Source organism: Canis aureus, chromosome 13, assembly GCF_053574225.1.
Source record: "Canis aureus isolate CA01 chromosome 13, VMU_Caureus_v.1.0, whole genome shotgun sequence".
NCBI lineage: Eukaryota > Metazoa > Chordata > Mammalia > Carnivora > Canidae > Canis > Canis aureus.
The window spans coordinates 38,445,269-38,589,447 of NC_135623.1; the positions used below are offsets into that span (position 1 = coordinate 38,445,269).

General features: G+C 36.7%; 1 protein-coding gene and 1 long non-coding RNA gene across 5 annotated transcripts; one reads left to right on the plus strand and one right to left on the minus strand.

Moving 5' to 3' along the window:
- Window positions 1–18,646: 18,646 nt before the first annotated feature.
- DCN (decorin) lies at window positions 18,647–72,139 on the minus strand. Of its 4 annotated transcripts, XM_077845782.1 has the most exons (9): window positions 61,722–61,910; window positions 59,536–59,585; window positions 57,212–57,458; window positions 42,199–42,311; window positions 34,728–34,941; window positions 33,814–33,927; window positions 28,608–28,701; window positions 24,928–25,066; window positions 18,647–19,034 (listed from the first exon to the last, which is right to left on the minus strand). In XM_077845782.1, the coding sequence occupies exons 3-9, from the start codon at window positions 57,423–57,425 to the stop codon at window positions 18,840–18,842; spliced, it is 1,083 nt and encodes a 360-aa protein (XP_077701908.1). In that variant the 5' UTR covers window positions 57,426–57,458; window positions 59,536–59,585; window positions 61,722–61,910; the 3' UTR covers window positions 18,647–18,839. The 4 variants fall into 4 exon arrangements, with proteins under 4 accessions (XP_077701908.1, XP_077701909.1, XP_077701907.1 ...); XM_077845783.1 differs by lacking the exons at window positions 59,536–59,585; window positions 61,722–61,910 and adding an exon at window positions 71,934–72,139; XM_077845781.1 differs by lacking the exon at window positions 59,536–59,585.
- Window positions 72,140–76,763: 4,624 nt separating this feature from the next.
- On the plus strand, window positions 76,764–109,641 carry LOC144282299 (uncharacterized). Its single transcript, XR_013350692.1, has 4 exons — window positions 76,764–76,822; window positions 77,643–77,811; window positions 104,113–104,194; window positions 109,517–109,641. It is a non-coding gene; the product is annotated as an uncharacterized LOC144282299 (long non-coding RNA).
- The last annotated feature ends 34,538 nt before the right edge of the window (window positions 109,642–144,179 follow it).

Sequence of the window (144,179 nt, forward strand, 5' to 3'; positions counted from 1 at the left end):
TGAGAGGAGTACAAGCATGGATAAATGACCAAAGGGTAGAATCACATAATGAAATATTATGGAACATTATTGAAATACTCTCATTCTATGTAAAGAAGTAGAAATATTTCTATTTAAGTAAATCAGTAAGAGAGCACCACAGAAGTTCATCATTTTTATTTACAATGATGGAACGGTTTGCACTTTCATCAGCATGCATACTAACAATAAAGCAAATCAAATTGAAATCATCGAAACAATCATCTCCTGGACCTAAGATTCCTTTTAGCTTTAGTATCACAGTGTTGCACAACTTAATATCAAAATAATTGTTTTACCAAGAGGCAATGTAAAATTCCTAATGATGAGTAAAAACTCCTAAATGCAGACACGGGAGTCATTATTTTGTAGTTTCTTTTTGTAATTACAATCTAATTCTCCATTTTATGTTTTTATTCTTTCCCCAGCAATAAATAAAGCAGACAATTTGCCTTTTAAGCTTATGTGAACATTTTGGATAAAGTCTTGAAAACTTTTAATTTAATTTTTACATTTTGACAATCATGGTAATTTTATAAAATGAACTTGTACTTTCGGATTTACATTTGAGAAAAGATAAACTAAAAAAATTAGAGTTGCATATTCTACAAATTTCATCATGCTTTCAAACCATGTGACAAGTACTGCGATATATTTCATCAAGCATATCTCTCCTCATTTTTATGCTTATATTTATTTTGAAAAAAATACTCTGCGTATTCAGAAATTATGACCTCACCTCAAAAACAATTGTTGATTTTAAATAGATGTATATTCTGAGACCAAAGAAGGCTTTTCAGACATTATGCCAAATGTAAACAGAGGCAAACCTTAAATAAATTCTGGCTCGGTTTGCAAAAAGGTGGCTGTTTTAAACTTCATTGACTCTGATTTTCCATTTCACCAGTAACAACACTTTACAGGTCCTGATGACTGTCCCCTAAGTTATCTAATGCACCAACATTGACAGAACCCAGTACTACAGATGTGGTTTTCTTACATTTTGCTTGCCGAAAATAACGTGGTGCTTCCACAACTGCAGTTTTCTGGGCTCAGAACCCAACCCAGAGAATTTCCTTTGGTTTTGTTAATTTGGTCCAGCTGTTGAAATAAAATTGGTTTGCCCGCCTGTCTTCCTTCCTTCCTTCCTTCCTTCCTTCCTTCCTTCCTTCCTTCCTTCCTTCCTTTCTTCCTTCCTTCCTTCCTTCTTTTCTTCCTTGCTTCCTCTCTTCCTTCCTCCTCTCTCTCTCTCTTTCTCCAATCATTCTTTGGACACTTAGGCAAAATAAAAGTAACCTTGTTGAAAGGAGTGGATTTTTCAGGATCAGAAATGCTCCTAGCACACACCAATTTTATAATGGATAGATCTGCGGGTATTGTGTCATCTTGAATTTATTTTTTCCCTTCTAGTATCCAGGTTACTCCCTCAGATTCCTTTGGCAGAAGCCCTCTTACAACACATCTCTATTCACTGGACTTTCCTCTGGAACGCTCCAAATTAAGGAAAAAGAGATAAAGAAAAGCAGCTAGTTTGCCCAGTTTTGAGCAGTAATCTCAAAATTTTTGAGCAGTAAGTTGCAGGGTAAGTAGAGAGACCAGCTAAATAGCCTCCTTTGTTCAGGAGCGCATGCATTTATTTAAGCATTCATTCATTATTCTATGTTCTTGGCATATAGAAATGAATAAGACAGACAAGGTCCCTGCTCTCAAGGAGTTTATCTATTGGGGGATAAAAAGACAGTACCGTAAACAAGATAATCTGAGAAATTAGTTTGAGTACTATGAAAAGTAAAACATGATAAAAGGATAGAAAATGATGAGAATATACATTGTTTTATTTTTTTTATTTATTTATTTTTTTAATTTTATTTATGATAGTCACACAGAGAGACAGAGGCAGAGACACAAGCAGAGGGAGAAGCAGGCTCCATGCACCGGGAGCCCGACGTGGGATTCGATCCCGGGTCTCCAGGATCACGCCCTGGGCCAAAGGCAGGCGCCAAACCACTGCGCCACCCAGGGATCCCTATACATTGTTTTATTAAAGATGGTCATGGAAATGGTGTTTGAGTAGAGATCAAAGTATCACAAACAGAGGGATGAGCAAGTATAAATGGCCTGAAGTAGGACAAGCTTGGCATGTTGGCGGTGAGATTCAACACAGAGGATGGGACAGGGAAAAGTTCATACGCAGCCACCTAGGTTGCGTTGCTATAGAAGTGGAGCTGTATAGAGGTCGGGGAGAGGATAGGGAGGGGAAACAGGAAAATCATGGTATGTCACACCCTATGCCAGACATGATGGTGTTGAATTGGCTGGTAGCAACGGAGTTGATGAAAACAGGACGGACTGGGGAAAGGCTTGTGATGTTATCCTTGCAGTACTTACTGACAGATTAGGAAAAAAGCTTCCCAGATTTCGGATGAGCAAGTCTATCGACAAGAAACAATCTTTGATCATTTCAATAAGATGCAGGCACTGGAAGTTGTATTATGTTCTCTGGGATAACAAGAATATTGATATTGGATGAACAGAATATTGATAAGGATGAACAGCAGAGTTGACAAACAGGTACACTAACTACCATTTAATGGGTAGAACTCATATCCTTTGTTTAAAATTCAATGGGCTTATTACTAGTACATTATTTGGTTCCCTAGTGATTTTTAAAGGCTTGCTCTACTCACATTTGCATCTATAGCTTCTTGATTCAATTAACAAATATTTATTGACCGCCTACTATAACTGAGGTCTTAGGAAATATATAAACGAGTGCAGAGACACACAGTCACAAAACTTTCTATCAAAATTCTGACAATTTTCTTCTCAAATTTAGTGCTGTAAAGAAATCAAGGCAGTTTCAGTTATTTTCTCTCCACAGAAAGACTCTTTGTTTGCGGTGGCTTGTCTCATCTTATGCCTGTGTGACCTTTTTTTGTGGTTGGTACAGTGCTTTTTTTTTTTTTTTTAAGAATTTATTTTATTTATTTATTTATTTATTTATTTATTTATTTATTTGCAGTTCTATCTGCCATCATATAGTATAACACCCAGTGTTCATCCCATCAAGTGCCCTCCTCAGTGCTTTTGAAATCCAAATACTTTGCCTGGTTTCATTATGATTGGTTTCTTTTCATTAACTTTTTTATTTTTCATGGGCCCCCTTTTATTTTATTTTTTATTTTTTTTCATGGGCCCCCTTTTAAGGTACAGATCCAAATCTTCGACTCAGAGCATGTTTCTCCTATTTTTTGCCTTTGACTCTTCTGCGTGTTTTGAATTAGTTTCTCTTTAAAGACTGACAATTAGGGATCCCTGAGTGGCCCAGCGGCTTAGCACCTGCCTTTGGCCCAGGGTGCGATTCTGGAGACCTGGGATCGACTCCCACGTCGGGCTCCTGGTGCATGGAGCCTGCTCCTCCCTCTGCCTATGTCTCTGTCTCTCTCTCTCTGTGGTACTATCATAAATAAAAAATCCTTCTTCTTATAGTATTAATTTACCTCTTATTTCTGAAACTGTTATTTTTCTCATAATTTATTTTCATTTCTTCAAACTCAGCGTACCACCCAGATTTCTATTTCCCTCTGTCTCAGCCTCTTGGTTCAACCCTACTACTCTTTCAATATTTATTTGGACTAGAAGGTAGAGGTTTTCAAACTGTCAGTTTTCTATATAGAATGGTTTTCAAAGCAGGGCTTTGCTCCCACCCCCCAATTTCAGTCCTTCTTTTTTATTTTATATGATAGGATCTTTTCATAATGCTCTAGCTATTTTTACAATGTTTTCTCATCCTTGAACGATTTCTATCCAGGCTGGCATTTTGCCAATTGACAAACTTTTCAGATTTTTTTTTGTCATGTTTTTATTTTTCTTTCCTTTTGGTTTTTAAAGAACAATCCTTTCATATATGAAGCAGGAAAAGTAAGTGATGCATACCATCCTGTCTTTTGACTGTTTTGTTGAATGTGAATTTGCTGAGCTAAAGAGGAAATTCCTGGTTCCATCACCTGGTCATCTTTCTTTTTAGATACAATGAAAATAGGAAAATTTTAAAAAATAACTTAGAAATTCAAGAGTGCACTGTTTCTGTGGCTCGGCCAGGAAGCCTAAAAACAAAATGCCTATATAAGTTGTCACAAAAATGAATTGCCTCTCCATTTGCAAATTTACTGTGTTGGACACGAAATACTATTTTCTACCCAATTTTTACGTGTAGCTCCTTTGAACTTCAATCCAAAGAGTAGTGCCAAAAAAATGTAGTAGTTGGGGCATAAGTTTAGAAATTTAAAATCTTTTACTCTCCCAGAAATTGAATCTAGATAAATAGTGCTGGCTTCCTCACTCTGGCCAACAAAGAACCTGTATTTTTGTGGTAAAACAATTACACCTTGTCACCAACAATATATGAGAGTTCCAGTTGTTCTACAATCGTTGTCATGGGTGTATTAGGAGTCTTTTTAATTTTAGCCATTGCTATAGGTACATAGTAGTATCCGGAGTTTTGTTTATTTAGTTTTCTGTTTTTAAAATAAAATTGTATATAGTGTGATGATTGAATATACAAGTACAGAGTGAAATGATTACTATAGTCAAGTTAATTAGTATATCTTCCCACACAGGTACCATTTTCTTTTCTTTGTGATAAAGACACCTGAAATCAACTCTTTATAAGTTTCCAGGATTCAATACAATACTATTAACAATAGTCATCAAGTGGTTTCCATTAGCATCTCCTGGATGACTGTAGGTATTGATCTTATCATGGATTTTTGTTATTTATATATTTTCTCTTGTGAAGTACCTGCTAATTTTTTTTTTTTTCAGTTCTTTAAGATTATTTGGTCTTTTTGTGTTTCTAAAGTTTATCTCTTGCTAGCTAGCGCCTGGCTATCGTGCAAAAGCACTTTGTTAAATATATATATTGTAAACATTTTCTCTCAGTCCACTTTTTTCTTTGTTTTAATATAAATTCAATTAGCCAACATATACCACATACTTAGTGTAGCTTCTTTTTTTCCTTAAAATGTCTTCTGAAGGGTAAATATTTTAATTCTGATGAAACCCAATTTATCAACTTTTTCTATTATGGTTCACATATTTGTATCTAAGATATCTTTGCTTACCTCAAGTTCATGAAGAATTTCTCCTGTTTTCTTCTAGAAATTTTATAGTTTTGGCTTTTATGTTATATATACGATTGTTTTTGAGTTAATTTTTATGTAAAGCATAAGGCAATGGCCAGTGTGCTTTGTTTACCATACCAATACCCAGTCGTTTCAGCACCATTTGTTAAAGTGAATTTTCTTTCCCACTTGAATTGCTTTTATACCATTGCTGAAAATCATTTGACTGTATGTGCGCAGGCTCATTTCTGAACTCTGTCTTCCGTTCAGCTGATTTTTACCTCTGTCTTTCTGACTTTTTACCGTACTGCAGCTTTGTGGAAAATTTCAAAAGTGGAAGTCCTCATTTTTTTTCTTAAAAAAAAAGTGTTTTATTTATTAGGTTGTTTCCATTTCCATGTAAGCTTTAGAATCAGTTTATTGATATCTAGATACAGCCTTTTGAAAATTACAGTTGAGATTGTGATGAATCTATAGGTCAATTATCTTAACAATATTGAATCTTCAAGTGATGAATGTAGTTTGCATCTCCATTGACAAGGTCTTTAATTTCTATTGGGAATATTTTATATATTTTTATGCATGTGCTAAAATGTAGGTAATATGCTATATGTCTCCTCTTAAGTTTATTCACAAGTTTTCAAAATATATTGTATGATTCTTAGGTAAACAAAAATTTTTTTAATTATTCATATTATTTGAAAAAAAGTATTATTTTTTTAAAAAAAATAATTATTTTGAATTATGGGGGTTTTTGCTGCTAGTAAAAAAAACAAACCTAATTCCTGTATATTAACCTTCTGTTCTGTGATCTTGCTAAATTCACCCAGTAATTCTAATTAGTACCTTTTTATTGGTGTCTTAGGATTTTCTAGGGACACAATCATGCCTTGAAATGAAGATAGTTTTACATCTTTTTAAACGTCATGCTTTTCACTTATTTTTATTATCTACTGCACCAACTAGGATTTTTCTGTATGATATTTCAGAGAAGTGGAAAGATTAGTCATTCTTGCTTTTTCTTGATATTTTTTTTTGGGGGGGGAGTATCTTTCGTTGTTTACATACAGAATCTCAGTTAATTGACCTAAGTAACTTATGTGGTAGGCACCTTTTTTATCATTCCCCTTTTAAGCTTAAAGGGATAAACTGACATGCTTAATGTTACACTGCTCATAAACACACACACACACACAAAGACCATCTCAGTCAATTTCACAACAGAGTTTCACTCTTTTTTTTTTTTTTTAAGATTTTGTTAATTTATTTGAAACAGAAAGCACAAGCAGGGGGAGCAGCAGAGGGAGAGGGAGAAGCAGACCCCTCTTCCCCCAGCTGAGCAGGGAGCCCAACGTGGAGCTAGATCCCAGGACTCTGGGATCATGACCTGAGCCAAAGGCCAAAGCTTAACCAATTGAGCCACCCAAGCTCCCTTTTTATAAAGCTTTTATTTAAATTCCAGTTAATTAACATACAGTGTAACATTAGTTTCAGCCGTACAACATAGGGATTCAACACTTCCATACAACACCTGGTACCCATCAGAGCAAGTGCACTCCTCAATCCCCATCACCTGTTTCACTCAGTGCCTGTCCCCGCCCTCTTCCTTCCCTCTGGTAACTATCAGTTTATTCTCTATAATTAAGAGTCTGTTTTTTGGTTTGCCTCCCTCTCTATTTTTCCCTTCTCTTGTTTGTTTTCTTTCTTAAATTCTGTATGTGAGTAAAATAATATGGTTTTTGTCCTTCTCTGTCTTATTTCACTTAGCATAATTGCTCGCTAGCTCCACCCACACCATTCCAAATAGCAAGATTTCATTTTTTTGTCATGGCTTGGTAATATTCCATTATATATATGAAATATATTTGAAATACAGCTCTTCTGTATCCATTCATTAGTGGATGAATACTTAGGCTGTTTGAGGCTATTGCTCTTTATGGTTGCTCTTTGTTGCCTCAGAAGTGGAATCAGATTCTGAGGCTGCAGTTCAGGCTTCCACATAGGCTTCTTGTACCTCCAGCCACATCTTCTCTCAACTGTGAAACCTGAATCTCACTAGCCTCACAGCCCCTCGGGCATCTCCACCTCTGAAGTGCCTAGTTCTGACCCATTGGTGTAACAAGGATGTGAACCTCCACGTCTGGCGGAAATAATCTCAGTCAGTTTACACTGCTATGACAAAAGAGCATAGACTGGGCGGCTTATAAAGAACAGAAACTTATTTCTCAGAGTTCTGGAGGCAGAAAGTACAAGATCAGGGTACCAGTACAGTCAGGTTCTACTGCGCGCCCTCCTCTGGATAGCTGATGGCTGACTTCCTGTTGTATCTTCACCTGGCAAAGGGCAGAATGAAACAAAATCTTCTGAGACTCTTATCAGGGCACTAATCCCATTCACAAGGGCTCCACCCTCATGAACTCCCCTAATGCTAAGTACCTTCCAAGAAGCCCCACCTCCTAAAACCATCACACACAGGAATTTTGGGTTGTCACAAACATTCAGTCCATGACAAACAGGGATGGAATGGATAAATGGGGGAATGAGGAAGTAAGGAAGTAAAGAAGTAGAGGTAATACCAGTGGGAAAAGTGGCCTTTTACTTCTCCAACTCTGTTAGCGCTTCAGCTCCTGGTCCCCTAGCTCATAGATCAGGTCTTTATTTCATCTGCCTATTAAAGCCCTTTTAAATTACTTATTCCTTGTCTCTTTTTCTTTTTTCCCCCTCCTTGTCTCTTTTTCTTAGCAGAATATAAACAAATTGAGCTGTTGGTTGTGAAACAATGATTTATACCAGTGAATACACTTGTCAGCCAAAAGCTGCTGGATCAATACAAAGTAGCACTGCTATTCTTCTTATTATTGCCACAAAGGAAAACCCAGACAATTGCTCTCAACTGTTGGAGGTTAACCAAACTCATTGAGGTAATCGGTTTGCTACACAGATAAATGTTGTGACCAGGGAATCATTATGTTGTACACCTTCAATGTATAGAAGGTTAAATGCTGCCAATTAGCATTTTCTGATTAGAACTAGAAAAAAATGAATATTTTCTCCCATGAAAACAAAACCCAAGCACCAAAAGCCAAAAAGACATCGATTCAGTGTGCTTTTTGCAAGAGTCAGAAAAAACCAAGGTCCAGAAGTTGTAGCAACCCAAGAAAAGACCTTTCCCATTACTACCTGATGTCCAACTTTTGCCAACTAGGGCTGGAGGCATCCTGCCTGGGAAAGAAGTTCCAAAGTGGACACTGGTTATCTGGAGAAAATGTAAGCTTTGCATAGTGACAGCAAGTTTTAGACCTGGGCTAAACCATACCACCTGTTCACAAGTCATTGGAGTTCTCTGCCTGGCATTGCCTTTCAGAAATCTTCTGGCTCTACTGTCACTCATTTTAGGTAAAAAGATCTCAAATATATCTACCAATGAGAGTTGCCAAAGCTAGGAAGAAATACCCTAGGGGGGAAAAATCCGTCTATCAATCCAGGTGGTATGAGAAGGATCTTAGTCAAAATACAGCACCCAGAAACATCTGGTCTCATAGGCTTTGTTTATCACTGCCTAGACCTCAGTGACAGCTTTGTGATTTGTAGGTGGCTCTAAATGTCTTACAGTGTTCCAGATGTTTTTTTTTCTTTTTTAAAATCAACAACAGCCACAGGAAATTTGTTTAACATTATACTTTTTAATCATAAAGGAGTGCACAACACTTGGCTTTCATTTCCGCCCAGAATCTTCTCAGATCTTATCTCTGTATTCATTTTTAAGGTTGTTGAAAGCATTTCTCACTTTCACATCCCACAGTTATTTATTACAGGGAAAAAAAAAAGAGGTGTCCGATTTTTGTTTATATTTTCTCCAGATTGGTCATAGTTCCTGTCATATCGTAAGTCCCCAATAAATGTGTGAATTAAAGGAATAAAGAAATGAATGATTGAATTAATTTAAATGTTTCTTTTTCTCTTATGGGCATGACAACATTGCAAGAGGTTACACCCATCCACCCCACCCCCCCCCACCCCTCCACACACATACAGATCACTGGGTTTGTGAAAAGAGGGAATGAGATAAATGAGTTCAAGAGAAATATTTTGTATTTAACCACAAATCAATTCCAGATCAGATGACCGTGTGGATTCTCGATCAACTAGCGATCAGTAGAAGTTATTACAAGGTTGTCTATGCTAGCATGCTATAAAATAATCACCTTAGCTGTGGAATTTATACATGTTTCCATGGTTTTCTAGTAAAATGTGCCTGAGGCCCACTGAGACCTTCTGTAGATTCAGGAATATGCTTGCTTTATGGTACAGCACTGTTTATTCATAACTGTCAAACCACCAGCAAGTTATCAGCCCACATTCAAGACAGGCACCAAGCTACACTTTTGCTAATATGAGCTCTTGAGGGAAACAGAAACAAAACTGTTTTTACACAATTTTCAACCCGTAAGAGAAAATACAGGAATCTTTTCAAAAACAATAAAATCCTTTCTCCTCAAGAGGTTTTTCTTTCTTAGTGTTGTTTAAGCAAGGACTGTTTTGGAAATGCTGACATGATCTTAGCAAAGGCATCCAGAGGGAAACATATAATATGTTTATTTATCTTAGAAACCACGGGAACATTGCAAAAAGGCCAGAACTGGTCCTGTAAAATGTGTTGCTAACATGTACAGTGTGATTGCTTAGTTTGGATGAAGTCAAGTCGTTTCTGTCCTGATAGAGAAGGACAGTCTATAGAATCTGGCATCGGTCAAATTTAGGTCTAGAGCCCAACCCTCTCCCCTGAGCTCCCGACTCCTAAATCCCAGGGCTTCTTGATACTTCCACGTGGAGGCTGAACAAGAATCTCAAAATGAACAGATCCAAGAACAACTTTTGACTCCCACCCCCTGCACCCCCACCGCCTACAGTCTTTCCCCTCTTAGGCAATGGTGACTTCATCCTCCCGGGAGCTCAGGCCAAAATGCTTGGAGTCATTTCTGTCTCCATCTCTCTCCCCATTTGGTTTCTCGGCCCTCCTTGTCTTCTGTATCTGTAGACGCTCCCACCGTGGGGCCCTTCTCAGCAACCACTCTGCTACTCTCCAGGTCACATGCTGCCACTAACCAGCGTCACATAGAGTGTGATTATGGTGCCAGCGTCCTAAATATCCTCCTTGCGTCCCTCCGTGTCCTTCAACGGCTCATGCAGTCAGAGAAACTGCATCAAGCCAGCTTTCCCTGAGAACCCTTCAATAGCTTCCTGTTTTGCTCAGAGAAGACATTGTCTTTGCCATTGCCTTAAAGGCCTATAGGGTGTGTGTTCCTGGGCCTTGACTTTGCTTCTCCTGCTCCCTCTACTCTGTTCACGTTTGACCTCTCTGCTGACACTAGAACCTGACGTGTATTCTTCTAATTTAAGGTTCTCTCTCTCTCTTCTTCTTCTTCTTTTTTTTTTTTTTTTGGCTTGCTTCCTTCTTTTATATCCCTGCTCACAGGTCATAGTATCTGAAGGCCTTTCTCTAACCATCTTATATAAAAGAGTGAGTCCTGGTCCCCCACATTCCTTCTTCCCTGTTTCATTGGTCACACCCCGGGGTGTCTCCTCCCACTGTGATGTCTGCTGCATGCTGGTGAGACATCCTTCCTCCCTCCACCTCAGCCAGTAGGACAGTGTCAGGCAACCAGAGGGGCTTTAATAAACATGTGTTGAATAAACAGAGTATCTCTGTGCCAGATGACATATCAGGCCTGGGCAGGAGGGTAGGATTATTTTGACATTTTACGGATACTTTCAAGTTGATTTAGGTTCCTATGCTTTTTGGACGACCTGCAAAGCAGTCACTCAGCCTTCACAGTCCATATTGAAATAATGGCCTGGGGAGAAAATGTCCAGAGCACCAGTGGCTGACACATGGCTGTGAGTCCCAGAGTCAGGAGGAGTCCCACCTAGTCCCCCAGTTATCTCACACTGAAAGGAGCATACGGGCTGTCTCTGACTTCAAAATTATTTAAATTCATGTGAAGGATGTTTGACACTCCAGGATGGTCATGTGTGTATTTGAATTTATTAAGTTCAGTGTTTTCCCTCTCCTGGTTTTTCTTTGTTTTCCACTGTTCTGCTCTGTAGTGTGAAATTGGCAGTCTGTCACAGACCCAGGCCTCGAAGTAACTGTGACAGATGGTGCCCTGGAAAATATATAAGCAGATCCACTGAAAAAAAAATCTGTTAGCAGTAAATGTGGGAATTAAAAAATGAGCAACGAAATGAAGAATAAATGGCTGTGATATCAACTCAGCCACCTGTAATACCTCTGCTGCAGGAGACCAGAGTCTGAAAGGCCATGGAGTCTGGTCAAGAGCTGTGTCTGTGTCAGGGGCAGTCTTCCAGAAGGCCTCTCTGGAACTCTGGATGAATGGGAAACTGTTGTATATAATGTTTCTAGTTTACTTGAGGGATTAAGCATTTCTGTGTTTGTATGGACAATAAAGCAGTGAGATCCTGCATCTGTAGCTGTGATAAACTACAGAATGAAAGAGTATTCCAGGGAATAGGATTATGGAGTACGAGGAAGGGAAAAAAGAAAAGAGAGATAATGACGAGGATTCAGTAAAATGAGTGAACCAGAAGGCAAGCAGAGACCCGGTTTACACCTGATTTATGTGATGAGAATGACATGGTAGTTTCCATTGCCAGATCAAGGTCTTCGAAGAAGAATGCATTAGAAAGAACATACATACCAAGTTCTGGAAAACTTGGGTCATTTGAATATGGTAAGATGACTTAAAACTAGCACGAAAGCATGAAGGCTTCTTATCCAACCACACAGGGTCAGAAGCAAATTTCCACTTTCCAACCTCTTGTGTAATCCACCTCACAAACACAACTGATAACAAAAACGAGAACAAAAAATAAGTATTTTTATAAAGATAAAAAGAGAATGAGTGTTCATGGTTGAATCATGTCCCTTTCTCCTCCTCCCAGATATATTCAAAGTCTAATCCCTAGGACCTGGGAGTGCGAGTGACCTTATTTGGAAATAGGGTCTTTGAAGATGTAACCAAGTTATGATGAGGTCATACTGAATTGGGGTGGCACCTAATCCAATATAACTGGTGTCCTTATAGGAAGGGAAGAGACACAGATACACAGAAGGCCTTGTGGAGATGGTGGCAGAGATTTGAGTTTTGCTGTCACAAACTAAGGGATATCTGCAGCCACACCGAAACTGTGAAAAGCAAGGAAGCGCTCTCCCCTAGAGGCTTTGGAGGGAGTATGGCCAACATCTTGAATTCAAACTTCCAGACTCCAGAACTATGAAAGCATAAATTTGTGTCATTTCAAGCCACTCAGTTTAAGGTAGTTCATTACAGCAGCCCTAGGAAGCCAACAAGCAGGGTTTCTTACAAGAGCCAGTTGGTGGGAGGCAAGTCAGACATGGTCTGATATGAGGCGTAAGCTCTCTTTTGTTCCTCAACATATGGACTATGAAGCAACAGCCTTCCTGGGAGTTTGTTTGAAATGCACAACTTCAGACCCCATCCTAGACCTGAGAACTAAGTGTTCTTGAGATGATTACAGCCCAAACTATGTGACCTGGCAGCCAACATATGCGAAACTTTTCATGTGCTGGGCTCTGGTCTAAGAGTTACACACTAAATGAACCCACTTTGTTCACACACCAACTATAAGGTAGAGACTAATATTATCCCCATTTTGCAGATAAGGAGATGAGTCACAGGCTAAGCAAGTTTGCTAAGTTATGCCCATAGCAACTGTTGAAGTCAAGGAAATGAGCCATATTTATCTTTCAAAGGAAAAATATATAAGAAAGAAGTTGCATTTCTATATAAGTGAGGGGTGCTGATGGGTCAGGCCTCTCTCCCCTGTGAGTCTTGGCAATATTAGAAGCAGCCATACCGCTGGCCAAGATGTGTTGGAAGATCTGCTCTGTAGATCAAAGTCCAAAGGGTCTTCTCTGTTCCTCTATCTTGACCCATCCCTCACCAGTAAGTTAAGCAGCAGAGTAGCTGCCAGCTTCTCTCCTCTGCCAGGAAGGCTACCACATGCAGGAGGGAGGACCAGAGAAAGGAGTGCTAATGCAAGGTCCAGGTCTGAAGAAAATAATCTCATGGAGCCCTGGACTTTGAACACCTGAATGCCTTCCAAGAAAAACTACCTTTCCACTGTAGTCATGTAGTAGGATCTCTTGGGAGGTGTAAGAGAGGAATAAAATGAAGCCATTTCCACCTCCTATTGACCATTCTGGAAGGTTGATATTTTGTGGGTCAGTAAGACTGTGGAAAAAGGGTAAAGAGTAGCTTCCTCTGATATCATGTCAAGCCCTATGTATATCAAAGGTAAGTGTAAACCAGTGCTTCTGTTTCAGAAGAAGGTAGAGAAGTTGAGTAAGCCCTCCTTTTATGCCAGGCTATCAGAAATGTGCAGAGGCACAGCCTAGTGTCCTTGAACTTACTGTCTTGCCTTAACCCCATTCTTCCAAACGTCCCTGTTGAACTCTTACACATTCATCAAAACCTACCTCAAAAATAACTTCCTCAGTGAAGTCTTACATGTTCCTCTGTGCTCGTTCTACTACCCTTGGCGAGTTGATCACCCCTCCTGTGAGCCACTCCTGTAACTTGCCTGTGGAAGCATACTTGGAAGATACTGTGGGGACAGAGTACCAGACTACCACAGTTAGCAAATATCCCGATAAAGTGGGTCAAATGAATTTTTTAGTGCCCTAGTGCTTATAAAAGTTATATGTACGCTATACTGTAGCCTATTAAGTGTGCAATAGCATTGTGTCTAAATAAAATGTACATACCTTAATTAAAAATACTTCATTGCTAAAAAAATAAATACTTCATTGCTAAAAAATGATAACCATCATCTGAGCTTCCAGTGAGTTGTGATCACTGATAACAGATCACATAACAAATATAATAATAATGAAAAAAGCTTGAAATATTGCAAGAATTACCAAAATGTGACAGAAACACAAAATGAGCAAATGATGTTGGAAAAATGGTGTCTATATACTCTGGGTCAATGCTATGCTGGGTTGCTACAAACCTTCCATTTTCAAAAAAACACAACATCTGCCAAGTGCAAGAAAGCAAAGCATGGTAAAGTGAGGTGTGCCTATATTTCTAACGATAAAATTTATTCCTCTGTATTTCTATTATTGGTTACATGATTGTGTCTTTGTTAAACTGTGATCACCTTAAAGTTAGGATGGCATTTTATTCCTTCTTATACCTCTATTTAGACACAAACCTAGTAAATATTTTTGCATGAATAAATAGAAATACACTCATATTTACACTCATTGGGAGTATTTAGAACATCACATCCAATAGGACTTCACTTGGCAACTTATGGCTATTACCTTTAAACCCATTAAAATTAAATAAAATTTAAAAATTAGTTCTTCAGTTCCATCACATTTCTAATGATCATACCTGGGTATGCTAATATGAACCATATTGGACAGAGCTCATACAGGACATGTGTAAAGTTGAACAGTGTGGTAGTCTCATTTTTTTTTTTAGAAACAAATAAATGTGTTCTTTTTGAAATATAACAAATCACAATGGTGGGAAGATCCATTATTTTATAGCCCTCCCCCATGTAGCAAAGAAGATGAAAGATGCTACGGATGTTCAGTGATTCTTCACTGTTGGACACAAATACATTCTTTTCTGAAGTCACAGAAGGCAACAAACTGAAGGAACAGAAACTTTGCCTTTCTTATTTACAAGTTGTGTATCCATGGGAAAGCAACTGGACTTCTCTGGGGCTTCATTTGCCCATCTGTAAAGAAGATATTAAGGAACCATACTGTACCATAGCCACAGGGCTGTTGTAAGAATTCAATGAGACACTGCATATACAGTTAAGACACAGTATTGAGTAAATGATAGTTACTATGTTGTGGCACACTGACTTATTACCACAATACAGAGGAAATTCTAAGGACCACAAATAGATTCCCTTCTCAGTATTTAAGACCACCACCTTGGGGCAGCCCCGGCTGGCTCAGCAGTTTGGTGCTGTCTTCGGCCCAGGGCCCGATCCTGGAGACCTGGGATCGAGTCCCACGTTGGGCTCTCTGCATGGAGCCTGCTTCTCCCTCTGCCTGTGTCTCTGCCTCTCTCTCCCTCCCCCTCTCTCTCTCTCTCATGAATAAATAAATAAAATCTTAAAAAAAAAATAAATGAAGACACCACCTTTAGCTTTGATGTGCTTGGAGTTGTATGGTTGTAAACTATGGCAAAAGCAAAGGCTGAACCTAACTCAATCAGCACACATCAGGGTTATAATTCTGACTCTATTTTATCATCTGTTAAAAGGAAAAGTACATCCTCAGGCATTTTTGTGATAAGCAGATGTGGAACAAAAAGAGCCTGGCACAGAAACTTTGTATGCGCTGAGTAAGATCCAGAAATAGATATCTGTTATCTTTCTACCAGGACTTGTCTCATATTTACAATATATTCAGTGCTAGTTTATTGAATGAATGAATGAATGAATGAATGAATGAATGGAGTATGCTAAATAAAAAAATAGACTCTCCTACTTATTTATTGCCGGATACCAGACTGTGAATAAATATTACTAATATCACTTCATGGAAGTCCAGCATGTGATTAAGTAGCTCACAGCACTGTGTATTTCAGGCAGTAACTGTTATAAAGGAGAATATGACTTTGACTACAAGAGCTTAGAGCTCTATGCTCTGAGTCTTATGATTATCCAAATATTATTTTTATTTTCTGCCAAATTTATGTAAAATATGTAATTGACTGTCCATTAATATTGACAGTGTAAGTTTTATGTTTACACTTTGATTTTTAATACTAATCATTTCTTTAAATAAGTAAACTGCTTCAGTGAAAGCCATTATAAAACTAGCCCCATGTTTCCTAATGGAAAACCAGATTCAGTTAATCATTTTTAAAAATTTATTTAAATTCAATTTGCCAACATATAGTATAACATCCAGTGCTCATCCCCTCAAGTGCCCTCCTCAGTGCCCGTCACCCAGTCACCCCATCCCCCCTCCCACCTCCCCTTCCACAACCCTTTCTCTGTTTCCCAGAGTTAGGAGTCTCTCATGGTTTGTCTCCCTCTCTAATTTTTCCCACTCAGTTCCCTTCCTTTCCTTATAATCCCTTTCACTATTTGTTATATTCCCTGTATGAGTGAAACCATATGATGATTGCCCTTCTCCAGCTGACTTATTTTTACACAGCATAATACCCTCCAGCTCCATCCACGTCATCATTTGATGAAGTTTCATCAAACATTGTTTCCTTTGTTAGCACCTCTGATCAGTGCAGAAAAGTCTAAAATTATTGGGTTTCAGAAAAGGTGCCTGAGATGTCATGGGATGTGACTGTAATGTTTATCTGTGGCTTGTGAAATTTGTTTGATGATCCTACAGATATAATGATAGTGCCTGGGCTTATTAGTTATTCTCCACATGCCCTGACTGGATCCATCTTTCTCCCTTCTGTGTCCTGTGCCAACAAGACCCTTCCTCTCTCTAGCTTTCTTGATGATTGTCTTCCCTTTAGGCTTCATTGGTGGGAGGATCTGATGTAAAAGGAGAGAAGGGGACATAGCTTAGTTCAGTACCTACCCTCTGTCAGATGTGGCATCCTTCCAGAAACATAGCTCCCCAGGCACAGAAACCCTCCAAAGTTGTCCTCTCACTTGACTCCAGAAACTCAATTCTTCCCCTGCCCAAGAAACCATTTGGGTGACTCTGGTTTGCCATCATTGCTTTCTTTTAGTGCCCAGTCATCCTTTTTTGGTGCAGTAGACTCTGCACACACTCTATCATAGTCCCTTCATTAAATTATCTTCACTTGAACTCTCAGAGGTAAATTCTGTTTTCTGCCAGACCCTGACTTATGCAAAAATTGAAAGGGAAAGTTCTGTTGCCATGTATTTACCAGGTATTTATTTGACTCTAGAAAAGTTTCTTAATTTCTCCTAACTTCAGTCTACTTTTCTACCAAAAAATGGGAATGTCTATAGTATTTACTCTATAGGGCTATGAAGTTGCTACGTAATAGATAAATTTTCATGACTTCTAGAAATTTTGTGTTGATATGCTTTTGTGTTCTGAGTGGTCAATAAGAGGGAGAGTCATATGTCACCTATAAGGGAGACCAGCTTGAAAAAGTAATGAAGGAAGGCAAAGTTGAAAGAACTACAGAGAAACTTGGCTGGAACTCTGATCACACTGTACCTAAAGGCTCATCTAACAGCAGGACTCTTTGGGTTTTCCTTTATGGTTTAAGCCAGTTTGGAATTCGCAGCCCCTGGGTGGCTCAGTCTGATGAGACTCCAACTCTTGATTTTTGGCTCAGGTCATGACCTCAGGGTCCTCAGACTGAGCTCCATGTCAGGCTCCACACTCAGCAAGGAGTCTGCTTGTCCCTCTCCCTCCTTCACTAACCCTCCCGACCCCCATCCACCCACTAATTGCATGTGTGTGCTCTCTGTCAAATAAATAAATAAATTTTTTTTTAAGTTTGGATTTGGTTATCAGTACTTGCATCATAAAACATCCAACACTGTAGAAAAAAAAACTATCCTCACATGTTTTCTTATTAGATGTCGATAACATAAACATATTTTTTAATAAATCTCTACTTTTTGTAAATCAGCCCATTCCCCAGGCCTGTTGAATTGTATGCTTTGACAGGTCTTTATAAATTCTGCAGAAAAAAATTCTAAACTTGAAGATTTAACTAAATGCAACAAATATTTCTAATACATCTAGTAATTATAGAAATGTTCAGGTGAGCAGCCTGATTATACACATGATGTTTTAAAACCAATTTAGTATCTTAGCAACTGAAAATACCATCTTTCTAGACCAATCAGAGAAAATTAGGCTTTATCAACTTAGCACTGATTATAGATACTGTAAGTTATAATACACAAGTGTCAAAAAACAGGAGTAAAAGAAATATCTGAGAACTTGAAAAGATGTGCTATTTTTGTCAAGAACACAGTGTCTGCTTTCATCAGAAAATAGAGTTTAGGGAAGATTTACAATTACACTTTTTTACAATGGTAATTTTGAATGTATTTGTAAATTTATTTTTTTCAGAATGATGACATTAGCAAAAATTTTACATAGCCTAAACTGAATTTACATATTCAAATGAAGCTTTACCAGTAATAACAGGGATTAACACAGAGCTAGATGGAATTTGAAGTTTGACTTTACGTTAAAGGACCTAACACCCTACGAACTACAGAAGATGGATACTTGTTTTATTTGATTCCTTCTGAAAATTAAACAAAAGCTTTACTGAATTGTTGACATATATATGTGTATATATATATATATATATATATATATATATACACACACACACACACATATATGTCAAGAATATATATATATATTTACTCCAAATTTTACGTTTAGGGAAATTAAAATATCTGCAATAGCTCAGTTAACATCAACAGTAACCTTCAAAAAAGAATTCTGAAAATGGCAGGCAAAATATTTTTTTATTGTAGGCAATTATTTAAACTGCATATTCGGCTTTATGTATTATAAATCATGTGGGAAAAAGATCCACATTGCAGTTAAGTTTCCAGTATCTAGCTTTCATTTTTTTTTTTTTTGAGCAATGATATTAATGGGATTTTGCCAGGTTATAAAAACGAGGGCTTTCTTGGGAATTATTTATAATTTCCAAGCTGAATGGCAGAGCGCACGTAGACACACCGGAAGGTGGATGGCTGGATCTCCCAGTACTGCACTGGGTTGCTGAAAAGGCTCACACCTGAATAAGAAGCCTTTTTGGTGTTGTATCCAGGTGGGCAGAAGTCATTAGATCCGACTGCAGATATATTGTTGTTATGAAGGTAGACAACCTGCAAAATGAAATAATGGAGAATGATTATTTTCCTCTAAATATACTGAATACTATTTTCTCTTTAGTCTTTATCCTTGACCCTTCCTTTCTCTTACACACTCTAGCCAACCATCAACAAATGCTGCTAGCTCAATCTTCAAAATGTACACATAACCTAGTTCTTCTCCCCATGTCGACTCCTACAACATTATCTCCTTCTGGATGATTGAAATCATCCTTCCTGTTTCCTCTTTTGTCCTAAAATCAATCTTCCTTCCTGCTTGTCTGCCTCTCTTCCTCCCTCCCTCCCTCCCTCCCTCCCTCCCTCCCTTCCTTCCTTCCTTCCTTCCTTCCTTCCTTCCTTCCTTCCTCCCTCCCTCCCTCTCTTCCTCCCTTCCTTCTTTTTTTCCTTCCTCCCCTCCTCCCTCTCTTCCTTCCTCCCTCCCTCTCTCTCTTTCTGTCTCTTTCTTCTTTCCTTAGCTCATAAAGCAATCATTTTAAAAAGTAAGCCAAATTATATATTCTTTGCCTCAACACTCCAGTGGCTTCCTACCTCATGCAGGATAAATCCCAAAGTTCTCACATTGGCCCACAAATCCAACATGATCTGACATCCTTCTACTCTGACCTCATCTCCCCTCACTATTCAATCTAACCACTCTGGCCTACTTTCCTCTATTACAAAAATCACAGTCCTTCCTTAGGTTGGCATGCATTCTTTCTCCCACTTGGACCCATCTTCTCCAAGATGTCTCCAAGGCTACTCCCTCATGTAATTCATGAAACCTCTTCTTACCAGAGAAATCTTCCCTGACTATTCAGGGGAAGTCCCTGACTATTCAATTACACTTTTTAAAATCTTCATAGTAATTATCACTATATCGTATATTATATACTTGTCTGTTTTCCTCTATAATAAAAGCTCCATAAGGAAAGAAATATGTTGTTTTAGTTATGATGTATCTTCAGTGTCTACTAGAACAGAGTAGGTGTTCAATAAATATATGTTGAATGAATACATGAATAAATTCATACTATTTCATAAATCATGTCTACATGAAATGTTATGTTTTCAGGGAAAGGATAAAATGATGTACCTTTTAAGGAATTATACAAAATGAGGAAGATATATATATATATCTATATATATATCTATATATACTATAATATATATATAGTAATATATAGTGAAGAAAAAGAGTACAGGCAGTATTAGAATCAAAATAATCACAAACCCTAAGGAACACTGAGCACCTCAGCATTTGGAATGAATAAAAGAAAAGTTTCAATGCAAACTAACTGTTACAAATTCTACCTTATGAGTATAATTCTATTGTTTATTAGAATTTTTCTGAATTGAATTTTATGATTATATTTAAGATAATGGTAACTTGTTTATAGAATTTTTTTTCAAGGACTTTAGAAATGGGTTTTTACATCCATTATGTACATGTGAATTCTGAAGAGCAAGAAGTGACTTATCATACAACCAAAGCTGAAATATAATGAAAAGGCAACAATTTCTCAAGTACGTTATAAAACTTATGAGGCACTACCTTATCATAATTCACTTAAAATATTGTTCCACCTACCAGAATAGTCACTTATATGCAAGTGAAAAAGGCCTTGTTTATGAAAGGGTTTAGAAGGAGAACAATAGAATATAAAAACAGAAACAAGGGATATTAAAGCCAAACAATACCCCTGAGTATTTTTTTTATGATTCTCAAACTGAAATTTTTTTTTTCATTTGCCATTTTCTATTTCCTAGCAGTGATTAGCAAGAAAAGGAAGACATGTTTGGTTAGAGTTGATGGCTAATACTGAAGAGAAAAAAATATCAAGAATAAAGTATTAGTCTGTGTAAAAAAGAAAGCTAGATTCCCAATTCATTTTATGAGGTCAGTATTTTCTTTTTCTTTTCTTTTTTTTTTTTTTTTGAGGTCAGTATTTTCTAATATTAAAGCCAGACAAAAATCATCACACATACACACACAATTTGTAATCAAATATTTCATACAAATATAGACAAAGAACTTTAACAAAATATTAGGAAACTGTATTTCATAACAAATGAAAAGATTATATACCATGACCAAGACCAAACATGATTTATCTCAAAAATGTAAAACTGGTTTAACTGAAAATTAATTCATTTAATATACTATATTAAAAGAATAAAAGGCAAAACCACATGATAATCTCAACAGATACACAAAGAAAGCATTTGAATACACATTCGTGTTAAAAATTTTCAATAAACTTAAGAACAGAACTTTCTCAACTTGATAAAGAGCATCTACAAAAAACTTTTAGTTAATGTCATGCTTAATGTTAAAATATTGAATGTCCACCTCTGACTTAAAATAGCAAACAAGGCAAAGATATCTGATTTTATCAATTCTATTCAATACCGCACTGGAGATTCTAGCCAGTGCAACGAAGCAAGAATAAATGGAAAATAATTCCGATAAGAATAATTAAAACTGTCTTTATTTGCAAATGGCATGATACCAAATATGGAATATCCAAAGAAGTGCACAAAAATTTCTGCTACTAAAAACAATTTTAGCATAGTACTGGAACAGAAGATTGATGTACAAAATCAATTATATTTTCATAAAAAACAATTCAAAAATGAAATTAAGCTTAACAATTCATTGACAGCAACACAAAAATAATAAAGAAAATAAGGATACACTTAATAAAAGAATGTAAGATGTGTATACTAAAAATGAAAAAAAAAACATTGCTGTGAAAAATTAAATAACATGAAATGGAGATATATTCCATGCTTATGAATTGGAACATTCAATATTATTAAGATGACAATTCTCTCCTAATTGAGCTATGGATTCATCGCAGTCCTTCTTAGAGTCTAGCAGGCTATTTTTGCAAAAACAAACAAGCTGATTCTAAAATTTATATGAAAATATGAAGGAACAAGAATAGCGAAGAAACAAGAATAGCCAATAGCCAAGACCATTTTAAAAAATAAGAACAAAGTTGGGGCTCGGTTGGTTGAGCGTCTCTCTTCGGCTCAGGTCATGATCTCAGGGTCCTGGGATCAAGCCTTGCATCGGGCTCTCTGCTCAGCAAGGGGTCTGTTTCTCCCTCTCCTTCTGCCTTTCGGTTCATGCCCCCATTCATGCCCACTCACTCGCTCTATCTCAAATAAATAAATAAATAAATAAATAAATAAATAAATAAATCCTCAAAAATGGTTTAAAAAATAAGAACAGGGCAGCCCCGCTGGCGCAGCGGTTTAGCGCCGCCTGCAGCCCAGGGTGTGATCCTGGAGACCCGGGATCGAGTCCCGCATCGGGCTCCTTGCATGGAGCCTGCTTCTCCCTCTGCCTGTGTCTCTGCCCCCCTCTCTCTCTCTCTCTGTGTTTCTCATGAATAAATAAATAATTCTTTAAGAAAAAAAGTTTAAAGAAAATAAGAACAAAGTTAAAAGACCTTCACTCCCAATTTCAAAACACAATCAAAAGCTAAACAGTAATCAAAACGAGTAGTGCTAGCAAACAAATGTAGTATACCCATACGATGGAAAGCTATTCACCAATAAAAATTAATTAACTACTCATGCATGCTATGACTCCTGCTATGACACCTAAAATCATTACAATAACTGATTCTATTTATATGAAATTTCAAGCAAAAGCAAATCCATGGAAGTGGAAAGAAGATGAATGATTTCCTGTGGCAGAAGATGAGGTTGAAAATTGACTAGAAATAAGATAAGAGGAATATTTGGGGGGTAATAGAAACGTTAGAACTGGATTGTGGTTAAGACCACCTGGGTGACTCAGTTAAGTATCTGCCTTCGGCTCAGGTCATGATCTCAGGATCTATGGCAGGCTCCCAGCTCAGCAGAGAGTCTGCTTCTCCCTCCCCCTTTGCCTCTCCCCCTGCTCATGTTCGCTCTGAAATGAATAAATAAAATCTTCAAAAACAAAAAAAAAATAAAGAATTGGATTGTGGTGATGGCAGAAGAACTATATAGTTTTAATAAAAATAACTGAGTTATATACTTGCACAAAAGACAGTAAAATAGGTGAAATCCCTAAGAAGGGAGATGAAATGGGTGCATGGACAGCCAACTAAGATGAAAAACGTAGAGTGAGGCCCTGTGTGAATGCCCATGAGATTTGCTGATATTCAACAAAGATTACAAAATAGCATGCTTTATAATTTTTTCTCTGTGACGCACACAAGAAACACAATACAAATGTTTAGTATATGTAAACATGTGCATTTAAACAAAATTTTAATGGAAATACCATTACAATATTATTTTATTTTCCATTTAGCCTAGCCTAGCCTATCTAGCCCATCCCATAAATGTTCTTAATTAACTCATTTAACTTATTTTATGAACTCAATAATATATCTAGACTAACATTCGAAAAACAACAATCAAAAGGTAAAACTCATTACTCTGGGATATAAAAATGAAGACAAAACAACCCCCAACCCCACCCCCAAAAAAATGCCCACTACAAACAGAGACCTTATGTAAATCATGATATATTAATTTCATTTGGAGTTTTTGTCACAACTTAGTAAAAATTTAGAGATCAGGAACATATTGACATAATTGACAGCAGATTAAGGGGTAAGTTTATTTTGAACCCCAAGCAAAGAAGTTGAAATATTACATTACCAAAAATGGCAACTTTATAAAAAGGATTTACCTATGATAGAGCATCAATGTCAAGGTATAATCTCTCTCTCCTTTTTTTTTTTTTTTAAAGATCTATTTATTTGACAGAGAGAGCACGAACATGGCAGGAGGGGCATAGAAAGAGGAAGAGAGAATCTCAAGCAAACTCTGTGCTGAGCACACAGCCCAGTGCAGGATTGAGTCTCACGACCCTGACATCATAACCTTGGCCCCTTGAGTCTGATGCTCAACTGACTGAGCCACCCAGGGACCTCAAGGTATAACTTTTGAATCATCACGATTAAACTAAGCACCTATACGAATTTCTGAAAGAAACAATTTAAATATGGCCTTTAATGAAACTGAAAATTTAGGTAAAAAAGGCAAATACATAAAATCTATGAATAATCACATTATTAATTTTTTGGATATAAAATTTGAATAACACATTTGTTCTATTTCCTCAGAGTAACAATGGAAGTGTTATGTTGATACACATGAAAATATTGTTACTATTTAAACTAACAAGCAGGACTTACATTTATGGATTTACAGACTAGAAAGCTCTGTTACCACATGGACCAATGGGTCGTACCTTCTTATGCTTAAGAATGTGGTATAACTCGATAATTTATGTAAAGTTAACTCAGTCACACTGCTAGCTAAACATTCCCTTTTGAACTATGTGAAACCTGTTGAAGCTAAAAATTAAAACTGCTATTTTATTTCTTGTCTATGCTTCACGGATTATATCATCTTTTTCAACCCTTATTATGTTTCTGTTCCACTGATCTATGTCTTGAAAATACTTTACCTGCTTCATTAAAAATATGAGATTCTGGGATGCCTGGGTGGCTCAGGCCTGCCTTCGGCCCAGGTCGTGACCCTGGAGTCCCGGGATGGAGTCCCACATTGGACTCCCTGCAGGGAGCCGGCTTCTCCCTCTGCCTGTGTCTCTACCTCTATCTCTCTGTATCTCTCATGAATAAATAAATAAAATCTTTTAAAAAAATGAGATTCTGGAAGACAGCACTACACTGTTTACGGTAAAAGTCCTATTTTAAAAAAATAATAATTTAAACCTATATTTTTCATGAAACATATGAATGAATACTTGCATGGAAACATTAAAAATACCTTTCTGCCAAAAGATTTCTAAGCAGAGCTTCCTGCCTCCTGACATCCCGGTAGAAAGGGCCGGCTCCCTAGATACTCCTGGCACTATTTAGTGCTAATGTGTTACCTGGATGTACTTATGCTCCGCCAGCCCACCGGGTACTCTGATGAGCTTATTGTTGTCCAAGTGAAGCTCCCTCAGATGAGGAGTGTTGGCTAGAGTGCCATTGTCAACAGCGGAGATGCTGTTAAAACTCAGTCCCAACCTGTAAAAGAAAGCAGATATGAGTGCATGCACTGCACACGGACGCCTTTCTTACGGGCATTGTGTGATTTCTCAAGTCAAAGAAAAAGTTTGTTTTTGCACTTACTGTTCCCTTTGCCTAGAATGCTTTTTCCAACCTTTTTCTGAGCTGGGACAAAGCCCATTTGTTCTTAAATTCCCAGCTTAGAGCCACTGTCTTTGAAACCCCTCTGACAGTACCAGACTGGACAGGCATCTCCTAGCAAATTTTCCTGTTGTCACCCTCTTAAAAAACTCAAGGGGTGTACTTATGTATCTCTCCTAGAGAAAAATGACAGTTTGGGGCATATCCAGTACTAGCACAGAGCTGGCTATGATCAATGAATAGCTGTTGAGTTGATTTCTATATGTAATGAATATAACCAATTCACTCCAGAGAAAACGAGAAAGAATGCCATCGTCATTTTGGTCACTTCGGAAACCAAACAACTGTATATTTATTATGTGAATTTATTCATTGGAAATAAAAAGTAGAAGGTTTTAATGAATCAATAAACCTACCTGCCAGGAAGGTTAACAGAATTGGCATTTTGCTTTTGTTTATCAGTGACCATTTGTTACTATCAGAATTTGCCTGTGGCCAACTTTCCTGGCTTTTGGCCCTGATCTCTGACCTAGGTGTCTCTTTCTTGGCCCCTTTGACCTTTCTTATACAATGCCACTCAAAGTTTTGGGTTGCATTTTTAAAATTAAATCCATACAAGGTGAAAGTTCTGCAGCTGTGAGGTTCCTTAATAGTAAATGGGATTCAAAAGGCAGAAGTCAACTTGGAGACAAGGTTGATTTATTTGGCATTCTGGGGATGAATGACTCTCCATTAAAACCAGGGTGCTGCCAATCCAAAAGGATGGAAAGGGGATATCAGGGATGAAGCAACAAGGTAAGGAAAGCCAGAAAGTTCCAAGGGAGAGAAAGAGGAAGAGTCTACTGGGCTCTTTGAAATGTAATAGAATAGGCTAGGGAAATTTTCCTAGGAAAGTTTTGCTTGCCTTTAGCTAGTTCTGATCTCTGAACCCTTTTGGGATTTAGATTCTGGTTTATGTAACCAAATTCCTTCAATTTTAATCATGATTTGGTATTTGAAATAATTGAAATCATGGTATATTGATTTTAGGCTATTAATAAAATGGTTAGTTTATCTTAGCTATGGATTATTAAACTGGCATCTTGACTGAGAAACTTTTGTTTTTCCCCTAGTCTTAGACATTTACCTCAGACACAGAATTATATCTCCTATTCCTTATAACACTTCAAGTCCCATATCCAATTTGGGGCTAATACAGTTTTAGGATATGACATTCCTAATAACGGATTCAAAGAAAGTTCGCTTTTCTGATGATTTATTTATATATGCAATCAACAAATGTTTTTGAGGACCTACTATGTTCAAGATATTATGAAGACAGAGCTTATGAAGGCTTATGAAGGCTTATGAAGACAGGGCACACATGGCTCAAAAACCATGATTCTTCCCGTCAAAGACTAAAATCCACCTAGTAAGAGAGATGATCATATAGGTATACGAGTATAACAGACAACAAGTTTGCCTGAAAACCATCCTATATTTTTGGAGAGAGGCATATACTATTTTCTTCCCACTTGTTCCTCTTAACTAATTGGAATATTTGCCATACACCAATGTTCTAAAAACAGTGGCTGCTTTTCTCTTCTTTTCACAGTTTTGATTTTCAACACCAAAATACCTCTCATGTTCCAACATCAGTGAAGAATAAACAACACGATGATGTGATGGTTCGTAGACAGATTTCTGTGGACTTGATTCCAAAAGGAAATTTGTTTGATAAATTAAAGAGTTGGAAAAGTTTGCTTGGTCAATGAGCCAATCTGCTCCAAATTTTAATTAAGGGAATTTTCTAAAAATATCCTTTCTACTTTCAGTACAAAATAATTTTTTTTCTAAAAAGGCACAAGTATTATTAAGGATTTACCATATTTGAATTACATCATTTTTCATCCCTACAACTACTACTACTACTACTAGCTGTCCTACACAATACGCAATGGAACTTATTTTCCTACATTTTTCTGCAACTAGAAGACAAGATTACAAAGGTCGGTGATGCATAATACTATTCTGAAATATATTTGCTATATTAGAGACTGTAATTAAAATGTCTTTAGTTTGGGGCACCTGGGTGGCTCAGTTGGTTAAGTGTCTGCCTTTGGCTCAGGCCATGATCCCAGGGTTGTGGGATGGAGCCCTGTATCATGCTCCTTGTCCAGTGGGGAGCCTGCTTCTCCCTTCCTCTCTTCCTCTGCCTCTTTGCCCTGCTCATGCTTGGTCTCTCCCTCAAATAAATAAAATGTTTAGAAAAAAAATTTTTAATTAAAAATATAGCTTTAGATAAATTATTTCTTATCTCTTGAGACACCAGGGTAAGATACTACAGCTAGAGTCCTATGCACATGCTCGCCTTCAGCCTTCACCATCCACCAGCGTACTGGGAAATCGCCACAGAAATGGGAAAAGCCATATTATACATCATCTGGTCTTAACTAATTCTCAAGGATATACTTTATATTTGTTTGGCTACTATAAAATTTATAAAGACAAAAGAGGAGTAAGTCAGTTTGGCATAACACTGTGCTCCTTTATAAGAGTATTCAGTAATACAGTTCAAGAACAGAGTATTCCTTGAAGATAAACAGATAGTTTGCAAGCATTACCCTCTTTTTATTACTTAACCAGATTGTTAATGTAGAAAGATTAAAGTTAGGCTAGAAAGCAGCAGAGGAATAAATGATTATCTATCAGGAAAAAAGAAAAAGGTAAGAACGGCTAGGAAAAAAAAAATAACTTCTTTTGTTAGAATACACTAAATGTCCAGAAACATTTTAAGACTCTTCCAAAAATGGAGGTGAGAGAATTGCATTGTATTTATTCCAGTACTATAGTGTGGGATGCCCAATATTTCCATGTCCTGGTAGCTTTCATTTTAAGGCATTTTCAAATTCAGAATATTCTGTTGTAATTTACTTAACCTTCTGTTTATTTTTATTTTTTTATTTTTTTTTAAGATTTTATTTATCTATTCATGAGAGACAGAGAGAGGCAGAGACACAGGCAGAAGGAGAAGCAGGCTCCATGCAGGGAGCCCGACATGGGACTCGATCCTGAGACTCCAGGTTCACGCCCTGGGCCAAAGGCGACGCTAAACTGCTGAGCCACCCAGGGATCCCCAACCTTCTGTTTAATGCAACTAAGTTAGAACATATTGACTGAACATACTGACTTACTCGGATACCTTGTGCATAAAATAGGTCTTAATCTCAAAACAATATAGTAGATAATCTTCATGGTAGTATGCTGGTTCCTTGTTTTTTAAGGAAATAATTGGGCATGCTGAGGTTTGAGGTTGTTAGGACCAACAACAAAAATGTGGTAGAGTCAAAAACCAGCCATTGTATGTCTAATCCTGAGCATGTAGGCACTAATATATCTGGCCATTTTATGGAATAAGATCATGAGAGAATATTATTACTTAGCCAAATTATTCAGTCCTTTCAGGCTAGATGCATCAACCTTGGTGATTTTGTTGCCTTCAAGATGTAATTCAGTAAGGGAAGGAGGAAGACCTGGAAATACAGAAATACGGAATGTTAGACTAGCAGAGAAACATAATTACAGGATGTAGAAAGACAACCAGTGAATAGGCCATCAGTCAATTTGCGAAAAGACATGGAGTTTTAAAGGATTTGTTTTTCATCTTTTTCATCACTTTTGCTTTTTATCTTTTCCTTCATCCCTTTCGTAATAATATATGCTTTTGGAAGTAGTACAGTACTTTTTACTTTTCTTATAGATCAATTTTAACGAAAACGCGGAGTGCGTTTATCGCGTCCTAAATTTTTGTCCCAGTGATTGTTTGGATACAATCAGAGAACTGAAGTCAAACCCTGAATCTCATTAGTTTCTTACACACCTCTGTTACTAAGCTAACACTGTCACTGATGAAAGATGCCAACTCTAAAGTGAGATAAGCATTTGAACTCTAAGAAATTAGAGATTAGGACATGATGAGATGAGCACTGGGTGTTATACTGTATGTTGGCAAATTGAATGTAAATAAATATTTTAAAAGAAAGAAAGAGATTAGGTATAAGTGAAACCTATATACAAATTTAACTAGGTATTTCAGCAATGAGTATCATAAATCATGAACACCAATAGACCGTTCTGGCCTTAGTCTTCTTTGGCTTTTCCACATTAAAAAACAAACAAACAGGCAAACCAAAAAATCAAATGCCTCTGCAACATGGATGTATAGAAAGAGTGAAAGCTTACTTGGATCTTTTCAATCAAGGCTTTTTCTTTACACAAGAGGAATGCTGAAGCCTATATAATCGAGGCATCTGCCATATGTAGAACACCTGGGGAAATAAATTTAGATCCAAAGTATCCATGCAACCTCTGCATGGTACTCCTTGAAAGGCTATGGTTTCTAGAAATTTAGTAATATTAATAAAAACGTTTAAGTATTTTATTTTCATTTCCTCCTGCCATCTGAGGATATATTACGCTATTATACAGCTTTTTAAAGAGCATATTGTTCCACTTACAAGAATAGCAACAACTACAAAGAAAAGAGCAAATTGGTTACACGTAGAACCAACATCTGCTTAGCAGAATGTGCTGGTTATTTGTCCATCAGGAACAAAACTAGAGAACTGCAGGTTATGTTTGGTATGAGAATTTTCACTGAGCACCATTGAATGCTGTCTATTGGATGTAGAAGTTTCGTCCATGTTTGACTTGAACTTCTCATGAGTTTCTCTGTGGCACTATGTTCTGTGTAGGAGATGCTAAGGAAGGGAACTTCTTATACTCACCAGGTAGTCTGTAATGTGGCAAACACTGATACTGGCACTTTTTCTAACTTGGCTTCTTTAATTTTTTTTTTTTTTTTGGTTTACACATTATTTTTTGTTAACCTCCTTTCATAGACGAAGAAACAGAGACTCAAAATTACAAATTTTAGAGGTCATCTAGCTGCTAGGTAGGGAATGTGATATGCTCCCTCTGAGATGGTCAGAGGGAGTTAAAACTGCATGCTCTTCACTAAGGAAAAGAAATTGAGACAGTATAGGAACAGCAAGAGGGACTCAATCCCTATAAACCACTGGTCTGAGGCAAAGGTTAAAAGTTTCCATCCACTCAGAGACAAGTACCTCCTTCTGAGAGAGCGAATAAATGAGATAATTGTTGTTAGGAGTAATGGTTGTCTGGACAAGATTAGAAGTAACAATCAAAAGCCTGCTTGCACAAGTATTTCTATTTTCCAGGAGCCCTGAAAGAATGTCAACCATGGAGAAAGGCATCCTGTGATTGTCTTGTGTCTACTGAAAAGTAATGACCACAAGATAATGACTGTGGGATTGAAGAATGCTTCCCCACTCCCTGTCCCTTGCCCCCCGGAAAAGTGCCTTTCCATTCCTTGCACAATATCCCTTCAGACAGCAACATTCCTCTTTCCTGTCGGCTCCCCCGTATGCAAGCTCTCTCTAATAAACTGTCTCTTGAGTTCAGTGTTCATTTGCATAACCTGGAGACTCTGGGCTTGGGGGTCTGGCAACAAAATCAAAATTGTGTCATTTCTTATGACTCAATATCAGGAAACCACAGTCACTCTTGGAATAAGGGATTTCAACCACTCGAGTCTCCTTAGAATAAACCAATGTAGATTTTTAAAATGCGCCTGTAAGTAATAAGCAAGTGAACATATAACAAAGCAAACTGAACACACATCTTTTCACTCCTATCACCATGAAAAGATGTTTTTAAAAGGCAGTGTCTCTAGAATGACAATTATTGTCACATCCATAATGCTTACCTAGGTTCTACGTGTCTCCCCCATTGCAGTATCAGTTTTCCAAAAGGAAAATTATAACCAGGAGAAAGTATGACTGTGGAAGAAAACTTCGCAATAGGATAGAGAGAGGCACATTTATCAAGGATACCACTAACCTTTGCCGCTGTAACTTTTAGCTAAGATCTTATACTCTAGTTATTTTTTTTAAATGTTTATTTCCCTTTCCCTTTTTAAGGTAAATATATTGAGACCTTACTTTATGCCAGATACTATGCATGCACATTACAAGTCTTACCTGTGTCTTTTAATCCTCACAGATACCCTAGAAGATAGATGTCACCAAACCTGCATTTTATAGACCGTGGAACTGAGGGGTTAGAGATCTGGGGTCATCAGCCTGAAGCCCCAGGACAACTAAGCAGCCGAGTCAGATCAGTCATAACTCCACTTGGCTGCACTGCCTTGTGTTTCCCTCCCTAATGGTAGATGGTGTGTGGACATTAAGACTCCCAGAGGCTGGCGATATTCAGGCGTAAGGGTCAGGTTGAGGAAAGGCAGGCCCATATATGTGATTGGCATAAATGAGCATGAGAGGGAGGACTTAGGTTGGCAGCTGGTGACAATGCTCATGCTCATGAGCTCTGCATCAGCACAGTGCAGCCCCAGCTTGGCCATCTCCTAGTTCCAGGACCTTGGACACCATTTACTTCCTGTCTTTAAGCTTCATTTTCCTCATGTATTAAACAGCTACGATAAAATTACTATAGAGGAATGGTTCAGACTCATAGAGAAGAATCCTTAAAAAATACTTGGCACAATACCTGGTAATTAATACATGCTTAACGAAATTTAGTTACTATAATTTTTATAGTTAGTGTTTAATACATAAAAGTAAGCTAGAGATAGTGAGGAAAGGGTACCTAGGATAGGGAGAAGACATAAGGAATACAGATCACTAGGTGACGAAATGTGTTCCCGAGGCCTATTTTGGAGGATGCATTAAGAAGGAGCAAAGTCAAAGATGGTGTTTAATGCAAGTCATCTGACAGTATGAAGTAGTGGAAAGGACCTGAACTTTAAATTCCAGCTTCTTTATTTCACCTCTTATAACTCTATAGCTTTGGGCAAGGTATATGTGTATATGTAATATGTAAAAATATAATTAAAATTTTAAAATAGTAGTAAAATATAAAATATATTAAAAATATAAAGATATATACATCTGCACTGGGGATAATATAAATATTATATATAACATATATATCATGTATATGTAGATATATACACATCTGCACTAAGGATTAAAAAATACACTTATTACAGTGCAACAAGTTGGATGCCCAATAGGAAGGTGCTTGATAAAATGTAGATCAATATCTATCGATAGATCAATCGATTGACTCATCTTATCTATACCAGTAGTTGCTAGTATGGGCATAAAAATATCTTCTGTAGCAAAAAGACTGTGGAGAAGGCAAGGGGTGGTAAGAAACCATTCTGTGGAGTATGTACTCCTAGGAGCTGAAGTGTCTCTGGAAGCTCAGTGAGGGTAATAGGTTTCTGTGGGCAAGAACCTACATTTGTACCTAGTCCAAGAACAAGATATCTAAGCTCAGGAAGGGCCAGATGGAGAGGAAAATTTGAGAATATAGAGGGGCTTTTGTGAGACTAAAACCCTGGAGCAAGGAAAATGTGAAAATTAGAGGAATTGCTTTTTGGTGATTTGATTTCTTTTCTGATTCACAAAGCCTGGCTTAGGTGCCTCTCCCAGGTAGTACTTAGCACAGGGCTGTGTGATAACTGCTGTGTACCTGTTTGGCCTTGCTCTAGGCAATAAGCTCCTTGAAGGCAGGTAGTAAGTATACCCACTTCACTGTCCTTTCCCGGGTGTTTGGTACTCTCTGCCTTAGCAAAATGAGTGTCAAAATATTTTTAAGAAATAATAAAAGGTAATATTAATCCATTACTTTTCTGCATGCCAGTTATTTCTCTAGTTCATTTTTAAATTTTAAGACAAACTAATGAGTTGTATATTAGTATTATTTTCCCTTCACAAATAAAGAAATTGAGGCATAAATATTGAATAACTTGCCCAAGACCTTAGAGCCAATTAGGGACAGACTAAACTCAAGCATACAAACCAAAATCCACCCTACCACATACAACTGCCACTATTATATAAGAGCATGGCCCTGTGGATGCTGTTATTCAGATAGTAATGCCTGAAATGTCCTAAGATGGAAAGGAATTCACTAAAATGTTGGAGACTCAAAGTAAAACCTGGCTCAGTTTCAGAGGTTTCTTTTTTTTTTTTTTTTTTTTTTTAATGTCATGAAAGTATTCTGGGCTTTTTTTTTTTTTTTCCTTAATTACTGTATTTTTTCCTTTGGGCTATCACAATTTCTTTTTTTTTTTTGATTACAATTATTTAATATGAAATCATTGTGTGCTAAGTTATATCTTAGAAGAGACTTTATAGGTAAAAGGGTCTAGCTAGGGCAGCCTGGGTGGCTCAGCGGTCTGGTGCTGCCTTCGGCCCAGGGCATGATCCTGGAGACCCGGGTCTCACGTCAGCAACCTGCATGGAGTAGTCTGCTTCTCCCTCTGCCTGTGTCTCTGTCTCTCATGAATAAATAAATAAATCTTTAAGAAACACACAAAAACTTTCATTTAAAAAAAAAGTGTCTAGCTACCTCTACAGTAAGCCTTGATGGCCCAGGGGTCATCCAGGAGCAACAGAAATACTTCCAAGGGTAGAGAATTTACCAGAAATAACACTGGCTACTTCAGTCACCATTTAAATTTCCAAAACAATTTTTTTAAATGCTAAAGGTTTTAGATTTAGGTGTTCAAACTGCCTTGGGGAATTTTCTATCACCTTGAGGGATGGTAGTTATATTGGTATCAGCAATGCGGATATAGGAGAGCTTCTTCATTCCCTGGAAGGCTCCATTTTCAATCCCTGAACTCTTCAGGGGATTGGTGCCCAGCTCTACAAAAACAAGAAGTGCAAAGTTTTAGTGGACAATACAAGGGTATTGCACGCCAGAGTACTGTCTGTTTCAACAAGGATTTTAAGAGATGTTTCTTGTCTGAGAAGCAAAAGAGAAATTAAGACACACTCTTCAGAGGGATAGCAAACTGAGGTAAAATTTTCTCTTTTTAAAACAAACAACAAACAAACACAACAAAACACAAAGATTTACAAAAAAAGCAATAGTGGCAAGAACAGTGACCAAACTTATTTCAAGTGCATACACAGGTTTGCACAGAAATCAACAAAAACCAAGTGCTAATAAGTCACACTTATTATGGGGCTATTACTTTCTTCAGATGAATTAAAACATTAAATAATTTGAAATTAGCATCTTGTACAACACTTATAAAATCACCATTTTTTTTTTTTACCACGCATAGAGCAAAACAGTAGAACGTGCTCTTTAAAGCAAATGATTTATAGATGTTCACAATAGAAACAATTCCCATGATGGAAAGGTATCACCACATATCTCTAATTAATCACTACTTAATTCCATCCCACATCTTGGGCATGCAGTAGGGTGACTTTGGCCCTAGAGTTTTCTCCACATTCTCAGATCCTCAAGGACGAAGAATAAAAACATTATAAGGCACAGATTCAAAATCTCAATTCTGCTGATCTTGCTACTGTTACTCCTATAGGCTAAAGACATCTAAGTTCTAGCTAATTTCCTTTCCTGCAGCTATGGCTTACTTGGAATCTTTTAAGGTGGACCTTCCATCCTGGCCTTAGAGTTATAAGAATATCTGTACCTACGACGATCATCTGGTTCAGTCCATTGAACACAGCTTTTCGAACTTTGGTGATCTCATTCTCATGGGCACGCAGCTCCTGAAGAGTTTTGGGCATTTTTTCTGGCAATTCCTTCAGATGATTCTTGGACAGATAAAGTCGTTCCAATTTCAACAAAGGTGTAAATGCTCCAGGGCTGATTTTGCTAATTTTGTTGTTTACAAGAATCAAGGTCTGTGGATAGTGAACAAAAACAACATCTTAATTCCAAAACACTCTGTGTGTGTATGGGTGTGTGTAGTTTATTCATTCCATTCATGAGATTAACAGAGAAATCTACAAAATTGCAACAAATCAAAAAAATTAAGCAAATAGGATTCTTTCACTTAAGACATGTATGAGGATCTGAACATCAGGAATAAAGGTGATGAAATATAGATTATAATATAGATATGTACATAGACACTTCATTTTGAAACAGTAAAATTCCTAAAGATAGAAATTCTGAAAATGACCTAAGTTACCTGAAAAGAATTCAGTGCCACAGGCATCCATCCCTCAGCCTAAAATCCATTTTCATTGACTGCTGTCATGGATTCCATTACAAAACGGTGGCACCAAGTTACACTATCATCAGCAATGCAAGAGAGTAAAGATTCTCTTGTTTTCTTGCAGTCTTATAAGTTTAGATGTAGTTTTTCAAAAGTTTGTCAAATTAGCACATCATGTTGTAGTTCATTGTAATTTCTTTGCATATCTTTGTCACTTGAAAGGTTAAATTAATCTCCTTTTGTTCTGCTACTATTTACTATGTTTTGAGGGAAGAAAGACCTGATCACCATACTTCTCTTTATTAAATTTTAATATATTTGAATAATTGGTTCACAGAACATAAAGATGTAGTTAATATGAAATGCAGAACTTTAACATATTTTTCTTCTGCTTTTGTCCTTTTTACATATAAAGATTTTATGTGGCTAAATATGTTGATATTTTGGGGAATTCTTAAATTTTTGTTTCTGCATTCTCCTAATATAGAATATTACTTCTCATTCATTATTGGTAAGTATAGCTATTGCTAAACTTATTTTTGGACAAAAAATAAAACAGTGGGAACTTCAGTATCAGAAGTGCAGGAATACTTTCTGAAGGTAACAGCTAGGTTAGTTAACCCATGTACATCCTCATGTAGTTCACATTATTTGACTAATTAAAACTTAATATAAGTAACAATCTTTTTGCTAATCCTAAAAGATGATGGATTGATTAAAACAAAAATCTGGGACACCTGGGTGGCTCAGTGGTTGAACATCTGCCTTTGGCCCAGGGCATGATCCCGGGGTCCCGGGATCGAGTCCCACACTGGGCTCCCTGAATGGAGCCTGCTTCTCCCTCTGCCTGTGTCTCTTCCTTTCTTTCTGTGTCTCTCATGAATAAGTAAATAAAATCTTTAAAAAAAATCCTGGGACATTCCAATGAATATTACAAAAATTTCAAAAACTCATGAGGGTGAAAGTCATAGGAAATTAATATTAACAAGCAAAGTGTACAGGAAATTAGTAAAAGCTAGAGCTAGAAGAAAGGTTTGAGAGGATTTGCATCATTGAAAGATACCCAAAATGGCAGATGTTTAATTGTGAAGAAAGAGAAGATCCTCTATTGCCATCTATGGAAGAAAATTCTGAAAGCTTGATATCATTGAATGCATTATAGATGGTCTGAAAATCTACTGATTTTATGTTAAATATTGAAACCTATTATGAAGAATCAGCCTGGTAATGTATTATCTGTCACTTCAGCTAATAAAATATTGCTTTTTTTAAATTACATAATAACTAGACAATGCCTCTACCTGTGAGCGTGCCATAGTAGTATCTGCTGTTAAGTTCTTGGGGTAGTGTGACATTGCCCCAGTTATTTCTTCAGTACAGTGGGAATAATAATAATAGCATTTACAGGGGGATACATGATAATGTATATAGACTTCTTTGCAAAGTGCCTTTCAAATGGCATTGTTGGTTGGAAGTTTTAGTCCAGTGGAAAACATTCCTGCTTTCAAATTAAAATACACTTGAAAAAGAAATAAATTATTTGGTCATAATGAAGTAAAATCTTAAAAGCCATATGAGTTAGAACTTCACATAAAATAGATCCATAGGTGAGGCAGCTCTTTCTACCCACAGGTCTTGTCCTCGTGCTTTAATAAAACCAACCTTAGGAAAAAGAGAGATCCACAGGTGAGAAAAACTTATTTTTGAAAATACAGTATTGCTTAAAGATGGTTGATGTTAGCTCCATACACAGTGATATATATTTAAGAAAGCACATTTACAAATAACAGGCAATGACAAGATGTTGAGATGGGAAAAAAGTAAAACAAAACCTAATTCCATTGGGTAATACCAAAGGCCAGCTAAATCAGAGAAAGAGTCAGGGGGGAACCCCAAGTATTCTTCAGGGGTTCAGCTGATGAAAAAGGGAAAGCTCTTCCTGTGAGCAACCCAAGTGGATCTCTGAAAATGGTTCACTATTTACTTGACCCAAAAAAATCCAACAAAACCATGCAAACCAAGATGTTCAAATCTTTGTGTTCACTTTAAGAACACGTATGAAAATACCCATTTTCTGCATCAAGGGTATGCATATGGGAAAAAGCCACCAAGTATCTGAAGGATGCCACTTTGCAGAAGCCATGTGTGCCATTCCATCGCTACAATGTTAGAGCTGGCAAGTGTGTCCAGGCTAAACAGTGGGGCTGGACACAGATGCCCCAAAAAGAGTGCTGAATTTTTACTGCACATGCTTAAAAATGCAGAGAATAATGCTGAACTCAAGGGTTTAGATGTAGATTCTCTGATCATGGAGCACATCCAGGTGAGCAAAGCCCCTAAGATGTGGTGTTGAATGTACAGGGCTCATGGCTGATGAACCCCTACTGTGCTCTTCCTGACACACTGACGTGATCTGTACTGAAAAAGCAGATGCTCTTAAAACAGAAGAGGTTGCACAGAAGCAAAAGATATCCCAGAAGAAATTGAAGAAATTAATATTTATGGCCTGGGAGTAAATTCTCCATAAAATAAATGCAAATAAAAGTGAAAACAGGAAAAAGAAATAAAAGGAGAAAGACAAGCAGAATCGGCTTATCATGACTTTGCTAAGAGGTGAGAGAGAAGTCAGAGGAGGAGAGAACTTGTTGCTTGTGGGCAGGAAATACCCTGAGCGCCACCTAAACTAAAATTGAAGCACAGCTTCAAAAATCAGAGCAAACTTCTTTGTTAGTAACTAAAGAAAAAGGGATCTAGCCTGGGAGGTAGGGAGGTGACAAAACTGGCATAAAAAAGGAGTAGAGGTAGGAATAAAAGGCTTCTCATCACCTTCACCTAAGAAGATGATGGAAAGGAACTAACTTCCAGTTATAAGACAAATAAGGACTGGGGAGGTGAGGTACAACATGCTGGCTGTAGCCCACATTGCGACATGCTGTATTTCAAAGATGTTAACAGAGTAAGCCCTAAAAGTTCTCCTCATAAAGAAAAATATATATTTATGATATGTGTATATATATATATATATGTATGTATGATGGATGTTTACACTTATCGTGATGATCATTTTGCAATATATGAAATTATTATGCTGTATGTCTTAACCTTACACACAGCTGTATGGCAATTATATTTCAGTAAAATTGGAAGAAAAAAATGGGAAACTTGACTTAATATCATAAGGTTTTCTCCAAAGCCACTTATGTAGGCTTTACACTGCACCAGGTATTGTTCTAAGGGATTGTATAGTTACCACTGCATTTATAGGCAGTTAATGAATAGACTCAATTCACAATTCTCCTGAGTTTAGATCTCAAGATTTGGCTCTTATTTGCTTCATGACTTTGAACAAGTAACTCTGAACACGTAACCTCTCTCTTCCTGAGTGTCCTTTTCTATATAAAGGGCTTATCAAGACTGCCTACCTCAAAAGAATGGTTATAAGAATTAAATAAGTGAGTATATATAGGTATTAAGCCTAGTGTATAGTAATTGTTAAACAAATATTTGCTATTATACTTAAACCTTTGTAATACTTAATTTTTAATTAAAAAAATCCCTTACTCAATTTTTTAATCCAAAGGAAATACATTGAATGTTGCCGTTATACTACTTAATTTTCCTTATTTCACAGAATAATTATGCTTTTCTCTACATACAAGTATAAAACTACTCTTGCACAGCATATACTACTCATTATGAGACAGAGTCTAAATTGATAAAATTATTGAGAAAAGAGGAAACTTTCTGTTAAATCCTTTCTATTTTAACCTTTGCTAAAGTTTCATTAATCTTCCTCCTTTTCATTCAAGTGTGGCTTTCCTTGCTGAAATTATAATGTTTATTTGCATAATAACAAGGACAGAAACAATCATGAATGAAAGAGTAAGAGAAATATAGTTGTTTGACATCCTCTGAACAGTTGGAAGCTCTAATAAACTCTTCCTCTCTTCAGTGTATACTTTGAAGTAGAAAGAAAGATATTGCCAAGATGGTAGTTGCCTAAAACATGCTGAGAAGGAAACATGGAAAAGAAAGAACATATTATTACAAATACCAGATTTAATAACCGTGCCGCAGAAACCAGATATCTCTTATTTCAGGCTCTGAGGAGTTTAAAGAAATTATCCCGATTATACTTGAACATACAGAAAATTAGGATTAGAGTAAAAGAATTTTCCTTCCTTAAAAAAGTAGCTTTAGGGTAAACATAGAAAAATAAAAAGAAGTTGTAAATTTTAGTTCATTGAAAATAGTATTAATTTTTGTCTTAAGCAGTCTTTTAACATATATGATGATGGTTTAAATGGTATCACCAGCAGCTCATTCCCAGTGAAAACATGCCATGAAGGCAGAGAAAAGGTGTTTTGGGGGTCAGGCTGGGTATCCTATCAGTGGAGATGGATACCATTGGTTCAAGATTTGAGATCTCTAGCTCAGGCCTTATCCTCACTCTTTCTAGCTCATATCTTTCACTCTAGCCAACTCTTATATCTGCTTATTTTCTTATGCTTTTCCCTTCCTTTTGTATAGAAGACCTTCTTTTCTTCTCTTTCTTTCAAAATTCTGCTAATCCTCTAAGACCCTTTGTCCCATATTCTCTCAAATACTAACTGGTAACCTGATGTGGGATATGTCTGATTTGTCTCTTCTTGATGCATGTAGCATTCACTACTAACAAACACAGGGCTTCTATTGTTGTATTTCAATAAATTGACCATGCCATATTATTTGCTGTTTTTATTTCTATTAACTGCTCCATAGAGAATCTTAAAATCTTAAGGGAAAAAATCTTTGCATCCTTATAAAAATATAGTATGTTTTCTCCTAATGGGTGTTTAATGCTTTTCTCATCCTAGCTGTATGAAAGTTGATAACTAAATCTTGTCCTGATTATATATAACTCTATAGCATATGATGATCAGTTTGTTTTACTTTACATTATTTCCCTTGAATCTATATTTCCTATTCTAATACATAGCAATCAGAGGATTTATTTTTATATTTATATTTTACTATGTATTTACTATTTACTATTCTTACTATATATATATATATATATACACATATATCCCTCCAATTTTTTTCTATAATGGCTACAAACACTAAATGGATGTGAAATTAGTTTTCTGCTTATGCTCCCAACCTTAAAAATGTATTTCTATGATATTCATCATAAGAAGCTGTAAACTTATCTCTACATATAGGTCACTCATAACTAAGCAATTCTCTCCATTGTTTTCTGAAAATTCTAATGCTTTACATTGTATTTTTAATGTTGAGCAAAACTCTGCTTCCCTGAAATTTCCACTTGATTGTCAACAAGACAGTTCTGTCATCTTGTATTTGAGGTAAGTAAATCCAATTTCTCTTCTCCAACATGGCCCTTCAAAAATGTCACTCATGACCTTTTTTCACTCTGTTTGGGCATCCACATCTCTCTAAACTGTGTCTATAAGACATGATTTCCAAATTCTTTATCCCCATGATCATCATTCTGAGGAAACTCGGTGGTTAATGCTCTTCTTTAAATGTCTTGCCCAAGACCAGACGTAATACTTCAAGAGTGGTCTACCAGAGTGGAAAACAGAGACCATGAGACTTGCAGTATTTATTCTGGACATTGAAGTCTGGCTTATTTATACTAAATGTGCAATGGTATTCTGAGGGGAAACTACATTTTACTTATCCCACAGGTAGAGAGCTGGACTAGGGAATATATAGGGATTCTGATGCCCTATCTGAAAAGACAATGCATTTACTTTTATAGAAGGCTGCCTTAGCAATGCTAAACCCTATTTGATTGTGTTGGTCATCCTCCATTTATAACACATCTCTCCCAACTACACTTATACTCATTCTTTATTCTTTGTAACCTTCCTCTATGTCCTGGGAAGCTGAACTCTGGGGACTGCTTTACCCAGATGACCTTGACCCCTGGCCTCCAGTTAAGCTCATCCATAGGAGACGGTGACAGGAAATAAGGAGGTAGGACTACAGCTCTCCACTATTCTGAGGTGGGTTTGGGTGTTTCACAATGCTTTGTTGGTTCCTATATCCCTTTGTAAATCGTCCCTTCAGGAAAGTCTTCTCTATGAACACTTTTGACAGTGCCATCAATTTCCTACTGGAATCTTGTCTGGTAGACTAAATGTGTGAACACTATAATAGAGTATAGGTGAGTAAAAATCACCATAAAAGCACAGATACAGATAAGAATGCAGCATGCAGGGCTCCTGGGTGGCTCAGTGGTTGAGCTCTCTGCCTTTGGCTCAGGGCCTGATCCTGGGGTCCTCGGATCAAGTCTCGCATTGGGGTCCCCACGGGGAGCCTGCTTCTCCCTCTGCCTATGTCTCTGCTTATCTCTGTGTGTCTTTCATGAATAAATAAATAAAATATTTTTAGAAAAGAATGCAGCATGTATAGTCCTAAATACAAAGAAAGATACAGATATAAAGATATTTGAAGGCAGAATTACATTTACTAAATAAAATATGGATGGTTATCCTTTTTTTTCTTGGTGCCAATCTTTGAGCCTTTACAACATTGGTACCTCTTAGAAAATTAATGAAAGCAGACAAAAGAAAGAAAATAATACTAAGATCAGTAATGCATTCTGTATATTTTTCCAATATTGAAGTAAAATCTAACTAGGCAGATAAAGACTTCTATTCATGAAACATTAGAGAAGATTAAGATATAAAGCATTTTTTAGGAGGCAAATACTAAAGATATATGGGGTATATGTAAGAAAGTCGGCAGATTTTTAGGGGTTAATGAATATGATGCTTTGCTTCCTATTACCCCCTAAATAGAGGATTTAATAAATGCTTCTGTGCTTATATATTCCCATAAAGTACTACTGGCGTTACCTAACTTTTGTTTTGAAAAATCCTGAGAGTTCCATCTTGTTACAACTTAAAAACAAACAAAGAATTCTTACATGCAGGTTCTTGAGGTTCTTGAAGTCTCCATCTTTGATTTCGGTGATTTTGTTGTTTTGCAAGTCGAGCAGCGTAGTGTCAGGGGGAAGATCTTTTGGTACTTTGTCCAGACCTTGCACAACAGTAAAAGCAATGTGTAGTCAGTGAAAGGGGCACGTGACTACAGAATCACAAAGGACGTGTTTACAAAGAAATTGATATTGCAATGAAAGTTTTACCAGTGTCATATTTTTCTTCTTCTAGGAATTATATCAATTATAGTTTAAAATATCTGCTTTGTTCTTTCCAAAGAAGTCAAATGATACATATATATAAATATAAATATATATATTTAAACATATATGTATATTTAAATTATACACAGACCACATTATTTTCCCCACATAATTACCTCTCTGTGTAAAAATAAAATTTATACTTTGTAAGGGAGTGGCTCAAATTTCTCAGGGCACATCAAGGTTTTACTTCATTGTTCTCATTTTAGAAAATAATTCTTTTCATAAATGTTAAGTGCAAGTGATTTCTAAATCTCTACCTTTCTACATAAATATACCATTTAGCAGAGAAGAGCTTTAGCCAAATCATCAAAGATCCTTTGACCTAACCTAACATTGCCACAGATCTATATTTAAAACGCTTCTCTCTCTTCCATTGGCTTTGTTTCATATTGATGTAGGATGTTCCGCAAAAATCTGATATTCTATTGACTCAAATTCATGTGATCTTTTCTATATTTGAGATTGAATAACATAAATCAGAAAAGTTTTTCATCCTCCCCATCATATCTGAAACTTGAATTCTTTCATTCATTCCTTCAACAAAGCCTTATGAAATACCTCCTAGACACCATCAATTTCTTAGGCCCTGGGAATAGAGGAGGACCAAGACAGAAATCGCCCATATCCCCATAGAAAATATAATTCAATCTACAGTTTTCAATTAGAAAGAAAATTGCAACAGGGAATATAATTACTATGTTGAGAAGATGTCTCTCCAATTTTGAATCTTATGTAAGCGTATACCGTTAAATTGCCATGGTAGTCACAGTGCTATCTTCACGCCTTCCGTGGAAATTACAGAAAATGTATCTGAAATCACCTACCTTCTAATTTCTCTGCAAATACATTTTTACTCACATTATCATGGCTCTGTTGATAGTGGAAAAAATATCGAGTACCCAATTCAGAGATCAACTATTATTATAAATTTAAATATCAAAATGCACGTGATTCTAAACATGCATAAATAAGTTCCAAGAATTTACTACAGAAACAGTTCACAGAGAAATTATAAGAGTGAAGTGTTTTCAGTGATAAACAGCTATCTTGTAGGAGGATATTTAACTGCACTATGTAGTCATCATCACTGCCATTTTCAGAAATGTCAGTTTGATAATTTCATGCAATTAGGAGTGGTAGACTTCTGCCAAATGTTTGATAATTAGTGTTCTTCAACCGAGAAAAAAAGACACATTTCCTTTCATTTGGAAAAAAGTTAACAGCCTACATTTCATTATTACTCTGTGGGCTTCTTTTTCAAAGTTTTAATTTTCACTTATGCTTACTTTTAAACATTATTTTTTTTTCTTCTACACATTATTGAATTCAAATCTAGTGACTCTCTTAACATTTGTTCAAAGCCAAAGTGCAGATAAATTTCAGATGTGGAGAGGAAAAGATGATATATCTACTTGGCTAGCAATTTTGATTATGTTGTCCTGCTAGAATTTTAGCAACTTCTTAGAGTGAATTATATATATTATTTTTCTGAAGATTTAGGCTAAAAAAATGCTTTGGCTTGTGATCTTTGCTTTGTGATTTTAGCGCTTAGACAGTCATTTTAATGATTAAAATCACAACCTAGCATCTTCTCTGAATTACTAGTAAATTTATATCCATTTCAGGGATTTTACATATTAGTATTTTTACTAGAACTTTATTCTGACATGAGATGCAATATCTTACTGTACTTTTAAGGTCTAGACAGGGCATTGGGGCGTCAACTAGCTTGCTATTGGCAGAGTATAACAGGGACATTATCCCAGTTACGAGTTCTTAGAATGTCACAAAGAGACAGAATGTTAAGTAGCAGCTAGTCCTTGATTTCCAAAAGCCATCAGATAGACTCTATGATGAGGTTCTTACCAGTCTCTATCAAAATTAGAAAAACATGAGTTCAGTGGAGTTAGTTTTAATATAAATCACACACATGAATACTCACATACATGAACACACATTTCTGAAACTAGTTTCTGCCTCCATCTTAAATTACTGTCTTAAAAAATAATAATTAAAATAGCAGATGGCAAGCTGTTGTTACTTTGTTGACTTTGTTTTTGAACTTATATCAAATTAACTTGTGCAATATTCCAAAAACATCCCCAGAAATTAGGGAACTTCTAATTGAGTTCCAATACTCTTTTATAGGTAAAGAAACAGAAATCAAATGAAATTATATGGCTTATCTAAAGTGTCTTATGTTTAAACCAAATCAAGAAAGATCCAACGTGCCATATATATATATATATATATATATATATTTTTTTTTTTATGGCATATATGTAAATATATATATATATATATATATATATATATATATATACACTGTATTTTTTAAAGATGTTGATCTACGCTGTTCCTTGAACATACTGTGTTTATTCTTAACTATTTGTTTTTGTTCTTACGGTTTATGTTGCATGGAATATTCCATCCACTCATGTTTTTCTAGCTTCGTTCTAACCACCCCTTTAACCCCTCCTCTATAATATTCATCCGAACCACACCAGGTAACAGTGACCTCCTCCCCCACAAACTCCTGTTTGTATATAAGCTCATGAGGTATTTTCCTGCACTGAGTTTCCTTTCTTTTCTACAAGTTCTGGAAAAGCTGGGACAAATGACTATATTTCGTGAGGGCTGTGATCTTACTGCGGACACATAAAGGTAGTTTTGTTATTGATTAGTTTTAAAATCATAGTCTGTCCTGATGTCCCATGGTGAAAAGTTCATGGTCATGGCTGCGAGATCTTTTCTGCTATATTTTGTTACAATCATCTCTTCACATCCTGCTTTCATAACAGTTCTTACTTTTCCTCAGAAGTACTAGAATACAACTGGCTAAAATAATCATAATTTTCTCTCTGATTCTTGGTTGGCCAGAAATATTTTAGAGATGAACATTACCATCAAATATGTCATTCCCAGTATCTGCATCTGAAAATTGCTCTCATTTTCTTCTGTGCCTTTGACATATTTGTGAAGAACTTTTGGCTACATGCGTCTGAAGGATACTACCCTTTCTGTCTCTCATGGTAACTGATCCAATGGTATAGTTTCCTTGTATGACATATATTTTTTATGGGAAGAGATCAATTCTAAACCCTTGGATTGAGAAACAGACTCTCATTTATGAATTAGTATTGTCAAAAATAATCAAATAATGAATACTGAATCTGATTAAGCCTGTAGATGTAACTCCCAATTTATAAGAAATGTAGAAGTCAAAGTTACATGCTTAAGTCTGCTAAGGAAATGGATTCAACAACACTACTTAAAAAATGGGCAGCATTAAAAAAAAAATGGGCAGCATAGATAAACAGATATTTCTCCAAAGAAGAAATCCAGATGGCCAACAGACATATGAAAAGATTCTCGACATCACTCATCATTAGGGAAATGCAAATCAAAACCATGAGATATTACCTCACACCTGTCAGAATGGCTCAAATCAACAACACAAGAAACAACAGGCACTGGTGAGAATGTGGAGAAAAAGGAACCTTTCTGCCCTGTTGGTGGGAATGCAAACTGGTGCAGCCAGTGTGGAAAACAGTATGGAGGCTCCTCAAAGTTAAAAATAGAACTATCTTATGATACGAAAATCATACTACTAGGAATTTACCCAAAGAATAGAAGGACACTGGGGCACCTGGGTGGCTCAGTGGATTAAGCATCTGCCTTTGGCTCAGGTTATGATCTCAGGATCCTAGGTTTAAGTCCCACAGGCACAGGCTCGCTGCTCAGTGGGAAGTCTGCTTCTCCCAGTTCCTCTGTTCTCCCTGCTTGTGCTCTCTCTCTTTCTCTCTTTCTCCCTCTCTCTGTCAAATAATAAATAAAATACTAAAAAAAAAAGAATACAAGAACACTAATGCAAAGGGATACATTCACCCCCATGTTTATAGCAGCATTATTTACAATATCCAAGATATGGAAGCAACTCCGTGTCCAACGATTAATGAATGGATAAAGATGTGATATCTATATCTATATACTTATAGATATAATGGAATATTATTCAGCCATAAAAAGGAATGAAATTTTATCATTTGCTGGAATGGATGGAAATAGAGAGTATAATGCTAAGTGAAATAAGTCAGTCGGAGAAAGACAAATATATAATTTCACTCATATGTGGAATTTAAAAAACAAACAAGTAAAGGGGAAAAAATAAGAGAGAGACAAATAAAGAAACAAACTCTTAATTATAGACAACAAACTGATGGTTACCAAAGGGGGAGAGGATGGGGGAATGGGTGAAACAGGAGATGGGGATGAAGGAATGCACTTGTGGTGAGCACAGAGTGATATATGAAAGCATTGAATCACTATGTTGTATGTTATATTGAAACCAATGTAACATTGTATGTTAACTAAAATTAAAGTAAATACTTAAAAAGAAGAAATAGATTCAACATAATCCCCATTTCTTCAACAGATAAACCACAAAGAAAAGTAATGTTAGTTTTCCAAATGTATAGTTTAAAAGAGACTTAAAAGCTATTTAAATGATTGCAATATATGTACTTCATTTGGATCTTAATTTACAGAAACTGCAAAATAAAAAGTCTCTTAATATTTATGAGATGACTGAAAATGTATACATTGAAAGAGTATTTGACAAAAGAAATGATTTTAAATTATCTGGTTGTCATGATTGTATGAATTGAGAGCTTTAATCTTTGAGTGAAACACACTGATGTATTGTTGGATAAAATGATATGATATCTGGAATTTGCTTTATAATAATAGGGAAGGGAGGAAGTGGGTGGGGATATATAGAAAAATATTAGCATATTTCAACACTTGTTGAAGCCCAGTGGTGGGTGCACCAGAGTCTCTTATTTTGCAGATTTTGTGTATATTAGAAATGTTCATATGACTTTTTATTTTTTATTTTATTTATTTTATTTTTTATCATATGACTTTTTAAATAAAAAGATTGGTGTTTGAATTTTTATCCTGGTTCCTCTTCTTGATCCTTAACATCCCTGGGCAAGTTGCTGAAGCTGTCTAGGCCTTGTTGTTTTTTTTGTTTTGTTTTGTTTGTGTGTTTTTTTTTTTTTTTTTTTTTTTGCATCTTTTGCAGACTTTTTGTGAGAATTCAGTAAGATGTTTTACAGAATAATCTCCTGCCATCATGCAAAGCAGGTCCTCAGTTATCAAGACCTGTAAGTGTCACCAATAAGGAGATGGAAAGGGCACAGCTCCAATTAACCTGCTGATGATTAGTCTTGTAAATCTGTGGCAAAGTGATGGTTTTTCAGGGTTATGCTTTTCCTGTATAACACAATTATAACCCATACTATCCCAAAAGCTAAAGTCAGCTCTCCCCATGTATCACACACAAACTTTTCTCTGAAAGCTCTTATTCCCGGGGTGGCTCTTCTTACCAGACCCCTTGTGGTCATGTTGCATTCCTCATTGCTCATGGGGGCAACATGTTCAGAGTCTCTACAGAGCTTGTCTACCAAGCTCAGCTTTTGGCTGGTAACCCCTCGGTTTAGCAAGCACAGGTTCCCCCAACAAATACCTAAGCCTCCCAAAAGCTGTCCTGGTCCATCTAACTCTATTTTAATAGTGGCAAATGCTAGGCTTTTTTGGCAAATTTGTAAATTATCAGTCTTTGTTCATATTGGTCCATTTGTTTTGGTTAGCATTATCATCCAGAGAGTGAGTGGCTTTGAGTTAGGATCAACTCAGCTACAGCTCAGCTACACGAGCTACAAATAACTAGGACTTTTACCTTAGCATTCCCCCCACTTCTCTCTCTTTATCTGAGAAAGCTGAGCATGATGTAGACTGGGGTAGAATTACTAGAGCTAAAGAGTTTTTCGAGGTGATTAAAAACTTTATTTCAGTTGAAAATTGTTTGAACTGAAAGTAATCCTCAGAGAGTATAAAAGTAGTTAATCATCCTTAAGTATATTTTTTTACCTTAAGCTTTTAAATAAAAACCCCTGAAGTTGTCTTTATATATGATCTTATTAACCATATATGATTTTAGCTAAATTATTCTTATTGAAACTGATGAATTTTATAGTCATTCTCAAACTATATGGAAAGCAAAGTGTTAAGCATTTTGGTTTTTTTAAAGATTTTCTGTGTTTATTCATGAGAGACACACAGAGAGAGGCAGAGGGAGAAGCAGGCTCTCTGTGGGGGCCCCATGAGGGACTCAGTCCCAGGACCCCGGGATCACGCCCCGAGCCAAAGGCAGACACTCAACCACTGAGCCATCCAGGCGTCTTGATATTAAGCATTTTAAATGAAATTTCAATTAGCCAGGTGAAACTGGCTTCAAGTAAGATATTCTACAATAGAAAAGAAAGCCCTGAAGATTCAATGCCTTTCTTACAATCTTAAGTAGAAAGTTGAAGTAACTATGAAATAGACTTGTAAACTAATTTGAATATAATTGATGTGACCTTTTAAGTAGTCTGCAACTGTTAAATAATGACCTTCACAGGGACGTGTAGTATCTGTGTATAATGCATAATGTATACCTATATTTCTCATTAGAAATGTATAGAAGTCTAAGTGAGCATGGAGGTAATTAGCTTTTCCAAAGATAGCGTTTATCATATCTCCCATCTTATATGTTCTTATTCAATACAAACTTGTCCCAACCTCATCAAAAGATGAATTCAAATTCCCCTCCTGTCGACTCTGGGATGGACTTATAATGCCTCTATGGCTTAATGGAATGGGCCAGAAGAGAAACACAGCATGACTTTTGAGCTAGGTCAGGAAAGGTTGGACAGCTGCTACCCAGTTCTTCTGGGACACTTGCTCTGGGGCAGCCAGGGGCTATGGGCTACGTAAAAGGCCTGTCTAAGCTGAGACCACCCTGCTGCAGAGGCCATGTGAAGCGCTCCAGATGACAGAACAGCTGAGCCCACAGGCAACAGCAGCTCCAACTCCAGTTATGAGTGAGCTGTCTTGGGTGTGGAATCGAGGCCAGACTCCCCACGGCCATGGCCCCAGCCAACACCTGCCTGAAATGCATGAGAGACCCCGAGCGAGAACAGTCTGAGATCTGCTCAAATTTCCTGTACTTGAATAATGAGCAAAATAAAATTATCTTTTTAAGTCACCAAGTTTTGAGATAATATTTATTCAGATGCAGTAACAGGAACAGAGTGGTTTTTCTAAATTTAATTATTTTTTAATGAGCCTCCTTTAATATAATTCTAAACTTTCCATGAAAATGCAATTATTTCCAAGGCTAGTCTGAATTATTTATTTGTTCCCCCAAATTCTGTAAAAGGAGTTTTTCTTCTTTAAAATATGATTATTTAAATAATAATAAATAAGATTCTACTTAATAATAAATAAGATTCTACTTAAGATGTTACCAGAAAATCATCTCTGGAATAAAGGCTAATGAGAACTGCACCTTTTTTTTCCCTAGTTGTCCCAGTGATAAATAACATGGTTCTGCTAGCAAATGCCAGCAATCTGGTAAACATCATGTTGGACAAAGGCCAGGTTGTCCTAAGACATCATGCTTTCTCCCCCCTCCCCGCTGCTCTGTGGCAGGGGTCCAAACTCAAAGATTTATTCTTGTTGATTTCCAACAAATTTTTTTAGAATTTCGTCTTCATTTTAATAATTAGGACAATGGCGATACACTTCATTTCTGGCACATGGAACTACATATTGGAATCCCAGCTCCATCAAAAACCTTTCTGTTCAAGGCGTGCATGGGACCCTATTTCCCTTTCAAAAATGGCAATTTGATTGTGGTGGGAGTTGAATCAGCTTTCAGAAATAGTAGATTCCCCCCTTAATTTGATTCCCTTTTCAAATAAACTCAAGGGGGACACCTGGGAGGCTCAGTGGTTGAGCATCTGCCTTCAACTTAGATCCTGGGATCAAGTCCCACATCAGGCTCCCCACAGGGAGCCTGCTTCTCCCTCTGCCTGTGTCTCTGCCTCTCTCTCTGTGTGTCTCTCATGAATAAATAAATAAAACCTTTAAAAAAACAAGAGCAAATAAACTCAAGGAAGGTTTAGCCTTCCCGGTTCTATGGTCATTCTCAAAGCAAAACTAAAACAAACAAAAAAACAAAAGCAAATAAAGCTGCGTACCACAGCTCCATGGCCCCTCATCCCCAGTTAGCCATGTTCCCTCCATTCTCCAGCTTGATAGAATCAAGAATATTGTAGAATTATGCACTCACCCAAGCACTAGGTCATGCCTGTGTCCACTTATTCATTCATCAGGCATTTATTGATGTTGGAGTAGGCACCCAGTATAAGGCATGTTATTGAGTAGAGGGCAAAGATAAGTTATCACTATGCTTCCTTTCTGGTAGGAGAAGTAAATGTTTAAGTAAGTAGATGAAATATACTAAATGACTATTATATATATATACCATATATATAATGACTATTCTATATACATTTGATTATTATAGAATAATTAAGGCCAATACAGATTACAGTGAAAGCACAGTAGACAAGCTGCAGAAATTGCCTCGGAGCCATCTGCAGATGAAGTCAAGGGTCAATTGAATCCTGAGTGCTGTAGTGTAGTTGCTACAGGGGTTTTTCCTTTTATTAAGACTGGATTGAAAACCAGGTTAATTCTTCATCCTTATTTTCAAGGGAATGGATAATCTTCTCGCTCTTCTTTGAAGGAGGAAAGCTCAGTTTAGAGGGTCTCCTGCATTTCTTTTGCCCAGGGAAGTGATATTCTGGTAACCTATTCCCATCCTGTCCTCTGGAGCCAGGATGATATTGCAGAGGAGAATGCCTCACAGCTGCCTTCAGATCAAATGCCTTGATCCCACACAGCTGCCTCTCTCTCCCCCTCCTGGGACTGAGAAGGAAACCAGGGATATGTCAGTTCTCAGTCAGGTCAAGAAGACAGATGCTTCCTTTGGCTTTGAATCCTCTCTTCCTCCTCCCCGTCTTTAACCCCTGGTGTCAGGAACATTCGCCATCTGAGTCACATGAGAATTCCTCTTGCTTCATCTAAAGATTTGCCTTACTCCACCCTACCCAATACTAATTTAGGCAACCCACTGGGCATGCTCAGTGCACAACCTCCTCCCTGCACTCTGTCTTAGGCACATCCTTTTGATGCATCTGAAGCTCCTCATGAGGTTCACCCCACATTCCTGCTGCTGCAGTGCCAGACATTAACTGTAAAAGCAACTGAGCTTCCAGCATTCTCTCTGCCCCTCTACAAAATAGCCCAAATTTATTCTTCTGACTTGATTTCTTCAGAGGAAGTCTAATGTTTCCTTTACCTTGTGTATAAAAATTGCTTCTGGGGGTGTCTGGTTGGCTCAGTGGTTGAGTGTCTGTCTGCCTTTGACTCAGGTCGTGATCCCCGGGTCCTGGGATCGAGTCCCTGCATGGAGCCTGATTCTCCCTCTGCCTATGTCTCTGCCTCTGTGTGTGTGTATGTGCCTCTTACGAATAAATAAATAAAATCTTTTTAAAAATTTTTAAAATAAAAAATAATAATAAAATCTGCTTCTGGAAAACCAGTTTCCCCCAGATAAGAAATAACCTATGGCATGCATATCCCAAGTGGTGGCTACTGACAAAATTTTCACCAGTTGAAGCAAAATGATTAAAAAGAAGAAAATGAACTCTATGCAGTGTAAAGGGTTGTGATTTTGTTTTGTTTTGTTTTTTGCTAAGACATTTTTAAAACTAAAATATCCTTTTGCCATATGAGGTACATATTAGGAACCAGTAGTTATTTGTACTGTTTTTACATGGCAAAATAAAATGTTACATCTTCCAACATCATCTCTGGAAAGCCAAATATGAGAGCCATGAATCATTTATGATTATTAAATAGCTAAATGTTTCACTGTTCTCCACTTAATCAAACCCACTTTGTTCAAAGGAATGGTACTTGGAGAAGACTGAATTCCTTGATAATTGTGGCATTTTCTAATTCCTGTCTATTTATAGTTGGAGGTGATGTGGTCCTCTTTAGGAGGAAGGGGAGAGAAGATGCTATTTTGTATCCAGCTTGACAGGCCATGTACTTCTCAGAAATTCTTAATTTCAAAGAAAAATAAAAGAACATTATGAGGAATAGCCTCACGTTACCAGCCAACTTTGTGTGAAACAGCATACTAAATAGAACAGTATGGTAGACACTTTTACCAATATTTTCTGTTCTTACCTAATGAAATGTAATGTATTCCCATTGATCCAATGAAAGTTTCAAAGTTTCAGTGTTTATAGGTAGTAAATGGTAAAGCAGGACTTGAGTTCAGAAGCGTTGAACTTTAAAGCCCAAGTTCTTTCAACTATTAGATCCTTTTAAAAGCTATTTAAATTCCTTTTAAATTTGCTTATAAGAAATGAATCAAGGGGTTCAGTGGGCTACGTGTCTGAGTCTTGATATTGGGTCAGGTCATAATCTCAGGGTTGTGAGATCAAGCCCCGTGTCAGGCTCCACATGCAACCTGGAGTCTGCTTGAGGATTCTCTCTTTCCCTCTCTCTCAAATAAATTAATTTTTTAAAGAAATGGATCAGTAAATGTTACTTTAATTTGGAAGAATAGTCAAAGAACTACTTATGCTTATTTCACCTGCCAGGATTGATCTGCCCTTTAGCAACAATAAGGAAGTCAGTCTTAAATAATGCTACTTGGTAATACTTGAGCCAAAGATGAATGATTGTCTGTTAACACTTGAGCCAAAGAGTATACATATAAGTAAGGCAACTGTCTTCCTTCAAGATACTAAGTACATTGAACTACAGTCACTCACAGGATCAATATTAGGACATTTCAAAAATATTTGACAAGAATGAGTTACAAGGTTATAAGGTAGGCTTATTATTTTAAGGTAACTCATAGATATCTGAATTTGCTCATCTTACATTTAAGTGTTTATTTTTTATAAATGCTACACTTAAGAGTAAATCGCCTTATGATTTAAGACTACAGATTTTAAAAAAAGAAGAAAAAGAAAAAGTAGGGGGTCTCTTTAAGTTCTGGTCCAAATTACAGACTAAATTACAACAAATTCAGCCAAATGACTTGGCCAATACCTATGGAGTACTCATTACTTTCTTGGACAGGTGAAAATATGCTTACTTTCTCAATTCCCCATGCTACAGAAACACATACAATATACTATTCTGATAAATTAGAACGAGGAACTAAAACAATTTATCTTCTTGAACATCTCAAATTTTCCTATGGACTAATTGTCAATTCCAATTTCTGTTTTTACATCTTAGATATGCAAGACTATTTAAAAAATTCAGTGTTGGGGACGCCTGGGTGGCTCAGTGGTTGAGCATCTGCCTTCGGCTCAAACCGTGATACTGGAGACCCAGGATCAAGTCCCACATCAGGCTCCCTGCATGGAACCTACTCCTCCCTATGTCTGTGTCTCTGCCTCTCTCTCTGTGTCCTGCATAAATAAATAAATAAAAAATAAATAAATAAATAAATAAATAAATAAATAAATAAAATCTTTAAAAAATAATTTAAAAATTGAAATATCGATGTTGTTTAACTTTGTCAAAAATACTTCTTAGCAGCAAAAAAAGTCAAACATTTTAGTAAGAAATGTCTACTTCTATTAAACACTGTTTAGATATAAGATGACAAAGGGGGCAGCCCGGGTGGCTCAGCGGTTTAGTGCCGCCTTCAGCCCAGGTCGTGATCCTGGAGTCCTGGGATCGAGTCCCACGTCGGGCTCCTTGCATGGAGCCTGCTTCTCCCTCTTTCTGTGTCTCTGCCTCTCTCTCTCTCTATCTCTGTGTCTCTAATGAATAAATAAATAAAATCTTAAAAAAAAAAAAACTGACAAAGGACTACTGTGCTTCCACACTGTAGCTGCTCTCTACTCATTAAAAGCTCCAGCAAGGATAATCCTTAAAAAAATATGAGCCTTTGATCCAGAGAAGCATTAACATCTCTTCTCCCAAAGTGCATTACATTTTCTCATTATAATAATTCAAGCCTCATGATCACATCACTAGATAACTTAAAACAAAAATTAAACTGCATTGCCATTCCTATGAAGAAGGTTGTCCATTTCTCCTTCCTTGTTGTTTTTGACATACCTTTACCTTCTACTGCAGATAATCAACACATAGAAAATATATATTGAGAGTCCCCTATGAGCCAGGCCCCTCACACAGGTAATAGAATTTCTAAGGCTGGCTGTGATTTTTCTGCAGATGAAGATGGCAGGGTCTGAACAGTTCCAAGAGTATAAGAAGAGAAGTTAAATTGTAGTTGCAAAGTGTGATAGTGTTCTCTTTAAAGCCAAGCAGATTGCTCTTCCTTTTCAGAAATGTATTTTCTGTTTTAAAAATATCTGACCAAAATGTTTTGCAATATAAAATATGAATTTAGTAAAAATAAAAAGTAACTTAGATGAGACTATTGCTCATGGGAGCTCAGTTCTCTTCATTCGATAGGGTTCCCCAAAGCAAGCCATTACTTCAATCTTAGCGACTTCCTAGGTGTATAAGGTCAGGCAGCTGTTTAAAGGAATGGTGTGTACTCTGGGCTCTTAGACAGAAGGTAACCTGAAGGAAACTTCCTCATCCTCAACGCAAAATAAATGAAACAAAATAATAACAAGGACATCAACAAAACCATATCATGAGACACCCAAGTCAATGAACTAGATGTTTCCAGAGACTGGATTTTTCTGTTTAGTTTTGAGCAATAGGCTTAGGCCTTTTTTATGAAAGACAACTAGAAAACTGTCTGAAAAGCTTTCACCAGAGTCAGGTCTTATACATTATTTATCATGGGAACAAAGTAAAACTGCATCTATGGAGAATAAAACCATAGAAGCAAATGGGCAAACCTTTCCTCCTTAAAAATACCAAGTTCGTTGTTGGTGATCTATGTAGTGAGGATAGTCACGAATCCTATTAACCTTGTTTCCAGAGGCAAAGTGAGATTTAACTGGCTTCACATTTCTTAAGAACTCAGCCATTTTAATATTTTTTAAAAAAAATATTTAGCACTAGGCAGCCCATCATGCGGTGATTTCTTGGTAGATGTTTTCAATTCCATGATCTTCCTGCCTATAATACTAACACAGATAATCTCTAGATATTATAACAGTTTCTGCAGAATTTGAGAGCAATCTAATCCCTGTTGTAGTGAATATACCATTAAAACAGAAATAATCCCCACCAATATAATATCAGACCCACAAGAACAAGGACCATATCTGTCTTCCTTGTTCCTGTCTTGCCAGGGCCTACAACACATCCGACCCACTGTGAAATCTCAACATATTTGCTGAATGAATGAATGAAGCCAGGGGAATTATACTGTAGCCTTTTAAAGCCTCTCTTACACACTTTTTTCCCCCCTGGGTTTTAAATGGCTATACAATATGTCAGCATTTTAAAAGCAATCTTGAAGTGTTTCATTTTCAGTTGTTCCTATTTAACATGTTTTATGTTTTCCTGAGTTCCAGCATGTAGTGTATCCCAACTGTAGAGGTCAGTGGCAAATTTTCCTGCAAAATACTGCTAAATAGCATGATCCGAATAGATACAGAGTTCCTAAAAGAAGTACTCTATCACACTGTGGAGTTTTTTCCATAAGGAAATACACCATAGCAGAATCATTCTGTGAGGATTTTTTTCTTTTTCCTTCCTTATAAGAAAGTAAGCCAAAAGGAGGGGAAGAGGGAGGGGGGCAGACAGAGAGAGAGAGAGAGAGATGCAAATCAACTGTCATGTCAACTACATTCATTCCCCTTTGGCCCATCTGCTGGGGCCTCAAACTTTCTGGAGATTTATCTTTTGAGCACATTGCTCTTGGAATTCCCAGGCCAAATTCTTCTTGAAACATGATAAATCAAACTGTATACAGTGTTACACTAAAGATATATGTCCTGTAATTATATTGAATATTTACACCGTATCTTAGTTGTAAAGGTTGCTTTTGAAACTTTCTAGATAATATAAACAGCCAGCTTACAAAATGCCAAAGGCAAAGGCAAAACTAAGACCCAGAGATTAAGGGAGTATTTTGGTACTTGAAAGATAATTTTTTATTTATTTATTTTTGTTCTAGAAATTTACTCGTTTTGCCTCTGATAGCTCTGCATACTTTACAATTCAGTAACGCTCAAAACTCTTGTTATCTGGGCTAAGCCAAGAGGAGAGAGAGAGACATCACCCGGGTTTTAATATCCAGGTAACATCTCCTGGAAGCAAATCACTGAATTAAAAGAAGCCATCACTTTGGAATCACCGAACAGAAGACATTGTTTTGTTCAAGATTTTATTTTACAGAAGGGAGCCCATGATGTTCGGAAAGATTTTTCAAAAAGTGAACTGGCCCGAGATTGCAAAGTGATGGGAGGCCCACTGAGAAGAAAGAAAGAAAAAGAAAGGAAAGAAAGAAAGAAAAGAAAGAAAGAAAGAAAGAAAGAAAGAAAGAAAGAAAGAAAGAAAGAAAAAGAAAGAAAAGAAAGGAAGGAAGGAAGGAAGGAAGGAAGGAAGGAAGGAAGGAAGGAAGGAAGGAAGGAAGAAAGAAAGAAAGAAAGAAAGAAAGAAAGAAAGAAAGAAAGAAAGAAAGAAAGAAAGAAAGAAAAAAAGTTCCAGCTTCAAAGCTGCTTCTTCCTACGCCCTTCCTTTCCCGCCCCATAGGTGGCGCTGTCTCTCACATTTGGAAACTGCAGAGACTGCAAGTTAAATGCTGAAGGTGGAGGAAGCCCTCGTGTGAAGCAAGCAGGGGAGGTGGAGAGAGCCTGCGCCTACTCACCCAGGTCGGAACACTGGACCACTCGGAGATGGCACTGACAGCGGAAGGGACACACAGGTCCCAGAAGCTCGAGGTCAGGCATGTCAGGTGCACGGTCCTCCGGGCCTATCCCGGAAGCCTCATCTTCTAGCATAAAGTCAAATAAGCCTCTCTGTTGGAACGGCCCAGCCCAGGAAACTTGTGCAAGCAGGAGGAAGATGATAGTTGCCTTCATGGTTTAGCTCATGTATTTTCACAGCCAAGGAACCTTGGGAAACAAGCGAAAGGTTTAGAAGAGCAGCATGGCCTGCTTACTGGGTTAGGTCTTATATGGAACACCCCTCAGGAGGGTGCAGGTCAAGTATAAAATAACCATCATTTTCCCTTATTTGTTAGGAAGCCCAACACTGCAATGTATCTGAAAGGTGCTAACAGACGACCTGGAACGGGGATTCCCTTACGAAAAGAAATTTGAATGTAATTTAAATCTGCTTGCTTGAATTTGGGGTCAGATTTGAGACGGTGTGGGACATAGGTCATTGGCAAAATCGTTATGATGCTAGACCGTGGTTGGAATTTCCAGGGCTCATTCAACACAAGCCATGGCACAGTCGAATGAAATTTTGTCTATACACACGAGAGAGTTTCAAATCCTGTGTCAGAAATCACCCTGGAAGCCTCTGTGTTTATCTTGGTCCGGACTTTTCTCATCACTCCCTGAACAAGAGCCTCCAAGTGGTCTCCGCCTTGAATATTTCCTCTACTCCAGGTCATCTTCCACTCTGCTGCTCAAGTCATGTTCTGAAAATTAGATTTCACTGTATTCCTATCCTACGGAAAACTCCTTGTTGACTTCTCAAGGCTTACCAATAAGGTCCACATCCCCTTTGTTGCGTATGAGACCATTCATAATTTGGTACCAAGTGATGTTTCATGCCCTCTTTCTTTCCATTTCCTCTCTTCTCCAGTCCCCACCTCAACCCTGACACTCAAAGCTAAGTGCCATTTAAAATACCTACCTTGTAAGATGGCTGTAAAGACTGAGTGAGATAATGGACTTCCCTTGTGGATTCCCTGGCTCATCCAGGCAGGATGCTGCTTCCTCCCTCTTCTGTGTCCCAAAGCACGTTGCTCTTACCTCTTTTAAAGAACTTATCACATTATACTGTAATTTGTTTTGCATGCTTGGTCTGTCCCCCCAACTAGAAGATGTACTCCTTCGGGGCGTGTCTTATTATTCTTTGTTCTGTACCCAGGCCTTGCACAACATTTTGCACATAAATGACTCAATTGACTATCAATTTATTAACAATACCAGTTATTCGGTCTGTTCCAAGCAACCAGTCAGCCTGATTTTTTTTAAACTCAAACTTATCTTTTTTCAACATCAAATTTCCTGCCTAAGAAAGGTAACAAATAGAAAACCCCAATTTGGTATAAGCATGATTTATTTTTTAAAATAAATCTATTGGCCAGTTTCTCAAACTGATCATTTTCTAATAAACACATATGGAAAAACCCTACTGATTTGATAGGACTTACACATTATCTTGTTTTATCAAGAGGGCAATTTTGTTAACAAACAGAAGTATAGTTTTGACAAATCCTTACAATGTCTATCCATCCATTCAATAAGCACATTAGATACATACATTGGTTGTTGAGCTGGTGTTCGTTTGGCTGAAGGGAACTAAATAGATCAGAATAACAAAAAGGAGTTGATCATGTAGAGAACAAGCAGTCTGTTTTTGACTTGATATGTTTTAAAACCCTCCTGAAACTGCTCTCAAGATTCCCAAAACACAGAGCAGATACTATCTTTCGTTTCCCCACATCTACTTTGAATCCTACACTGACAAGAATCATATTAAAGCTGCACATTTAAAGACTATACTTTCAGGGGTCATTTCTATAGTCAATCGGAGAAGGACAAACATTATATGGTCTCATTCATTTGGGGAATGTAAAAAATAGTGACAGGGCATAAAGGGGAAAGGAGAAAAAATGAGTGGGAAATATCAGAAAGGGAGACAGAACATGAGAGACTCCTAACTCTGGGAAACGAACTAGGGGTGGTGGAAGGGGAGGAGGGCGGGGGGGTGGGGGTGACTGGGTGATGGGCACTGAGGTGGGCACTTGACGGGATGAGCACTGGGTGTTGTTCTATATGTTGGCAAATTGAACACCAATAAAAAATAAATTTATTTTAAAAAAGTTGCACATTTATAACTAGACATCAAGAATAATTTTTAGTCATCTGCCAATTGTAACACATGCAACGATACAACAAAACCAAAAAGCAAACAAAGACACACACAAAAAAAAACAAACAACTTTGTCCTAACCTTAATGCATCTATCTATGTATCTTCTGGGAATTCTTGGCTAGATGCACTCTAGAGGGAAAAAAAAAAGTTTTTGGATTTTGTACCCTTTTGTTCTTAGTTTATATTTGTTGCTGAGGTGTGTGTAAGGCAGCGTATATACAGCATGTGGCTTCTCATTTAAAAAACCCTGCAAAGATTATTATTTACACTGCCCCTTTAAATTCAGTATCAGGTTTTCCCTGGGAGCGTGTTCCCATTCAGTTACTGCATTGCCTTTTAACGGAGACCCTATTGTTTTGGCCCTGTTCCCTTGGACTGGATCTAAGGGAGTGGTTTTCTGTCTGTTTCACATTAAAATGCAATGTTTACGGTTTACCACAGTTTGCTAGCCTTGCATATTTAATATCTTACAATTTTAGACGAAAAATGAAGCAAAGTAATTGCAGATTTAATAAATAGCAATGAGAATTAATGCAGATGTTGCTTTTTGATCTTTTCTCCAGGACAGAAAATGCCTGCTTGTTTCACTAACCCAAAAAAAGGAAATTTTTTTCTAGCTCAGAGGAATATTATCATTTGTATGTGTTTACTCTTGTTAAAATGGTGCAAATTCTCTGCACAATTTTTTCTTGGTTAAAGCTGAACACAAGCAAGAAGTTTCAAGCTTCCATTACTTATTTTATATCACTTTGATTTGTGTGTGCGTGTGTGTGTGTGTGTGTGTGTGTGCCTTTTAACCCTGAATGTCCTGGAGAATAACATGTCCAGAAACTTCATACAAATTCAGCCATGAAATGATTTCTTTTAAATTAGTGTCATCATACTTGTAGACCCAGCATCTTAAAACAATTAATGGGGGCTATTGATATTAAAAATTTCTTAATCATTTCCTTTCTTCCTTAGTATATAAGAAAAATAAACAAAAAAGTAGCAGTTGCCCTTGCAGAAACCAAGAGGATTATTACTGAGGTAATATACTTTCTGAATTTCATTGAAATTATTTTAAGCCTTCTTAAAAAAATAGTATGACTCTTTCCTAGATGCTAATTGCTAAGTATAATGTCACTACTCCACTAAAGTTAGTTGCCACCGTTTATAAGAGTTTCATAAAAAATAGTAATTTCTGGCTCCCTAAACTACTTCAGCCCATTAAATTAACTCTATCATTCAGATTATTTGTAGGATGTCATTTATGCCTTTGGTATGATTTTCAATATCAAAATTTAACCCTCAGGAGATAAATGAAACTGTAACTGCAGAGCAAAATAAAATCCCCCAGCACTAGGTGAATGAAAAACTTCAATAATAATTGAGGTTTTAAGATAATTAATTTAAAATAGACATTGCAGATGACATTTATCCATATATAAGGACTGCTATAAGGCATTTGGTTCTTTTTTCCAGTCAAAATAGCAAGAGGAAAAGAAAAACCCACAGGAATTTATGTCACTGGGAGCCCACATAACCAGTGGTCATTGTGTTACCTTGTTTTAAAATTAGCAAGAAAAAGAACCTACACCCTCCACCCTCCTTTTCTAGTGATGTACCTTACAATAAAATTTCATTTGCATTGAAAATACTGTCTGGGCTTTTTCCTTCTCTGTCAGGAATTATGTAGCTAACTGTGAGATTATCTTTAATAAGTAGCATAAGTATTTTCAATGTTTATTTTCACCTCTCGTGATAATTTCTATTCTTTTCTAGGTTGTAGAAATATACATTTATTTGACTTCTGCAGCTAATCACCAGAGTTCACATCTCTGAGGTTTTAAAAGTTCTGAAAATATGCAAGAATTCAAGAGGGAACTAAATCCTTATATATATAACCCAACTACAAATACTCTGCTGATCCAGAAAACTTCTCTACAAATACTTTCTAAAGAGGTAAAACATTTCATTAATACAAATACAAAATATATCAATATAGATACTCATGGTGTTAGGTTAGAGTATTTTTTTAATAAACATCTTTGCAAGAACAGAAAGAACTAAAACAATGCATTCAACCATTTTACCAAAAATTAAACTTCTGTCTTCAAGCAATACTTGTTTAAAATGCTGCATAAAGATTATCAAAAGTTTAGCACGATTTTCTTTTTTTTTTTTTTCTTTTCTGCTTCTCACCAAATAATTCCTTTTGCTCTCAACTTGATCGAAGTTTTATTAGTCTGTAGCAGAGTTCAGGACAATTATTGAAAACCATACCTTTTAATCCGGGGATTTGCCACAGGAGCCCTCAAAGCTGAGATGTAATTACACTAAATATTCAGCCCAAGCAAAAGAGTTTGCAGGTGTGGAAAGGAGGAGGGGGTAGGTGCTGCTCTGTGACTGTCACTAGGTTGAGAACCTCCTGCTTCTACTCCATAGCACAGTTAAAAAATAAGGTTTCCCTCAATGAACACAATCCGGCTGACACCCACATTAGATCATATGGTAATGATATGTCTCTTGTATGGCAGCCAGAAAGTTTATCGGCCTTTTTTCTCCCCATTTGCTTTATTCTTTTTGCATCTGCTTAAGACTCTAAACTGCTTATGTGGTATAGAGGGGCAACTTGATCTGAAATTTGTTTTATTGTGTTGATTCATTTCCCTAAAACACAGTAACTAAAGGGTTTGCTTCCCCACCCCCAGCCTGACTCCACTATCCACCCTTTCGAGTCTTGTTTATAAGGAACGTTTATACTTCCGAAATGACCGTTTTTCTTGCTTTCATGATGTGTATGTAAATCTGGCAAATGGAACTAAATTAATTTTGTAGATATTTTAAATGTGGTCTGCAGGAAAACACATGGGTAGATTTCTGTGAAAATACTCTTTCAGATGCTTACTTGCCTTGGGCTGTTTGTGCAAATCCAAGGACTCTGCTGTGGAGTTTTTCTATGTATTTTGAACAGATTTCTAAAGTGTCCTGGAAGAAAGTGATGGATTTATATGAAAAGAAAGTCACTTATTGCTATTATTATCATTTCATATTATTCATCATCTTTCTTGTTGTTTACCAGCCACTGAGTTTCTCTTTATTTTTCTAAATCAAACACACAGATACTAGAAATTGGTCACATTTTCATTTAGCCTGGGTGTGAAAATTTTGATTTTTCCCGGACAACACTTGTATATAGTCCAGAACTTTGAAAAGGCAACAGAGTCTGTGGCTCTTTTCAAATTTCAGTAAATATAGAAGAGAAAGTGTAAATACAAGAAAAGGTATTTATTTAGCCACTGGAAGGTTTTTTTGAGATTTTGTAATTCCCTTGCTGGATGCTGTTTAATTCTCTCCCTGTGTGTCTCTATGTTTTGACTTGTATCTTTATGCCCTGGCCCCCAGGCTGTTACCAGGTGGAAACTTGAAATCAACATCTGTGAAACATGAGAGCTAGCCCTCCCATCCTCCACCTTCCCTCTCCTTCCTCCCCCCATCCAAATGCACAATTCTACAGTAAATACTTTTGCCTTGATGAAACCTGAAGGAATTAAATTCTTGAGTGGGTATCTAAAGGAGGGGAGGGGTGCTGTCACATGACATTTTTCCCTATTTCCCAAGACCTGCCTCCCTAATTTTATCACATCCTACCCCCACGCCTCCTCTCTTTGACATTGAATAACCACATGCCCACTTTTTCGGATGGTTTAGAAAAAAGCCAGGTATTATTTTCCCTGGACGTTGGTGCAGGATCCATGATTCCTTTATGTGGAATTAATTATGTTTCCCCCTTGAACTCCTCTTGCATCCATTTCTTTCCTATGACATGCGATCGCTCCTCCTTCATGGTATAGATGTCTATGTACATGTCTCACCCCAAGGGATGAAGCACACCATTTTCATTTGTAGAGTCCCTGCTCCCAGCAGTCATGGTATTTAGTAAATTCTCAAGGACACACTTAATGAATGACCGCATAAAGGCAATCAGGTCATTGGCTATGGATTCCACGACAATTACCGTCTTGGCCAGCCCTGGTTTGCTCCTTATCAAAGTCCAACCCTACCATAGTGTATATGATGAATAATGGCAGTAATTGTTACCAAAGAGAGAGAAAGGGATGGGGGGGGGGGCGATAAAAGTATTAAGGATAAAATGGAAGAAGTAGGAAAGGAAGAGGAAAAGAAGACATGTTATCTAAGTCATCTTACTTTTATAAAGCAGAGCCATTTTCGTTGCCATTCACGTCTGGGTCTTTTCCTCTGATAGTAAGTGTGTGAACTGTGACAACATATTTAACCTCTCTGAGTCTCAGTTCCCATATCGGTATGATAGGTAAAAATTACTGCCTGCCTCAAAATATTGGAGAGATGATGAAATGAAGCAGTATATATAAAGCACATGACTCAGAGCATGGCCCAATAAATTAAGCTCTCCATAAATGTTAGCTTTTTTTGTTTTCTGGTGTATGTCACAGCAATCCTTTGAGATGAGCGAGGGAAATCGTTTTTACTATTTCCATTATACAGATGAGGAAACAGAGTCCAATGATCTGCCCAAGTTCACAGGGCTGGTAAGGAGCACAACAGAAACTAATACTCAGAACCTCTTGTGCCTAATGCAGTCTTCCGCTATTGTACTAGATTTTAAGAAAGATAAAACTCTTAAGATAAAGAAAATGAATTAGGAAAATTCTTGGGTAACATGTCTTTGCAGATTAGTTTAAAACCCGTGATCAAGTTATAATTCTTTTTACATGTCACATTTGTGCAAGAACAGATATTTCCTTTTTTTTTGTTTAATTTTAGTGAGAACTTCACTTCCAAAACCCCAAGGATTTTACCAAACCGAATCTTATTTAAAATCTATCCCTTTAATCAGATGCTGAGTTGCTTACATTGTCCCACTCACTTTTAGGAAGAAGACACTAAGACACAACCGAAGTTATACGCAGATAAATCACAAAGATGCCATGGGGTTATCATTACAATCCTGGTCCCTTGCAATCTATGGGGAGATGGAACACTTTTGAAGCTAGAAGCAATTCTTGTACAGAGACTGCTGAAATTTATCCTGCCTTGGAATGTTTGGGGGTAGGTTTCGCTGAAACTTTGGCTGCCTTATAGATATTTGAAATATTCAGATTCAGAGCACATACCACATCTGCTGTTAAAACCACTTAAACCATGATTTCTACTGACAACCCACCAGTTAACAGGGTAACTATATTCTACATGTTGTCAAAGTTCATTTCAAGGCTAGTCACTCTTTCTCCCCAACATCAAATACAAGTGATCTAAATTGTACCTGTATATTAAAGATGTGAAGAATGCCAGAGTTTGAAAGGTTTCCTTTGGACAGCCTTTTATTTTCTAAGAGGTCTAGAAGCAAGTGATTATCTTCACAAACCTGATGTGACTGGTTTATTCTTAGACTGACTCTTCCAAGTCAGGTCAGGGGCTAGAGTGGGTTGCCTGGCTCTTTATTTTGCCACCCTAGACAGATTTTTCTCTTTCAGACAAAAATGAAGGTTCATGTGGAATTCAGAGCAGCCTGGAATGCAGGGTGGCTTGAAACACACCCCGGTAGTAGGAAACTATTACCTCGCCCATGGTTCTTTCCCACAAGCCTCCACTCCCCTGACCCATCACCATTGAGCCTTGTGTAAATGACCTAACCTCTCTGTCTCTTGGGTTTTTAATCTATAAAATGTGGATAAGCCCAGTACTACCTACTTTATAGATTTGTGGAGAGGTTTAAAATAGGTTAACATAGACAGCACTTAAATTGTGCCTGACACACCTCAAATAATGCACAAATGTTGTTTGTTGCTTCTGCTGCTATACTCCTGTGGTGGTGGTGTTCCAAGACTTTCCTTGGATGTTCCAGTCCGATTACTGGACTGTATCCTTGTCCTAGCCCAAGATGCAAGAAATTACCTAAGCCGTGATATAGTTGGAAAAACCACGACTTTGCAGTTAGATAAGTTTGAGTTTAAATCTTTACTTTGTACTCACTAAATAAATGCCTGCCTTTCCTCAAGCATAACATGTTACTGGGTTCCAAGACCTGCTCAAATGCATTCATAGACTTTATCTAGAGATTCCAGGTGAAGAATCTCCACTCTGAGAATCGGGACCAGGGCAGGGTAAATTATGAGTGAAGATAGGGAAAAGGTACCTCTGTTTCACCACAGAGAGGTACTCAATTCTTTAATTCTCTGCCTCTTTTCTGAATGCTCAGGAGCATCTCTTTTATCAGTGGCAGTCAAGGGATTTTTATTCTTTTCATAAATTGATCAGTTTGTACTGGGACAAGGCAACATTTATGAAATATCTAGTAGTATGAGCAAAGAACATACCTCTCTGTTAAAGACAAGGAAATTTCCAGTAACTTATCAGTCAATCAACCAGCAAATACTGATCAAGGAGCCACTATGTGAGAAAATATTAATACCAGGCACTATGGAAGATACCAAGAAATACAATGTACAGTGTGACAGGCATGACCTTAAAGAACTCACACCAGTAAGGAGATAGGGCATAAACCATATAGACATATATATTATATCAAATACATATATGTGTGTGTGTGTGTGTGTGTGTGTGTGTGTGTGTATACATATATAATAACATTCTAGAGTTTTCATTCCAGGAAACTTATAGTGCATTATATAATTATAATTTCTAGCCAAAGTAAAGTATGATATAATTAAAAATAATTGTCTTAGAAAGGCAGAGGAGGGATGAAAGAGAGATCATTTTACACATGGATAGTTAGGTAAGTGTTTATGGAGAACAAGGTACAATTTGAGCTGCTAAATCCTGAGGGATAAAAAGAATGTGAAAGAAGAGAGGCAGCTTTTTAGTCCGGCGGAACAGAGCTATCAAAATCTTGGCAATGGGAAGGCATAAGACAATAAATAAATCAATGCGGCTTAGGTGGATGTTTTCTTTCAAAAAACCATGAGCCCTTTTCTTAGTCTTGAATATCCAACTACTGCCATGGTGTCTGACATGTTGAAGTCACACAGTAAATGAATGTTCCCTGTTAATGTTGAAAACTAGCAGGAGAAAAGGTAAGAAATTAGGGTAGGACTTGACTGAAAAGTCTCCCATAGGGCACACGTGAATGTATTTATTTGTTCACCAAATACATTTGGTGATTAATATCTGCCAATTAATGTGCTGGTAGTTGGATGTTATCAAAGGTATTTGAATGAGGTAATAGCATGATAAAATTTTATTTTGGCAAAAAAAATCTAGCAAGTTTATGCAGGGTGGTGAAACTAGAATCAAGGACACTAATAAAGAAGATAATATTGCTTTAGTCTTGATGTATTAATATCTTAGTAACAAGAACGTGAACATGGTAAAAATAGGCCCACCACTCAGGAAGGGGATGTTATATATTAAAGATAAATGTTTAGAGCACCCATTCTGTGCCACGCACTCTGCTGTGTTCCTTAAATGCATTATCTCCATTAAGACTCATGATAACCCTGTCATTTATTTAGGCACTATCATAATCAATTCGTATAATCAATTCTTTTTTAAAACTTTATTTCCAAGTGATCTGTTCACCTGAGATGGAGCTGGAACTCACAACCGGATCAAGAATCACGTGTTCTGAGAGCCAGTCAGGTGCCCCCCTCATAATCAGTTTTAAAAGCAGAGAACTGAGGCTTGAAGGAGCCAGGCACTTCGCTTGTTGTTCCTGCAACCCTGACCAGCTTCTTTGTTATGGAAGCAAAGGCAGGGAGAGTCAACTTCTTTGCTTGCATCTCTGTCTCAAGGGAGAACATTTTTTTTAAACGGAAAAGAGCAGCAAACAAAAAGGAGTAAGCTAGCAAATGCTCTTATGTATGTAAAAATCATAAGAAATTAACCATTTTATGTAAATTCAGCTTTTAGGGTGCTACAATGATTTGTAGCCTCGATGGTGACTCTAGTGCAAGTAACCAGGGAGAAATCATGCCATCTGAATTATGAGATTTTAAAAAAGAAAGAAAGAAGGATTCATGTAGAATCTTTCCTTCTGAATTTTCACATGGGGCAAAACCTTATGTTGAACGACGTCTTCTCACACTGAGTGATAGCAGAATTGTTGTCATCTTACGGATGAGACCAGCTCAGGACACGTGCATATTGGAAGTGAGAGGAAACTCCAAAAGAGAGAGAGAGCCAGACATTTCCTGGAAGACCACCTCCTGGCCCTGCACCTGCCTCTTTACTGACTAACTGCCTAGTGCTGCGGGAAGCATGTCCTGCTACCATAAACCATTGAAGTCAACTCCTTTGGCAATGCTGTACCTCCTTTTCAAACAAAGGAGAACATCCAATGTGAAGACGAAGGTTAAGCTCAAGCACAGGAGGAGATAGAATAGAATCATGTGCAATGCTTAACTTAGAAGAAGCAGAGGAGACCCTGTATTCATGGTCTCAAAGATCATTCCTTCAACAAAGATCATTTCCTTAGTTTTTCAGGGAGGTAGCATAGTATAATTTTTGAGCACACAGACCCTGGGACCATAACGCTCAGGTTGGACTCTTGACTCTGCCACTGGTTATCTGTGTGACCTTAGGCAGCTTCCCTGTTGACCATGGCACAGGAGGAAACAATGAGTCTGTAGGGGTGTAGGATAGAGCCATAGAAGATAAGCTACATAAGTTTATGTCAAGGAATGAAAATGTCAGAATGGCCTGAGGATTTTAAGAGATTGTTTTCTTCCTCATGTTGTTTTTTCCTTCATACTCTAGCCCAAAAGTTATGTTTAGTTTGGAGCACTCAAATGCAGGTCATGTCTGGGCAGTGTGTATTTACTGCATGGCACCTATTTGGTCTGTAAATATTCTCCTTTTCATTTACCCTGTATCCTAGGAAAAATGAATATCCCACCACAGAATACAGGCCTCTTGAATTTCAGCAGGCAAACGAAGGAAAAGTTTTGTTCTAATGTCTGCACGGTAGAATGCTGACTTGGTTTAGGAACTTTTCCTGAGATAGTTATAGCCCTTTGACAACTACTTGATCTGATCCAAGTTGTCCCTTCAATAGCAATATTTTGTTCCTTGTGATTTGCCTTGCTGAGGTAAATTCTTTAATAATTCATGAGATGAATTTTTTGATGTAGATATAGTTTAACATGACGACCGAGTGAAACATGCTTTCTCATTTGAATCATGTGAGAGTTTTTATATTTGGAAATAGTCCTTTATTTTGAATAAATCCACTTCAAATACTTGAGGAAATACTACTGTGCAGAAATGATTTACGTGCCCATTTTTGTAGAATGATGTCTAAGCATATCATTTATAAAACCATTAAATCACCACTATGTGAGCCTGCTTTATAATTATGAATCTATGGGGATAAAAAAGAAAATCGAAGCAGGATCACATTTGGTCTTTCAGGTTTAAATCTCTTTGGAGCTTTCTTCATCAAAAGGTTGGCTTCTCATGAAACATCTTCATTCCTGGAGGCCAGTTTCAGTAACTTCCCTAGCATTACTCATGGTCTGAAACGATACAAAATCCAACTAGAAACAGAGTATTTAATTCTTCCCATAGGCCAAGAGCCATAGAAGTGTGTGCTATCAAAGCAGCTTTTTAAATCAGTGATTTGTTAACCTTCTGAATGATAAGAACGTTATGTGCCTGAGGAGAGTAATACCACATAGCAAAATCTGCTGAGAGATTTCAGGAAATATTGAGACCTGTTTTTTTTTCTGCTTTCATGTAGTTGCAAATCTTGATGTTTGCCAGCTGGTAATTAAAACATGGTGACACCAATGTTATATTAAGAAATATATAATGGTGCCATTGCAAATTTGGTGGTTTCAAAGGCCACGTGTGTGTGTGTGTACATGTGTGTGTGGTAAAAGTACACATAATGTAAATGTTATCACTTTTTATTTTTATTTTTTTAATTTTTTAAAGATTTTATTTATTCATGAGAGACACACAGAAAGAGAGAGAGGGGCAGAGACACAGGCAGAGGGAGAAGCAGGCTCCATGCAGAGAGCCCGACATGGGACTCAATCCTGGGTCTCCAGGATCACACCTCAGGGCTGAAGGCAGGTGCTAAACCGCTGTGCCACCGGGGCTGCCCTACTTTTTATTTTTAAATGTTCAATTTAGGAGAATTAAGTTATAATGTCCATTTCCAGAACATTTTCATCATCCCAAACAGAAACTCTGTACCTACTAAACAATAACTCCCCATTTCTTTCTCCCCTTTGTCCTCAGTAAACCCTATTCTATCATCTCCATAAATCTGTCTATTCTAGATACGTCATATAGGCAGAATCATACAACAAATTTTTGATTTAGAAAAAAAAAAGATTTTGGGGTTTTTTTGGTTGTCGTTAGTTATAAATACATATATTTAAATGGAAGATAATGAAATAGGAGGGAATTATCACAGGCAATGAAGAAGCCAGAACCACATTACACTGAGGGAAGTGTTTCTTCTTGGAGAACAACCCTGGCCTCCATCAATACATCCTGGTCAATGGGCCTGGGAGTTTGGTATGTTTACATCACATATGAAATTTAAAGACACCTAATATTTTTAATTAAAATCATTACCAAACAAAAATAACAGTTAAAAAATACAGAATATTTTTGTAGAAAGTCATTCACCAAGAAAGCTTTAATATCACCAAGTATTTATTTACAAACATTGAAATTATAATCTGAAGACCAGCTAATGCATTTGGAATGATGGCACTGACTTCTTATCAGTAGGCATTTATTTTCAGTTCTCTGCTCAGTACTGATAACTGAGCTTCAGTCAAGTATCTGTGTTTTGTCACAGCAGTTCTGTGAAACGAGAACATAAGGCTATGTTTTATGATTATAAAATACAGTGAAAGTAACTTGGCATAGTCCAATAAACTTTGGTCTTACTAGAAATATTTTCTACACTAACTATTTTTCTGAAAGTACTAAAAACAGTATCTTCCTGAAAGAGTAGCCTCTATTTCTGTAAAGTGCTTTTAAAATTTCTTTTAAAATATGGAGTATGCTGAAATTAAAAACAAACCACTTAAATGTTTAATTCCAAACCATAGAAATAATTCAAGCCTTGAGTGTAGAGATTTGGGGGGAGAAAAATTCAGTACTGGACAAAAGCTACCTTGGGAGAAGGGAAGTTTCTTTCATTCATAATTTAAGAGTCATAATTCAGTTCACTCCAAACTGAATTTTTGTTAAGACATCCGGGATTGTGGGTACTGGAATGAAAGCGCTCCATCAGAGCAGGGCTATGTGTCCCTTTTGTTCACTGCTCCATCTCTTATGCATAAAACAGGCAGAGTATGTGGTGGGACAAGGTAAATGGTAATTGAATATTAGCCTTTAGGATCTAAGGTTCCACAAACCCTAAGGCACACACATTCATTCTTCCATTTTACCTGCCATTAAACAGCCAGAAGAACGAGTCTTCCCCGACAGAGTCCCCTTAGGTTGGCAGAGGATCAAGTCAATGTTCCACCTAAGCTGGGTATTTTGAAGAGCTCAGCTCTGCCCGCTTCCCTGCCATACTGCAGGGTTGAGACATCACCATCCCTATTTGTTCTCCAAGATCCCACAAATGACCCTTAGGCTCCCACACATAGAACTGCAAAAACTCATCTGTCTCAATGTTCTTATGTCCCTCTCCATATCCATTTCCATATCCCAAGGCTTTTTTTCACACCACATCTTTCCAATGACAACTGTCATTTCCCCTATATGTCAGTGACCCTCAAAATTCAGTCAGTTCACCCACATCATAATTTTTTATCATCTCTGTTTTACTCAATGATTATGTATTTTAGTAGTGATAATTCATTATTTACTTGTTATTGTTCTATAATAAGAAAGTCTGCAAAACCACATCATCCTGTTGTAGTTAAATTTTCTGTTGCATGCTCAAATAACTACATAATTATTCTAATAAGACTATTCATCAATGTATCACCTAAATTTGCATCACCTATTATCAAGGGTAGAGGTTTTACTTCTTGGAAAATATTCAATTATCCCTAATCCGATACTTTAAAACCAAATTCCAATACTTTACATTTAATTTAATGCTAGCAACGATTAATCCATGATAGATGTCACTCATATACATATTTGGGGGCTTCCCACCTAAGGCCAGTTTATTTTGTTGGGATCAGGTTAGAAACGTATCCCTAGTTCTTCCCATTTGGGAGATCATTCAGACGTCTTTCGAAATATCATACAGACCCTCAATAACAACAGTGTGAAGGCTACACTAATTTTATTTCCTGTGTGTTAAAACTACTCTAACGGGTCCCAGGTAGATCAAGCTGCACTGCTCTTACTGGAGAAAGTTACCTGAAGCAAGTGTCTAGTCCAAGTCTCATGAGTCTTCTAATGTCCTATAAACCCCACATTAGATCTTCCCTAACAGACTCCCTTATTTAATGCCTTACTCTATTTCCAGTCTGGCCTCTCAGGCTTTTCCTTGACACTTGGAACTCTTACGTGGGCATATAGTCAGAGATGTCTCGGGTCAGCTTCACCAGAAAGCAGATCTTGAGACAAAGCTTCCTCGCAGGAGGTTGATTGGAGAAAACTCAAAAACAACCCTTGTGAGGGAGAGAGAGAAGCAGGATGAGAAAGGAGAAGCAGAGCTGTGCTGCAGTCATAGCCACAGCCTCAGCTGAGCAGGTGGGAGCTTCTGGAGCTCAGAAGATTTGAGACTTAACTTGAATTCAGCAAGGCAGCCAAACTTCCCATACCCCAACATCAGCCAGATATAGTGCATGAGTCGCCCCCAGGAAGAGGCTTAGCCTCCTGCAAGGGGAACTTCCTGCACCAATGGGACCATGCTGTGAACTGACAGTTCTCAAAATTTCTGGCAGCTGGAGGAATGAATGCCTCAATGCTGAAGAGATCTGGGCAACGATCCACAGCAGCCACCACAAGGGCTTCCAGTCTTATCATGTAGGGAAAAACAAGCTACGTTTTCATATAAATATAGTTCAAAATAATGGAATTTTCCATTATTTTGAAAAGATCTTTGTAATTGTTTATCTCACTAAACTATGGGTTGGTTGAATGAAGAGGCCACGTCTCTTCAACTTCATCATTCCAGACATCTGGCATAATGGCTATCCAGTTGCTCAATAATTGCTTGTTAAGTCATTGAAACTAAAACATTGGACATTTGACACAAGTACATAAACAAATTACATATATATATACATATAAAAGTCATGAAATTGGCTAACAGACTTATATATGACTGTTTATATATCACTGAGAGGATAGGAATGCCAGGTGGACTATATGAATGGGATTTTGTTATAAAGCGTGATGAATTGCAACCTAGGCCAGGGGTTTTCAGGCATGCTAGCACTTGAGGGTTTAGGAAAGATGTGGCTGTTCCTTCCCCCAACCCTCCTCTGCAACCAGAGAAACACTGACATTTTCTGTTCACATCATCCCATCTTTAAGAAAAAGGTCCATAGAAATCCAACAGTTTCAACATCTATTCAGGCTGCTACCACAAAACATCACAGACTGGGTGGCTTATAAACAACAGACATTTCTTTCTCACAATTCTGGAGGCTGGGAAGTCCAAGATCAAGGCATTGGCAGATTCAGTGTTTGGTGAGAACCCACTTCCTGGTTCACAGACCATTGTCTTTTTTCCTATAAACCTCACAGGGCAAAAGGTGAGCGGGGCCTTCGCTTGCTCCTCTTATATGAGAGCATGAATCCCAACCATCAATGCTCGACTCTCATGACCTAATTACCTCTCAAAGTCCCTACTTCCAAATGCCCTCATTGAGGATTAGATCTCAATATACAGATTTTTGGGGGTGGGGTGGGGAGTATAAACATTGAGTTTATAACACACTGTACTCTAATTTCTCAATTTACAAATTGCTTTAAAGTAGGATAATCACAAGAATATAAAAATTAGATGTATCATGTCGTTCTTAAAAATTTTGACTATTTATAAGATTAAAAAAATTTTGTCTAGCTTTCTAAGACAAAGTTGGCTTTAGATCTTTCTTCTTTTGTGATATGTGCACTTATTGCTATAAATTCCTCCTTCCCATTGCTGTGTATGGTATTCCGCAAATTTTGGTAATTTGTTTTCTTGTTTCCATTTACTTCAAACGAAAATTTCTCATCTTTGACTGAAGCATTTGTCTTCTTTAACCTAAATTTATTTAAAAGTATGTTGTCTAATTTCAAATACATGGGGATTTCCTAGCTATCTCTGATGTGTATCTTAATTCCACTGACTTTAAGAACATACTTTGTATATTTTCTTATCTATTAAATTTACTAAGGTGTATTTTATGTCCCAGAATGTGATCAGTTCTGGTGAATGTTCTGTGTAATGGATATGTCCTCTGTTATCATTGGTTGGAGTATTCCATAAATATCAGTTAGATCAAGTTGATTGATAATGACGTCTTCGTTAAATATATTCCAATTTTCTGCTTGATCTATTAGATACTGAAAAAGCTAGGCATCAACTAAAATAGTGAATTTGTTCATATCTTCCTCCGGTCTTATCAGTTTTTGCCTAATATTTTTTGACACACTGCTGTTAGGTGCATATGCATTTAAGAGAAATTAAAATTGATTCCTTTATGTTTATGTAATGCCTGTGTATTCATGATGAATTATCCTCATTCTGAAGTATGTTTTGTTTGAAATTAATACAAAGTCTTTAGTTTTATTTTGATTATTGTTAGTATAATGTATATCACTCTCTTTTAACCAATCCGAGATTTTGTTTTTAAAGTTAGTTTCTTTTTTTTAATATTTTTTGTTTATTTATTCATGAAAATACACAGAGAGGAGAGAGAGAGAGGCAGAGACACAGGCAGAGGGAGAAGCAGGCTCCATGCAGGGAGTCTGACATGGGACTCGATCCCAGGTCTCCAGGATCAGGCCCTGGGCTGAAGGCCATGCACCGCTGACCCACCCTGGCTGCCCTAAAGTTGGTTTCTATGAGGTGGTAAAAAGTTGGGCCTTGCTTTTTTATCCATCCGACAGTCTCTGAATTTTAACTGGCGTTTTGACCTTGAAAACCATTCTTCATAGAGTTGGGTTAATATCTAACATTTTTGTGACTTTATTTGTGGAACTTTTTTCTTTTTTCCCCTTTCTGCTTTATCTGGCTTTTAAGTGAGCATCTTACATGATTCCCTTTTATCTCCTGCCTGTCTTAGCATGTGAATTAGTTTGTAAAAGTTAATGGTTGCCTTAGATTTTCCAATATACATTTCTAAATAATCTAATTTACATTCAATCAATACCATACTGGTTCCCTTGTAGTGCAATATACCATATAACCATTCTCAGCCCCTCCTTCCTCTCCTTGTGACATTGCTGCCATTCATTTCACTTAACAATATGTAATAATCACACAGAACATTGTTGCTATTACGACTCTGTACAAAGTTATCTATAAAAAGTTATCTTCATACAAAGAATGAGAAAAGTAAAATATTTTTATTTTATCTTTATCTTTTTTCTCCTAGCACTCTCCCTTTCTTTGGGTAGATGGAAGCTTTGAAGTTTGTGGCCTGTATCACTTACCTTCTCCTTAAAGAAATCCTTTAACTTTTTTTTTTTTCATACAGGTATCTTGGTGATGAATGTTTCTAGTTTTTGTGTAAGGGAGTTTTTATTTCTTTTTCACTTTGAAGGATAATTTTTCTGAAAACAGAATTCCTTAGCTGGTCCTTTCTCTCTCTCTCTCTCTCAATACTTTAAATTCATCCCACCTTGTTCTTCCTTACATGATTTCTTACAGAAAAAAGTCCACTGTATCCTTGCTCCTCTATAGGTAAGGTACACTTATCTGTTCCTCTCTGGATTCTTTCAAGATTTTTTTGTGCCTTTTTTTTTTTTTTTTTTTTTTTTTTGGAGGGAGAGGGGTTCTAAATATAATATGCCTAGATGGGGCAGCCTGGGTGGCTCAGCGGTTTAGCACTGCCTTCAGCCTGGAGCCTAATCCTGGAGACCCGGGATCTGCATGGGGCCTGTTTCTCCCTTCGCCTGTGTCTCTGCCTCTCTCTCTCTCTCTCTCTCTATGTCTCTTATGAATAAATAAATAAAATATTTTAAGAAAATAAAAAAATAAAAAAAAATATGCCTCTTGTTGTGTTCTGGTATGTATTCCACTTACTGTTCTCTGACCTTCCTGGATCTGTGGTCGGTGTCTTTCTTAAATTTTGGAAGACTTCCAACCATTATTATTGCAAATGTTTCTTTCTTTTTCTGGTATTACAATTATGTGTATGTTACGTCTTTTGACATTATTCTACAGTTTGGGGATGTTCTGGGTTTTTCATTTTTTTTTTGTTTTTTTTTTCCTAGTTTGTTTGCTTTTGTTTTTCCATTCTCTCTTCCTCTTTGAATTCCAATTTGTGAGGTTACTACTGATCTCTCTTCAAGCTCACTGATTCTTTCCTTAAGCATATCTAGTATCTGGTTTACTGATGAGTTCTCACAGGCATTCTTTGTGTCTGTTATGAATTTGGGATTTCCAGCATTTCTTTCGTATTCTTCCTCTGGGTTTCCATCTCTGTGCTATGTTACCAAAGTGTTCTTGCATGTTGTCTATTTCTTCCATTAGAGCTGGTAACATATTATCAAAGACTTTAAAAATCTCCTGTGGTTATGCCCCTATCTATGTTATAACTGAGTATGGTTCGAAGGCTTACTTTGTTTCTCTATACTCAAAGCTAAGCTTGTTTTATCAGGTGAGGGGAACTCAGGTAGTAAATGGGACTGTGGCATGAGGATTTACATTAATATGTTTAGGAATTGAACTGTATTAAAAAAAAAAAAAAAAGGAATTGAACTGTATTTATATTACTGTGGCTTTAGGTGACTAAAGCTCCAAATTTTTCTAGTGTACTTGGTTTGTCTCCCCAGTTGACTTTAGATTTTCCTAAGTACCCTTCCTCAGACAGAGTGTGTGCCGCAAAGCTCTTTTCCCTATAATCTACTGTTATTATAATGGGGCTTATTGTGATGAAAAGGAATGGGAGAGGATGAGCATTCTATAATCTTACAATTAAATCTTAGTCTTTTAGTGTGCCTGTGTATCTGGGCTGTGACCTTCACAACCATCTGTCTCCTGGTATAGCCTTCACCTCCAACCTCTAGCTTGCTTTGGTAAAACAGGAAGGTTGGAGGATCTGGAGTGGTAGGAACCCCCTCTCCCCCATCTGGGATAAGGTTCTGGTGAAGCCTTTTCCCTGGAATAGTAGATCTTTGTTATAGGGAACATTCTGGATATATTATATAATGATTACTCATCTTTTTCCCATTCTAGAGCCATGAGAAGTTCTTCCTAAGATCTTCAGCTTCAGAATCTGGTGGAGTTTCTAGAGGTAAAAACCCCTGAAAGTATAAGGTCGCAACTAAGACTGAAGACCAAGGAGTTTCTCATTTTCATAGTAGTCCACATGTGGCCTTCAGTGATTGCTCAAAAGTACCAGCTAAATATTTTTACCGGTTCATGGCCAAAGTGGCTTCTGCCCCACTTAAGCAAATTCTAGCTGTGACTCTGAATTCACCTGTTTACCTAGACTTCAGTAGACTGTTTTGCACTGAAACTTCCATTTTCTAATGGGTTCAGGAAAGGTCACTGATGCTGAGTTTGTCCAGATTTTTCTTATTGTAATGGGAGTTACTTCCAGCTTTTTACACCTTGTTGCTGAATCCAGAAATATCTCATTTCTTTTAAGTCAGTGAGCTCTGTCCTTCTCTCTAGCTTCCAAAATTCTATTGCCATCATCTTATTTTCTGTTCTTTTTAATATGTTTTTAAGACTTTTTATCACATCTTACTGGGATTTGGTGAAGAAATAGAAATTAATGAAATTATTCAATTTCCCACCAGCTATTTAAGCTTTCCCATTATATTCCCTTAGAATTTCATGAGACATAATTTCCTCAACTAGGTCAATATCTATATTAGTTTCTAGAATCATTTTTTGTGCATTTTTCTTTTTATTGACAAGGCCAAAACAGTACTTGTAAATAATAGATACTTCAAAAACATTTTCTCAATAAACGGATAAGTGAATGAATGATAGAATAAGTGAATGGTCACCTATATTATTGGAGTTGTAGGTATGCCAAGAAGAGTCTTCTCTTCAAACCACATCACCAGTGGCCAACTTGGGCTTGATGTTCTTTTGGTTTTCAGATATAAGTCTGGAAGTCTCACATTTCTGGATTGTGTATTTATGTTGAATTACTCTGGAAGAAATGACAGAGAAGCCACTACCAGCTAACATACTAGTAAAATTTTACATGAACCTAACCAAAATTGGTTGAAGACTGTTAAAACTGGCAGGACTCACATATTTGCCTTGGTAAGATTTTCTTCCTTGTGATGTCTTGAGGAAAAGAAGAATCTTTAATATTTAAGTTCTTTCCTTTATCACAATTATATCTACATACTTTTAAAAATTAGTTACTTTTACTTAAGAATTTCCATATATCATTCATTAGTCTAATCCTGGCACATAGATATAACTTTCTATTCCTCTTTCTACTGAACATTCCTTCTGGGATGTCCCACAGGCACAGGCAATTATATATTATATAATGTAAATATATATTTATGGCTAGATTTTCACTTACTTTTTTATTATATGTCTTATAATGCCTCTGTAGGCATTAAAATTTGGGATTCCTCATCTAAGTAATCTTGTAGGCATTAAAATTTGGGATTCCTCATCTAAATAATCTTGTGCTGTCCAAGAGAACTTACTGCAGTGATAGAAATGATTGATATCTGTACAGTCCCAAATAATAGCCTCTAGATATAGTAGCTGTTGATCATTTGAAATGTGGCTAAGATGATGATGATAGAATGTAATTTTTATATATTTAATTTTAATTAAATGAAATAAAATTTAAAAAGCCACATGGGACTAGTGGCTATCTTACTGGACAATGCAGAAACAAATCTCACTACCTGAAATACAAGATTAAAGGCAGGTTCTTGCAGTAGGTCTCCAGTCTCAGCTTTTAATGTGTCCTCTATCTGAACTCCAGCCATATTGAACAGCCTTGAGGGCCCCAAATGCATCATATTGTTTCATACTCCCTGGCTCATTGCTTATGTTTTGAATTAGTAAGATTTTCTTAAGTTTTAATATTCATTTTAGCTCTAACTTTTCTTTCAAGTCTAACTTGATCCTTGCCATTGTTCTGATTCTTAGAAGTAGTTATTAATTCATTTTTGCCATTCAAAATGTACTTAGGACAGACTTTTCTCAAATCAACTATAACATTCAATTGTGCTTGTGTACTTATATGTCTTTCTCCTCTTATAACACAGGGCCTTTAGTATATATTCTGAGAATAAAAATAGTGCACTATAACCTTTTGTGCCTAGTACAGTGAGTACTCTATAGATGCTAAATAAAGTCTTGTTGAATGAATGAATAAATGGATAGAAATTTGGAACTATGATACTAATCAATTTAAAGGCTGGGTAAGTGATCTTATAAATGTGTATTCTGAAAAAGTAATCCTCCACCAAAGAAGAGCCATATTATCAAACTCTAAAAGTTTTATAGAGATCAGTTTCTCTTTTATTTTATAGGCCACCATTTTTAATATTAAGATATATAGAAATAGAATTTAAAATCAGTTGTGTCTTTAAAGAAATGTGATCATAGTTTCATTTAAATTCCATCAATGTATCTCTGAAATTGTATGTATAAGATTATTTGGAGATAGTGCAAAAGTCAAAATCTGAAAAAAAAATTTCATATGTGAAAACATATGTAAAAAATATATATATATATATTTGTTCATGTACATATACAATTCTTATTTTGAAACTTTATAAGCTTTCAATGAGAAAATGGAAGAATTAATGGGTTAAGATTTTTATAATGCTGTTTTGAACATAACACAGATGTTCTCGAAACTGTTAACATTTCCAAATTTCTTATTTCTTGATTGTCTTTTTATCACTGCTTTATTTAATAAGTAATTATTGACCAAATCTAGTTGTTCCCTAAAAGAAATTCATTTCTCCATAATGTTTGTATGGAGTATGGGGCAATGAATCATAGAGACACGTAATTTATGTATTTGGATGGATGCATTACTGCATGTTTTCACTTGAAATTAAATTGTACCCTGAAGATAACAGTAAATATTACTCAAGCATTTTTTTTAACATACAAACGCAAATATCCTTGATCTATACTGTGGTTGAAGAAGATTAGAATTCAAAAGTTATTTTTATTCTTAAGAAAAAGACCATTAGCTTGCAGAAAGTATTTCATTTGTTTTATGATAATTTGTCTATGAACGAAAGAAATCACAGTAGCCATAAAACAGCTCTGCCAGCCACTTAATTAACTTTACTGTTTTGGAAATTAATTTCTTTAAGGCCTCATTATTCTCACATTCAAGCAAATAAAGAAGAATCTCTTGACATCTACATATTCAATGTGATATGGTTAATATTATCAATGAGTGTAATGGTCCTTACCCACTCAGATTATTTCATCTGATCTCATATCTGTTTCCCCTCCTCTCTTTTCATTACCACAAATATAGGTCCATTAGTTTTACATGATTAAAAAGAGAAAGTTTCTATGTTCAAGCATAAATTGTTTAGGTAAACTCTTCACCAGGAGAGGCAGTTCCTAGAATTGTGTTGCTGATGTAAAAAACAGTAAACCCTAAAATATTGGCCATAGAATCTGGGACTTGGACGGAGAAAGGCAAGCAAACAGGATTTAAAAAAGATTCAAAAATGGAAAGGAAAAGAGGAGATTGGCAAAATGGCAGTCCGTGTTACCCACTCTTCGCAAAAATGTACTGCTACAACTAAAAAGATAGTAAATGAACCCAATTGTCAATTTATGCAAGTAGTTTCTTGGCAAAATGTTGAAACTTGAGCTAATTGCTTTTAGCAGCATATAAGTTACTAAAAGTAAAATGGTCTTTTGTGTTAGACTTGTATATGAATCATGGCTTCACTGCCTTATGGCTTATAAACTATGAGCAAGATTCCTTTTCTGAGATTTGGTTTGTAAAATCATGTTTAAGATAAGGATCATGTCACCTCTACCTCAGAGAGTTACTGTGGGCTTTCACTTGTCATGAAGATATGCAACGTGCTGCCACAGCACCCAGTACACCTAATTCATCAATACAGCCCCAAACACCATACCATATTCAATGAATGACTATCTTTCAAAACAGTTGCATATGATCTTTACAATGAAATGTAAAAGATGAACTCACTAAACACCATCACAATCTCTGTCTAGTAGGACGAGACCTTAAAGAGGGCAGGAACTTAGTCTGTCTTGTGCATTCCTCTATCCCAGTCTCAAAACAATGCACATAGTAGACAGTCAATACATATCTGGACATTAGGTAAATGATCAAGGAAAATCCTAACTTCTAGATGGGAGAGACTTGAAGGCCTGGCTAGACCCTCTTTTTGTTTGAAATGTGCTGGTAGTAAATGCACACTTACCTATGCCTCCAATTAGTGGCAAAGACTGTATCTATCTGAAAGAGCACATATCTTTTCTACAAGGGTTGCTACTACTCACCTCTAATAGTCTGGTGCCATTTTAGAACACTACAGATGGAAAAATCTGAAACTGTCTATGAAATTTACCAGGTTTAAGCGTTTGCCTACATTTCTTTGGGAATACTCTCAAGACTGAATGAAACTCCGTGATAGGAACCTACACTCCACTATCTACCCATTTTCAGTATTTGAACTTTCCTTTGATTATGCCGTATATTACAATCATTATTATATGTTCTTATCTTCGACATTGTTGGTATGCTACAAGTGATGTTGGGTCTGAATCTGGAAAAATGAGGAAAGAAGTCCTTCTCACTATTGTTTTGATCATCTGGTGAAGTAAGGACTCCCTAGAGGGAAAGGATGTTTATAAATGATAAAGGGGTCCACAGGAGTAACTAATTATTTGTGTTAGTCCACAACTCTTATGGTACATCAAGTTTAATCAAGGATCCTAACACTTATTTCTAGTAATTACTGTGCTGATTTTATTGTTTCTCATTTGCACAATCACCTGACATTTATCCATCCTTTCAATGGGCTATAGTGGCTGACTAGCCTATAACAATTGTTCTTTGAAGAACAGATAATTCTTTTTTTTTTTAAGATTTTATTTATTTATTCATGAGAGACACACAGAGAGAGAGGCAGAGACATAGGCAGAGGAGAGGAAGGCTCCTCACGGGAAGCCTGATGTGGGACTCGATCCCAGGTCCCCAGATCATGATCTGAGCCAAAGGCAGATGCTCAACCACTGAGCCACACAGGTGTCCCAGAGGAGAGTAATTCTAAGAAGATCTTTTAGAAGTCAAAGCAATGAGATTACTGAGGGCCTCCTTTGTACAAGGCTCCTGGATGCCTCTGGGCAGTGTAGGTACTGTTTCAGAGGACATACCCATGGGTATGAGTGACGGCTTAAATCCACTTTAATCTATATTATTTGTTTAAAGGTGGCCTTTCTTCTAATGCATCTGCCTAAAATGAACACCTTCTGATTGCCCATCAACTTGTCCTTCACAAAGCCTTGTGCCAGGACTAAAAGCTATATTTTTCTAATGTCTATAAAGGCAACTTACTGGGCAGCCGAGATGGCTCAGCGGTTTAGCGCAGCCTTCAGCCCTAGGGCGTGATCTTGAAGACCCAGGATCAAGTCCCACGTTCCGGCTCCCTGCATGTAGCCCGCTTCTCTCTCTGCCTGTGTCTCTGCCTCTCTCTTTCTCTCTGTGTCTCTCATGAATAAATAAATAAAGTCTTTTTTTAAAATAAAATCTTAAAAAAAAAAAAAAGGCAACTTACTGCCCCATCCGGGGGGTGGGGAAGACTGGGGTTTCCAGATATGTCTAGATAAAATTGAGGATACAGCCTCATTATTAAAATGAAAGAATATTTTATTCTGGGATAAGTAATCCTTGGGGCAGTCTTCATTTATTTGAATTAGTTAATCTGTAAAAAGCATTCAGAATGATGTGGGGGAGAATGATGTTCTCTGATATTGGGCAATAAAAAGTATAGAGGCTTTGTTGCCAGTAGACTTATTGATTAGTTTATGATAAAACAAACCTTACCTAAATGAACAAATTTCATTTACATAAAGGAAAATCTGTAAATTGAGGATGGGATGTTAAAACATGAAATACACGTTAAAAGACCTAAAAATACCCTGGTCTGGAGTTAGGTTTTCCTAGAGTCAGGAGAACATGTATATTCAAATTGCAGTTCTTCAGAAATAACTGTGAATTTGTGAAAACAACATCTATTTATTAATACCACCTTTATTGACACTGTATGTGTTTTTCCTGGATGATTACTCAAAAATTTTGCACCCCAGTCTGTGATGAATACATAAGAAAATATTTATCACTAATCACATGCACTCACTTCAGGGAATTTCCATTTCATAGAAGTTGTTCCAGATGTGTTTCTCCGAGAAACATTGGTAGAGGAAGAAAACTCCCGTCCTTAAGTCATTGTTCCAAACTCCATGTGTGTCTGAGAGAAGAGGTAGCAAGTAGTGGTAGGGAGCAGAAGCCCTTTGCAATCCTTTCTAAATTTTAGCCTCCAGACACCAAGGAGAGGCAAAGGTGGTGAGAGATGGGTAAGTGAGCAAATAAAATATGTCCTGAGGATCCAGAATTTGGGGTCAAAGCACAGCCAGATGTATTCCACAAACTGGTTCTTAAGAAGCAATGAAAAAATATAGCACAGATGAACTTCTTAGACTACAGTACTGTGAATTGCTCCAAAGAGACCAAGAAGTGAATAATATTATGTACAATTTCCTAATGCTATCCCACCTGAAGGCCATGGCACTTCATGTCTCTTGCTTGGCATTGATCCCTTTCCAGGTGGAACCCAAAGAAAAGGCCTAATTTCTACTCAATGGAACCAACAGAATGCAGCTCTGTTTCAGGAGGGTAACATGTTCTAAAGGCCATAACTAACCTAAACTATTAACATCCATTTTTACTAGTTTCTAAAATAGAACAAGTTAGTCTTACTGTTGAATTTTTTCACCAAATGTTTTGGTTTAGGGCTAGATTAAAAGGTAGCGTTAAATGGACATGATACATTGTTTTGGAGTTTTTTTGCTTTGGAGTAATCTGTATTTTTGTAACCAGTTTTTACTGACTGAGCCACAGAATGACAGTGTGGCTTAAAACTGCCTATGAAGCACAATGTCCTCATGAAAAAATGTTATAGAAAACTTTCTTTGCCATTTTATTCAGTTTCTGCAGACATGGCACTGAGGTAAGAGGGTTCACGCTTGCGTACTCCTTTCATTCAATCCTCCTCTGTTGTGTGTCTCAAAGTATATTAGTGACAAATAACCCATCTACATCAAATGATCTTTCTTGCCAGTCCTGCACAATATCTGGAATCCATGCCAGCTCACCTTCTAACCAGGCCCTTGAACTCAGCCTTTGACTGAGTCGTGGTGCATTTGAGAACAGGAAGACAGTGTGGTATGGGGTTGACATGCTTGCCCTTGCAGTTTGTGTTTGTTTCCTATTGCTGCTGTAACAAATTGCCACAAATTGAGTGGTTTGAAACAACACAGATTTATTATGTCACCATTTTGGAGGCCAGAAATCTAAAAGAGTCCCACATGGTAAAATCAAGATGTCGGCAGGGCTATATTCTTTTCTGGATATGCTAGAGTGGAATTTGTTTTTCTTGCCTTTTCAGTTTTTATAGGCTACCTGCATATGTTGGTAGGTAGCCTATACCTCCCTACCAGGCTGATAGCCTTGGCTGATAGCCCCTTTCCATCCTCAAAGCTGATAATATGTTATACTCTTTCTCATAAGTATGTCACTCTGACTCTTTTGTCTCTCTCTTCCATATTCAAGATCATTGTGATTACTTTGGATCACCTGGGCAATTCAGGATACTCTCCCTATTTTAAGGTCAACCAATGGGCAAGCTTAATTCCATCTGCTATCTTAATTTTCCTTTGTCATGTAACATGACATATTCACAGGCTCCAAGCATTAGGGCATGGACACCTTTGGGTTAGGGGGCATTCTTCTATCTACTAAAGAGTCTGATTCAGATCTGAATCTTGCTTCTCTGACACTTGTACATGTCACATTATTTGTTGAAGACTTGGTTTCTTGAATAGAAAAATTAGAATGTTTGTGCCTTATAGGAGAGGTAACTATTATTTATTAAAGATCATGTGTCTGACACTGTGCTCAGTGAGATGGAACTAAATGATTTGAAGTTAATAAAGAACTCTGAGTGCTTCTCTATTCATTCTATTTCCTTCCATTTTTAACCCAGAAATGTGTGTCGCAGTAATCATTGGTAAGTGGGTTTGCCCTCAGCAGACCTCAAATTTTCCTTGAATGGGCTGTCCTAATGTCTAAAGTGGGGGTGGAAGTGGATGTAAAGAACAGAGAGCTTTTCAAACCCATTTGACCATTGACCCAGGCCATATCTTCTAGTACAGTTTTTATTGGCAACAAAGTTATCATATTTATCCTATCACTTTATCTCCTATATACAAGACGAGTTTTATTTGTGACACCCTAAAAATTCAATATCCCTTCTGTAGGGATTCTAGATTCTAAATTCACTCATACAACCAGCTGGGACTCAAACACAGATCTGACAGCAAAGGCCTTTTTCTTAACTATTAATCATCTTTGCCTGCATCCTACAATTATTTTAAGATTTAAATATTTCTATGGCCAATATCCCACACATTATGTATATCCAGTAATTGTGAAATCCCTCTCACTGCCCAATGAGTAGAAGGGGAATCAAGTAAACTAGAAATTTTAAAATATTGTATAATGACAAATAATTTTTAATTTGACAGTTGTTTTGTGTACTCACTTATAGGTACTTCATTTTACGTGCAATTAGTTTTTACGTCTCAGAGAAAATATAAGGTAAATGAGCACGGCCAAAGTTGGCTTTGTTCATGGCATTCATGTTGGTAAATGAACAGTATAGAACAATGGAATCCAACTGTGTGCCTATAAGTCTCAGAGCTAACATCTCTTTTTTTTCTTTTTCCCAAAATAGAATAACATAACCAAAGAAGATTAACTGCCATAATTTTTACTTTTGTCACTCCAGCATGAATTTATCCTTATATCTTCTGATAGTAACACACTCAGGCATAACTCTAAAGGACAGTGTCTGAATATTAGATATAATATTAATATTAATATTAATATTACCCTTATAATGATAAGTAAGCAAAGCTAAGATAAAATTTTACTTCATTAAAAAAAAATCATGGACAAGATACTATCCAGTATTATCAGGCTTTCCTAAAAAAGCTAACTGCTAACCCTTACTGACCAGCTAATGACAGGTTTTCTCTGTTACAGTTAGTGATAAGTTTTAAAAATCAGTAGATGTTTCTCAGGACATCAAATACAGGATGAGACCAACCTGCTCCTATGGGATTAGTCTGCACAGCCATTAGTGTTTTTGAGGAAAAACAGTGACAGATGTTGTATCACTCACTTTTGTTGTTGGGCAGATTTATATAGGCATGCACTACCACGTAGCTAATGTTAAAACCAGAATTTCCACATGTAAAAATATACACTGTTGGTTTAAAAAGTTCGAATACCTGCTGTATCATCTTATGCTATAATAGTCCAGTAGAATGTGGAAATTTTACCCTTTTGGAAAAATAATTTGGAAAGCCAGTGCTGGTTGGATTTTCTCAACTACAAATTTTTCTAAGCCTTTTTATGTGTAGACTTTTTTTTTTTTTTTTTTTGAAATTTGCTCTGAGTTGTGATGTGATTTGCAATGTAGGATCACATAATAATTAAGAGACTAAATAAACTATAGAGTCAGAAAATCAGAGTGTGAATCATTCACCCATTTGAAATGCATGACCTTGGGGAAGTCATTCAACTTCTCTAGTATTTATCTGTAAATATTTGTCTGTAAGTAACACATATCAGCCTCAGACAGTTATTTTTAGCTCTTATAAGTCATTTTCACTTTTCGACATAATATTTAGCATAGAGTAATACTTACTAGTTATTATTACGACTTTTTGTTAGTTAGGGTTGGAGCAGAAACAGCACATTCAAAGTAGTAAATTGAAAAGGCTTAGGAATGCTGAGTGGCTCAGTGGTTGAGCACCTGCCTTCTGCTCAGGGGGTGATCCCGGGGTCCTAGGACTCAGTCCCTCATCCAGCTCCCTGCAGAGAGCCTGCTTCTCCCTCTGCCTGTGTCTCCACCTCTCTCTTTCTCTCTCATGAATAAATAAATAAATAAAATATGTATATTTTAAAGACTTAAACGAAAGGGCTATACAAAGGTGTGGTCAGGCTATAAGGAAATGAGACAGAACAGTTGATTATCCAGGAACCATCAATAGTTGTAAACAAGGGTCATCCATCGAGAGAAAGGGAAGGGCCTGGTATTATCAGATGTAAGGAAATCTGTAGCCTGGAGGGCAGGTGTCACTGAATAAACGCTGCAAGAAAGCAGAGGAACACAGCCACGGACACAATCACAAGTGGTGGGGAGGGAGGTGAGGACAATCCATTCTCCCCCTGCCCTGCAAATGACTCTCATTTGTCAACTCATTGGAAGCCAGAGACCAAGGAAGCACCGCAGGGAAGTCCATAGAGGTCAGTCCTCTGGGACAAGGGTCAAGATAGAGATGGCAAATGGAGTATAACCGGTGTGGCATGCCAGGTCACAATTTCCGCCGGAGGTCCTGTGTCTGCTCCTGCATGAATTTTGACAGTCTGGGCCCGCTTGCCAGGTGCCTGCTCCAGCCTTCCCAGGATACAGCTGTGGCATCCCTCCAGCCCAGGGCTCTGGACACCAGTCACTCTCTTTCAGCCACGTGGCATTCTTTCAAATCAGTGGTACCGAGGTTGCAAGTCCACAAAACTTCTCTATGTTGGAAGACTTCTCAGCCAGGCCTGGTGATGGAAAACCAAGGCCAGAGTGTTTTGATGTGAAGACACGAAGTAGGCCTAGGGGCACCTGGGTGGGTCGGTCAGTTGGGCATCTGCCCTTGGCTCAGGTCATGGTCCAGGGGTCCTGGGATCCAGTCCCCACGGAGCTCATCGAGCCCTCAGGTTGGGCTCCCTGCTGGATGGGGAGCCTGCTCCTCCCTCTTCTTCTGTAGCTCCCCCTGACTCTGCTCTCTCTCTGTCAAATAAATAAATGAAATCTTAAAAAAAAAAAAAAAAAGAAAGAAAAGAAAGAAAGAAAGAAAGTAGGCCTAACTGTGTGATTCTAGAGTCATTTCCAGTACCAGCAACTCTGAGTGGAGGAGCCAGACCTACCACATTTTCTTCTCTCAAAGACAAGTATTTTGGACACGTGTAATATTTAATGTTTTTCTGGGTTCTCAGCAAAACTTTGCATAGAAGAGGGTGACTTTATTAAATATGAGATACGTGGCAATAGTGTCCCTCTGCAGTAGATTTAATTCAGGACCTCCCTCTTTGTGAGATGGTTGGTATTTTTAAAAGATTTTGCCCACAAAAGTATGTCAGGGGAGATAAGATACTGGCATGGTGTGTGATTAAACAGAAAACACGGTTTCATAATGTCTGTTCTCTTTGCTTTAGAAATGGCTAGATAGAACTTAGAGCAAAAAATGAAGGTCAATTCCTAACTCTGCTGTTCATTAGCTCAGAGAGATCACTTAATCTCCCTGGGTTGCTGTGCCTTTCATCAGTGACATTAGGATACAAAAATGTGGCCTGCTCTGGACATGAAATCACATGACAGATAGGAGAATCTTTATGTAAATTATACTTTATTTGGGAAACTCCTATTCATTCTTTTTTTCTTTCTTTTTTTTCTCACACTCTGTCCTCCACTCCCCCTCTCTTTTTTTCTTTCTCTGGCAACATGAACTCTGCTGTCCTTTAACTCAGGGAAGCCCAAGAGTTCTGGTCATGACTTGTGTATTGACCAGCTTTGAGGTTTTGCAGAAGTCACACAACATTAACCAGATAATACACACTTTTAAAGATGCGTTCTTTTAAAGGCACACTGAATAAAATATAACAATTTTATCTTTCTTCAATCTTACTTTTACTGTCAGTTATTTAACTATGAACATAGTTGCACACTAATTCTTTTTTTATTGAGATCTAGTTGGTTTTATAGTTCCTTGCTAACTTAGTAAAGAATAATATTGTTTCAAATAATTTGACTGATACAGTTAATTCAGTTATGCTGCTAGTATAACTAAAAAAAAAAAAAAAACAAACTGTTCACTCTCATCATAGAAGAAGAATGATATAATATGCCAGATGGAAATCCACTTACTCCTTAAGGGTCAGGAATGCAAATAAAATAGCTATGTAATAATATGGTCCAGCTGCACTTTGGGGTTTAGCAGAGGCCCCAGTTGTGATGTGACATCTGAGAGATTTTTCACAACATATTTTTCCAGCTGAAATTTGTCATGTCCAGATACAGTCTGCCAAATTACAAAAATCTAGACAGATGCTAGATTAAAACAAAACAAAACACAACAAAGGCATTTATACAAGTTAGGAACTGTTCAATAACTACTGCTTCCCCTCCAAAATGGAATCTAACAACTCAAAGAAATATTGTTCATTGAGTCTATAAAATAAGTAGAGCTACCGTGCTCTAGAGTTTGTCTTTATTTCTTTATCTGAAACATATCAAATGCTCCTGTCAGAGGGTATTTGCATAGGTGAGTGTACTTGTATGTGCGTGTGCATACCCATTCATGCTGTGTGTGTGTGTGTGTGTGTGTGTGCCTCTTCAAAATATGGACCATTATTGGGAAAGCCAAGAGCATTTAAGAAATATACATTCACATTTTTACTACTGTTCAAAAAGCCTCAGGCTTAGTGGCCTGTGTCATTGACTCCCTCACACTACTGAGTCAATCAGTTGATCTAGTGAAGATCGTTATAAATTTAAGAGTGACGTCAACTGAGTTTGAGTTCAGATTCCCCCATTTCCATGCTTGGTGGCCATGGTGACAGCCAAACTCTCCAGACTGGGGGGGTTCTCGAATGAACAAAGATAGGCTTAGACTAAAGAATCTCTGAGAGCCTCTGAAATCTGAAATGTATTGGATCTTATTATTTTAATTTTAGAATTCAATTATTTGTAGCTTATGTTGCCAAAAAAATAGCTTCTAAGTAAATATTTTTAAAATATATCAGTAAAATTTCCTTTTCAGAGCAGTTTTAGGTTTATAAAAAAATTTTTTATGGGGAAATACAGGGGCTCCCTTCTCAGTTCCCGTTATTGACATCTTGCATGAGGGTGGTACATTTGTTTCAACTGCTGAACCAATATGGATACATTAACTAAAGTTGATTACTTGCATTAGGGTGTGCCCTTTATGTTGCAGTTTTGACAAATGTGTTATGTCATGCATCTACCATTTCAGTATCAGAATAGTTTCAACAGCCCTCAAAGTGCCCTGTGCTTCATCTATTCATCCCTATTTCCCTCCTCCTGAACCTTTGGGAAACCACTGATTTTTTTTTTTTTTATCTCTATAGTTTTGCCTTTCCCAGAATATCATAGAGAATATAGCCCTTTCAGATTGGCTATTTTCTTTTAGCAGCATGTGTTTATGATTCTTTTGTGTCTTCTTGTGGCTTGATAGCTTATTTATTTTATCATTGTATAATATTCCATTGTATAAATATACTACTGTTTGTTTATCCGTTATCCTATGGAAAGACATTTGGTTGATCCCATTTTTTAGCAATTATGAATAAAGCTGCTATAAACATTCGTGGGCAGGTTTTTGTGTGGACATAAATTTTGAACGCATTTGGATAAATACCTAGGAGCATGATTGCTGGATTGTATTGTTAAGACTGTGTTTAACGTTGTAAGAGCCTGCCAAACTGTCTTAGAAAGCGGCTGTATCATTTTGCATTCCCACCAGTAAAGAATGAGTTTCTATAAACAAATGTTTTTATTTTAAGAAATACAATCTAAATAAAGTCACTCGAAATAGCTCCTGAGTATGAATAGTTTAATAAATAAACATCAATGAGCTTATACTTCATATCATAGGAATTCTTATTTATACAAGATAAAAAGCTATTTGATATATGTCCAATAGTTTTGTTTTACAGACTTTATCACCCATTAAAATATATATCTAAGATAATCCATAGATATTAAACATTGCTTTTGCATAAAATACTTCAAGAACACTTTTTGCTGCATGAGATAAGGTTTATTACAGTTCATGTATGTTTTTATTACTGTAAGCTATGTATACAGTTGATGAGTCCCAGAAATATCTACAACACTTCTGAGATAACCATTAAGTTCTGATGATATTATGAAATCTCAGAACTTGGTCTACACTTGATTCAGATGGTTTCTGGTGATCAGACATGTCTTAGTGGAATCTAAGTAGATCACATGTAGGATTCCATTGCATATGAAATTAACTTTCAGCTCTAAAATCTAAACTTTGGAGCATGATATCCTTTTATAATATAGCCCCTGATTTCCTCTCTACTTTCCTTTATTTACCCTCCTGCTCAAATCCGAGATACAAAGAAATACTTGGCATAACAATGTTTGCTGTTGTGTACAAATTCTGGAACCTAGTAGCATATAGTGAATTTAGATGTAGATCCTAGAGTCAAAGAGCATGGTTTTGAGTTTCCAGATATGCAACCTCATTGCTGTTTGAAAATGAGTAAGTCATTTAGTTTTTATTGACATCAATTTCCTCACTATATATATATATATAATATTATATATAATAATATATAATAATATATATTCATATATATAATATGAAGTAAATTACTTTTATATATACTATAAATAGTATAGTAATATATATAGTAATAGTATAGTATATAATATATATAAAAGTAATTTACTTCAATTCTGTGAAGTATATATATATTATATATATATTGTATATTATATATATACAAAAGTAATTTACTTCACAGAGTTGTTATAGGGGTTAAATGAGACAAAACCTGCAAATAGTTTAGTAGCAGAAAGATAGCAAACAAGAAATGTTAATGAGTATTCTCATTAATGGTGCTGGGCGTATTTTCTGTTTTTTGGTTTTGTTGTTGTTACCGTTTTTTAAAATGACTGTTCTCGTTCTTTGTTTCGCTTGTTTTTAAAAGGCACTTCAGGGATCATCTCCAAGAACTATTTCTTGGCACCCCTTCATGATTGCTACTAATAAGCTGAGTGGGTTCTCCTTTGCTTGATGAATCCTCCCCCTTTATGCTAAACTCATCGCTCAATATAATGTTACTTTACTGTTTCTGTCACACACATGAAAATTTCTTGATGCTATAGACTTTGTGTTATCCCTTTGTTTTTTCCAGCATTGGGCACATAGCAGTTGCATCACTTAGGAATTTTTCAGTTGAAATAACAGAAAATTTAACCGAAGTAACCGAAGACAGAGATTTGTCCTGGCCTGATCAATGTTCTCGATGACATCATGAAAGACTGTTCTTTCAATGCCTCCTTGTCACTTTTCCTGTGGCTGTTTCTACTTAGGGCTGCTCTCCCTTGGGGTTGCAAGATGGCTGCAGGACCTGCTCCTGGCTACCAGGCTTCTCATGTATAGTGAACAGAAGGGAGAGCATTGGTCTCAGGAATGTCTTGGGAGAGTAAGAAAGCTTCTTTCTCAGAAGCCCTCAGAAACATCTCCTCTCATCACATTGACCTGAATTGGATCATATATTCATCCTTGAAGGCAAGAGCATGGATGTGCCTATTGGCTGAGGTCAGTTGGGTCAGGCCTATAGCTGAATTTGCTGTTATCTTTCTCCCCTTACATGGGCTGCCCAGAGAAGGAGGAAATTAGAATAGAACTAACATACTATGACCAAGAAAAAGGAGGAATGAATGTACTAAATATAAGAATTACATCCTCCATTTTCAAAGGCACAAAACTGGATCCAAAAATATACTGTGACTTTTGATGCTACCATATCTATGGAAAGGGGTGGCCTGCCTAAGCACGATTTCCCCCATGTTTACCTCTTTGAAATGAAATTCAAGTTATGTGAATGGGAGCTAGCCTTCAATACATATAAGCTGCACAGAATGTTTGAATTTTAATATCTGCTTCATGAGATCAGGGTCCTGGTTTATTTTGTGTATTGCTAAATCCCCAAGTCATAGAACAGTGTCTGGCACATTATAAACATACAATAAATATTTTTAAATAATTAGTTCATTCATTCATTCATTTAATGAATTGTAATAGCCAGTGTTTGAGGTTTATCAATGGAAAGACCACAATTGTAGACATTGGGGTAAAAAAATCACATTATTTCTAGATTATTATTTCTAGATTATTAAGGTACCCAAAAGTTCTTTGCCAGAAACTAAATTTACATGGCATTAGAAAAAAGGGACCAAATGAAGACCATGTGTTTCAAAGAACTTGTTCAAATCATGTGAGCAGCTGCATCATGACATGACTGATGAAGAAATTAGAAGCAGTGAGGGAAGGACTTTAGCCATGTAATCTAGGGGAGAGCAGGTTTAACTATTTCCAGGCTATGCTCAGTATAGCAATCGGAGTGAGGTGTTAAAATCTAATTCACATCACAGGACATCTCTGCACAAAATAATGCAATGGCTCTTCATTTGCATTAAAAAAAAAATCAGCCCAGATTCTTAAAAGGCCTATGTGGCTTTCAGAAACCAACCCCTTCCTACCCACATCTCCACCCTGCCCCCAACTACCTATAGCTTTTGTGACATCTTGTGATACTCTCTCCCTCACTTACTTCCCCTCCCACCATTGTTACTTCTTTGCTGTGGCTCAAATAAACCAGGCCTCGTCTTAGGGCCTCTGAACTAGTATTTCCTTTTGCCTGAAAAACCCTTCCCTTGGATTGTACAAGACTGTTCAGAGTTACCACTCCATCAGGACTAATGTGGTCATCCTGTTTAACACTGTATCCCATTCATCCCTGCCACCCTGACACTATATCCGTGATATCATGCTCTACCTTTATTATTCCCATAGCATTTATTACCTTCTCACTTGTCACTTAATGTATTTTATCATTATTATTCATTTTTTGTCTGCCCATTAGAATGTAAACTCCAGGAGGGTAGTGATTATGACTTTATTTACTGACTTATTGCAAGGCATAGCCCAAATATATACTCAACAAATAATGATTGAATGAGCTTAAACTATATTAATCATTTATTCAAGTCAATAGTTAAGGCTTACTCCATACAGACAAATAACCCCAAAAGGCTAATTGAATGTCTGTCTTTATTTTCCAGCACACTATTCTTTATCTTGGTCGATTCTATGTTAAAAAAAAAAAAAAATCTTACCAAACAAAATGTATTTTGAGCATATTTAATACTCTGACATTTTTCCTGCATTTTAATGAAACTCAACTGTTAAATGAAACTAAACAGTGATATAATAGGCATAATAGTGACTGGTTCATAGCCAATTTTGGGTTTATATACAATTGCCCAAAGTTCAAATATATTAAAAAATTTTCAGCATAAAGTCAAATATATGTTTCATTGTTTTATTGTGTTAACCATCATGATTGAAACTTGAGTTTTTCCAGCAGAACATTGTTCCATATGAGAATTTTATCTTTTATCACAGAATGGCACATATCTTTATCTCAAGAACAGAAATTTCTAAAATATTATGGTCCTACATTTAAACTTTTTTTTTAAGTGCTAACCAATAAATAATCTCTATTTTAGTGGAATCTTCCTTTTACAGACACTAATGCATGTATGAAAGAGATAAATTCTCCTTGGGACTTTTTTTTTCCTGATTGGAGTCTTTCTTCCTAAATGTTATTGATACCAGCTACCAATAATATCCTCTTGGAAAAGAATCACCTGTTCTCATGGATGGTGACTATCTCGGTCTCTTTTGGCTGCTATAACAAAAACACCATAAACAGGGTGGCTTATAAGCAACATTTATGTCTCATAGTTTTAGAGGCTGAGCAGTTCAAGATGATGGCACCTCCACATTTGTTGTCTGGTGAAAGTGGCTGCCCACTGACAGCCTTCTTCTTTCTCACAGTAACCTCAGATAGAGGAAAGGAGGAGGGATCCCTCTGGGGCCTCTTTTATAAGAAGACTCACCCCATTCATGAGGGCTCCACCCTCATGACTCAATCACTTCCCAAGGAACTTACCTTCTAATGCCATCACCTTGGGAATTAGAACTTCAACATATGAATTTTTAGGCATTGAGGGGAAACAAACATTCAGTTGATAGCAGTGATTATTTGGCCCTTTTTTTTAAAGATTTTATTTATTGATTCATGAAAGACAGAAAAAGAGAGACAGAGACACAGGCACAGGGAGGAGAAACAGGCACCATGCCAGGAGCCTTATGTGGGACTCAATCCTAGGACTCCAGGATCACACCCTGAGCCAAAGGCATCTAGATGTTCAACCACTGAGCCACCCAGACATCTCAATTATTTGGTACTTCTTAAGAATTAAGTTGATAATAAAATTTAATGCAGTGGTTATTTGGCACTGTTTTGTTCTGCAGAGCTTAATTCCTTGAAGATATTAATTTTGTTTTGTTTTTTCTTTTTCAGAATTCTTGCTTCATTTGTATCTGTTTACCATATGTTGAGAGAGAATAATGGCCGAAAGCTCAAATGTTGTAACTTTAAACTGCTTATATAACTTGGTTATCTGTAGACCAGGCTATATATTTTCCTTCCATCAGGCTCCCTAACAGCCTCTGTGTTCCCTATGACATCCTACATCTCTGAGAAATCTCTCACCTGAACTCATCCAATTCATTTACTCTTCAAACTTAGTAAATATTCATTGTCTTGTGATAGCCCTTTATTTAATTCTTACCCTCTTTTTTTTTACCCTCTTTAATCAACCAAAATATTTCTTATTCCTCATATAATTTATCCATGCCTTTGCTCAATCATTTCAATATGTATCGGTAGACCCTAGTATAAACCAGGCACTATCTTAGAGAAAGAAAATACAGTGGTGAACACTATAGACCAATTCCTTGCTCTTATGGAATTTACGAGATGGGGTCTCTTTCTCCAATGAACCATGTCTCCCTATATTCCCATTTTTGTGTAATTCTTCTCCTAAAAATCTTGGTTTTTTTTTTTTTTCTGTGATTTGCTTTAATCATAAAATGCATGGAAGGCAAGTGTTGGTCTGAGGGTTTAAAAGGATGGGAGATTCTGCATTGAACTCTGGGGAAAGCTACCTGCAACATAAGGCCCTGACTACTCTGAGTCCATCATGCTGTGAGAAAGATAATTGAGCTACATAAAGAGCCCATGTGAGTGAGGCCATCTTGGAAGTTGCTATTCAATTGGTGTCACCAAATGGGCCAGGCTGGATGGTACCACCCTAAGCAGACACAAACCCCACTGGCTCTGGCTCAAACTACAACATTGTGATCAAATAAAGAAAGTAATTGAAGTCTTAAGGCACTAATATTAGGATAGGTTGTTATATAACAATAGATAACCAAAACAGAAAATCCTTTCAGTTAAAGTTGATTTATAGAAAGTTAAAACTCACTAAACATCACCACCCCCAATTGTCCTCTTATGTATTTATAAGAGGAAAATACATAAGAGTAACCATACAATCAATAATCATATAATATAAAAATATTCAGTTCCATGATATTTTATACACATGCACACATGCACACATGCATGCACACATTTATTCTTTCATTTATTCAAGATTTTTTTAATGATAATTGAACATCTAGTTAACACCAGGGACTAGACCAATGAAATAAGTAAGACTCATATTTCACAGAAACTGTGAAAGATAGTAAATATTTGTAGTGTTAAGCCATTGTGTTTTGAGTAATTTGTTACACAGCAATAAATAACTAATTCAAGAGATCTGCTTCGGACTATCATGATAAATCTTTTTTTTTTTTTTTTTTTTTTTGGTACACCAGCACTCTTTAGAGTTGACATCATTATAACAGTTGAATAGCTATGGTGAGAACTAGTCCATTGTTAGTGCTATTTTTTTTAAGTTGGTTGTAATTTTGTCTTTGTGGTGAAAGCAGATTACAGCCAAGTGTCTATTTAGAAAGAGAAAGGTCACAGAAGATACAGGGAGCATTCCACAGACTACACTGACCTAACATATACTATCATAGCCTTGCATGTAAAACAAGACTCGTAGTTAAAATACATTTGGTTATACAAGCCTTATGTTTTAAGTGAATTATGGGGACACTCAGAGGTCCCCTCAAGGTTGGGCTAAAACTTAGACCTAGATATTCTGCCTTCCATTCAGTGATATTTCCACCTTATCACATTTAATGCTTATACTAGGAGCATTTATATTGGGGCAGGTATAGATGAAATAAGACTGTATGTTGGTTCTGGGTTGTAGGTTCATGGAGTGCATTATGCTATTTGTAAATTTTGTCCCTGAAAATTTCTATATAAAAACTTTAAAGATAAGGAGAAAGAGCTCATTTGTCCTTTAGTTTGTTATAATTTTAATATGTTGTATATATAATTTTTAATAACCAAGTATTCTGTGATTTTCAAGGAAAGTAAGTACAGACTATAAACTTTGCCAGTTTAAAACATCCACTCATAATCATTCTAGCAAGCAGAAACTAGAATCCATTTTAGGAAAATAAGCGTGCTATAAAATCACCATTTTTCCTTTGGTAGAAAATTGTTGGTTTTCATTTTATGCTAACTGGATTTCAGTCATGTTGATAAAGTATTATTTTTATCAAGTCCAAAGTATGAGCATTTGTGATGTCATAGGTACCATATTGGTTCACTTTATACTCAACCTAGTAAAACATATATCCAACAGAATTCAACTAGCTGGGGCCCTATTTAACATCTTGTTCAGTTTTCTGGCCAAGGGTAGAAAGAACACAAACTGATTGAGAAATGTAGTGACTGAAAACTAAATTTTAGGCTATGTCATGTGATTTCTACAGATTTGGTACAACCTCTTAGAAAAACTTGCCAGAATTTATTGCAAATCAGAGTTCTAAAATACGTAAAGATACATAAGATACATCTCTACACTAACTGCACTCTGTCCACAAGGTATGTTCACACATTTTAGAAAGTTGCTAGAGCAAGGATAAAAACGAAACAAAACAAAAAAAGAGTCTTCCGTTGTACATTTTAACTAACTAGAAAATTCAGTAAGCAGAACTGATCATTCTCTATGAATTAGGGTTATTCAATGAGCTTCAGGATAGTAATGCCATAGAACAAAATGTATGACTCAAAAAAATGCAACGCTGATAACATTCCTGAGTGTTGATAATAGTCACAGAATTTTCCTCCTATCTTATCTGATGATTTATGGCAGAGAATAAAGTAACGGAAAATTTTGGCCAACAACTCTGAAGACAGTGGATTTAAACTGTCTTTTTCCCAGAATCAGGACTATTCTTGTGACTTAAAACACCACAATTCATATTATTTTAATTACTCATTTTTAAGACCATGGTGTGTCACAAAACCTGTGGCTATGACTTTGGAGATTTATTTTTTCCAGTTTACAATATGACACAAAATATCATAGTAAGCCACAGAACCTTACTGACTTGGACTTTCCAGACTTCAGAACCACAGACTGCCAGCCCTTTGTATGTCATCTGAAATGATCCAAAGGTTGCTCACCCAGTACACATCCCCAAGTTCCCAGTTTGAACAAACACAGACATTTGATGAGGAGCCAAACCCAGAACAGCATGCCTGGGCTTTTTTGAACATGGAATTGCCTCAAATTAAAACTAATTTATTCAAGAACTCCAGACCAGATAATAGTTCTTTCACTATTTGAGCTCTGCAACAAATTGTATATTTGAGAATATTGTATTCATCCATCCATCCACTTGTTTGTTCATTCACTCATTTATCAAGTACTCACTCATTGGCAGAAATCAAGGCTCCTAGTCCCCATGAGACCTATATTCTGGTGGGCGTGACAGACAATAAATATGGAAACTAATAAATAGACAAGATGATTTCAATAGCACTGGATGAAAATTTAGTCCCAGTTTCCTTCTTAGTAGTTGTGTAAAGTTGATAATGTTTCTTAACCTTTTTGATGTATTAATTTTTTTCTAAAGATATTATTTATTTATTCATGAGAGACACAGAGAGAGAGGCAGAGACACAGGCAGAGGGAGGAGCAGGCTCCTCGCAGGGACTCCAAGATCAAGACCTGTGCTGAAGGCAAATGCTCAACCGCTGAGCCACCAGGCAGCCCTATTAATTTCTAAAATGTTAAGGAAACAACAGTTTTCCAGAACTTTTTGTGAATATTAAATTAGATTATGCAGCAAAGTGCTTAGAGCATAGTATCTGCCTCATTTGCATTGAATGTATGCTAGGATGTCTACAGTACTATCTGTAATGTGGAAAAAACTGAAATAATCCAAATTTTCTCAGACAGAAATGGTTGGATAAATAAATATATTATATTTGTATGGTGTAGTGCTGCCTAGCTATTAAAAGGCACATACAAGGTCAAAAAGATAACAGACCTTAAAACATAATTTGAAAAAAAAATGAGGAAGAAAATATATGGTCTGATGCTATTAATAATACAACGTTCATGAACATATATGCATGTGCGAAGCAATATTTTTAAAGAACAGAGAAAATATATCTCAAATTCATGCTGAGGAATGTTCCTTGAGGGAAGGAAAGGATGATTTAAATAGACATCTGATAGGAGAATTCAAAGAATCATGCACTTTTATCTAATATGTATTATTTTATTTTAAAAATAAAGCACATGATAAATTGAATTGAAATAGTAAGAGGGGAAAGAGCGAGGGGAGATAATATCCTTTAAATGGATAATTGAGATACTTTATGACAAAATGGTCATTTGAAAGGAAAGTTCTTGGCAGCCATCCTTTCTACATGGTAGTTACTTTGACAGTTCATTTTCACCTCACTTAGCAAGGGTCTGTGGAATGAATGTGCTCTTGGTCTTCAGAAAGCTCAGGTGCTTGAGGTAAACATATTTACTTAGGATAATCAAGTAGATTTTCTCTCTCTCTCTCTCTCATCCTTCTTTTTTTTTTTTTTTTTTTTTTTCTTCACTTAATGTTATGTTTAGACATTGTCGTCAGCCAGGGACTTCATCACATCTGGGATACAGCACAAAATTCTTGACTGCTATCCTTGAGCTTAAATCAAAAAGTCACAGTGTTCCAGGGCATTGTCACAGAGTCGTTGACACATGGTTTCTCCCTGCCCTCCATATTACAAAGACCTGATTGACTTTTACAGATTCCAAGTGACCATCCTTCATGGGCTTTTTATATCACTAACTATACACATTTGTCTAATGCTGCCAGCCTAAATTCTTTCCGGCTCTGCTGGTTTTTAACTTTCACTAAGTGCTTATAATCCATGCACATAGTCACTAAGTGAGGTTGTTAAATTTCCATTTTCCATCTCCCATGAATAGCTACTCCAGCAGATGTGGCCTGGGATGGTTGTCCCCCAAACCAAAGCTATTTGGCAAAGATATGTCTTGCCTTACACAAGCAGAAGAAAGGGCTTTGGTGGCTTACATCTTCATTCACTGTCCTTACTGCATGAAAACCAGAACATGCTTAAAATAGGAGTAGCTGCCACGGTAGCTGTTCAAAAGTTTAATGGAATGGGGAAAAAATCATTGTTATTTTTATTGCAATATCTTTTCCTTAATGGGTTCTCATCAGGAAATAATGGGACATATTTTTCCGTTTTCTTTGGGGATATGTTGCTTGTGAGATTTTTGGCACGTCTCCTAAGACTTCAGGACAAATAATAATATACCCAAAGGACACTCATTTAATGAAGTAAATTTATAAAAATGCAGCTAAGAGGGGTGAAGAACTCTAATTTCTTTGTTATCTTCCCATGTCCAGATGTTGACTTCAGACACCTGACTCTGTGCAATTCTTTACCAGAGACTGACGGTAATGTCTAAAAGTATTAGGTTGATTTGCTTGCACAGTTTCTCACCTGGTCTCGAGGAGTCATACTGTCCATGCTGCAACCAAGTTCTTCAGCTTGTAACAATGTTGACAAAGCTGGTAGAGACCCAGGATAAAGCAGGCAGATACTTCTAGAATGCTAGCAATACATTAGCCATGGAGATAGGTGAATTAGTTATTAGAAAACATGCAGGACTCTCTCGACTCCTAGAACTTTTTCATAAAATCCAATGGAATGCTCATTTCTATCCGTCTGACCCAATATTTTTAAACTTCTAATATGGCTTCTCTGATCAGACCAAACCACGTTTGCCTGTTATTCTCTTTAATGTTCTTGATACTTCTTACCTTTAGGCTATTAATTCTTACAGAATTCCTTCTTTATATTTTTTTCAGTAATCCTGATTGAAGAGAACATTCTAAACTCCCTCATAGGAAATGTCCCTGACTGTCTCACTTCTCTAATCAGTTCTATGTTTTACAGTTCCTTAGCACTTAATATATAACAAGTTTAACCCTGTCATCTGATATTTTTTCATCTTATCTTTAATAGTTGCTCTGTTGTATAAAGAAAGGATGTTTGATTTCTCCTCTGAAACTCTCACCATCACCATCATCATCAACCTGAGGCCAATGTCACATCTTTTTCATTTGTGTCTTGCCTTTGAAATCTCAATTAAACACTGACAGTGTGAAGGAAAGTCAAAGGAGAGAAGATAACCTTAGTTATAATTGTCAAGAATTCAAAATCTTAAGGACTAATTGAGGCAACAAGATATAATATTTATTTTTAAATAATGAAAGGAATTTAAATAATTTCTAACAAAGAGAAAATATACACAATATAGCCAAGCAAATCCCTTCAAAAATAAATTTTTGAAGGACTCAGGGTAAGGAGAAATTACCTCTAGTTGGGGATGGAGGCACGCCCTATGAAGAAAGTCCAATTTGATGTGGGGGGAATTATAATTTATTTATTTAACATATTCACCAAGCACTTGATAAACCTCGGGCGGGATAGAATTTTACTAGGTTTAGAGAAAGGGATGAAAAGTCTGTGAGCAGATGAGTAGTTACAAGAATGCTTGAATAATAGTGGAGTCAATCTAGTATTCATTTATTCATCAGTATATTTAATAAACGTTATCCTATGTCTGTGCTACTTGATATTGTGTTCAGCTCTGAGAATTCGGGAGTGACACAGAACAATACCATTCTTTTCCAAGAATTCAAAACATATTAAGACCATCAGAAAAAAAAAAAAAGATAATTGATGTAACAGAGGTATATAAGCCAGAATTCAGTTCTAAGAACAAGAGATACCAAAAAGTAAGACACAGCTCCTCTTAGTGAGAGAGAGACAAGTACTAGAATTGATGTAATAAATTTTGAAGCAAAGAATGGACATGAGGTGCTTTGTGCTTGGCAGATTTGCAAATGTATTGGAAAAACTATAGGTGCAAGAGAGTGTGACTGAAGACTGGATAAAAATAAAATGTACCGTCCAGCTCAGCTAAGCTTTGTATGATCGGGAATCTGATAGGTCATACCCCATGGGAGTCTTTGAAGAATTTTAAATTGTTGAGAGACATATTCAGAATGGCCCCGTTCAAGAGTCAGTTTATTCCTTAAAGCAATAAGAATATAGGATGGGACAGTTAGGAGTCTAGGAGTCTAGGATTCAAAAGGCTGGCTTCAAATGAGGGTAAACTGTAATGGAAGGTACCACCAACATCGGAATAAGTAAAGGAGTAAAAAAAAAAAAAAACAAAACAAAAAAAAAATTGCTGAATAAATGATTCAATAATTCTTTCCTGGTTTCTTGCCTGAGAGGAGAAAAGCATGAAACTTTTGTCAAAGATTGCACTTTTGTGTCTTGGTCCAAATTCCACTGGGGAGGAGGAGTGACACAGGAAAGGCTCTGGGCCACACCACATGGGACTCTGCTGTCTGCAGATCTGTGTCCATCTGGTCAAAAGGGAAATTGATTGGCCTGAGGCAAATATAAATGGGCCAGAGAACCATTTAGTCAGAGTTAAGTAACAATTCTCTTTTGGGAAATTTACCTGTTATGATAACTAAAAAGTAAAGTTCTGTATTCAATGGCACATAGCTTCATAGCAGGAAGTTCTGTTCAACATTCCAGAAAGTTCTGCATTACTTTTCCAGTACCTCAATTTTTGAAAATGTTCAGAGTCAGGAAGTCTGCTTTCTGACAGTCCCTCTTCCTAGGACTTGCTCTGAAAGCACTGGCATCTCAAACTCTGTGGCCCCCTCCCTTCTTCACTTGAAATCTTACCTCCTTGTACCCTTTGGTGTTAATTTTTTATAATTCTCTTACAATAATGTCATAACCACTTCTTTTGAGAAATTTACTAACCCAAATGCCTTATACATCTATTTTGAATTATCATCTTATCACCCTTGAGTTTACTCAATTTAACCAGTCTTTTTATTATTAGACTCCTAACATTTGATGTTGACTGTCTTCCTGTTGTTGTTTATTTTTACTTTGTTTTGTTATTTAATACTGACTGCTCTTCACTGCTGACAAACTCTTCTAATAATTTCTAATATTCTTTGTCTTAGACCTCAAATTATTCCTTTTTTTTTTTCCCCTTTAGGCCTCAGGGAAATTTTATCCTGTTAAGTAGGTGGTCCTTAATTTTTGTATGAACAAACAGAGTTACCTATCAAAACATTCCATCTGAATTCGTTCAACTAGAATGAGTTAGCCAGTTATACTAAATGTATGATGCAATTAATCATATGATCCAAGCTGTATGTGCACACACACACACACACACACACACACACACACACACCTCTGACATGACATATTAGCAGTCATTGGTCTTGTTTATTTGTTACACTATTAAATGTCTGAGGATAGAGATCACATCCAATCTAACTTTATTAAAATAACATAGCATGAATATAGATCTACATTTCTTGTAGGTGTGAATTAAATACAGAGCAATAATGATACCATAACTTGTCACAAGATTCATGCCCCAGTATCAGTCATTGAACTAGCTAAGGTTTTGTCAAATTTCTTGCCTAAACATGAATAGATGAGATTATGTTTTAGAAGGAAAATATATACCCGAATAAATAAATATAAATATTAAAAAAATCATCCTTACTCAACTTACACCATTTTTTTCTAATAAGAATAATGTAATTATAAGGGAATATTTGAAGAAAACACAATGAATGAGATAAAAAATACAATTTAGCATTTAAAAACAAATAGCACTAGAGGTATATAAAGTTTCAATTTTAACATTCATCTGAAGAAACACTATTTTATTTTGCTATCCTTCTGGTCAAAGAGGTATTTAGGGTTGAGCTATGTGTACTTCAGGATAGAGAATATTAAAATTTTGTGTCAAAAATAGAAATTTTTTACTAGCAGTGGGTCAGTGGAACTCTTGACATGTTAGCAAGGACCCCCAACTACAGACTTTTCATTTTTTTGTCTTTTTTTGTTTTCTGGAATATGAGGCTATCATTGGCTCTGGGATAACTAAACATTATTGGGGTTTGGTTTATCCAAAACCACATATGGTAAACTATGCTAAGTAGAGGTTTAAACTTGAAAATGATGTTGAAATGCTACTTTGGTTGTAGATATGCAGGAGAAGACAGACAAATTTGCCTCTCCACTGCCAATGTCTTCCACATCAAAAGGATTGAGTCAGAGATGTCACTGGTATGTTTCCTTTTTTATTTTGCACCTCAGAAGCCCTTTCTCTGTCCATTTCTCCCTTCTTTTCCCCCGAGACATAAGAAGGGTCAAAAGGCTCCAAATATTCAGCCATTTTAGATTGAGTAACTGTATGGTTTTGGTTTTTTTTGTTTGTTTTGTTTTGTTTTTTGTAGGTCAAGGGAGAGGTACGGTCTCTGGAAAGACAGTCTGCATAGATCTGACTTACTAAACGGGTCATGGTAGAGTCATAGGTTAGCCTACTGACACAGCAATATATTTTGTTTGTGTTCTATAGTGTCTTCATTTGAAGAAGAAAGGCAGAAGCTTGATACTCCCTCAGAAAAGTCTGTGTAGTGTTATTCTGCCTCAAATTTTCCTTTCTTTCTCTTTTTTCTTTTTTTACAAAAATTAAGCTCCTTAAAAATAAGATTGTGGGGATGAAAGGAGAGAGCGATAAATGGCCAAAGGGGACACAATTTCGCCTCATTCCAAGTATAGGTTTTAACTCTATTACGAATTATGAACTTGGCTTCTTGATTGAATTCTCCCAGGGTAGCCCAGCATACCACCTCATTTTCCAAGCTTGTCATAACTGTGTGAAAGAGTCCATAACCAATGAATGCATATTTTCAAATGAGAAATTATATATATCTACATATGTACACTTTAAATCATAGCAGTAATACCATTTTCTATATATTAAAAATCTTTAAAAATGCCTAGTATAATGGAGTATCAACCTAGGTACAGTGTGAAATTCATGGATGAAAATTTGTCCATAGATACTCAATTTCAAAATATCTGGGAAATACACGATCTGCTATGAATGAATGAATGAATGAATGAATACAAATATACATGCATACAGAAATTAGGCAATTTTAAAGTGTCTCAACATCTTCCAGCTTATGTTTTTATGGATTGCCTTGCTTTCACATAATTTTATGTTATAGTAAGGCAAAGATGTTTGAAATTACCACAATTTACTTTAGGACAAATTAGATAATGCATAATGAGCAAGGAAAGAGATATATTTTAAAATCTTATATATCATTTTTTGTCATCATTACCTTTGAAGGAAAAGAAACCATGCTAATCTTTATAAGAAGAAAATCTCTGGTAGCCTGTCATTTCCACATACTACTTTTTCTAACATCGGAGTCTTTAATTGGATAGATGAAAATATATCAGCAGTTGGTAGCTTGAAGAAATCTAAAATTTTAGAGTCTCTTGTTAGCTTAGGCATAGAGCTAGGCAAAATACTTTTCACTTTTGGCAAAAACAATGGGAAAAAGCATTAGTCTCTCCAGGATGATTTTTGTTACTTCCTACTCTAGGGAAGTCCAGAAACACAAAGTGAGATCAGAATTTTTCACTAATTTCTGGCCCTTCTGTTTCTCCACATTCTGGCAATAAAATGTGGAAAACATATTTGTTCAAGGGCAACATGAACTTTTTCTGAACCTCTCAAGACAGCCACTTAGTCATAGAAAAACACAACTTTTTGGTTCTTCCTTAACTTCAATTATTGAAGCAACGAATGATTCGTGCAATGGCTTCTCCCATTCTCCACCCAGTCAGCATTCATTTTCCTTTCTTTACATATCACATTATAAGTCATGTTAGGCCAAGTTCTGGATTTATAGAACACTCAACTGAAGACGTGACATCAGTTTTGTTGCCAGAATGAAATGGCCAGCATTTCTAAAAATGTCCCTTTTCTGCCTCCAAAGCTACTTAAGCCAAAAGCCCTATTGAAATAGAATGATGATTGAATAGGGTCTCTTTTAAAAGGTCAAAGCTTATTATCATGCTTCACTTTGTTATCCTCCAGAGTTATTTGGTCACTTGAGAACAGTCACATGAAGGAGTTAGTTCATAGATTGTTTATTTCATGAATGGAAAAAGAAACATAAATGAAGACAAGAGGTAATATTTGTTTGAGTAAGTGTTACATTATGTTTGCTGAAGTCCCAAGAGTTTTTCAAAGATTAAATGCTTCTTCTAATACAATTACTCTCAAAGACTAATTTGGTTAATAAAAATAGGAATCTGCATAATTTCTGATTGTAACTAAATAGTAGGATCTCTCTAGCAAGGATCCCTCTCGGGACATATGCTGATGAGATGAAATGAAGAAGAGAGCAAAGAAAGAATTACCCTCCCATCCATCTTTCCCCAAACCTCCTGTTTTATTGCTTGAAGGGGAGTGTTGAGCAGCTTTCAGAAATTATCTCCTGCTGTATCGCTACTCAACTGAGGATATTATTATGGATTACAATAGAGCCTTATGTATAAGAACTTTTATTTCTGGGGTGCTCAGTTGGTTAAGCGTCAGGCTTCGGCTCAGGTCATGATCTGGAGTCCTGGGATCAAGGCCTGCATTAAACTCCCTGCTCTGTGGCGAGTCTGCTTCTCTCTTTCTCTCTACCTTTCCCCACACCCACCTGCACCAGCTTGTGCTCTCTCTCAAATAAATAAATAAATAAATAAATAAATAAATAAATAACATCTTTAAAAGAAAAAGAACTTTTATTTACTTCTTACTCCATTATTTTGTAGAAACCTTCAATTATGTTGTTTTAAGTAAACAAGGGACTGATAGCATTGCTGTCAATATACGTATTTATTTGAATATTTTCCAGAAATATCATCTTGAGGTTTATATTTTTCCTCAATTTTCTAAAAAATGAATTTTGGGCTCAACCTTATAGAACACAAAGGTGAGATGCATGATGTGGGCATGCACTGATCCAGACCACATGTTCTACTAGCTTAAAAGACTATGCAATGCTGACTGTTTCTGCTGTGTGGTGGCCTCGGAAGCATTGGGTTCACATTCTGATTTCCTTATATACTTTCCAGTGCTTAAAAGTACAAAGATCAATTGCTTTCGAAATTCTTTGTAAAGTTGTTTAGGTTGCTTTCCAGTCTTTAAGAAATCCCTAAATCCATCTGTTCTTCACACAGGAGCACATAACTTGAATTACAATCTATCAGAGAAAATTCCTCCACTTGGTGGAACAGAACATTACAAGGTAGACATTTTCAGTATGCAGATTCGTACCACATGGATGCCCTTGTGTGGGAGTCAGTAAACATTTTTTGAAGTTTTATTTTTTTAAATTTGTGGTCCATAGAGTCTCTGTTTCAACTCATCGATCACTTGCTCCCTGCTCTGTGGGGAGTAGATTCAATTTACACCTTTTTGGGAATTCTTAAAGCTTTGAATGTTTAAATATATTTTTTAAAAATCATCCTTAGCAAAAAAAAAAAAAATCATCCTTAGCTCAAGGGTTTGCCCTTGTGTTGTAGTTTGCCAACCTCTGACCTGGGGCACTGATTAGAAATCTGAATGTTGAAATCACCCATTCTTTTTTTTTTTTTTTTTTAAGATTTTACTTATTTATTCATAAGAAACACAGAGAAAGAAAGAGAGAGAGTCAGAGACACAGGCAGAGGGAGAAGCAGGCTCCATGCAAGGAGCCTGACCTGGGACTCCATCCCGGGTCTCCAGGATCACGCCCTGGACTCAAGGCGACGCTAAACCGCTGAGCCACCCACGCGGGCTGCCCAGTCATTCTTGACTAGAACAAAATTCTGCAATTTCTCATGCACTTTACACAAAACACGAACCCCTCAGTGTCTCCTTTTTTATAGGCACAACAATGTCTGTTTAACAATGTAAGGATTGCATAAACTTGAACTTTTATCCTGTATTCATTTAAGTAGCTTTATTTGAGGTTATAATTCTTTCAGGTAGAGAAGTAAACCTCTGTCACCTTGCTTCATTCTCTGTATAAACAAGCAATAGCCAACTACTATTTTTGGTGAATACTTTTTTGTAAAACTTGAAGCCTCTTTGGGTCATTTCCTTTCCTCCCTCAAACTATGCTGACTCCTCCAGCTTTAACTTAGAGATTTTTTCTCCCAACTCTTTAATCATGTTCTGAAATTCTTTTAAACTTTCTCAAATGTTTCATAATCCTCTGAAATTGTGATGCCAAGAGTAGACTGAATTTTATGACCACGTGTGCAGCCATGTATTGAGTCTGCAAAACCACACAGAGCATTCCCAGAATTGCTGATTGGTATTTTCTGAAAATATAAGTATCATATCTAATGCTTTTTCTTTCAGAAAGAGTAAGGTACCTTACAGATTGTTAAGTATTCACTTTTATTTATTTATACTGTAGTCATATTCGCTGTTTTTACTTGAATTCAAAGTCCTACCAATGTTTTAAAGAATATCTTGTTTGATTTAATATTTTTCAACTTATTACCTCATCATTGCTCTTTTAAGAATTGCCTTTTTACATTTATTTTTTTTCTTTATTTTTTAAAAAATATATATATATTCATAAATCATCATTGTCAGGAAACCTCTGGTTGTTCATCCATGACAATACCTATCTTCCTCTACTCTTCCCCATTCATAACACCTGACAACCACTAATCTTCTATCTGTATACATTTTTAAAGATTTTATTTATGTATTTATTTATTTATTTGAGAGAAAGAGAGAGAGCATATGAAGGGGGGAGAGGGACAGAGAAAAAGGGAGAGGGACAAGCAGACTCTGCTGAGTGGGGAGCCCAACCCAGGACTCCCATCCCATGATCCTGAGATCATGACCTGAGCCAAAATCAAGAGTCAGACTCTTAACTGACTGAGCCATCCAAGTGTCCCATCTGTCTGTATTCTTTTGTCAATTCGATAGTTATAAAAATAGAATCATACAATATACAGCTTTTTCATATTGGCTTTTTTCACTGAGCATAATTACTTGGAGATTTATCTAAGTGGTGTATAGCACTAGTACAGCATGTTCTTTTTTGATTGAGTAGTGTTCCTTGGTATGGGTGTACCACAGTGTATCCATTCACTGGTTGAAGAACATCTGAATTGCTTCCAGTTTGGGACTATTATAAATAAAACTATCATGAACATTCCTATAGTGTGTGTTTGTGTGTGTGTATGTGTGTGTGCACACGAGCATGCGCATGTGAACATTGCTTCTCATTTCTCTAGAATATATGCCCAAGAATTCAATTGCTGGGTCATAAAATGACTGCATGTTTAGTTTTATAAGAAACTGTTTTCCAGAGTAACCATACCATTTTGCATTTTCACAATGTATAAGTGACCCATTTTCTTCCCATCCTCACTAGTAATTTTTGTTATTATTTTTAAATTTTAGCCATTCTGATAATTGTGTAGTAATATATCATTAGAGCTTTAATTTGAATTTCTTTAATAGCTAATGATGTTGGATATCTTTTTTTATATAATTTTTTAAAGATTTTATTTATTTATTCATGAAAGAAGCAGAATGAGAGAAAGAGAGACAGACACAGGCAGAGGGAGAAGCAGGCTCCTCGACAGAAGCCCAAAGCAGGACTCCATCCTGGGGTCCTGGGATCATGACCTGAGCCGAAGGCAGAGGCTCAACCACTGAGCCACCTGGGATACCCATGTTGAATATCTTTTCATATGTTTATTTACTATTTGTATGTCCTCATCATTAAAATTTCTATTCATATATTTTGCCCACTTTCCTTCCTATTGTTGAGTTTTGAAAGTTCATTGTAAGTTCTAGATTCTAGGCCTTTGTCAGATACATGGCTTGCAAACAAACGTTTTCTCCAAGCCTGTGGCTTGTCTTTTCATCATTTAATCAAGGTCTTTCATAGGGTAAAAGTTTTTAATTTGATGAGTTCCAAGTTATCAATATCTTATGTATTACATTTAAGACTATAATCCATTTTGAGTTCATTTTTTGTATAATGTGTAAGGCTTAGATCAAAGTTCTTGTATGGCATAGATATACTACAGTTACTACAGTACCATTAGTCAAAGAGGCAATTGTTTTTCCATCGAGTCACCTTTAAACCTTTGTAAAAATTAGTTGACCATCTCTGTATGGGTCTGTTTCTGAGTTTTCTCTGCATTTCCAATTATCTGTGTTTGCATCCATTTTTTTAAAAGATTTTATTTATTTATTCATGAGATACACAGAGAGAGAGAGGCAGAGACATAGGCAGAGAGAGAAGCAGGCTCCCCTTAGGGAGCCTGATGTGAGACTTGATTCCAGGACCTGAGGATCACAACCTGAGCCAAAGGTCAGATGCTCAACCACTGAGTCACCCAGGTGCCCCTGTGTTTGTATCTCTATAACAATTTTATTTTGTTGGGATCCCTGGGTGGCGTAGCGGTTTAGCGCCTGTTTTTGGCCCAGGACGCAATCCTGGAGACCCGGGATCGAATCCCACGTCGGGCTCCCGGTGCATGGAGCCTGCTTCTCCCTCTGCCTGTGTCTCTGCCTCTCTCTCTCTCTCTCTGTGACTATCATAAATAAATAAATAAATAAATAAATAAATAAATAAATAAATAAAGTAACAATTTTATTTTGTTCACTATAACTAAACAGCAAGCCTTAATATTAAGTAAAGTAATTCTTTCTATTATATTATTTGTCAAGATTATTTCAGCTATTTTTTGGTTCTGTGTGTTTTTATATAAACTTCAGAATAAGCTCGACCAAAAGCCTCGCTGGGAATCACACCAAATGCATAGATGGATTTGAAAATAAATGGAATTTTCAGTTTTGCAGTCCATCAGTATATTTCTCTGTTCTCTGTTCTTTCTGTGAGGGGGGTTGCTGAATTCCTCACCTGCAATTGTTATTTTGTCATTTTTTGAAGAATTGTTCAGGTATTACTTTAATCACTTCGCAATTCTTAGACCATTTGATGGGATGTGATTTCTTTAAGATATATTGACATATAACATTGTGTAAATGTAAGGAGTGCAACATGTTGATTCGCTGCGTTTATATATCATAACATTATTACCACCATAGGGTTAACTAGCACCTTCATCACAATATATAATTATCATTTCATTCTGTGGCAAGAACATTTAAGATCTAGTCTCTTGGCAGTTTTGAAGTATATAATATAGTGTCTTTGACTATAATCATTATGCTGAGCATTAGATCTCCAGAAAAATGGGATCTTAAAAGTTCTTTTTTTCATCATCACAAGTATTTTCCTCAGAAAATAGAGTGATGAATTTAACAGGAATTTGATCTATTTCACGAGTGATAAAAACTAGTGACAAGGGCACCTGGGTGGCTCAGTGGTTGAGGGTCTGCCTTTGGCTCAGGGCATGATCTCAGGGTCCTGGGATCGAGTTCCCTATGGGGCTCCCCACAAGGAGCCTGCTTCTTCCTCTGCCTGTGTCTCTGCCTGTCTCTGTGTCTCTCATGAATAAGATCTTTTTAAAAATGTGATAAAACACAAATATGGAATTGGGAAAAGTAGCACATTTTGAAAGGGGGCAAAATATTTGGCAGTCTCCACGAGTCCAGGTGGATGCTAAAGAATGAAGTTCTATGTGGTTCTGGTCCCCTGTAACACACACATAGTATGTGATGATTGTACCTCATTCATTCGGTGACAGACAACACTGGCTTGACTTTTCATGCTGGTAAATATTGACCAGCGGCAGTCATAGTCAGGCAGAGAGTGAAGCAATTGTTAACAAAGTTGTGACTAGAACCCAGTTTATCTAACATTTACACTTCTTTTAATAGACTCACTGGACATATGTACATATAAGTCCATCTTTACCATCTCGTTACAGAGATTTTTATTAAATTAAAAATGAGAAGTCTCTTTCCTAAGCTTAGGCCTTTGTGTTCCACAGCCACCAAAGACCTATAACTAAGGGCGAACTTAGGAACATTCTTTCTGGTAGTGTTACTATCTAATGAATCACAGCTGATTTTCTTGGCTAAATAGTCTCAGAAGAAAGTTTTATAATGTGTCCAGGGTTCAATAATTGCTGAATCAGTACATCTTTATATAACAGGAAAATAAGAAAACTCTGCAGTAAGCATGTTGAACAAGGTTTTAATTAAAAGCAGTTCTACAGCTGGCAGCAGACTCTGTCCCCACTTTGTTTTTACAAAATTATCCAAAATATTTTATAGTAATCTCTACTTCCAATTATTATGAAGGCAGTTGTAGTCTCCTGACTGATACTAAGAAGAATCATTTTCAGCACATATAATTCATAGGGTAACAAATATCCTTAAATATTATAGTCCGCCAGCAATGGGTGTGTGTGGAATAAGAAGCCCACCCCTACCTCCCTAGTGTATGACCTCAACTTTGGAGAAGATAATAGAAATGACTTATGTAAGAGATTAGTTCCTGATGTTTATGCACTTGAATTCCACAGACTCTGCTGTTTGTTCAAAAACAGAAATGAGCTTGCTCTTGCAGTCAATGCCTTATTTACATGTACACATGTGTCATGTTTTAAAAATCTGTCCTCAAGTATAAACTCTATTAGTAGCTTTCAACGTCCATCTCTCTATTGTCTTATGACCTTTTCTTTCTTATCCTCCCTTACTCCTATTTATGGCAAGTGGCAATCTGACATTATAAAGAAAAGGCTAATCAAAAGAGCCTGCGGCTTTTTCAATTCTCAAAAAGAGAGCACTACGTTTGAGGTTTTATAAGCCATGTTAAATGTCTTCAGTTCTCTGGTGACTTTGATAAATTACTTTAAAGGAGTTTTGTTGCAAAGAAACAAATCCCCAGGATATATAGTTCTCTCATTGCCTCATCTCCTTATTTCTCACACGATTGCCCTGGGACTCTTTGGGAACATCTGGGAGAGCTCTGATTACAAAATCCAAACTGTTTTGAGCACAGAGCAGTTTGTAATTCTGATTTCCTTTCATGCTGAATCTTGCTGTCTTCTCCTCCCTTCTTCACTCCTTTCAGATAGACGCCATGTTCCAAGATCTCTTTTAAATGGGCTGAGTGAACTTGAGTTCCGCGGAGTCAGTTTTTCTCCTCACTTAAGGGAAATGTGATATAACAGTGTTCATTACATCTCAATTGATATCATAAAGGGCGAGGCAATTTAATATAAAGAGAGATGAGGGATATACTACAGGGATCTTGGGTTGCAAAGCCAATTTCTTAATTTCAGTGCTGTAGCAGCGAGTCTAGTTCCTGTAGGAATTGATTCACACATTTGTTAGGACCTTGTGCTCAAAATGTCAACTTGGAATTCATTGACGTTAGAGACGGCAGTATGCTTTATTTCTGTGTGGATCTCCAGTGCCAAATGCAGACACTGGCATACAGCACTTAAGCATGGCTTCTTGAATCAAACTTATTGACAACTGACAGGTAAATAGGTAAGTAGGTAGATTGATTAATAATCATTTCTAGACTGTGCATCCTAGTCCCATTTTAAGATATTTGGTTTGTTTGTTTGTTTGTTTTGGTAGTGGTGATGATTGCACACTTCTGTGAATGTACTAAAAACACACTGAACTGTGTACCTTAAAATGGTGAATTTTATGGCATGTGAATTATATCTCAATGTAACTTTTTAAGATGCTCTTTATTTTTTAAATATGATCTTTATCTTTTAAGCCGATTTGAGGTAGATGTTCTGTTTCTTGAAAACAAAAGCCTCCTCTCTGATAGTTGGTGGGGCTGCTTGATCCTGCTTTCTGCTTTACACTGACAGAAAGGCAGTCTTCTTTCTCTTGGAGCAGGGTGGTGATGAAGCCTCGCTGTGACTGCATGAGCTGCTGGGACAGAGGATGGCCTGGAGAGCTGTGTATAAGACCAGAGATGCCTCCCACAACTTCTGAGAAGGGCAGAGTCCCAAACTCTTACCAAAATTCCCTGAGTCTTGCTGCCTCAGAGTGGCTCTTTCTGTGGCTCTGGTGGAGCAGAAACTACAGAGAAATCTCTTCAGATTGGCTCACAAACAATATGGGCTTCTCCCATATTGTCAGGTGCCCACAATGGTCCAAACAATGACCTCCCCCGGTTAGTAAGATTTAAAGAACCAAAAGCTAAATAGATGGGTATAACTTTTGAGAATCTGTTTTTCTCTGCCATATATGATATTAAGATAAAATTACAAGTTGTTGGCTTACATGTAGAAGAATGAAACTGGACCATTCTCTTACACCATACACAAAGATAAACTCAAAATGGTTGAATAATCTAAATGTGAGAGAAGAATCCATCAAAATTCTAGAGGAGAACACAGGCAACAACCTTTTTGAACTTGGCCACAGCAACTTCTTGCAAGATACATCTGTGAAGGCAACAGAAACAATAGCAGAAATGAACTATTGGGACTTCATCAAAATAAATAGCTTCTGCCAGTGAAGGAAACAGTCAACAAAACTAAAAGACAACCTCCAGAATGGGAGAAGATATTTGCAAATGGCATATCAGATAAAGGGCCAGTATCCAAGATCTCTAAAGAACAAACTCAACACCCAAGAAACAAACAATCCAGTCATGAAATGGGTAGAAGACATTTCTCCAAAGAAGACCTACACATGGCCAACAGACACATGAAAAAATGTTCCACATCCCTCGGCATCAGGGAAATACAAATCAAAACCACAATGAGATACCACCTCACACCAGTGAAAATGGCTAAAATTAATAAGACAGGAAACAACAAATGTTGGTGAGGATATGGAGAAAGGGGAACCCTCTTGCACTGCTGGTGGGAATGTAAGCTGATTCAGCCACTCTGGAACAGTGTGGAGGTTCCTCAAAGAGTTAAAAATAGAGCTACTTTACAACCCAGCAATTGCACTGCTGGTATTTACCCCAAAGATACTGATGCAGTGAAAAGCTGGGACCCTACACCCCGGTGTTCAAAGCAGCAACGTTCACAATAGCCAAACTGTGGAAGGAGCCAAGATGTCCTTCAATAGATGAATGTATAAAAAAGATGTGAGATATATGTATATAAAATATGTAATATATTACATTATAATTATACATAATACATTATAATATACATAATATATTACATATTATATGTTACATATAATACACACTATGTACATACATACACACAATGGAATGTTACTCGGTCATCAGAAAGGACAAATACCCATTTGCTTCAATGTGGATGGAACTGGAGGATATTAGGCTGAATGAAATAAGTCAATCGGAGAAGGACAATCATCATATGGCTTCACTTATATGCAAGATGTAAGCAATAGTGAAAGGAACTATAAGAGAAAGGAAGAAAACTGAGTGAGGAAAAATTAGAGAGGGAGACAAACCATGAGAGACTCCTGGGCGGGGGGGATGGGGCGTGACTGGGTGACGGGCACTGAGGAGGGCACTTGATGGGATGAGCACTGGGTGTTATACTACATGTTGATAAATTGAATTTAAATTACAGCCTTGTAATTTAAAGAATCATAGCTATTACTTATTTTGCTTTTCCATATATGCCTAGGATTTTATAACCATTATTTAGTGATCTCAAAACAAGCTTATTCTATCATGTAAGAAAGGAATTCAAAAATGGGAAATTTAAATAACTTGCCCAAAACCCCATGCTGAGATTTGAATTCAGATGTTGATTCCAAAATGTGGGTCCTCAGCCATTATTGTTGGAACTGGCATTGAGGTGAGAAATAAAATTTTATGCCACGCCCTGATAATAGCTTTCTGTCACCTTGGGCAAATGATTTGAAATTCTTTGACATCTGTCCCATTTGAAAATAAAAGTGGAATCGGTTAACATGTGAAGTCCTTTTCAGTTTTAAATGTCTTGATTTAGTAATCATAGGTAGCATTAGTTAATTTCAGTCACTGTTGTCTCCTTTCTACCAAATGCATAGTCATGATGAAAGCGATGAAGCAGTCGCCGTACACGAACACTCTAACTCATGAATATATAGGAAATAGGTGACTTATGAACTAAGTCACTTTTGACCATATAGGAAATAGAAGAAAATAAAATAGATTTAAGGCAGGAAGGGACCTAAGAATGCACCCAATTAAAGGCCCTGATTTTATAAGTCAGGAAAGTTTTGGCCTAAAGAATCTGTGACCTGTCCAAGTTATATAATTATTTTGTTGTCAGAGATTGGACTGCATCCAACGTCTTAGTGTGTTTTCCTTTCTACTATGGTGTGACAGATTCCTTTCATGAAGAACCTAAGGTATTGAAGAAAGACTATAAGCATAAAGAGTGGTACACATAATCATGAAAAAAAAAAAAACCCTGAGAAGTCTGTGTCCAAAACAAATAATTTATACGTGCATTCACTCAAGAAGCATCATTGACAACCTCTGTCTCAGGACTGCTTACATCAGACATGGTTCCTGACAACAAAGAGCTTCTTGTTTAGTAAAGGAAGCAGACAAGTAAATAGGCTGTCACAAAGAATCATAATAAATCCTATGGTGAAAGGAAGCACAAGATACTCCAGGATGAAACATCTTATCCAGATCGGATAGGTTAAAACACTGATCTCTAATTTTTTTTCTCATCTACCTCCTAAAAAGACATATGTAGATTTAAACCATGTACTCTCTTGCCTATTTTAAGTTGATAGCCCAAATTTTTCAAAAGCAATGTATAGGGTTCTAAAAACTTTAATTTCTAGCATATTATAAATATTGATCTTTAAAAAATAAAATTATGTCTCTCTTTTAAGTACACCTAGTAAAATTTAAATTGCAAAGCAGAATGTCATCCGTTATTATTCACTAAAGTATACATGAACAAACTCTTCTTGGGTGGTCAGAAAGTTTTCATCATTCCTTTTAATCCTTGAACTCATTTGTATACTTTAATTCTTCTACTGGAGTTTTCAAAGGCAATAGACTAACATGTGAAAATATTTTCTTGATTTTCTTAATATTTCTGCAACAAAAATATTTACATGGATTACATGAATATAAAATATAATTTTAATGCATAATTTTATTAATTATTTTTTTAAGATTTTATTTATTTATTCATGAGAGACACAGACAGTCAGAGACAGAAGAGGGTCCATACAAGGAGCCTGGTATGGTACTTGATCTGGGGACTCAGGGATCACCTCCTGAGCTGAAGGCAGATGCTCAACCACTGAGCCACCCAGGCGTTCAGATAATTTTATATATAACACATAATTCAGGGCAGCCCTGGTGGCCCAGCGGTTTGGCACCGCCTTCAGCCCAGGGCATGATCCTGGAGACCCAGGATCAAGTCCCACATCCGGCTCCCTGCAAGGAGCTTGCTTCTCCCTCTGCCTGTGTCTCTGTCTCTCTCTCTGAGTCTGTCATGAATAAATAAATAAAATCTAAAACAAACAAACAAACACATAATTTGTTGTAGATTATGTAATATAATGGAATTTAATTAAATAAAATATTTTATATTAATAATATAAATGAATTATATTAATTTAACTTATATATATTTTCTATTTTGTGGCATTCTTTGCCTCTAGCTGTTAAAATATTTTGTCTAGAGTTATCATTGTAGTGTTTATTATTACTGATAAAACAACAAAAATATAATTTAATGACTTGGATAAATAATTTATTATCCAAAATAATAAATTTTGGATATTTTTTATTTATTATCCAAAAATATAATTTATGACATGGATAAGAATTATTTTCAATTATTTCATGTATTTGTCCATGAATGTTAATTATTGCTTGACTAAAGCAGCTTACATGAGTTATATTTCTGATTTTTTTAAAATCATTTTTATAGAGGCTAACACTTATAAATGCTTTTTACATAAATATGTATGTGTGAATGGAAGAAACTTTTTAGAGCAAAAGCACCAATTTAAAAAATTTCTTGGGGATCCCTGGGTGGCTAAGTGGTTTGACGCCTGCCTTCCGCCCAGGGTGTAATCCTGGAGTCCTGGGATCGAGTCCCGCATCGGGCTCCCAGTATAGACCCTGCTTCTCCCTCTGCCTGTGTCTCTGCCTCTCTCTCTCTCTCTCACTCTGTGTGTGTTTATCATAAATAAATAAATCTTAAAAAATTTCTTGCCATTTTATATGCCAAAAATCACATAATAATCTACCATCAAATATTTTTAGTAAACCAAAAGCTCAAACAGGTATTCCTTTAATTATGTTGAAAGCAAAGAATTGAAAGCTAGGTGATATTAAATGTATTTGTTATCAAGAGTTACTCACTTTCTTAATTTCTGAAAGGTATTGATATAAAGCTTAATCAAATATGGTCATTTTTAATTTTGCTTGATACCCTTCCATGTAGAGGCACATTTATGAAGCCAAAATTAGGTAAAACTGGGGATAAATTTCACAAAATTGGAAATTTTACATTGTAGTATATTTTTCCTTCTGTAATTTTAATGTTGATTGGGTCAAGATATCTTTACAGGATATGAGAAATACACAGAAAAACAAATCCTTAATAATGATATTAGTAGTTTCTCCTTATGATTAACGACAACGTTTGTAATGATGCCTTTGACATAATTTATATGCTTTATAGCAACTGAGGGAAGGGGAACTTAATTTTAATGAAATTAAACTGACTTTTAAGGCTCAGGACATATTTATACATGGATAATCTTTTGTCCTAATTCTCTACGTGGATATTAATATCAAGGAAAAAAAAGAGACACATTAAGTCCCGAGTAGTTGTGCAACTTGCAGAAAGTGTATTAATAATCATTGCCAATTGTATTATTTAATCACTAACTTTTTAAGTTAGTGATTCCTGTGTTTTATATCATTGTGTTTTAATTTGTAGTTCCCTGAAAACTTATGATGTGGATATGCTTTCATGGTTTATTTGCCATTCATATGTCTCCTTTGGCCAATGACCTGTTCAGTTTTTTTGCCTTAAAAAAAAAAATCAAGTTGTTTGTCTTGAGTTGTAAGAGTTCTTCATATATTTTGGACAGAAATTTGTTTTTGTTTTTGTTTTAATCAGAAGGATATTTTGCTAACATTCTCTCCAAGTTAGTGGTGTGGCTTTTCATTTTCTTAAGAATATCTTTTGAGGAACAAAAAATATTTAATTTTAAGAAGTCAAATTTTCCAAAATTTTTAGAAGTTTTCTCCTAGATGTTTAGCCAAGTGTTATGAGAATATATGCCCTAGCAATTATTTGTACTTAAATGTTCATTGCATTTTACTCATAACAGCTCCAAGTTGGAAATAACCCATATATCTATCAACTAGTAAATGGATAAACAAAAATGTTTTATATATACAATGGAATACTACTTAGCAATAAAAATAAATGAACTACTGATACACATAATAACATCAATGAATCTCAAATGCATTATGCTAAATGAAAAGACCCAAAAGAAAAGACTATCTGCTATTATGCTTTCAAAAGACAATACTATTCAACAGAAAACAGATCACAGTTCCTAAAAGCTGGAGAGCGGGAAAGGCAATATCCTACCAAAGGGCACAAGAGAACTTTTTGGGGAGATGCATATATTCAGAATCATGATTGTGGAAGTTGTTATATGATTGTATGTATCTGCCAAAACTCATTGAATTATATACTTAAAATTGTCTAATTTTATTTTTTTTAATTACTAATCAGTTTTTTTGTTTTTTGTTTTGTTTTGTTTTGTTTCTACAGATCAGCTTTAAGAATGGAAAAGAATAGTATGGATTTACAGTATCAATTTATTTTTTTATAAAAGTTAATGAAAAAGACATATAAATCTTACAATACATGTTCCTTTTAATCAAAGAAGTAATAAGTAAGAATAACTGGTGGAAGTAAATGTATAAGGAGAAGGAGTCAAGATTATTAAAAAAAAAAAAGTCCTCATTTCCACCACACCACTCTTAAATGAAAAACATTTCTTTTTTTTTTTAAGATTTTATTTATTAATGAAACACACACACACACACACACACACACACACACACATGGGGGGGGGAGGGGGGAGCAGAGACCTAGGCAGAGGGAGAAGCAGTCTCCATGCAGGGAGCCCAATGCAGGACTCCAGAATCATGTCCTGGGCCGAAGGCAAGTGCTAAACCGCTGAGCCACCCAGGGATTCCCCTGAATGAAAAACATTTCTAAGGCCACACTTTGTCCAGAAAGGGAATGTATTTAACACAAAGGCAGAGAGATATAAGCATTATATCAAGTATCAATGTGATTAAAGAAGCTTCATGAACACTCACTCTGCTAATAGGTCCTTCCATATTCTAGAGAAATTTTATGCCCTGGAGCAAGATGACCGTAGGTGAGTGACCAAAATTGTCAAGAGCTCTTTTACTATATCCTCTTGTTGGACCTTGGGTTCACAGGATAGCATTGCATCTGTAAAAGAATGGAGCACACCTGGAGTGGAAGACTATTTTCCTCTGGAAGTGAAATGTCATGGCCTGAATGGTGATTTCTAACAGCTTTTATCTAAATTAGGGAGTGAAAAAGAGAAAGAGTACAAAGTGCTTCAGAAGATGTTTTAGCAGAAGCTAAAACTTCAAAAAGCAGGTGAAAAGAAGGGAATGCTGTCAATAAAACGCTTCTTATTGTCTCCAAAATTGAAAGAGCAGGAGAACGCACAATATTGGGCAGAAAGATTATAGAAATATTATTTTATACTCATAATATTACTATATATGTATATAGTATATATACATATATATAGTATATATATACCTCCTCATATATATATTCCTACATTTTTATACTCATAAAAGTACTGTGGATATCCATCCCTCCTAGCTCCCTACCATCATTATCATTAAAAAAGTAAGTATATCCTTGCCAAAATCATTAAAGGAATGAAGAAAGTTCAAGTAAGAACACTGCTTGACCTATTTTCACATGGTTTGAATCTGATCATTTATCTCCCTAATGCTGCATTGATTACAACTTCATAAATAGAATAGCCTTCTCTATCTACATGCCATGACCACTATGGGGTCATTCTGAAGCGCCTCCTCGCCTGCCTTATTATTTCTATCTCTTGATTCACGTATACAAAGCAGTATTTCTTACAGTCAATGTGTTCTGCTTCTAGTGTTCTTTAATGAGATCCTTTTCCTTGGAATCCTGTCTTGAGAAGCTTAAACACCTTTGCTTTCCCTCATATTCTTGTTTCACAGATATGAAGGTATATATGCATACTTTACATCAGGAGAGGACTACAGATGAGAAAACTGAGTCTGGAGAGCTGAAAACTTGCCAAAAATGTGCACAACTCATTAGTGGTGAAGTTGAGATTAAGAGCCAAGCCTGAGTTCTGGTCACAGCTGAGTTTTCCTTCCCTTGCCTCATACTTCTTTGGAGCAAGACATTGGAAGAATCAGAAACATTTCTAATGACTGAAATTAAGAAAAATGCCTAATGAGTAGGGGCTCAGGTGAAAGCATAAGTAATTCATTTTGGCTAAAGGGCAGAGGGCCTCAGCTGAGGATGAGGGTGGGCCCTGAGCTCTGACGCGGTTGATCACTTCTGCATATGTTGTGTGGCCCACGGGGAGAAGATCACCTGACAGCTAGGATGCTATAAAATCTAACGGAGGGGGAAGAAATGCCATAAATATCAGTAAGAGAGGAACAGTGAAGTAACAGCATCTGGTTAGAATGGAGTTGGTTATCTCCCTTTTTAACTAGGAAGATTCTCTAATAATAAAATTAGAAAAACAAGCTGAAATTCATGATCTCAGGAGACCATGAGTGTAAAGGAAAAAAAATACATATCCAATCATATTTTAAGTATCAGGATTCACTCTTTAATGTTGCGTCAGAGATGTACTCTGTGTATGCCAACATTATAATGAGTTGGAACAATCAGTGATTTGAAAAGAAACATTTATAACATTTCCTAAACCAGGTCTAAAGTATTTTTATTAATAACTCAAAATAGATAGAAATTGTATTCATGTCTTCTGGTTCCTGATATTCATTTAAATAGGTTACCTCCAAAGATGAAAGAAATTTAATTAATACTGAGTTTAGGGACCTAAATACATTATGTTAATAGGTTGAAAACTTTTAAGTTCAGAGGCTGTTGCTAAGCAGATATCTTCTTCAAGCTCGGGCTTTGGCCAAAACTACATGAAGGGTTTTGTTTGAGGGGAAATTAAAAGAGGATTTTACTCAAGAATTTAATTTCCTAAATCTGACTTTCTGTATTTTTTTTTCTTTTTTCTCCCCATAGCAGGTCAGCACAAAATTTCAGAATTAGGTTCATCTGGCATTACTTCTCTACAGAAAGACTGGAAACAAAAGGATGTGTGGTGTAGCTAAAAGTGTATTCGTTTACTGGTCTTTAAATGCATGTCTATGGGATGGTCCCTTGATAAGTTATTCAGTATTTTTAGAGAGATTAAGAAGTTGGGGGAAATCATGAGGTTGGAAAAGTATCTCTAATGTTTCTTAAATGAATGGATTATTTTCAATTCTTCTGAGAAATCAGTCGACGTAGTACAAATTCCATGTGCTCTAAGGCCAGACTGCCATTTGTCATCCAAGTCATCCATTCTAATGCTCTAAACGACCATCTGGATTTCACGGGATGTAGTATGTGATGCAACTCTTGCCATGTGCATCCCATGGTCACTCCTGAGCATACTTTGCTGTGAAGTGGGCCCCTTGGTCAAAAGCATTCTTAGTGAGATTCCCTGCTTGAAGATCTTGCACTGCATAAGCCCCTGAATAGTCACACCTGGAATATTGTGAAGACAAACACTAGCCCTTCTAAAATGAAGGGGTTAGATGACTTGCCATCAATGCAAGTTAGTCCTGTTGGGGAACCAACCAAAATCTCAGTATTGGTCTCTGTGGCTGGCAGGTTGGACATGGTGAATTGTCTGTAGTCTTACTAAATGGAAGCCCATGGCGCCAATGCCTATTTCCCTGTCTGCCAATGGCTACCCTGTTTATGTGCCCATTGTGTCATTTCTGGGGTAACAATACAAAAACTAGGTGAACCATTTTGTCTACTTGGTTGTACAGTCCTCCTCCACAAGTGGATGTTTTCTGGTGGGTGTTAATATGCAACAGTAGAAGCTTTCACACTTCGTGTCCATTTCTTCATGTTCATTCACATGCTTCTACTCCAAACATCCTTGTTTCTGATCTTCTAGTCCTTTTCCTTCCAGTAAAGTTATAATGCGTCCCTTGTTCATTTTGGCTGTGTACCTTCATATTATGTTGATCCTTCCATAAACTAATCTTAAGCTTTTTTCTCCTATTTTACCTGGATGTACAAGGCCCTTACATGGCCATAATTGAAATGAAAACTGAAGGAAGGTTACTGGAGCAATTCTGGTGGGTGCTTTGGGGAATCTGGGCCATGCAGCTTACTCAGGTCCTCTGATCCTGCTCAAACTCAATTCCATTTTCTTCTTAGGATGGACTGTCCTGGACCCTTTTGATAGTATGCTTGGCAGGTCTGAGAGATTCTAGCTTACAATAAGCAGTTTCAGAGACATGGCCACTTAGTGCCCCATGGTAAATTGTTCTACATTTTCCAGGGCCCTTGCTAACCTACCAAGAGCTGTTTCTCAAAAGAAGTAAAATTGCCCTCTGCTGATGGCATGGCCAGAGGCCAGAACCACAGGAGCCTGTGTTATAATTCTCTCTCTCTGGGGCTTGTCATAATGCCACATTGCATCTCTTTTAACCATTTACTATTCAAACAGAATGGGCTGGGCCATATGGCCCAAGTGGCAGGACTGTTTGCACTGTCACCTAAATTTTCTGTAGATCCATTTATTGCTTTTGGCTTTACTCAGACCTGGCAGCCTTTTGTGGCACTTTGCATATTAGCCAGAGAAGTAGACCTGGATGTAAAATCTGTTGCCTCAGAACCCAAAAGCCCATCCAAGCACTGTGCTTCCTTCTCAGTAGACAGGGACTAAAATATGGAAATTTATTTTTTACTTTGTAGGTGTTATATCAACATGCCCCTCTCCAGGGGTCCCTGTAAATTGTACTGAGTTGTCACGTCCTTGAATCCTCGTAAGTTTTTTCTCACTCTCTCTGGAGTGCGTATATTTTACCTAAGCTTTCAGAATCTTAATAAACTCTTACTAGTTCTAATTGAACTACAAAAATGTCATCAATATAATGGACCATTGTAATAGTCTATAGAATATTCCGCTCACAAAATTTGTATCTTTTTGGGCTACATTATGACAGAGATTGAGAAAGTTAACATGTTTCCAGAGCAAAACTATATATGAATACTGTCATTCATCTCAATGAAAGTGTAAAATCTCTGTGGTTCTCTTTTTTTAAAAGATTTATGTATTTATTTTTAGAGAGAGAGTGAGAGAATGCACATACGTTGAGAAGGGATAGAGGGAGAGGGAGAGAGATTCTAAGAAGACTTTGCACTGAGGGCAGAACCTGACTCAGGGCTCAATTTCAGGTCCCTGAGACCATGACCCGAGCTGAAAACAGGAATCCTGGGCTTAACTTACAGTGCCAAACAGGTGCCGCCTACACTCTCTGTGGTTCTTTATTCATTGGATAGAAAAGACGCATTTGTCAAATAAATGGCTACATACCACATCCCTGAGACTTTATTAGTTGGTTCTTCAAAGGATACCAAGTCCAGAAGAGCAGTTTTGATCAGGAAAACTACTGCGTTGGGCTTTAAGTAGACGATGGTTTCTCTGAGTTCTGTCCAATTTGCACAAGAATCTAGAGTAACTCATCAAAGGAATACATGATCGGAACCACCACGACTGCATCTTTTAGACCTTCATGGATGGCATAATCTTCTAATCTCACCCTGTGATTTGGTGTTTTTTAAAATTTAATATCTTGATGTGAAGTGGAAAGAGGTCAGGGAGGTATCATGGATCTTCACATGGCTTCTCTTGCTGTCATAGCTCTCATTCCACAGGTCTGAGACTCAGTGTGGGGTTACCCCAATTGCCAAGTATGATAATCCCAACTATACATTCCACGGCCAGGAAAATGAACCCAGTAGTCCTACTGAAAACTTGATTTTATTAGGACTCTACCATTATTATCTGGTGGGTCACAGTAATGTTTTGAGTTTCCAGGTATCATATCCATTCACACCCAATACCTAATAGTCTATGACATATCTGGATATTATCTTTACTCCAATGTACACATACTTGAATAAATGTTCATAGTTTCCCTGTTAAAGGAATAAGAAATGGAGAGCATACGTCAAAGAAAAAGATAACTAACCTGCTATAAATGGAATCATAACTCAGGTTACTTATGCTATTTACCTTAGCAATTCATGCATGCATGCAGAAAACACTAAGGTGTTATTTTGGGACAGGCCTTGTGCTAGATACTTGAACTTCTATAAAAAGAGTTCAGACACAAAGCAAGGAGGTTCTGAAATTTGTCAAATTTCTCATTTGACAGATCATATACATTTAAGAAATGATTTTTAAAAATGGGTTCTTGGTAATTTAAAAGGATATAACTATACTTTATTTATGATAGCAGTTACATTCTTTTAAGGAGTTCTAAGCTCCTATGTAATTATCATTCTTTTTCTTTAAAAATATGCTGGTTCTCAATCATTTAAAAATGTTGAGACAAAGACATTTAAATAAATGTATTAAAATAATGTTGATATTGACTTGTGCCTCTCACATATGTCACTGCACAACTAAAGGAAGCACCATTCACGGAGGCTGTGATGTGGTTGGCAGGATCTATTGTGTGCAGCACACTGCCCACACAATTGTAGGTAAAAGCCCTACAATCCTGTTACCTGAAACCATACTGTAGTTGAAACCTACCATGTAGGAACTAGTAGGAATGTTTCTTGTCTCATTCTCATATTTGACAGCCTTGAATTAAAAAATTTGATAAATTCAAATAAGGTTATATAACCAATTTTATTATGCTTATGCATGATAAAGTTTTAATTTGGTAAATGTAAATATTTAAAATGCACAATGAGTTTTTAAAACATTGCTATTTCATTCTTTAAGAAATAGAGCATTAAAAAGCAATTAAACAAGCAATAACAAACAAACAAAAACAAAAGGGGCCCAGGTTTCAGTGCATGTCAGAGAGGTAGGATAATTCTTACTATTATCATTCCCATCTATCATTAAAGAAAGTGAATCGCACAAGACCATAGGCAGGATCATAAACACAGCTTCTGGAATATTAGTGGGAGGTCAAACTCCATCTCTGTGAGAAGATGAGGAAAGAAAACAAAATAATTTTCTATCCTGGCAAGGCAGATGCTAGCACTTTGTACCCTTGGAAAGATACTTGTGTTTCATTAACATTCATTGTGTTCAATCCTAGGGATATATCCTAGAGATATAGGAAGAGATGTGATATCTCCTTTCTCATGCTATTTATTTTATTTTTTTTCCTCATGCTATTTAGACTTGTAAAGGAAGACTAAAATGTGGTGTTAATTGTAATTATCTCTATGTACTCTACACATAATATACCATGTGTTATGTACTCTGTGTAGTACAGCGGTGACTGTATGCAGCTACATAGGTCACGTGCACATGGAACACGTGACACAGGCCCTGCAGAAGGGGATTCTTCTCTGGAGACAAAGGGAGGAACCTAGAGTAGGAAGCATTTATTGACTCCTTAGTATCCATTCCATCCCATCCCATTTCTTTTGTAAGATCCACTGGATTAGGGTGGAATTAACCTCATCCTTAGATCCACATAGAGCCTAACCAAAATAAACCAATTTGTATAGTCTTATCCCCTTCACCTCAGGGAGACTCGCAATAACACAGGCCTCATCCAAATAGGCTAAAGCTGTTTTTAGATCCAAGTGATCTGTTCGGACTGGTCCAATCAGATTGGAGAATAGAACTATTTTAACTGTTTGGGAAAGGTTTTTCTCTAGGCTTTAAGCTTTTGATATGATATTCAAAGATGAGAGTTGGAACTTCTATATGCCATTTTCCTACCATGAAGGAAGCCAGCCTGAAGACAGTTCTCAGATAGCTACATGTCTATGTCCTTCAAATCTTTGTTTTAAGCCCATAAAAATACCTCATGGCTGCGAGGCAAGGAGAATGAAATAGAAGTGTAGATTGAACCACCGCATGAGGCCTTAGAGCAGCATTTCAAAATTCCAGATAAAAGAAATTAAAAAAAAAAAAAAGAGAGAGAGAGAGACAACTATTTGATCAATGTAGGCAAAAGCCAGGCAGACACAGTCGTAGAAAAATGAAATGCTGCAAGAACAAAATATTGCTGAAAATCGATCTCCATGTTTCATAGCGAAAATATAACTTGGAGACAGTTTGAGACAAAGACGAAGCAAAAGCTTTATTGCTTTGCCATGCAAAGAGGACTGCAGCAAGCTGTGGCTTTCAAAATCTGCAAGGCTTTCTGCAGAAGGGGCTGAGGTGTTTTATAGGGAAATACAGGATCTAGCTGGTTTCGACAGGAATTGTATATGTGCTGCCAGCCTCCTTAGTCATTTTCAGGGTGGTACCAGGTTCCTCAAAGGAAAGGGTAAGAAGGGAGGAGGGGAGGTTTGTGGAAGAGAGGAAACATTTACTTTAAAGTCCACCTTTGGAGAAAAAATGAGTGGGAAATATCAGAAAGGGAGAGAGAACATGAGAGACTCCTAACTCTGGGAAACGAACTAGGGGTGGTGGAAGGGGAGGAGGGCAGGGGGTGGGGGTGACTGGGTGACGGGCACTGAGGGGGGCACTTGATGGGATGAGCACTGAGTGTTATGCTATATGTTGGCAAATTGAACACCAATAAAAAATAAATTTATAAAAAAATAAAAAATAAAGTCCACCTTTGCTGAAGCATCAGTGTAGCCATTTTGAGTTTTGTTCAACTTTGTGCTTTTAGGCAGTTTCGAAAACAGGAAGTGTAAAACTGTCAGCTGGCTGTTCTCAAGCCTGAGTGTTCCCCTTTGGCCCCTCTTGGAGCTTTGGCATATCAATTGTCAGCTGCAAGTAGGAATTATGAAGAGGGAAAAAAGGGAATCCTAAGAATTTGGGGCAGTGTGGAAAAGGCAGGAGGAAACAGAAGGAAGAATAAAAATAAGAAAGTAAATGATACATGAGGGGCACCTGGGTGGCTCAGTCGGTTAAGCGTCTGCCTTCAGCTCAGGTCATGGTCCCAGGGTCCTGGGATCGAGCCCCACAGGGCTTCCTGCTCAGTGGGGAGCCTGCTTCTCCTTCTCCCTCTACCCCTCCCCCCTGCTATCTGCTCTCTCTTTTGCTCTCTTTCTCAAATCAATAAATAAAATCTTAAAAAGGGAGAAAAACACAAAAGATTACTGAGTTAATTATATTTCTGTAATACAGAGATGGAAAGTGACAAGAAATAAAGAAAAATTATAATGAATATGGAAAGAACTCTTGCTCTACTCCTCTTTGATAACTTCCTTTTATACCCCTCCCTTAGATATTCCAAATCTGTGCCACTTCTACAGAGTCCCATCCAATCCAGCCCTCTCCAAACAGATAATTTTTCTTAGTATGGAAAAGTGAGATCATCGGGACCAAATGATTCAACACTCTACCATTCTAATTACAATAGTGCCTCCCTCCATGGATTGTTTTTTCCTTCTCTTGAGTCTCCAAAGAGGAGGTTTCCCACATCTTTTTTGAGGCAAGAGCCTCCACCTGTACTCTTCATCTTCTCTCTAGACCTGGTTTATCTGTTTTCCCTTCAGACTTTTATTTTCTACCGACTCCTTCCTTTCTGCTTAAACATATGCTTAATCTCTCTGTCTTTGAGAAATTTCTCCAATATATTGTATTGCTTTTTAGATAGCTTTTTTGGGGAAAAAATACTAAATCTACACTTTCTTTGTCCACTCATGCAATATTGGTGAGGTGGCACTGGCAGGTCATAAATGATCTGAATACCAAACCCAAAGGACTCGACCTCATTACATTTTTATTTTTTAACTATTCCTTCTTTGCAGGAGCTCTAGGCCCTTGGTTTCCCTGACATTTTCTCTTGGTTATCCCCTTACATGTCACTCATTTGCTGGAAGTTGTCCACTCGCTATTCAACTTGCAGGTCTCTTAGTCTGTATCTCTCCTCTAGGAAACCTGAATTCTCATACTCCACATGCTGGTATCTTTCTAGAATATCTCTATTCTAGACTTTCCTTCAAGGACCTGACCCATCAAACCTATTACCTACTAGATACTTGCATTAAAAGATCTCACCAGAAGTTATGTTTTCTCCACTCATTGCTGAGCTTCTGTCTCTTATTTCCTATCTTACGAGGGGCACACATTCTCCCAAGCAAGAAACTTGGGAATTAAATCAACATTCATCTGTCATTACCTTCCTTTATTTAGTCACGAGGGTTTTGTCATCTCTTGCATACACTACTGCAATAGTTTCCTGTCCAATGGTTCTTACTTCCAATTTCACTCTTCCTCATCTCTTCCTCCACATGTTGCCAAAAGGGTTATCTCTAATAAAAGTAAAATATAAGCCTGGTCATGTCATTTTCTTGTTCAGAATTCTCTTACAGCATCCCATCACTTGCAGGATTAAAGCTAAGTTATTGCTCAACATCTTTGGCAGACAGACAAGAACCTGCACGCTTTGGTGCTTATGTGCTTGTCCAGCCACATCCAGCTTATTAAGCAAACTGCTTAAAATTCTCCCAGCACTTAATGCTGCTTTAAGAGCTTGAATTCTTGTTCATGCTATTCCTTCTGACTAAAGTGGCCTTTTCTTGTTCGTTTCAACGTTAGAAAAGTCCTGTGCATCTTTCAAAACTCAGACACACATCATCCACTCAAAAAAAGTGATCTTATCCCCTGACAGATTCCATCCCCATCCCCACTGTATTATCATTGTATTTTAAATCTAGAACAGTCTGATTAATAATTTGTCATTACAAATGTTGGTTTGAATAAATTAAATTCCAGTGCATGAAAGATTTTTGTGGCCCAGAGAATATTTTATACAAGCATCCCAAGGAGCTTTTATGGAAGCTTCAGATGGTGAGGGAACATGGATTTATTTTGGAGGTTGGACTACCACACAATGATTAGGACTTTTTCCATATAGCAGATGAAGAATAAAGGACTCTGTTCGTAATTTTTAGTAGTACAAGAGTGAATGAAGCCACAGCTGAGTCCTGATTAAAAGATATCAGGATATATGAGTGGTTTCATTAAAATTAACAGATGGATTAAGAGTATTAGCTAGAGAATAAGGAAGTCTGTTGCAAGGGCAAGGTGATACATATAGCATAGATACCGGGTATTGTTTTAATCAATTGGCAGTGAACAATTCTGCTGAAAACAGGAACTAACCAAAGACATCTATAGATGTGGATAAAGAAGCATACCTAAAATGAGGTAAGCATGGGGCGCTGTTATTTTATACAACAAAAATATTGGATTTGGGAGTGAATTCCAACTGAATCTTGGTAGAATTTTGACAGCACCGAGAGTCACCAAATAACATACATAAAGGCAGATGGGAATTAAGGACTTCTCTTAGAGTTGAAATAGTGAGGATTTGGATAGTTCAGTGAATGCAAATTGCAAAATACGGAATTAAAAAATGACACCTATAATAGCATTCATTTTCTACATCCAGTCTCTTCCTATTTTAGGTCACTTTCTTACCTGATGAATCTTGGTGGGGGTGGAGGTTGCCCCCCTCCCCCACCAAAGCAAAAATTCATTTTTCCCAGATGCAGTTTCCTCACCAGTTTTGACTCATAGGCATTAATGGGAAGAAGCAGGACTGATAGGAAACACATTTTGGCAAGAATAGGGCAGCAATTTAAGCTGCATCAAGTTCCAGAGAAGGCATTAGTTGGGATTTTCCCAGCCAATCCAAGTTCTAGCACCCATGGTTTCCATGGTACAACAGCTCTGTAGTGATAGTGATTTCAGGGAGGTATTTATGAGACCAATTCCCTGACATCACTTTAGACATTATTCCTTAATGGTGTGGTCTCTAGACACAAGATATTCATCTCTAAATATTCTTTAATAGATTCCTTAAATACTTAAATTATCCTAGGTTGATTTAGGATATCGAAAACTTAACATCTTGACTGGCTATCTATCTTCCTAACAAATCCAAAAGGGTAATCTACTATGAGCATGTACTGTGTGCATGGAACAATATTACTTGGTAGGATAAAGGAGTAAGGGTAGAAGATGAAATATAAGACCCAGGCTTACTCTCAGGGGCAAGCAGCCTAAAGAATTATAACCTGAGTTAGGATGATATAAACACTAAGGTAAAGTACAGCTTATGAGCTGCGCAATACAAAAGTAACAGTCATTTCTCATGGTGGAAACACAGAGGAATTCATAAAGGAAATTTATTTGTAGTTAATTATGGAAGGATGAGTAGGAATTTTGATAGGGCAATGTCTGGAGAGAAGGAAGTGGGGATTGCTATTGGGGGGTGCGATGTTGAAGGGACAATATCGTCAAGAGCAAATAAGAGAAGATGAACAATGTAAATGTTGGCTACTGTTTCAACTATAATCAAGTACTGAGGAACATGGTCCACTTTAAAGATGATGATCTAATTATTTTTAGAAACAGAAGAGTTCCTAGGCACATACATCAGAGGGCCCCAGCTTCTCCCATAGGTCTGAATTCCAAGGGCCACATTCCAAGCCCTATAGAAGTGCAAATAATTCAGTAGACCCTTGGCCTTGTAGACTCAAGTTCCTGCGGCAGTCACTGGTGTGCTAAGCCCACCTCAGCCTGGTTCTTTTCTCTTGTTGTCCAGAGTTGCACAAATCATGGGTAAAATGATGATTTTCAGCTTTTTTTAGAGTGGAATTTTTTTCAATATAAATAATATTAAGAAGCCCAATATTTAAAACAGATAAAGTGTATTTTCTTTGGTGGATGGAGACATGGAAGATCACACAGCTTTTTTCTCTGGGCTCCCTATTCACCAGGTCACACACTTTGACACCTCCCCTTGGAACTTTTAAGAATATAAAGAATTAAGGTTTCTGATCCACTGTGTTATACAAAAGCAAAATTCCATAGCAAGAGCAAGAAATGATTTTAGAGGAATCATGATGAAGGAATCACACTAACATATGTTTGATTTTTGAATGGGCTATATCAAGACCTCTTGGACTCACCTAATCTATATTGTGATAGAAAGGGGGAAAGGATGAACCAATAAGTTACACATATAATGATTTTATGGGCACTCATTAAAATTAAGAAGGAAAGAAAGAAAATATAATTCAAGGAATAAAGACTTTTTAGATATAAATTAATAATAACAATAATTAGAGTGAAGTAAGGATTGCTTTGAAGATAAAGGTAAAAAAAGTTACTTAGTTTCTTGTTTAAAAACAAGGCAAAACTGGAAAGTTTGCTGTCACTGGTTCTAGAAGTACAAGCATAGGCAAACACATGTGAATATGACTTTTTAAAAAATAATCTATAATAAGTATAACTGAAGTTATACTTTTCAGTGTTAACAAGAAGGGATTTTTTGGGGGGTGGGGTGGTTCAAGACATTGTGAAGAATACACTTGAGCTATCAATGAAAGTTTCCAGTATCAGACCACCCAAGAGCTCATTAGACTCAGGAAAGGGTGTGTTCTGTTTGGATGATGTGTGTGTTGTTTTCTGGAAGAAAGAAGTTTTCAGAATGGGGTATACTAATCTATACATATATGCCCTGAAGCATGGCAGTGAGTTCAAGCATGTTTATGCGGTCTTCTATGCCAAACCAGGCAAGGCAAGCTATTTCTCAATCTCCTTTAAAGCAACAAATCAAAGTGTTTTCTTGGAAAGGATTCTCTGAGGGCTGGTAATCTAGGGTCCTAGATTGCCACCCAGGAACTACAAAAAAAAAAAAAAAAAAAAACAGCTAGGTATCAATCTACTTTTTTTTTTTTTTCCTCCCCTTGCATTATGTCTTAGTTGTGCTTCTCTTCAATTCTGAATGGAGAATAAAATATAAGACTAAAAAAGAAAATGTACCGGAGTCTCATCAGTTGTAGATTGGAATAGAAGAAATTTCTTTTTTGGTGGTATTAGGAGAATGGCCACTAAAAAAATCAGTATGGATATGTATACATTTCTATAAAGCTCTCACCATGTTGCCAAGTAATGTTTTAGGGACAGTCAAGGTCCTACCTTCTAGGAGGGTGAATAAAAATAGGAAAAAAAGATAACCGTAGACTTCAATAATTGACATAGAGAAAAGAAATTGGGTGATACGGTAGTAACTAGGAGAAGCTTTTCTTTCTTGGTGTTTGCATGTAATTAACTTCATTAGATGCCAAGTGTACAGACAGATAAATGAGCAGGGCTCCCTTGTATAGTTGTGCAGTTAATGTTTTACACAAAGTCACCCAGTAGCATCTCCCCAGAGGTGACACCTCTTAACAACTCTACACAAAGACTTAAGATAATGCTAGATGCAACCCTACTATGATTTGGGTCCAGATTCTAAGCCCCAATATCCAAGGTACCTTCCAACTCTAAACTCCATTTAGAATATGCAGGCTTATAAACATCAGCATAAGCTAATTTTCTTCCCTTTAGGCATTCTAATCTATAACATGCAGTATATTGCCAGCATGGCCAGTTGGACGTATTTTATTTCTTACCCTTCACCTCAGGTGGCCTGCCTGCTGTTATTTTCAAAAGATTAATCCTGGGGGTTATATTGCATAAGACTGTTCTTTCTTTGACCTGAAACATTCCTTCGCTCCTAAAAGACAGACAGGATATGGCCTAATAGGAAAGGGTTCATGAAGCTCCTAGTACAGCTGGTGTCCATTCTCTGCCTGTGACTGCCAGCAAGGCTAGGAGATGGCTGCTCTCTGAAGCCCGTTAGACGCTGCAGCTGGGAAGGTGCAGTTCTCTGGGAATAGCCTCTGATAGGGCTTCCAAAGTGGGTGGCATGTTTATTTTTCATCTTGAAAAACAAAAGGTCAACTAAGAACACATGTTTCTATGACAACAATAAATTCAGAGGAGATGCTAAATCGCAGCAAATGTGGACACAGGGCACGAAGGAGAGATAAGTTGGCCCATTTGGAGAAGGCAGGCCTTGGTAATACATTGAGTTTCTTTTCCTTTCTTTTCCTTTCAATCCCCACCTGAATTGACACAGGGTTAAAGGCTTTGATGAAGAAACAGTGTGAAAAATAAAAAATGCCCCAAATTATATAATCTGTACACCCCTTTAAGAAGGAGGTGTTGGGAAGCCTGAGTGGCTCAGCAGTCCAGCATTTGGGTGGTGATCCTGGGGTCCTGGGATTGAGTCCTGCATCGGGCTCCCCACCAGGAGCCTGCTTCTCCCTCTGTCTATGTCTCTGCCTTTCTCTGTGTCTCTCATGTGATAATAAAAATAAATTAATTAAAAAAAATTTTTTTAAAGAAGGAAATGTTAATTTGGTATAACAAACTAGTGATCTTTTGTCAGTAAATGACACTATTAATTTTCAAAATATGTATTTCATTTGCAAGTAATAGAACTGGCCTAATGGAGTCTGCCTTTTATACTTACTGAAAAGCTACATTTATAAATATGTTACTAAGGAACTTACTTTGTCATTTGTATTTTCAATGGTCCAACCTATTTTATCCTGTCATGATTTTGCTTGTTTTCAGTACATGGGTACCGACATATCAAATGTGGAAATACTTCGTTAACATTATATGCTAAAATGGTAGGAGGAGGGGAGCAAACACAAGAAGAATCAAATAGAAAGGAAAACCAAATGGAAGGAAAATCCTATTCAGAACTCTTGATATCTAAAAGGAACAGAGGAAGTGAAAAGGATTGTTCAGAAGACAACACCATCAGGACAGTAACTTCTGTCATTTCTTTCAGTGTACAAAAATGGAAAGAAATACTTCAGAGTGTTACAAAATGTTCTCTAAACTATCTTAGAAATCACCAAGAGAGACAGAGAGAGAGAGAGAGAGAGAGAAGCACCAAATAGAACTCATTTTTATTTTTAAAATCACAAATCTAATGTGTCCTTATTGGGGATTCTTCAAAAAATTCATAAGAATATGGGGCAACCATGGAAATCCCTTCATTGCCATCTCCTCATCTCCACCCAAAAGGGAGTCTGGGAAAAGTTTGTTGCCTAATTTTCCAGAGTTATTCCAAGTGCCCTGGAGAAGAAGCGGCATGAGGTAGTGGAAAAACACCAAGATGGAAAGGTTACTTCCCAAGGTCTGCCACTCTGTGGCTTTTGGAGAATTGATTTATGTACTGGGGATGCTGACCCCTGATCTGTAAAATGAAGTACCACCCGAAAGGTGGGGTGAGATTTACCACTGGCCACAGGTTACTGGAAATCTGTAGGGTTATTTTGGCAATTCCCTTTGTCATAAGAGCTGGGAGAGCTACCTGATATTTGTGTCTCTAAGAGCATTTCCAAAGCTCAATAACGAATTTTCCCAATCTAAATCCCAGGAGAACTTTCTACTCCTAGGGAAAATAGGAGCATTACTGAGGTCTCATCCAATAGATAAGGCCTGGCGTAGAATTATCATTGGCGATGTCTACCGACACCAACACTTGGTGGCTTACCAAGTGAATTTCCTTCTTTGAAACACAATTTTTGTACATCGCATAAGTGTTTTGCTTACATTAAAATGGTTTCCTTTGTGTTCCAATTCATAGAAAAAGTGGTTTTTAAGTCTAGAAATAGTCTATTATTTTGGCGACCTCTCAGCTTGCATTTTGCTTTTATTTAAGCCATTAAGATGGCCTGTTAGGAAACCAGTGATTTTGATTATTCTTTTATTTTTTTTTTTGGTATTATGTACATCTCATTAGTTGTTCATTTTTATAGAAGTTTGCCTCTTTTATCACACATGCAAATCCCAAAGAGAACAACACTGCAATACATATAAATGTCCACCCCAGCCTAAAAGCCTCATAGCGGTTGCTGCATCCAAGTGATTCTAAATGAGGGTTTAATATTCAACTATTTTGGAAATTCCTCCACATGCTCCACAGGGCCCAGTACTCAAATGAGCCTTCTCCTATTAATTCTATTTTAATAAAAGCTGATCCAATAACAGTAATGATAATAGTAAGTAGAGAACAGTGTTTTACATCTGTATAAAGTAAGTGGAAACCTCTAGCTTATTTCTTCTAATGCTTTCACAAAAATCACCTTTTGGGATGCAACTAATTTGGGAGGTGGGGTTGGCCAAGTACTGTTATTTTCAGTCTGTAATTAAGAAAGGAAAGGAGCGCAGCGGAGTTAACTTGACGTCCAAAGCATCTTCTTATAATAAACTCAGTTTCTTCAAGGGTTTAAAAAACACCAATATGAACTTTTATTTTTTTTTCTTTCTTTTGAAAATACACTTAATCTGGCAAAGTTCCTTCACACAGCAATAAATAGCATTTGTTATCTTTGAAAGAAAGCCAGCTGGTCTCTTTCCTAGTCCTGAAGTAAACAGAAGGCTGCCTGCTTGCTTTGAGTCTGCTTTTGCTAATTAGAGAATTTGTGGTCTGTTTCACTTTAAGGACCTTCTGGAACATAGTAGCTCCCTTTTCCCCTCAAGTTTCTACACAGCTCTGTGTTAGAGTACCCTCCTCTCTTCCATGGGGATGACGGTGAGAAAATAAATCCCTAAGATCCCAGGATCATAGGTAGCAAGAGCAAAAGATATCTGGACAAGGAATTAATCCATATATGGAATGAGAACCATAAAGGGTTTTCATTTCTATTCTAATTTAAACTAAAACAAAGATCAAGCAAAATCCTTTGGTGCAAATACATCTTACTAGTGTTTTTGTCGAAAATCTTGAAGATCAAGAAGAAAACAAAAATCTCCTTCCCAGCCACTGCCATTCAGCTCCCCACTACAATTTATTTGGCCAAGAGTAAGATATGAAAGCTGGAGCTTTCACAGCCTAATTTCCTCTCCACTTCAGCTCAAGAATATTCATTCCTGCCAAGAGACTTCTGGACATCTTTATGTAAATCGAGGTTGCAACAGTGGGGTAGTAAGAAGAAAGGCAATGAAGGGAAAATGGGAGATGAACATAAGCAAAAGTCAAAGTAGAATTCTGGGTGGTTTACGAAGAAGAAACATTCAGGAGAGCTACTTCTTGGTGGAGATACTTTCAAATAAGAGATAGGACATAGATTAGAAGTTTTCCCCGGTGTTAAGAACACATTCTCCATCTCCCTCTCTTTGGTAATTTCAAGAGAGTCTTCAGTAAAAATGCCATATGCGTTTAACTACTTGGGTGCCAGGCTGTTGTGTGTGTGACAGCGATATTGGCACTGGACCACCAGGAAACTAGTTTTTACGTGCATTACATTTAAAGGTTGAAATTTCCTTAGTGGACGAGTCATCCATGACTTCATCATACATTCAAAACTATTAACTGCCTACTCCCCAGAGGTGAATTTTTGTCACATGGCTACCACCAAGCGAAAGTAGGTAGGCGAGGAAATGACCACGAGGTACAAATGCTAATGGCAAACGTGTCTATATTCTTTTCTGTTTATTTTTACTTAACTCTCCTTGAATACCTTGCATGTCCTTTTCCTTACATATTATTATTTTTTTTTCTTTTTGCCTACTGAGACTTTCATGGTACCGGTACTCCCTCATATACTGAAAAATGCAAAATCTGGAAAATAAGGAAGCTTCATGTTTCTCCAGTTGATTCAGTGTTTCAATATCCACCCCATTTCCAGAATACAGGAGCTATAAACATGAATATGAAACATTCTCTGCCTTTAAGAAGGGAGCATTATACAAACGTAGTGGCACACACACGCATTGTTCTCATTCTGGACAGAAATGAGAACTAAAACACAAGCCCTCCTGAAATCATGCTGTTATTATTTACTTAGTCCACTTATTATTTACTTATTATTTACTGAGTCTTGAAGAGTTTGGGAAAACAAGACATCCATCCTTTTCCTGCTTCCCTTATGACTTTATTAAAGAGCCTCCTTTAGGTAATAAGGGTTTTTCTAAAATATAAATTATTTATTTCCTTCTAAAGTCACATATGCTGGCCAGAAGTCTCTACCATCCCAAGAATGAAGTGGTTTTTCAGGCAACATCATTTCTCCTAAGAAAATTTCCTGGAACTTGGGAAAATTGGGGGGAAAAAAAAAAGAAAGAAAGAAACAACTTTTCAAAGTCCTCTTATTATCATTTCTCGTTTTGTCCAAGGAGTTGTTTTTCATCCACATCTTTCGAATCTTTCCCTCAAGGCAGTCTGATAAATTGTGGCTTTAATGCCCGCTCATGGCCCCTCTTCTGAAAAAATGAAATTAAGCTCAAAAGGAAATTCACAATAATGATTTCTATAATTGGAACAATGCCAGGGCTCTACAGTATTTTATGTTGAATAATTACTAAAACTTGGCATCACTTGTGTCCTTAGCTCTCAATTCATGAGCAAATATGATACGTGATTAGCTGCGTATGATTTTGAAAATAAAACCTTGGAGGCCAAACCACAAAACAGCCTTTCTGAAGTTGACAGATCTTTGGGTATTTTCTCACTGATTTGCTGTCAGTTGTCAACAAAACCCATCCCCCTCCCTCCCTCCCCCCAGCCTAGGTTTGATCCTCTGCCTTCAGGTTGTTTCTGCTGAGGTGAATTATGTCACAGCCCTGAGGTCATTGGTTGCTTGGCAGCCCCCTCAAGTGGTGACTGTTTCTTCCCCCACGTCCCTCATAACCTGAAGCTGGTTCTTTCCTCAAACCAGATTTCTCCCAATCTCTCCAACCAGGTGTCCTCTCTGCTCTTCCAGAAGCTTCTTGGTCCAGGTGCCTCTCCCTCCCTCTCTCCATAAAAGCGTCCTCCTTGGAATGTGGAGTTACTGAACTGCACCAACTATTTTGTGGTCTTTAGTGAGCCCCAGGTCACCCCATTTGTTCCTTAAAGAGTTTCCTGGCTCAGTCATTCTTCCCAATAGCATTTGTGTGATCACTAATGAGGATTTCAATAGCCATATAAACAACTTTCCAATTTTTTGGCCCCTCTGTTCTCCAATATCCTCTCCTCCGTTGACTTTGTCCTTTGTCCCGTCTCTGTCAACTACTTTCATGGTCATACGTTAGAGTTTGTCATACCAATAAATGATGCTCTATCTTAATTTCAGTTAACCCAATTGTGACCTCCACTTCTTTAATATCCCACCTCTAGTGATCCTTCGATTATTGGTCCTATGAATGTTGCCCTGCTCCTGCTGTGTTCAAACTTTCTTCCTCATTCAGTTTAGATTCCATTCTCTGCATGATAATCATTACTTGGCACACCTTTTCAATTCCTTTGCCCTCTCTCCCTTCATCTTACCCGGCTGCCAATACTTATAACCCTGGTTAAATATACTTTTCCATCTGGATTGACGTGACTAAATATGCTGGGGGAAAATACGAAAACAACCTTTGTCACTGGTTTTAATTAATACAGATCATGTCATAGTTCTTTCAAAACCCACAAATGACATACAATTTCATTAGAATAAATGCTAGTTACAGGCCCTACAAAAACCTAGCTCCCTTCTACCTCTCTCACCATATCTCCTAGAGTGCTGACCCTGTTCTGGCAACACTAACCTCCTTACCATTCAACAAATATATTAGGCACTATCTCATCTCTGGGTATTTGCACTTGTTCTTCTCTGCTCTTGGAAATTCTCTTCCTCCAAATGTCTCATAGCAATGTTCTCACCACCTTCAGGTCTTGTCCACCTTATCAGCTGCCCTCACATTCTTTCTCAGACAACTCTCCCCCACTCCTCTCACATCCTGTCCCCCCTCATCCTCCTTAGTTACCTTTTTTCATACCACTTAAAACTCTGACATATTATTTGATTTATTTATGTATTTTACTTTTTTAATAATTTTATTAATTTTTCCACCCCTATTGGACTGGAATTGCAGAAAGGCCAAGATGTTTGTCTGTTTTGTTCACTGCTAGTTCTTCAGACACTGAAGTATACAGCATATGTATTATATGTATACAACATATAGGTGCCCCATAGTAGACATGCCGTATATATTTGATGAATACATTATTGATTTCCTATCCCTTGAAAAATAAGGCATATTAAGTATTTATGATCAAATCAATTCAGTATTTTGGCACTGATTTAAAGTTATGATAATTGTAGAAGTACTCCCAACCTGGACTTGTGAGTTCCTATCTAAGGTATCTTTTGCTCAGAATTAATTGGGTATGTCTTTGTCCTTCATGTAAATATTGATCTCATATTTTAAGTGAAGTGCTATTTTAATGGTGTCAGATATATAAGAGAAAGACTTTAGCATTTTTTTTTTGCCAATTTATACCATTTATAAAATAACTACAATTCTATTAGTTTTGGGGTTGTTTTTCAAGGCTTTGTCCTCTTAAAGAAAATAAAATTGTTTCAGAAGAAAACCAAGCACATGCCATTGTTCCTAAGTATATCTCTTGTCAAAGCCAATAAAACCATATTTTGCTTTGAAGTCTTCTCAAGTGAAGAAAAGCCTGGATTTTGGGATGAAGATACTCACTCTGTAATGAAGCCATTACTCTATGTGTAACGTACTCCCTCCTGCATCTGGGTGATCTCAAAGGAACACACCGATGTCTTTCTTCATGAGTACCAGGACATGTGCATCACTGTGGGTCTTGCTAATCATTGCAAACTCCCAACAAACAACAAATCTCCGGTGTAATAACTTAATTTCCATTAAACAAATGAACATTAAATTTCTTAATTCAACTAAACAGAAATACTCCTGTATACTCTTAGTAATGAGTTGAATATGGCTTAAAAGTAGTAGGAATTTGGTTGAGGTAATATATTTTATCATTTTTTTCTCTCACTGTTGCTACTAAAATTCAACTGTAAAATCACAAATCAGTAATAAATTCTAGGAGAAAACAAAACATATTTCCTTCATCTCTCTGAATCTTATATAAAAACAAAAATAATCACCACAACAATAATAGTATTCATTTCTTAAAGGATTTATTTATTTATTTTAGAGCGAGAAAGAGAGAGAGAGAGAGCAAGCATGAGATATGAAGAAGGAGCAGAGGTAGAGGAAGAGGAAATCTCAAGATGACTCCTGGCTGAGCACAGGGCCCAATGTGGGGCTTGATACAAGTACTCTGAGGTACTCTGAGATCATGACCTGAGCAGAAATCAAGAGTTGGATGCTTAACCAACTGAGCCACCCAGGCACCCTAATAGTATTCACTGCTAAAGTACTGACACTGACAGCTAAGAGCAGTGTTAGTTTATTTATTTATTTATTGCTATAATGATGATCTTCATTTTCAGAAGGAAATAAGATCTAAGGTGAGACATGATTTAGTAGGAAATACCTTTAAAAAAATGATTTGGACTTTGGGTAGGGAGGAGTGATCCAAGCAGAAGACTGTACTATCCCCACTGAATGATCTTTGACATCTTTTTGAAATAATTTAAACATCTATTCAAAGGCTTATTTCTGGGCTCTCTATTCTATTCTGTAGGTCTGTATGTCTTTATACCAGAATCACACTGTTTTGATTACTATATCTTTGTAATAAGTTTTGAAATTCAAAAGTACAAATCTTCCAACTTTGTTATTTTTCAAGACTGTTTTGATTATTTGGGTTCCCTGAGATTTTATATAAGTTTTGTATTAATTTTTCTCTTTTTGCAAAAAAAAAAAAGTCATTGGAATTTTTATTGAGATTGTATTGAACCTGTAGAACACTTTGGTAAGTATTGACATCTTAATGATTTACATCTTCCAATTTATGAACATGAGCTATCTTTCCATTTACTTGTGTAATTAATCCTCTCAGTAATGTTTTCTAGTGGTCCTTATCTAAGTCTTTCACCTCTTTGAGTTAATTTCTAAGATTTTCATTTTACTATTATCATAAGTGAAATTATTTCCTTTTCATATCGTTCATCGTTAGTGTATGAAATGCAATTATTTTTTGTGTGTTGACTTTGTATCCTGCTATTTTGCTAATGTTTTATTAGCTCAAAGAGATTTTTTGTTTCGTGTGCGTATGTGTATGTGTGTGTGTGGAGCCTTTAAATTTTCTTATATATGATATATATCATCTATAAACAGAAATAATTTTGCTTCTCCCTTTCCAATTTAGATATTTTATTTCTTTTTTCTTGCCTAGTTTCTCTGTTTAGGACATCCAGTACTAAAACCAGTGCTGGGAATACTGGATATCTATATGCAAAAGAATGAAGTTGGACCATTACCTAATACCATATGAAAAATTAAATTGGCATGAATCAAATTCCTAAATGTAGGAACCCAGACAATAAAACTCTTAGAAGACAACATAGGGCAAAAGCTTCATGACACTGGATTTGGCGATTATTTTTGATATGACACCAAAGGCAAGGCAATAAAAGCAAAAATAGACAAGTTAAACTTCAGGAAATTTACAAACTTTTGCACATCAAAGAATGCTATCAACAGAGTAAAAAAGACAACGCATGAAATGGGAGAAAATAGGGTCGCCTGGGTGGCTCAGCGGTTGAGTGTCTGCCTTTGGCCTAGGGAGTGATCCTCGAGTCCCACATCGGGCTCCCTGCATGGAGCCTGCTTCTCCCTCTTCCTATGTCTCTGCCTCTCTCTCTCTGTGTCTCTCATGAATAAATATATAAAGTCTTTAAAAAAATGGGAGAAAATATTTTCAAATCTTATATCTGATAGGAGATTAAAAGCCAGAATATACAGAGAACTCCTAAACTCCTAAAACTAGAAAAGAAAACTGATACAAAAATGGGCAAAAGACTTGCATAATCATTTCTTCAAAGAACATGTATGAATGACCAAGAAGCACATAAAAAATGCTCAATAACTAATTATTAGATAAATGCAAACCAAAATCACAATAACTATATATGTAACAATCTTAAACTAGAAGTCATCTTTATGCCCATGAACAACTGAATAAATAGAACAGTGAAAACAGAGTAACCAGATATATATGATATGAATCTGAAATACATAATTTTGTCCCTAAACAGACATAAAAGGATAGACATCATATTCTCTCCTTTTTGTGCATTGTTCAATAAAAAAAAAGGTAAAACACATAGAAAGCATAAATATATAGTGTTCAAAGTTAAGAAAGGGGTAGCAGTGTGGAGGTAGCATGGCAGGGCACATTCTGAGTGCTGGTGACATTTACTGATCTAAAAGTGAGATGTGTGCTTGGGATTAATTCATTGAAGTGTACATTTCTATTTTCTTGCCCTTTTCTGGGGATATACTCTACTTCTTTTTTTTTTAATTTTTATTTATTTATGATAGTCACAGAGAGAGAGAGAGAGGCAGAGACATAGGCAGAGTGAAAAGCAGGCTCCATGCACCAGAAGCCCGACGTGGGACTCAATCCCAGGTCTCCAGGATCGCGCCCTGGGCCAAAAGCAGGTGCCAAACCACTGCGCCACCCAGGGATCCCTATACTCTACTTCTTAATTAAAAAGGAAATATCCTAATTGTCACAAAACAACAAATACCCAGAAACAAAATTAGTAACACAGGTAAGTTGTCCATATGAAATCATCTATTAAACAAAGCCTGAATAAAGAAGGAGATGATATAAGTTCTAGAATAAATAAAGCCACCCTACAAATCAACAAAAGACAACCAAAAAGGCAAGAGTCAATAATAAGTGGCAAAAGAGATGGGCTCATAGAAGAGACAATGCCAATGTTGAAACAATTTCAAAGATGTCAACTACACTTCAAAAGAAAACTCCTGAAAATGCCAGTTAAAACAGCAACCATATTTTTTGCAAAATTTTACAAAATACCCACAATACAAAAGTCTAATGGGGGAAAGTAGAAACTTTCTTTGCCACATTACTAGTAGGAGAGTGTTAACTGAACTCTTCTTGAAAATAGTCTGGCAGTGTCTGTTATAATTAAAATCTCATAAACCCTTTGGCTCTCCCAAAATGATGGTGCCATATATAAAACTGTGTACGATACTTTGTATCATTGCTTACAATGGCAACATTCTGAACAATCTGAATCCCCATCAATAATAGAACAAATCTGTTTACTACATCTGAAAGACTGCCCATAATCCACTGCAATATTTAAAATTAAAAAGAAAGTTGAAGGAAACTATGGTCATATCTTGGTTCTATAAAAACATCGCCACAAAAACCCATTTATCTATATAATGGCTTAACATTCTTAATCTATTGCTCTCAGAAGCATGGGAGTGGACAAG

Bases quoted from the DNA above. Each gene is read 5' to 3' on its own strand.
- DCN (XM_077845783.1), bottom strand. From the start codon at position 57,425: ATGAAGGCAACTATCATCTTCCTCCTGCTTGCACAAGTTTCCTGGGCT. The intron at 33,928-34,727 runs GTACAGATATTC...TTGTTTTTGTAG, and splicing joins GAACCAGATGATCGTCGTAG to AGCTGGGCACCAATCCCCTG. The intron at 28,702-33,813 runs GTGATAGAAAAT...CTGTATTTCCAG, and splicing joins TATAACTACCATCCCTCAAG to GTCTTCCTCCTTCCCTTACT.